The following is a 144,179-nucleotide window of genomic DNA, read 5'->3' as shown; positions in this document are numbered from 1 at the left end:
ATTCATTCTCTGATCCTTTGATTGGGTGGACAACATGTCAGTTCATGCTGCAAGAGCTCTGATAGGTTTGAGGACATCCTCCGTAAGTTGTCATAATTACTGTGTAAGTTTATGGAAGGGGGTGAGAACCATGAGTCTCCTATGTTTTGTATTGAATTCAATGTACCCAGAGGAGGACGGAAGCTAGCAGTACTCCGGCTACACCATGGTGCTACCCTACAGAGTGCTTTTGAGGCTACTATAGACCTTCATTGCAAAATAGTGTGTTTTAATCAATTATTTGGTGACGTGATTATATTTAGTATAGTTTTATCTAAAAATGATAACTTTTTAAATGTTTTAGATTTTTTGATTTACTGAGGAGGATGGTCCTCCCCTTCCTCCTCTGAGACGCTTCCACTGTTGCCCTTAGTTCCCTGACTGAGTAGTGATGGGGCAATGGTGTGGGGATAGTGGTAAAACCAAAAGATGATCCTGGTTTTAAAGGTCAGACCCAAACCTTTCTATGGGTTACTAGGTAAATGGTCAATTAAAACGTTTCCCTGGTTTTGCCTATTGTGCTTGAGGTAGTAGTGACCCCCCCCCCCCCTCTCCTAAACTTAACTATTAGTGGAACAAAACCATGTCTGACCCTAGACCAGTGGTTACACAGCCTAGCTACCTTATCATACATCAAGCCAGAACCTACAATGGCAAGAAAAAGTAAGTGAACCCTTTGGAATTACCTGGATTTCTGCAAAAAATGGTCATATAACTTGATCTGATCTTCATCTAAATCACAACAATAGACAGTCTGCTAAAACTAATAACACACTAACAATTATAGGTTTTCATGTCTTTATTGAACACACAGTGTAAACATTCACAGTGCAGGGTGGGAAAAGTATGTGAACCCTTAGATTTAATAACTGGTTCACCCTCCTTTGGCAGCAATAACCACAACCAAACATTTTCTGTAGTTGCCGATCAGACCTGCACAACGGTCAGAAGGAATTTTGGACCATTCCTCTTTACAAAACTGTTTCAGTTCAGCAATATTCTTGGGATGTCTGGTGTGAACCGCTCTCTTGAGGTCATGCCACAGCATCTCAATCGGGTTGAGGTCAGGACTGACTGGGCCACTCCAGAAGGCGTATTTTCTTCTTTGAAGCCATTCTGTTGTTGATTTACTTCTGTGTTTTGGGTCGTTGTCCTGTTGGATCACCCGACTTTGGTTGAACTTCAACTGGCGGATAGATAGCCTTTCAATCTCCAGCAAAATGTCTGGATAAACTTGGGAATTCATTTTTCCGTCGATGATAGCAAGCTGTCCAGGCCCCGAGGCAGCAAAGCAGCCCCAAACCATGATGCTCCCTCCACCATACTTTATAGTTGGGATGAGGTTTTGATTTTGGTGTGCTGTGCTGTGCTGTGCTGTGCATTTTATTCTCCACACATAGTGTTGAGTGTTCGTTTCAAACAACTCAACTTTAGTTTAATCTGTTCACAGAATATTTTGCCAGTAGCGCTGTGGAACATCCAGGTGCTCTTTTGCGAACTTCAGACGTGCAGCAATGTTTTTTGTTGTTGATAGCAGTGGTTTCTTCCGTGGTGTCCTCCCATGAACACCATTGTTGTTTAGTGTTTTACGTATTGCAAACTAGTCGACAGAGATGATAGCATGTTCCAGAGATTTCTGTAAGTCTCTAGCTGACACTCTATGATTCTTCTTAACCTTATTGAGCATTCTGCGCTGTGCTCTTGCAATCATCTTTGCAGGACGGCCACTCCTAGGGAGAGTAGCAGCAGTGCTGAACTTTCTCCATTTATAGACAATTTGTCTTACCGTAGACTGATGAACATGAAGGTTTTTAGAGATACTTTTGTAACCCTTTCCATGTTTATGCAAGTCAACAATTGGTAATCTTAGGTCTTCTGAGATCTCTTTTGTTCGAGACATGGTTCACATCACAATGCTTCTTGTGAATAGCAAACTCAAATTTTGTGAGTGTTTTTTATAGGGCAGGGCAGCTCTAACCAACATCTCCAATCTCGTCTTATTGATTGGACTCCAAGTTAGCTGACTCCTGGCTCTAATTAGCTTTTGGAGAAGTCATTAGCCTAGGGGTTCACATACTTTTTCCAACCTACATTGTGAATGTTTAAATGATGTATTCAATATAGACAAGAAAATTACAATAATTAGTGTGCTATTAGTTTAAGCACACTGTGTGTCTATTGTTGTGACTTAGAGGAAGATCAAATAAAATGTTATGACCAATTTATGCAGAAATCCAGGTAATTCCAAAGGGTTCACATACTTTTTCCTGCCACTGTATCTCTGAGTTACCAGGTCAAAGGGAAATCCAAAACCTTTCCCTGGGTTTGTGCAATGTCAGCAAACACAGTCAGGCAACCAGCCTCATAGGGCTCACTATATTACTTGCCCATATCTCTCCTCTCCTCTCTATCCAGGCATTATATCTTGTTATACAACAGATGGGCCTAATCCTAAATGCTGATTGGTTAAAACTGCATTCCAGACATTGTCTATTCCACAAGTAACCACTGGCTAACGTTAAAATGCCTATTTACTCTGTTCCATCTGACTACACAATCCACTGTCTCATCAGCCCAGCCAGGGAAGTTATAAACTTGATCTCCACTATAAAAAACATCTTGACATTATCTCACATTTCTTTTAGACTAGCTTTTTGTTTCACCAGCAGAGATTTGTATAAACCTTGCTGTCTCTCTCTCCGACATTTGCAACATTGTTTCAAAATTCAAATTTGATCTCCAGCTGTCCCATAATAATGAACGTGTCAGGAGTTGGGACGATACAGACTGGCAGGCAGCGTTTCTCAGCCAGTCGAAATCATGAATCAGCTGGCATCATTTTTATGGATATAACAAAGAAATGTCAATTGAAAAAAGGTAAAACGAAACGAAGTGCAGCTAGTTTGCTGTCTTTCCAGCTTCAGTTTTAAATGATTGTGTTAGTTGTGTTGTTGGATAGATCCTCTGAACAACAGTGTCCTGATGAGTGAGCACATTTTCTATGCCAGGTGAATTCGAGCCTTATTAACTCATTGTTATGGATGTATCCAAATAAATGTCACTAGAAAACTGCAAATGCAGCTACTTATTCTGGCTGCACATTTTGACGTGACTGTAAGCTAGCCGTAGTTGCCTAGCTAGCAAGCAAGGGATACGTGTGTTGCCAGCCAGTATGGCAATGGAACATTTAGAACGAACGACAGAGACACAGAACAAAAAGACTGAGCAACTGGATCGTGTCTCTGGCAACCGAACCGATAGTACGAACGACCAGCCGGCTTGGGTAGTAACCCTAGATTTGTGTCAGGACTATATCTTGTGGAAGGATGAAATAGTATTAATAAATTCATCAAAATAACATTTTTAATTAAAATATGTCAATCATTATTTGCTTATGTTGGTAACCCGTTGTATCAAAGTGATAATGCACTCGAAGCCGGTGTATGGAGGATATATAGGCACGGTTTGCCGGACCTCGACTTTGTCTTGGGCCTAACAACACCCGTGCAAATATATCCTTCAAACACCGGCTTCTCTGACATTATCACTTAAATGACCCATACCTGACACTCACATAGCAGGCAGGTGTGAAAACACAGAGGTGTGTTCCAGGGTCGGGCTCAATTCGAATTGAATTCAAGAAGTGGTTTGAATTAAAAATTCTGAAATGTAATATTTTTTGATTAATTAGCTCCTACTTATCAGTTTATTGAGAAGTCATTGAAAATAAATGCCCTTTTTTCGATTATTGACTGACTTCAATTCGAATTGAGGCCAACGCTGATGCACTTAGGGCTCATAAACACTGAGTGATAAGAGAAGCGGAGAGGGACGAAGGAACCAGAGGATTAAGCAGGACAACCCTGTTCCTCAGCTGATGGGTGCAGAAATAAGGACTGGCCTACATGTTTTGGTAAAATTTAAAAAATCATGACTCCATAGCCAGAGGTTGGAGCCAATATTGCAAAGTGAAAGAAAGATTCTCCCGGTTGATAATACTGTGCGCTAAGGTAGTAGAAGTGATGTGGAAAGGAGTGCTGGAACTTGATTGGTATTCTTTCAGCTTTTGTCTGGATCTCATTTTCTTTGTGTTTACATTGAACCACAGCGCAATATATGGAATACACTAAACTAACCCCCAAGCATTTTCCCATGTGGAGTACATGTTAAACGTTAAACACTTGCAAATTACCCATGAAGAACAGAATAAAGACTTTGCTTTACCTTTCCACTGCATTACTTTCGTACGCTACACACACACACACACACACACACACACACACACACACACACACACACACACACACACACACACACACACACACACACACACACACACACACACACACACATCTTTGATAGAACTAAATCCATTGCCATATAAGCCTCTTCTTTCTGTCTTAGTGTTCAGTGACTGAGCACGGTTTCACAATGGCCCTCCTTCATCCCCTGAGCCTCCCCACCTCCTCCCCTCAGCCCAGCCCAATGTCCTGGGACACAGTGGTGACTTCATAAAGAGAGGGGATTAGTGGTGAGAGCCTGGTGTATAGCAGACCCTGGGCCAGCCGTAAAACAATGGCTAAAGAACAGGCCCAGTCAGTCTGTAGCTAACTCTGACCCTAACCCTGGCCCTGACCCCCTGACTCCCACCCAACCACCAAACCAGAGAAACACTCTGTGGGTCTGAGGGAAACAAACTCATTCCTGTAAACCTGGAGCTCTCTAACAGGCAGATAATTACAGACATCAACATTCTATCGTTTTAAGAACAGATATGAACTATTCTAACCTTGGACCATGATATAGAACTCTGTCCTATTTTTGCATAACAAATCTGGGAGCGTGGCCACTCTGGTTAACTCTCAATCATGAATCTATATGGTCAGAGACAAATCCATATAGATACAGACTTTGGCGAGCACACACACCCACACCCGCGCACACACACACACCCGCGCGCGCACACACACACACACACACACACACACACACACACACACACACACACACACACACACACACACACACACACACACACACACACACTCAAACACAATCTTGTATAACTAACCTTGTGGGGACACAAAATTCAGTCCCATTCAACCCCTAACCCTAATCCTAACCTGTAACATTACCTTAACACTAATCTTAACCCCAAATCATAACCTTAACCCTAAACCTAAACCTAACTCTAGCTCCTAACCCTAAACCTAACCCTAGCCCATAACCCTAACCATAACCCTAGCTCCTAACCCTAAACCTAACCCTAGTTCCTAACCCTAACCATAACCCTAGCTCCTAACCCTAACCATAACCCTAGCTCCTAACTCTAAACCTAACTCTAGCTCCTAACCCTAACCATAACCCTAGCTCCTAACTCTAAACCTAACCGTAGCTCCTAACCTTAACCATAACCCTAGCTCCTAACTCTAACTCTAAACCTAAACCTAACCCTAGCTCCTAACCCTAACCATAACCCTAGCTCCTAACTCTAACTCTAAACCTTAACCATAACCCTAGCTCCTAACTCTAAACCTAAACCTAACCCTAGCTCCTAACTCTAAACCTAACCCTAGCTCCTAACCTTAACCATAACCCTAGCTCCTAACTCTAACTCTAAACCTAACCCTAGCTCCTAACCATAACCCTAGCTCCTAACCCTAACCATAACCCTAGCTCCTAACCCTAACCATAACCCTAGCTCCTAACTCTAACTCTAAACCTAACCCTAGCTCCTAACCATAACCCTAGCTCCTAACCCTAACCATAACCCTAGCTCCTAACCCTAACCCTAACCCTAGCTCCTAACTCTAAACCTAACCGTAGCTCCTAACCTTAACCATAACCCTAGCTCCTAACTCTAACTCTAAACCTAAACCTAACCCTAGCTCCTAACCCTAACCATAACCCTAGCTCCTAACTCTAAACCTAACCCTAGCTCCTAACCCTAACCCTAACCCTAGCTCCTAACCCTAATTCTAACCCGAACCCTAACACTAATTCTAACCTTAACCCTAAACCCCGTAGAGTACACACAGACACAGACGGACACGGACACACACAGGCACAGACACAGACGGACACACAGACACAGACACACACAAGACCTGGGTTCAAATACCATTTCAAATATCTCAATTACTTTCAAATACATTCAAAGTAAGTATTCATACATACTTTATTTGAAAAGACAAGTAGTGGAATATTTGGAAGTACACAAGTGTACTTAACACTCCCATGTATTTAACCCAGGTTACTGAAATAGAATTTGAAGGTAGACAATTTTTTATATATTTTTTACAAATAACCATTCCAATACATTTGAAAATACTCAAATGCACAGAAAAAATAAATGTTAAATACCAGATACTCAAATAAGCATGTATTTCAACCCAGGTCTGACACACACACACACACACACACACACACACACACACACACACACACACACACACACACACACACACACACACACACACACACACACACACACACACACACACACACACATTTAGCTCAGGCCATGGCTTCCCACATGGAGGGCCCAAACTGTTAATCTAGCATAATCTCATTTTAATCTGGTTTAATCAATCTGGAAAAACCTGCACTTGGGATGGATGAGCGAATGGTGGAGGGACGCAGGAGGGTGTCCCACATGAGTTACGGCAGCACTTGGGAACAGATACCCCCCATCAGATAACACACATGCTGCTGTCAGAGAGAGAGAAAAGGGTGGGAGGGGAGAGAGTGAGGGAGAGAGAGAGAAACCCATTTTTTCGACAACAAACATATATTTTTTCTCTCTGTGATATGATGGCAGCACAAAGTCATGTCTCATTCATTAAAGTCAAATGTCCCCTTTTTCTTTCTCTCTCTCTGTCTCTCTTTCACACACTCTGACTCAGAAAGCTAGCTTTATTGTAGTCAATTAAATGTTAATCAAAAACAATTTAGCTCCCCCTCCCTCCCCTTTCCCTTACTCGGCTGTGTGATGGCGGCTAGATGGAGTGGCGTAATTGGAAGAGACAGGCTCCGAAAAAAACTAATTAAAGTTTAAAAACCCAGGGTCAAAGTGGCAAGACAGATTCTAAAATGATAACTTTAATTTACTCAAGGGCAAGAGATTGCTGGAGCGTGGGAGTGTGTATGTGTGTGTGTGTGTGTGTGTGTGTGTGTGTGTGTGTGTGTGTGTGTGTGTGTGTGTGTGTGTGTGTGTGTGTGTGTGTGTGTGTGTGTGTGTGTGTGTGTGTGTGTGTGTGTGTGTGTGTGTGTGTGTGTGTGTGTGTGTGTGTGTGTGTGTGCCACAGGGGTATTTGGGGCCCAACTGTAAGTGCCACTATTGGGTTACCCTTCACCTAGATTTTAAGCCCACTCTATATCCATACTATTTATTCTACTCCAAATAAAATCATATTTGTCACATGCGCTGAATACAACAGGTATACAACAGATCCTTACCGTGAAATGGTTACTTTCAAGCCCTTAACCAACAATGCAGTTCAAGAAATAGTGTTAATAAAATATTTACTAAATAAACAAAAGTAAAACATTTTAAAACTAGCAATAGGTAACACAAGAAATGTACATAACAATAACGAGGCTATATACAGTGGGTACCAGTACCAATACCCCCTGGGGTTCAATGTAAGTAGTCAGGGTGGCCGTTTGATTAGTTTAGTTGTTCAGCAGTCAGTCTTGGGGGTAGAAGCTGTTAAGGAGCCTTTTGGTCTTAGACTTGGCGCTCCGGTACCGCTTGCTGTGCGGTAGCAGAGCACAGTCTATGACTTGGGTGACTGGAGTCTTTGACAATTTTTTGGGCCTACCTCTGACAGCGCCTAGTATATAGGTCCTGGATGTCAGGAAGCTTGGCCCCAGTGATGTACTGGGCCGTACGTACTACCCTCTGTAGCGCCTCCCGGTCAGATGCTGAGCAGTTGCCATACCAGGTGGTAATGCAACCAGTCAGGACTGTCTCGATGGTGCAGCTGTAGAACTTTTTGAGGATCTGGAGACCCATGAGAAATCTTTTCAGTCTCCTGACAGGTAAAAGGTGTTGTCGTGCCTTCTTCACATCTGTCTTGGTGTGTTTGGACCATGATAATTTGTTGGTGATGTGGACACCAAGGAACTTGAAAATCTCGACCCGCTCCACTTCAGTCCCTTCGATGTTAATGGGGGCCTCCTTTTCCTTTAGTCCACGATCAGCTCCTTTGTCTTGCTCACATTGAGAGAGAGGTTGTTGTCCTGGCACCACACGGCCAGGTCTCTGACCTCCTCCCTATAGGCTGTCTCATTGTTGTCGGTGTTCAGGCCTATCACTGTTGTGTCGTCAGCAAACTTAATGACGGTGTTGGAGTCGGGCTTGGCCACGCAGTCGTGGGTGAACAGGGAGTACAGGAGGGGACAGAGCACGCAAACCTGAGGGGCCCCAGTGTTGAGGATCAGTGTGGTAGATGTGTTGTTGCCTACCCTTACCACATGAGGGCGGCCCGTCAGGAAGTCCAGGATCCAGTTGCAGAGGGAGGTGTTAAGTCCCAGGGTCCTTAGCTTAGTGATGAGCTTTGTGGTCACTATGGTGTTGAACACTGAGCTGTAGTCAATGAACAGCATTCTCACATAGGTGTTCCTTTTGTCCAGGTGGGAAAGGGCAGTGGGGAGTGCGATTGAGATTGCGTCATCTATGTTCTGTTGGTGCGGTATGCGAATTGGAGTGGGTCTAGGGTTTCTGGCATGATGGTGTTGATGTGAGCCATGACCAGCCTTTCAAAGCACTTCATGGCTACTGACGTGAGTGCTACGGGACGGTAATCATTTAGGCAGGTTACCTTCGCTATCTTGGACACAGGGACTATGGTAGTCTGTTTGAAACATGTAGGTATTACAGACTCGGCCAGGGAGAGGTTGAAAATGTCAGTGAAGACACTTGCCAGTTGGTCCATGCATGCTTTGAGTACATGTCCTGGTAATCCGTCTGGCCCTGTGACCTTGTGAATGTTGACCTGTTTAAAGGTCTTGCTCCCATTGGCTGCGGAGAGCGTGATCACATAGTTGTCCGGAACAGCTGGTGCTCTCATGCATGCTTAAGTGTTGCTTGCCTCAAAGCAAGCATGAAAGGCATTTAGCTCGTCTGGTAGGCTCGCGTCACTAGGCAGCTCGCGACTGGGTGTCCCTTTGTAGTCCGTAAAAGTTTACAAGCCCTGCCACATCCGACGAGCGACAGAGACAGTGTAGTAGGATTCAATCTTAGTTCTGTACTGACGCTTTGCCTGTTTGATGGTTCGTCTGAGGGCATAGCGGGATTTCGTATAAGGGTCCAGATTAGTGTCCCGCTCCTTGAAAAGCGTAAGCTCTAGCCTTTAGCTCGGTGCAGATGTTGCCTGTAATCCATGGCTTCTGGTTGGGAAATGTACGTACGGTCACTGTGGGGACGACGTCGTTGATGTACTTACTGATGAAGCCAGTGACTGATGTGGTATACTCCTCAATTCCATTGGATGAATCACGGAGCATACTCCAGTCTGTATTAGCAAAACAGTCATTTCTTTGGTCATAAGAGACAGTAGAAGCAACGGTATGAGAAACATTATGTACAAAATTAGTTACAAAACGTGAAAAAAGCACAGTTGGTTAGGAGCCTGTAAATGCCCCCCTCCCCCAACCCCCCTTTAAACCACAGCATCCCACCAGTCTGTGTGTAATTAATCCAATATGAAAATACGCCTGTCTAAAGGAAGATGGGCACTGGGGACGAGGGGGAGGACCGTGGAGTAGATTACAGAGGAGGAGGACCGTGGAGTAGATTACAGAGGGGGACCGTGGAGTAGATTACAGAGGGGGAGGACCATGGAGTAGATTACAGAGGAGGAGGACCATGGAGTGTTACAGAGGGGGAGGACCGTGGAGTAGATTATAGAGGAGGAGGACCATGGAGTATTACAGAGGAGGAGGACCATGGAGTAGATTACAGAGGAGGAGGACCATGGAGTGTTACAGAGGGGGAGGACCGTGGAGTAGATTATAGAGGAGGAGGACCATGGAGTGTTACAGAGGAGGAGGACCGTGGAGTAGATTACAGAGGAGGAGGACCATGGAGTGTTACAGAGGTGGAGGACCGTGGAGTAGATTACAGAGGGGGACCGTGGAGTAGATTACAGAGGAGGAGGACCATGGAGTAGATTACAGAGGAGGAGGACCGTGGAGTAGATTACAGAGGAGGAGGACCATGGAGTGTTACAGAGGGGGAGGACCGTGGAGTAGATTACAGAGGAGGAGGACCGTGGAGTAGATTACAGAGGAGGAGGACCATGGAATGTTACAGAGGGGGGGGGGGGGGGGGGGGGGGGGGCGTGGAGTAGATTACAGAGGGGGAGGACCATGGAGTAGATTACAGAGCAGGAGGACCATGGAGTGTTACAGAGGGGGAGGACCGTGGAGTAGATTACAGAGGGGGACCGTGGAGTAGATTACAGAGGAGGAGGACCATGGAGTGTTACAGAGGGGGAGGACCGTGGAGTAGATTACAGAGGGGGACCGTGGAGTAGATTACAGAGGAGGAGGACCATGGAGTAGATTACAGAGGGGGAGGACCGTGGAGTAGATTACAGAGGAGGAGGACCATAGGGTGTTACAGAGGGGGGGGGGGGGGGGGGGGGGGCGTGGAGTAGATTACAGAGGGGGAGGACCATGGAGTAGATTACAGAGCAGGAGGACCATGGAGTGTTACAGAGGGGGAGGACCATTGGAGTACATTACAGAGGAGGAGGACCGTTACAGAGGGGGAGGACTGTGGAGTAGATTACAGAGGGGAAGGACCATGGAGTAGATTACAGAGGAGGAGGACCGTGGAGTATTACAGAGTGTTACAGAGGAGGAGGAGGGAGTTATCAGAATGAGGCCCTTTGGAGCAATATGGTTATCGGAGAAACTGAGAAGCCTGCAGTTAGGTAGGAATGTGTGTATGTGTGTAAAGTAAGTGTGTGTGTATGTATATCAGTGTATGTGTGTATAATAGAGGGATGGTAGCTGCTACGTTCAGAGGGTCACTCTGTAATCAGTCATCACCCACGCTACGAGTCATCCCCCGCAATCACTCGCTCTGCAACCCTTATGTTGCCATGATTACACACACATACACACACACACACACACACACACACACACACACACACACACACACACACACACACACACACACACACACACACACACACACACACACACACACACACACACACACACACACACACACACACACACACACACAGGTGTGTACCAGGCAAGGAGTGGAGTGGAGCACAGGTGACCTCAGCGTCGCGTGACTTGTGAACATCACACGGCGGAGTGTTCCATCACCCCAGACCAGGGGGAAGGGGAGGGGGCTTAGTAAATGACACATTATTCAGACCATCACCATGGCGCCACAGATACTGACTCACAGTGCACAGACGCTAGATAGAGGACTGAGGAGAGAGCATGCATGCAAACACACTCACATACACTACCAATTTTTTTTTCCGGAATACCTACTCATTAAACGTTTTTTTCTTTATTTTTACTATTTTCTACATTGTAGAATAATAGGGAAGACATCAAAACTATGAAATAACACATATGGAATCATGTAGTAACCAAAAAAGTGTTAAACAAATCTAAATATATTTAATATTTGAGATTCTTCAAATAGGCACCATTTGCCTTGATGACAGCTTTGTACACTCTTAGCATTCTCTCACCCAGCTTCACCTGGAATGCTTTTCCAACAGTCTTGAAGGAGTTCCCACATATGCTGAGAACTTGTTGGCTGCTTTTCCTTCACTCTGCGGTCCGACTCATCCCAAACCATCTCAATTGGGCTGAGGTCAGGGGATTGTGGAAGCCAGGTCATCTGATGCAGCACTCCATCACAGACAGTGTCACCAGCAAAGCACCCCCACACCAAAACACCTCCTCCTCCATGCTTTACGGTGGGAAATACACATGCAGAGATCATCTGTTCACCCACGCGGTTGGAACAAAAATTCTCCAATTTGGACTCCAGACCAAAGGACAAATCTCCACTGGTCTAATGTTCATTGCTCTTGTTTCTTGGCCCAAGCAAGTCTCTTCTCCTTATTGGTGTCCTTTAGTAGTGGTTTCTTTGCAGCAACTCAAGTATGAAGGCTTGATTTACACAGTCTCCTCTGAACAGTTGATGTTGAGATGTGTCTGTTGATGTGTCTGTGAAGCATTTATTTGGGCTGCAATTTCTGAGGCTGGTAACTCTAATTAACTTTTCCTCTGCAGCAGAGGTAACTCTGGGTCTTCCTTTCCTGTGGTGGTCCTCAAGAGAGCCAGTTTCATCATAGCACTTGATGGATTTTGCGACTGCACTTCAAGAAACTTTCAAAGTTCTTGAAATGTTCCGTATTGACTGACCTTCATGTCTTAAAGTAATGATGGACTGTAATTTCTCTTTGCTTATTTGAACTGTTCTTGCCATAATATGGACTTGGTCTTTAACCAAATAGGGCTATCTTCTGTATACCACCCCTACCTTGTCACAACACAACTGATTGGCTCAAACGCATTAAGAAGGGAAAAAATTCCACAAATTAACTTTGAAGAAGGCACACCTGTTAATTGAAATGCATTCCAGGTGACTACCTCATGAAGCTGGTTGAGAGAATACCAAGAGTGTGCAAAGCTGCCATCGAGGCAAAGGGGGGCTACTTTAAAGAATCTCAAATATAAAATATAAACTCAGCAAAAAAAGGCAATCTCAACGCTGTGCGTTACAGGGAAGACATCCTCATCCCTCATGTGGTACTCTTCCTGCAGGCTCATCCTGACATGACTCTCCAGCATGACAATGCCACCAGCCATACTGCTCGTTCTGTGCGTGATTTCCTGCAAGACAGGAATGTCAGTGTTCTGCCATGGCCAGCCAAGAGCCTGGATCTCAATCCCATTGAGCACATCTGGGACCTGTTGGATCGGACGGTGAGGGCTAGGGCCATTCCCCCCATATATGTCCGGGAACTTGCAGGTGCCTTGGTGGAAGAGTGGGGTAACATCTCACAGCAAGAACTGACAAATCTGGTGCAGTCCATGAGGAGGAGATGCACTGCAGTACTTAATGCAGCTGATGGCCACACCAGATACTGACTGTTACTTTTGATTTTGACCCCCCTTTGTTCAGGGACACATTATTCCATTTCTGTTAGTCTGCCTGTGGAACTTGTTCAGTTTATGTCTCAGTTGTTGAATCTTGTTTATGTTCATACAAATATTTACACATCAAGTTTGCTGAAAATAAATGCAGTTGACAGTAAGAGGACATTTCTATTTTTATTTTTATTTGTTTAACACTTTTTTGGTTACTACTACAATGTAGAAAATAGTTTACAAAAAAAAAGGTGTTCTAAAACTTTTGACCAGTAGTGTACACACACGCACACGCACACGCACACGCACACGCACACACACACACACACACACACACACACACACACACACACACACAGTGGCAGGCTCAGAGGGGAAGGTAGTAATTTGAGGGTCATTAGAAGAGCCTGTGGTTGTCCTCACGGTTGGCCATGGTCTCTTCCATGCTCCTGCCCAGTAACACTTCATTTTCAGCACTGCCCATATCCTGTTTAATATAAAAAAGGAGCGGACTTTATAACCAGCTATAACTAGGAAAGAGAGAGAGCGAGAGAGAGAGGAGAGAGAGAGAGAAGAGAGAGAGGGGAGAGAGAAAGAAGAGAGAGAGGAGGGAGAGAGAGAGCAGGGAGAGAGCAGGGAGAGAGGAGAGAGGAGGGAGTGAGAGAGAGAGGGAGGAGAGAGAGAGGAGAGAGAGAGAGAGAGAGAGAGAGAGAGAGAGAGAGAGAGAGAGAGAGAGAGAGAGAGAGAGAGAGAGAGAGAGAGAGAGAGAGAGAGAAGAAAGAGAGAGAGGGAGAGGGAGGGGGAGAGAGAAGAGAGAGGGGCATCAAACGGTCAGCTCTGTAATTGTCAAGCCCTCCCCCTACTTTACCTGTCAATATGACCTCATCATCAGTGACGTCATTGTCCCCGCCACTCTTCAGCCATACACCATCACAACAACACAGTGAAGGTATGGGCCTACTCTGCTTCAGACACAACAGTCATTAACATGGATGTAAACTGTCAAAAGGACAACATGCAGCTTGTCCTTGGGGAAGCCAATTAAAGGGCTCCATTGATTGGAATGTGAAATAGAAAGTGAACCCAGTGGGACTGTGATATAGCTGCAGGTTCACTGTTCAGAGAGTGTGGCACTATTCAGAGGAGGAGAAGGAGAAAGAAGCCCTGGAGCAATGGGTTCCCACAACCTAGCGCCCCAACCCCCCCTCGCCCCCAAAACACCCACAGTCCCCTCTATTGGGAGTCATTGCCAAAGGGCAGCTGTAATACACCAATTTGGAGCAAAGCTTGTTCATTGACTCCCCCTTCCCCCCCTTTTAACTGCGTTCACGTCGATTCCTCCGGATTGGCACGGTGCCAAGTCTTTAAGGAGTCTCCTGGATCGTGCTCCCACAGTCAGGGTAGTAACGCATGCTCCCAAGCACACAGACACACACACACAGACACCACATCTAGGTTTCTCACTAGCAATCAAACTCTCAGTGTTTCAAACTAGTGGCTGGTTACACTTACAATCTCCTTTCACTTATACTAGACTCCATTTCATTGGTGGTTCTATGCTGCTGGTCTTACAGAAGCCATGGCAATGTGGTATCAACCTGTTACACTGCTAAATCACCACAGTGTCATTGCATTTCAATGCCTTTCTATAGAATATACATGTATTGTTAATGGCTTTCTCTATGACTCCAGACTGAAATACATCAGTCTGTTGTGCATACACACACACTGACAGCAGAGCGGTGTTCTCAGCACAATAACAAACTTCCAAACCTGTCTTCACGGAGAGATATCCAATAACGGCCTAATCCAGTCTGGACACCAACAGGGCCCTGAACAGCTTCGACCCCCAAGCCAAAGACTTCTAAATATTTGACCCTTTTTGCACTAACTCTTTTGACTCATCACATATGCTGATGCTACTGTTTATATCTATCCTGTTGCCTAGTTACTTCACCCCTACCTATACAGTCAAATCAAATCACATTTTATTGGTCACACACATATTTAGCAGATGTCAATGCAGGTGTAGTGAAATGCTTGTGTTCCTAGCTCCAACAGTGCAGTAATATCTACCAATTCACAACAATACACACAAATCTAAAAGTAAAATTATGGAATTAAGAAATATATAAATATTAGGACGAGCAATGTCAGAGTGGCATTGACTAAAATACAGTAGAATAGAATACAGTATATACATATGAGATGAGTAAAGCAGTATGTAAACATTATTAAAGTGACTAGTGTTACTGGCCAGTGATTCCATGTCTATGTATACAGGGCAGCAGCTTCTAAGGTGCAGGGATGAGTAACCGGGTGGTTGCCGGCTAGTGATGGCTATTTAACAGTTTGATGACCTTGAGATAAAAACTGTTTTCCAGTCTCTCGGTCCCGGCTTTGATGCACCTGTACTTACATCACCTTCTGGATGATAGAGGGGTGAACAGGCGGTGGCTCGGGTGGTTGATGTCCTTGATTATCGTTTTGGCCTTCCTGCGACATCGGGTGGTGGAGGGCAGGCAGTGTGCCCCCGGTGATGCGTTGGGCAGACCGCACCACCCTCTGGAGAGCCCTGCGGTTGCGAGCAGTGCAGTTGCCGTACCAGGCGGTGATACAGCCCGACAGGATGCTGTCAATTGTGCATCTGTAAAAGTTTGTGAGGGTCTTAGGGGCCAAGCCAAATTTCCTCAGCCTCCTGAGGTTGAAGAGGCGCTGTTGCACCTTCTTCACCCCACTGTCTATGTGGGTGGACCATTTCAGATTGTCAGTGATGTGTACACTGAGGAACTTGAAGCTTTCCACCTTCTCCACTGGTGTCCTGTCAATGTGGATAGGGGCGTGCTCCCTCTGCTGTCTCCTGAAGTCCACGATCAGCTCTTTTGTTTTGTTGACGTTGAGGGAGAGGTTATTTTCCTAGCACCACTCCACCAGGGCCCTCACCACCTCCCTGTAGGCTGTCTCTACTGTTGTGTCGTCTGCAAACTTGATGATTGAGTTGGAGGCGTGCATGGCCACACAGTCATGGGTGAATTGAGGATCAGTAAAGTGGAGGTGTGGTTTCCTACGATCACCACCTGGGGACGGCCTGTCAGGAAGTCCAGGACCCAGTCAGACCCAGGGCCCCGAGTTTGATGATGAGCTTGGAGGGTACTATGGTGTTGAAGGCTGAGCTATAGTCAATGAACAGCATTCTGACATACGTAGGTATTCCTCTTGTCCAGATGGGACAGGGCAGTGTGCAGTGCAATGGCGATTACATTGTCTGTGGATCTATTGGGGCGGTAAGCAAATTGAAGTGGTTCTAGGGTGCCAGGTAAGGTAGAGGTGATATGACCCTTAACTAGCCTCTCAAAGCACTTCATCATGACAGAGGTGAGTGCTACGGGGCGATAGTCATTTAGTTCAGTGGCTGGTTTCCCTTTGTAATTCGTGATTGTCTGTAGACCCTGCCACATACGTCTTGTGTCTGAGCCGTTGAATTGCAACTCCACTTTGTCTCTATACTGACATTTTGCCTGTTTGATCGCCTTACAGAGGGAATAACTACACTGTTTGCATTCAACCATATTCCCAGTCACCTTGCCATGGTTAAATGCGGTGGTTCATGCTTTCAGTTTTGTGTGAATGCTGCCATCTATCCACTATTTCTTGTTTGGGTAGGTTTTAATAGTCACAGTGGGAACAACATCCCCTATACACTTCCTGATGAACTCAGTCACCGTGTCCGTGTATACATCAATGTTATTATCCGAGGCAACCCGGAACATATCCCAGTCCGCGTGATCAAAACAATCTTGAAGCACGGATTCCGATTGGTCAGACCAGCATTGAACAGACCATAGCACGAGTACTTCCTGTTTGAGTTTCTGCCTATAGGAAGGGAGGAGCAAAATGGAGTTGTGATCTGATTTGCCAAAGGGAGGGCGGGGGAGGGCCTTGATGGCATCCCGGTAGAGAGAATAGCAGTGGTCGAGTGTTTTCCCAGCACGAGTACTACAGTCAATGTGTTGATAGAACTTCAGTAGCGTTTTCCTCAAATTTGCTTTGTGAAAATCCCCAGTTACAATAAATGCAGCCTCAGGATATGTGGTTTCCAGTTTTTAAAGTCCAGTGTGGATATCTACCCTGCACATCGACTCAGTACTGTTACCCCGTGTATATAGCCAAGTTACCGTTACTCTTTATGTATTTATTCCTTGCATTATTATTTTTCTACTATTTATCTTATTTTTCTCTCTGCATTGTTGGGAAGGTCCCATAAGTAAGCGTTTCACTGTTATTCTACACCCGTTGTTTACGGAGCATGTAACAAATCAAATTTGATTTGATGGATTTGTTCACCCACTTCTTTCTTTCTCTCCCTCCCTCTATCCCGCTCTCCCTTCCTCTATCCCGCTCTCCCCCCAGTGTCCTCCTCCTCCACCGTCTTGATAAGATCCCTAATCATTGTCGGACTGGTGAATCAACACATTCAGCATGTAGAGGGAGGGGAAGCCCATTAAAATGATCATCACCATCTATCTCTGCTGGTTTATAAAGTGACCGTTTCATATACGCCCTCGGACCAAATGGGGGTTGGAGGTGGGCTGGGCAGACAAGGGAGGGGAGGGTTGGAGGTGGGCTGGGCAGACAAGGGAGGGGAGGGTTGGAGGTGGGCTGGGCAGACAAGGGAGGGGAGGGTTGGAGGTGGGCTGGGCAGACAAGGGAGGGGAGTGTTGGAGGTGGGCTGGGCAGACAAGGGAGGGGAGTGTTGGAGGTGGGCTGGGCAGACAAGGGAGGGGAGGGTTGGAGGTGGGCTGGGCAGACAAGGGAGGGGAGGGTTGGAGGTGGGCTGGGCAGACAAGGGAGGGGAGGGTTGGAGGTGGGCTGGGCAGACAAGGGAGGGGAGTGTTGGAGGTGGGCTGGGCAGACAAGGGAGGGGAGTGTTGGAGGTGGGCTGGGCAGACAAGGGAGGGGAGGGTTGGAGGTGGGCTGGGCAGACAAGGGAGGGGAGGGTTGGAGGTGGGCTGGGCAGACAAGGGAGGGGAGGGTTGGAGGTGGGCTGGGCAGACAAGGGAGGGGAGGGTTGGAGGTGCTGGTGGAACACAGGGAGAAATCTAAAACATTGCTAAACAGAGACAAAAGGCAGACAATTGCTACCTGGGGCCTGGGGAAGTCTAATATACTGTAATAACAGTCTAATATAGTGTAATAACAGTCTAATATACTGTAATAACACAGTAATAAATGACTTTGAACAAATGAAAGAATTAATTATAGTTTCATTTCCCATAAAATAATGATTCTCTACACACACAAACTAATCCTTGAAAGGGGAGACTGGGTGAGTGTGCGTGAGGTGTGTTAAAGATAATGAACAGATGTGTCTGTGCCTGTCTGTGTGTTCTGGAATGTACTACACAGTACCCATGTAACAACAGGAAGATTGGGAGGATTTCCTTATGTACATTTATGTGTATATGTGAGTCTTCATTCATGTGTTTATTAAACAACAGTGTGTGTGTGTGTGTGTGTGTGTGTGTGTGTGTGTGTGTGTGTGTGTGTGTGTGTGTGTGTGTGTGTGTGTGTGTGTGTGTGTGTGTGTGTGTGTGTGTGTGTGTGTGTGTGTGTGTGTGTGTGTATTAATATCCCTGCATCGTCAGTGACATAACTGAGCCTGAGACTTGGGCTCTGCTCTGTAGCTGTTAACGGGGGCTGGACTCTGAGCTGAGCTGCCTGTAGCATCAGGCTTAAGTAACACAGAGGCCCAAAGTTCACTGGAGCAGCGCCAGGAACACACACTCCTTAACCACACACTGAGGTGCTAACACGCACAGAGGTACACACAGACAACTTAACCACACACACAAAGGAATACGCACACACAGAGAAAGGCGTACACACACACAAACTTAACTGCACTAGAGGTCCTATTTTGGTCTCTCTCTCTCTCTCATACCACAGCTACTCTTAGCACACATTTCATTCACTCTTGATTGCGCTAAACTGAAGATTTATTATGATTGTGATTGATTGGTTATCTATATAATGCAGCTATGTTTTGTGGTGCTAGGCATAGGCATGTGTCAAGAGCAGGTCATAAGACGTGACCCAGAGCGTCCTGGGTGAGGTCAGTCAGTGAGAGCAGAGGAACCCACAGGGATTACTAGGATTTGCTGAGCAAATCTACTCAACAAAGCCAGCTTTCCCACCGCACATGTATGAAACCTAAGCTGACAAACTAACCACCCTGTCCTGAAACCCAAGAGCGTCTGAGAGTGAAATCACAAACTGAAAGCAGGTCTGTGAGAACACCATGGTTGCTATAGGGCCTTGTGAACACCTGCCACTAAAGCTCTTCTCTAGTTTCATTGGTTGTCAGTAGCCATGCCATGTTGATACCTTAAAGCTGGTGGCGTTGGTTGTCTTAATGCATTGGCCTGATATAACTTGCCTGCTCCTAAGAACTCGGGAACGCGCCTGTGGGACTTTGTGGTGCTTAGCGAGCGCTGGTTATAGCAGGCCAAGAGCTCTCTGTCATAAATTGTGGCTGTCATTGGCTGTGCTTTCTGTGGGCTACTATAGGCTATTCTAAAATGAACAGGTTAGATTAACACAGATCCCCCTTAAAGGCTAATCGACACATCAAAACATTTCAAAAGCAGCAACAGCTGGAGTCTGTGATCAGAACGTGTAATGACAGAACTATAAAAGGCATAGCCATGGGGATGTGGTAACAACATCTATGTTCCGGCGTCCTGCCTGTTCCATATTTTTTTATCAGGCACTGAAACATGAGCACCCCACCCGCCTGACCGTCCATGCCCCAAATTACTTGGGCATCAGCCCCGCAGGGTGGCAAATGAACACAGCCTGTCTGGTCCCTCCCATACAACGCATGTTCCAGCAGCCCACCCAACCGCCACAGGAGCACAGATAACTCATCCCCGCCTGATAACTGATAGCCTTTTCGGCCAACGAGACAAGTCCGCGGGGCCGGGGCCCTGACGAAGTGAGATCCGATCCGTGACCTATGCTCTTTAGCCCCACACACCCCCTCATTCTCTCCCCAGGCCCGGGGCCCATATGTCCTATGCCTCGTTCCTGGTTAGGGTTAGGGTTACATTCCCTTTGAAGGTAGTCTTACTCCCGGCTGTTCACCCGACCTGGCGGCATCCCAAGTCGTTATGTAATTCCCCAACTGCATTATGAACAACATTGGCAGTACAGTATCCTACCTGACCCAAGAGATATGCTAATTCCTGAGCTTTAGGCCTACATAACAAATATAGAACTTTACACAGGGCCTGCCCTGATAGGCCTACATAACAAATATAGAACTTTACACAGGGCCTGCCCTGATAGGCCTACATAACAAATATAGAACTTTACACAGGGACTGCCCTGTAAGGCCTACATAACAAATATAGAACTTTACACAGGGACTGCCCTGATAGGCCTACATAACAAATATAGAACTTTACACAGGGACTGCCCTGATAGGCCTACATTCACTTGTTGAGGCAATAGAGGAATAAATAGTTCATTCTGATCTGACAGTTGAACCACTTCTGGACCAGCAATGTTTGTTCTTTACTCTGAAGTTGGGATTCATTGTAGGACTGTACATTCTTTGATTTATGTCATTGTATCAATATTTTGGCATAGTCATTCTAAATAGGTTACAGAGTAGGCCCCCTCCATGTGACAGTATAGATAGGCTACACTCGAAGTTGAGTGACGCCTAATTCCAAAAGAGGGAGAGAATGTGTGTATGTGTGTGTGTGTTTAGAAACAAAGAGAACATCCAAAAGTACAAATTCTCAAGACCCATGTGTTTCTTGTTATTGTTGTTGTTTTGATGACAGTGGATGGGAGGTGGGGGAATGAATGAGTGTGGAGGAGAGGAGAGGAGGAGAGCGTTTGTCGCTTACCTTCCACCCAGCCGAACTGTTACTGTCACCTTTGTCTTTGAAGTACGGCACACATCTCACCATCCAGTCATAAATCTGAGACAGAGTCAATCTCTTGTCCGGCGTGCTCTCTATGGCTTTGGTTATCAGGTCAGCATATGATAGATTCCCCCACGCGTTCCTGCGCGACGAAGACTTCCGTGGAGTCTGCGGACCCGGGCCGCTGGTGCCATGTGCGCCCGAAGTGGTCGTGGGGGAGTGGGAGGAGAGCGGGGAGCCTCCGTTCTCCTGTCCGGACAGCAGTCCTTCGGCCGTAGGGCTGTTGCTGTTCTGGTGGTCTGCTCCCACGTTGGTGCCATTGACGTTGATGGCCATGGACGTGGCATGTTGTTCCTCTTCGTCATCCTCTTCCTCGGGTATAATGTCAGTGTCGTTGCATTCTGGTTTCCCCGCATTGGACTCGGGTCGGGGCAACGGCCAGGTGCACGATCTTGGCCGTTTTTGTGGCTCGAAGTCTGGGTCTATGGCCACGTCCAACTCATGGAGAGGGCTGGGAGTTGGGATCTCGGCCATCTCTCCTTCAATTACTAGCTCGTCCCCGTTGCCCGCTGATAAAGTCAGTAGATAAGTAGTGGAGAGCTGTCAAAGTTGCATTCCATGAATGCACGCCCCCGTCCTTTGTTGCTATTCCAGACCAGCAGTCCCCAAGGGTCACTGCAAACTCCGCGCGAATTGCTAAATTAAATCCTCCGTATTACAAAAAGAGCACCAATGTGCTGTTCAGAGTGGATTTAAAACGTAGAATGTCGTGGACTATTATAAATGTATTAACACCATAACTGGTAAACTATGGCTATTCTCCTTAGCTCAAAAAGCAAGCCACGGCTACTTCACGTTTGACAATCGCAACAGTTCAGAACGGGTTGCTGCATATTCATGGTATTTCTCCTCGACTGGAACAATGGTAATAACAACAGTATAGTGTGTACAGTTCGGTTCACGAGTAAATTATAAACGGTGTACCACGTGTTCGTTCATCAATGAGCGGTTACGCGTTCCTTCCTTGCACGTTCAAGATCAAATCCCGCACTGATTCAAAATAACTGAATACACCTATTGCCACAGTGAAAGTGAAGCTGTGGCCAGGACACAGTGCAGCCCCCTCTACGTTCAGGGCTGCCACGGATAAACGCGCTATGGTGAATTAGATGGCTGCAACACCAGCGATTAATTCCCGCATAGTTCTATTCCAATTGTCATTGCTGCCATTTGAACAAACTCCCTTTCGCATCCAAGTCCTTTTTACTACCGGACTGCACACAGGAAACCTGCGTTTGTTGTCAGTGTCGACAGAAAAACGAAAAGGAAAGGAATAACCGAAAATGATATCTCAGTCTATTCAACGTCGCCTCTACTGACCACGCATCACAGTTGGTATGGAAAACGAAACGCCACCTCACTCTCAGTTACAGTAGCCTATCTCTCCAGCAGCACACATAAACACTAACCTATCTGCTTAGCATATTCCGTCTTAAGACAGCCCTCAACAAGCTCGAAGTTATACAGCAACAGCAGCAATAGGCTAGTAGCGTTGCCACCCCCACCGAAAAGGCAAGCCCCCTGGATTCGGTATACGAGATCGCCCTTTAAAGAGACACGGCTCCTAAACAGTCTACAGCATGTGCGCACTAAAGCAATGGAGGCTGCTGAGGGGAGGACGGTTCATAAAAACGTCTGGAACGGAGCAAATGGAATGGCATCAAACACATGGAAACCATGTTTGATATTTGATACCATTCCACCAATTCTAATTCCGCTCCAGCCATTACCACGAGCCCATTCTCCCCAATCAAGACGCCATCAACCTCCAGTTGGGGCGCAAAGGCATGTCAAGGCAAGCAGTGTGTGGAAGGGACACATGTCCCGGCATGTTGACGGATACAGAAATAGACAGACAGATCATCATAATATTATTTTACACCGATAAGAACACAAAGAATATTCAAGTTGGACAGAGGACATTCATATTTAATTCCAAATAATTGTATTGCTCCTTCTGGAAATGTTTACAATTCATAAGCTAATGACACAGGCTACATTAGAACAATCATTTATACATATTGTTGACATATATTATTATTGCCACTTCCTCTGTAGCACACTATTACACAATGTAACAACTGACATACACATGTGTAACAACATAGGCAAATACCAGCAGGTGTGTTTATTTTCCTCATGTTGGGTATTACACTTCGTTCATGACATGCACATGTCATGCATTCTATCAAATATGTCAATGAAAGTCTTTCAGTCAAGTTGAGTAATTTTATTTTAACAGTCTCTTTAAAAATGTCTATAACTTGTCCCCTTTATTCCGTGAGCATGGGTGTCAATCAATCGCGACAGCGCGCGCAGAACACGCCCCCTTCAAGACAGATCGACCGCTTCAAACATATGACGTCATTCCATTTATAATCAAGAGATAAGGGAAGAAATCCTATACGGTTCTCCGTTCTGTAAAGTGATGCTTCGGAGTGATCTCCCTCCCCCACCACCTCCCTCCTTGTCTGTACGAAAATATCAGCAGTAGCCAGCCTACGTACGTCTTTGTTCCAGAGAAGATGTTGTGTAAATTGCCGGTCCACCTTGCAGGGACACGCGATCTCGATTTCTGTAATCTGTACAGAAATTATCGTGTTCCACCTGTGCGAACTGCGCTGTATTCATCAATGAATTCTTGGAACGGTTGTTATTGATTATGACTGGATAATAACAATCCGATATAATAGTTCAGAGAAAACACGCACACATCCTGCAAGGCATTACTTGTGTAGTTATGGCTTTGAATTCCACATGGAAAACATCCACACTATTTCATTTATTATGATAACAAAGGAAATAGATACACATGCATACAAAACGAACACAAGAACACACAGTTCCTCTTTGTTCCTCCTGTCCCAGCTATATAAAGAGGAATGGCTGATTCAGCAGTTTGGTGCCTGTGAATAGCTGCTGCAGTGGAGGGTTAACTGCGGGGTGATGTCACCTAGGTCCTAAGGCTGTACCAATCACCTGGAGCTCCTAATGGTCTGAAACGGCCAGACCTAACTTGGCACAATGTTTTTAGGCATCAGAGAGAGGAAAGGGATACAGGAGGTGGATGAATGAATGCTTCTTCTGTAAGCTGGTGTAAGAGGACAGTGTAAAAGAGAGAGAGGAGAGACAGAGCAGGGAGAGAGAGAAAAGGTGTGACAGGTAGTCTTGCTGCTTGAATTGAAAACAGTGTCATCCTTCAGGGGTGTATTTATAATGATCACATCACAGCATTGTCAGATGAGTCATTTCAGGCCAAGAACATGTATAGCTGTTTGAAGTGCGTAGTTTCATTGCTCCTGTCACTTTAATCTATCCCCACCTGCTGTGAACTCTGATGTCACTCACCACATCACAGGAACCAGCTCAACAAAGACTTCCATTCAGTGTCCCTAAAAGAGTGAACACATCAACAGGATAGTTGTCTGCACAGTAGGGAGCCGTTCGTTCGTTTGCTCTCGGTGCAGTGTGTTTATAGGGGTCACAGGTCTACAGCAGAGGCCTACCATAGAGAATGATAGAGATAACATCATTGTATCGTCGCATTATTTTGGGCTCTCGAGTGGTGCAGCGGTCTAAGGCACTGCATTTCAGTGCTTGAGGTGTCACTACAGACACTGGTTCAAATTCAGGCTGTATCACAACCAGTCATGATTGGGAGTCCCATAGGGCGGCGCACAATTGGCCCAGTGTCGTCCGGGTTTGGCCGGTGTAGGCCGTCATTGTAAGAATTTGTTCTTAACTGACTTGCCTAGTTAAATAAAGGTAAAAATAAAATGGCAACTGTGTGTGTAATCTCCATTCTGAAGTAGTCAATTTCATTTGACTACTTCTATGAGTTGGCAAACAAACTGAAAGGGTGCATACTGCCACCTAGTGTTTGCTCACGGGTATAATTCATTGGCTGAGCCCTCCTGGTGACCTGGATGGAATCATGTGATCCTTCCTTAACCCATAGGATGTCCCACTCAGTTGACTACTTTAAAATGGTGGAAGCCCTCAATGGCAATGTCCATGCCAAAACAGGTTTTATCCATCTAGAACCCTCTAACTATGTGTCCTACGTACTTCAATCAGATATATTAGTGACTCTCTCTCCTCCACCCCCACCCAGAACACACTGTTCCTAACACTTCATTACCCCTCAAAGGCCGATGATGACCTGAAATATTGTTTGTGTCATGTTTGTGTCATTACCTCCCTTGTGACCCTAATTCTATTATTGAACCAGTAGGCTCCCATTAGAGAGGGGCCGGGCCACAAAACCATCCAGTTGTAACTACCCATAATCTGACCCTCAAAGCTTCCAAACTGTCCCCTTCCTCACATCTTGATCACTTCACTCTCCAACCCTCCACCCCCCGAACCCCTCTCTCAAACCCTACCTCCACCTCTATGTGCCATCCACCTCTTTATCATGTCCCCTACTACAACCAGTCAGTGGCTAGTGTAATGTTGTGTACTGGCCAGGATCCCTGCTCACAGGACCAGAGGACTGTAGCCACCCCTCTGTGCCAGCGTGAATCATCCAATTAAGATGTACACAAAGGAGGGTGGCCATCTCTGTTTATGTCTGATGTTTTCCCAAACAGTGTAATGCTCTGATTGGATTAGAGCCCTCGGAATAGACCGTGATTGATTTTCCCTTAATTGAGAGTTATGGTGGAATCATAGACTTCGATAGACATCACGTCATTGTGTCTGCCCCATTGTGGCGTCTGTGACAGCATGGACAGCGCCATTGACGCCATCTCCATTTTGAAGTAGTCAAATGCTCTTCTTCTACTACTTCTGAGTCGTAAACAAACTGAAAGGGTGCAAACAGCCACCTAGAGTGTGTTGTTTGAACAGGTATAAATACAAGGTTGGAGATTTACTGCCACCTGCAGTTATGAAATCTTTCCTCACAAGTATAATTAATTGGCTGATCCCTCCTGGTGACCTGGATCGAATTATGTGATCCTTCCCTAACCCATAGGAAGTCCCACACAGTTGACTACTTCAAAATGGTGAAAGTGTTCAATGGCGCTGTCCATGCTAAAACAGGCTTTTGGACACTAGAGCTCTATATCTATCTCTATTGGTGGAATAGACTGGAAATTACAGCTAACAAACTGACACACACACACGTCCAGTGGCGTTTTGATACTTACCAGGGAGCTGATAAGAGATAGTATATCTAATATATGTGATGTGTCCTGTTACTTCAGCTCAGCAAAGACTTCCATTCAGTGTCCCTAAAAGAGCGAACACATCAACAGGATAGTTGTCTGCACAGTAGGGAGCCGTTCGTTCGTTTGCTCTCGGTGCAGTGTGTTATATGGGTCACAGGTCTACAGCAGAGGCCTACCATAGAGAATGATAGAGATAACATCATTGTATCGTCACATTATTTTGGGCTCCCGAATGGCGCAGCAGTCTAAGGCACTGCATCTCAGTGCTAGAGGTGTCACTACAGACCCTGGTTTGATTCCAGGCTGTATTACAACTGGCCATGATTGGGAGTCCCATAGGGCTGTGCAGAATTGGCCCAGTGTCGTCTGGGTTAGGGTTTGGCTGGGTTAATCCTTCATTGTAATTAAGAATCTGTTCTTAACTGACTTGCCTAGTTAAATAATATTTAAAAAACTGGATGAAGCCATTAGAAGCAATAATAACAAACCTCTTGGTCATCACTTACCCTCTGTTGCTATCTTGTGGTAAAACGTTAAACATCAGCTCAGTGTTTCAGTGTTTTTTTTGCTTCAGCTCTGTGTTCAAGCCATACCGGCAGTAACCTGCTTGACCATTTGAATAGACTGTGGCATCTAACACATCCAATATATATCCAACACACAATGGTGAATAAATTATGTCATCTGAGCTCAGTGTTGTAGTCAGTGGTGCCACTTAGGCCAGCAGCATATCCCACTGCTGGCTTGCTTCTGAAGCTAAGCAGCGTTGGTCCTGGTCAATCCCTAGATGGGAGACCAGATGCTGCGGGAAGTGGTGTTGGAGGGCCAGTAGGAGGCACCCTTTCCTCTAGTCAAAAAAATATCCCAGGCCAGTGATTGGGGAGATTTCCCTGTGTAGGGTGCTGTCTTTTGGATGGGACATTAAATGGGTGTCCTGACTCTCTGTGGCCACTAAAAGATCCCATGGCACTTATTGTAAGAGTATGGGTGTTATCCCTGGTGTTCTGGCTAAATTCCCAATCTGTCCCTTATGCCATCACAGTTACCTAATCATCCCCAGTTTACAATTGACTCATTATCCCCCTCCTCTCCCCTGTAACTATTTCCCAGGTTGTTGCTGTAAATGAACATGTGTTCTCAGTCAACTTACTTGGTAAAATAAGGGTTCAATTAAAAATCTCACCCCACTCAGCTTTAGGATCTTAGTGAAACATTCATTATTGGTTTTGGGTGTGTTAGGCCAAGGCCAGAGTGACAACCCACAGGATGGCAGACCCCCAGGGCCAGGCCTGAGCAGCCCAGCAGCTAGTGATTGCCTAAATAGGTATCTCCCATGACATGGGCATGTTTCAATACAGACTCCTTTTGTCATGCTGTATACTATGTAAGGCATCCAGATCTTATGAAAGTTGCAGTATACCCTTAATCTTGTAATAAATCAAATCAGGTGATACATAACTTGACATTGTGGGAGGATTACCAACCTTCCAATTAATGGCAATGCATTTCTTAGCTGCTATAAATGCTTGGTCAGTGTTTTCAGTCTCTAGTGTCAACATTTCCAAGCAGACAAAAACAGGGAGAAGGGAGAATCTGTAGACATGCTGTGTCACGGTGTGTATAAAGGCGAAATCAGGTGCAGGAGAGCAGAGTATGATAAATAAAGCGCACTTTATTAAAGTTCCAAACCGGGAGCACAACAAAACAAATGCGCTCAAAAACACGGAACAATAAAGTAAAGCGCTAAAGAACATCGTATGACATGAAAACAATTACACACAAAACATGATGGGAAACAGAGGGTTAAATACAATTAGATTGATTGGGGAAATAAAAACCAGGTGTGTATGAAAACCAGACAAGACAAATGGATATATGAAAAATGGAGAGGTGATGGCTAGAAAGCCAGTGACGTCGATCGCCGAACGAACAAGGAGAGGAGCCGACTTCGGTGGAAGTCGTGACATGCTGAGATAAAAGAACATACTCTTATCCAGAATTCAGCCAGCCTTCACAAGACCATACCGTATGCTAATATGTTCCCTTTTGTGTTTTACACCTCCATCAGAATAATTACATTTCTGTGTGCATGATATTCAGTTTCACTGGCATATAGTACATTCTATGGATGGTCTTAAATTGCAGTAATTTATGTCTGAGATATGAGCATGACTGGGCATTCAACCTATAGGCATTCAGTGTGACAGGTTAGTACAGTGGTGAACCTATTGGACCTAGGCCTTCAGTGGTGAACCTATTGGACCTAGGCCTTCAGTGGTGAACCTATTGGACCTAGGCCTTCAGTGTGTGACAGGTTAGTACAGTGGTGAACCTATTGTACCTAGGCCTTCAATGGTGAACCTATTGGACCTAGGCCTTCAGTGGTGAACCTATTGGCCCTAGGCCTTCAGTGGTGAACCTATTGGACCTAGGTCTTCAGTGTGTGACAGGTTAGTACAGTGGTGAACCTATTGTACCTAGGCCTTCAATGGTGAACCTATTGGACCTAGGCCTTCAGTGGTGAACCTATTGGACCTAGGCCTTCAATGGTGAACCTATTGGACCTAGGCCTTCAGTGGTGAACCTATTGGACCTAGGCCTTCAGTGGTGAACCTATTGGACCTAGGCCTTCAGTGTGTGACAGGTTAGTACAGTGGTGAACCTATTGTACCTAGGCCTTCAATGGTGAACCTATTGGACCTAGGTCTTCAGTGGTGAACCTATTGGACCTAGGCCTTCAGTGGTGAACCTATTGGACCTAGGTCTTCAGTGTGTGACAGGTTAGTACAGTGGCGAACCTATTGAACCTATAGGCCTTCAGTGTGTGACAGGTTGGTGATTCTGAAAGGACAGCAACCATAATACCAGCGCATTCATGTAGGACAGTGCACTTTTTGTAAAACACAAAGGGCCAGTGGTGTAGTGGAGGCTATACGCAGGTATACGCCATATACCCACTTTGTTGTCAGTGGGCATTATTCAGTGGGCATTGCCTATACTCGCTTCTATATCCCTTCCCTTTAGTCCGAAGTGTTGGTTAGTAGGCTGTTTGTGATGCGCATTTGTCATCATGTGCTGTTTGCATCAGGGGCGTAGACATGGATGGGCCTGGGTGGACAGAGGCCCACCCACTGGGGAGCCAGGTACTGACAGGTCCACCCAAACAGATGTGGTTTAAGCATTGTTGTGGACTTAGACCATCACATTTCTGTAGTGGGATTTTGAGAGTGAACATTTGAAAAATCTATAGGAAAACTCATACAAAACCATAGGAAAACATACGATTTTTCACACAGGGTGCCTTGCCTTCGTTGGGTGGGCCGTTGGGGAACCTTTTGGCAAAATTACAGTACACCCACTTCTCTAGGCACCACTACCCCACTGCATAGGGCCGATGGAAAGACAGCAGTCACACACAGCATGATGTTAAAGGATCAGCAGTCTATAAACTCTGGCATAATGAGCCAGTAGGTCCCATTCATAATAATACAAAAACAGCATTTCCCAATCGAAATGTACAACTATTACTTCCCATTGCAAAAAGCATTTCACATTTAGCACACAAAGTAACCGGCGACCTAAAGTTTAAGGTGGAACTGACAGCGTTAACTACCTTGCAGATATGAAACAAACAATCATAATATCAGCCAAAAAGATCAAATTCCCAGTTTATGCTACAAAACCAACTTTATAAGAGGTTTTAAAAATAGGTTCTATGTGACTCAACGTTCCATGACGTACACTAAGACATTGTTGTCTGAATAGATGGATGCAGTTCAATGCATGATTAATATAATTCACTAATACATTTCTTTGGAGTCCAAAAAATATTACTATCAGGTTGTAAACCACAGCTGGCCTGATACATTGTTTGCTGCCTCCATTCGGGTTGCACTGTTCCAAAAACGGACGAATGTAACTAACGCTGGAAATGTCAATACAATCAAACTAGCAAGGGAAATGATCACAAGTCGGTCATAACGTGGTTAATAGACTAGCGTATCTATTTATGTAGCAAGCTAAGAACACAGGAGCCTAACGTTAGCTAGATAGATGTCATGCCATTGGAGGAGTGGGTGTGTCACGCCCTGACCGTAGAGAGCTTGTTATGTCTCTATTTTGGTTTGGTCAGGGTGTGATTTGGGTGGGCATTCTATGTTCCTTTTTCTATGATTTGTATTTCTTTGTGTTTGGCCGGGTGTGGTTCTCAATCAGAGGCAGCTGTCTATCGTTGTCTCTGATTGAGAACCATACTTAGGTATCCTTTTTCCCACCTGTATTTGTGGGTAGTTGTCCATGTATAGTTGCCTGTGAGCACTTCGTTGGCGTCATGTTTTCGTTGTGATGTTTATTGTTTTGTTGGCGACATCTTAAAATAAAGAAGTATGTACGCTCACAACGCTGCACTTTGGTCCACTGTTTCCACCTAGACGATCGTGACAGGGTGAATGACTGACTTTATCCCCTCATATTGTTTTTCGGTGGCTATACACATCTGGAGATGCAGGTGTCATTTGGTTAGTTAGCAAGAACCTGAACTACTGTTATCCAGTTAGCATATCTCTTGCGTTCACAAATTCACTCTGGCTCTCTACTCCAGTTTCAGAGCACTCTCATCTGAGTGTGCCAGAGCGCCAGAACAACTGATGAATTTACGAACACGCAACACCCGCGGAATATAACCGGTGTCAGTAAACGTAGACAAAAAAGTAATAGTTTGTCAAAAACGCTCTAGATAACATGTAAACAACCTAACCAGCTCTGCTACGGTGAGTAAAATGGTTAAAGTGAGGTGTTCTCTCATTTGTGTCTGGAAGTAGCTAGCTAGGAAGCTAGCCAACTTTAGCCAGTTAGCTTGGGTGCTTGGTTGGGATAAGCATGCATTGGCAGGCAAACTGCAGAAGGACGAGGAGGCTACAATTCCTTATCGTTTATCAGTGCAATTTTGATGGCCAACTAGCTGAAAAAGTTTGAGGGGATTTATCTAATGTCCTTCGTTAGATTTTAGTGAATCTTGCTCTGGCTAGCATTAGTTGTTGTTCTTGTTGATGTGCATAGCTGAGGGAAAGAGAGCCTACCTTACCATGGTCGTTTGATCAATAGGACTGTAAAGTTCCCAAATGTAAGAGGACTCCCGTGGTCTTCAGATATTTGCAGAAATCATTTAGATGAATTTTGTGTCTTTTGGTGAATGGTTTCCAATTGTCTAAAGTCGTGCTGTTGCTACTGCCTGTAAACACACAGTAAGGTTCAAAGTGAATGATGGCAGGCCCGTGTGGCAAATTACTTGTTTGTATAAAGGCCTACTTTATCTCTGATTTGCTATAGCGCACTGGTTGGTGTAGACTGGTCCTGGACGAGACAGATGTTTTATTCACTGCAGTGTCTATTAAAATGTCCAAACGCACCGCCACTTTCCCAATCTAGATTGCTATAGAATTAGTATATGTAATTCCCAAACATTCTAAGAATTTATGAAAACGTGAAAATGACCACATCTAAGTGGTTGCTTGTCAGAAAATGTTTATAAAAGCGACATTCTTCCTGGGGGTGTATATGAAAAGATTTGATGTTGCTAAAATGCTGTCAGTTCCACTTTAAATGCAACAATGTTTCACACACATCAAAGAGATGGCAGCAAGCAGCAAGCACACTGCAATAAAAAAACACAGTTCCACTCACCAGATGATCATTTGAAACTTAGCTTCTCCCTTTTCAAGAATAACTTGCAACAAGAAGTTAACAAATTAGCAACAACATCCTCTTCGACAACACCTGCTGCAAACTAGCCAACAACAAAAGCTAGCTAGCTAGACCATGGGAAAACTACTGCTCGCTATTGTGCAGTAACCTTTTGGCCTTCAAGAAGGCAGAAGTTTCCATGTTTTTGTAAATACAGTTCCACTCATTAGGTCAAAATGCAATTGGTTGATTCCACTGTCATTCCAACCCTTTCCAACTAAAATGGAAGAGATTAAATCAGAACAACATTGAAAATAATAATATAATTATTATTGTTATACAATTATAATCATTATTTTATAAATCCTTAGCCCTTCTCTGAAGGCATAGAAAGCCCATTGTGTTTGGGTTAGTAACAATTTGTAGAGTGGCTTTATTTTCTCCTTTAGCATGCATTTTTTCACTATTCTGAATGTCTAAAGAATTAATTTCTTGTTCTGAAATATGAACACAGAAATACTGGACATTATGAAATCTTATTATGGTGGTGATTTGACAAAATTACAAGCATGGTCTTGAATTGGACTTTTCTGGTCTCTGGCTTTTTCTTGTCTCAGCCCCCTTGTCCCCCTCCTGGTCTTGCCCCCCTCCCGGTCTTGCCCCCCTCCCGGTCTCGAATCGGGCTTTAGGTGGTCTCGAACACAACACTGTTAGAGCTACTAGTGTGCAGCTTTTACTTTCTGAAATCATCCAACACATCTAACATTTCTTGAGACAAATAGTTAAGTAATAATGTATGTTTTGCCTTTGCAGATTCATCCTTAAAAAGGCTCAAGACACCTTTCTTTTCACCTTTAGATTCTACTGCATGGTTTATTAAACAGTAGGCACAAATACATTACATTTAGCATTTTTACAGGGCAGATGGCTGACTACATACCTCAAGTATACTCACTGCTATTTCTTCCTTGATCTATACATTTTGTAATTACATGTACAGCACTTCATTTTATATTTTTTCAGTGGCACAGTTCAAACCCAACCATAGGGGGGCGGTAGTTATCCACCAAGAAGGACATTTGTTCAGTTCATATTTCCATCCCTTCAGCGCATACTGATGATGTGTCCCCCCTTATTGCTTAATTAGCTAATTAAGCAATAAGGCCAGAGGGGGTGTGGTATATGGCCAATATACCACGGCTAAGGACTGTTCTTAAGCACGATGCAACACGGAGTGCCTGAACACCGGCCTTAACTGTGGTATATTGGCAATATAGCACAAACCCCCGAGGTGCCTCATTGCTATTATAAACTGGTTACCAACGTAATTAGAGCAGTAAAAAGACATGTTTTGTCATACCCATGGTATACGGTCTGATATACCACGGCTGTCAGCCAATCAGCATTCAGGGCTCGAACCACCCAGTTTACAAGTAGCTATACCTCCCTCTGTTCTCCATGTATGTTTTAGGAAGACGAATATGGGACATGAATGAGTTTCTCTTGTTCCCGTCAGTTCCCTTTAAAGTACGTGAGGGAGATAGGTCAGTAAATTTGGAGTGTTTATCGGTTAGCTCCATAGACTTCGCATCGTTGTATGTCCCATTATGGCATCTGTGACAGCATGGGCAGTGCCATTGAGGGCATCTCCATTTTTAAGTAGTCAATTTTCTTCTAATACTTTTATGAGTTGGCAAAAAAAACTGAAAGAGTGCACACTGCCACCTAGAGTGTGTTGTTTGAACAGGTATAAATACAAGGTTGGCGATTTACTGCCACCTGCAGTTATGAAATGTTTCCTCACAAGTATAATTAATTGGCTGATCCCTCCTGGTGACCTGGATGGAATCATGTGATCCTTCTCTAACCCATAGGAAGTCCCACCCAGTTGACTACTTGCTAAAACGGGCTTTTGTGCACAAAAAAAAGTCCTCTATCTCCCTGACTGACTGTCTGTTGCGAGGTGTTTTAGCTTGTCACGTTATACTCCAGTCTAAAGGGATACAATTGATTGAGCCCTACTGTACCAATTGTCTGTGTTTTATGAGGTATTTTTGCTGGTTATATTATACTTCCGTCTAAAAGAGAAGTTTCTGTTGGTTACCCGTCCCTTTTATTTGTTGTGAGGTCTTTGGGGGTACTTTACTGTGATCCTCTGTGTGTGTGTGTAGTGTTACTGCGGTCCCCCTGAGTCCAGTACATCTCTGTCTGCATCTCGGTCAGTCTGGAGACGGTCCTCTGGAACGCAAAGATCTCCTCCTCCGCTGTGAACAGAGACAGACGGTCCCCCACATCCTACAAATAGGACCGCAGACAGTGGGTTTAACTCAACTACAACCATGACCAAAACAATGGGGTCGACACAAACATGACCACAAAGAGAATTTAACACGAACACAGCCGTTAACAAACCACAAACACAAATGTTTATATCAAGCTGGGGTTGGAACCAGAATCAGAACAAGGAATGAATGTGATCTATACTCATCTGAAACAGAACCATTCTTTTAAAAGCATGGAAAAAAGTCCTACAAAAAAAATGCAACAAAATGCCTATGCAAAGCCCTCACTATCACTCAAAAACGTATATTTCAGCGTCTGCCTGGCCTGACTGCTGAAATTCTTTGCCGGTGCGTGTGTGTAGGGTACCTCCACCACTGAAGCATAGGCTATTGTAGCCTAGTGACGTTACAAGCGTGATTCAGAAATTAGGGAGAGAGAATAATGGATTAACTTTTTCAATGCTAGTTAAGGATACTATAGTACATTTCACATTGGATTTATTCCTTCATAGAAGCCGCTCCTCCTAGGTATAATTCTGTGGACCTAATTCAGATAATGCAAGATGCCCAGCGCTTCAAGCCTCCTCCTCCACCCTTTCTCATGCTCTCCTCACCTGCAAAATTTCATTAGCATCTCACGCCCTACTCTTGTCTGTCCACTGCATGGAAACAACTAGGCCTATATCTTGCCCGTTGCATAGTAAACTGCTCTATCCCCAATGATTGATGAAGTCATTTAATGTTAAGCTACACAACAAAAATTTAAATTAAGATTTCAGAGGTTTAAAAAGGAACAGGTGGGCCTCCGTACAGGAGTTGCAGCGATGGGACAATTAGATATCATGAAATTGGGGAGAAAAAAGTGGTAAAATAAAAAAGGAACAATATAAACCGTTACTTTTTTTGGGTTCGAACCGGTTGCGAACTTTATTTTGCTGGTCGTAAAATGATGGTTCTGTTCAGAATGGAACAATTGGAAAATAATTTTTGGTTCCAACCCGACATCAAGGAATGTGTTTTTGGTTATGTTCTGGTCTTGTTGTGGTTGGACCATGTGGTCTCACCCCGCTCAGGCCCAGGTCGTCCAGTAGCATACGGTCGCGGTCGTCCTCCCCTCCAGAGTGGACAAACAGCCTGTCTAGAGGGGCATCAGCTAACAGCACCACCCTCACCTGTGACAGATGAACAATGGAATGGTAACAACTTTGTAACAACTAAAGTGAAACAGTGACACCTGCTGTAAGATAGAGTGTGGATAGATGGATACAGGTGATGCTATTGCACATAATAATGCCTACAACAAACTACAGTATAGACCATGGCAGTATGTCAAATACTTGAGTTACAAACAGGTACAGATTGGGAAGCACCTAGGCAGCAGTACCTAACACAGGTAGCTTAGTGGTTAAGAGCGTTGGGCCAGTAACCAAAAGGTCGCTGGTTTGAATCCCCGAGACCACTAGGTGAAAAATCCTTGAGTAAGGCACTTAAACCTAATTGCTCCTGTAAGTCGCTCCTCATAAGAGTCTGCTAAATGACTAAAAATGTTAATGTAAAACATTAAGTTTTCCCCATGCAGTGTGACTGACACTGACCTTGTTGTCATAGAAATTATCTATCAGTGTGATGAAGCGCCGTGCCTGATCCTTCAGAGTCAGGGTAAGCATGGGGACATGACGGATAAACACTGTGTCAAACGCCTGGGCCATCTCCAGGTAGTCACTAGCACCCACTGGCTGGAACATACAGAGACAGGGATAATAAGCAAAAACACACACGCACACACACGGAGGAGTTTAAACGCAATCACACAAGTACAGATGTAGGATTTTAATTTGACGTATATTGTCCAGACAAAATAATCCTGCAGCAAAAGGACTTGAATGTTTAGTCCACAATGTTGCTTGATCGGTGGTTAGGCTATTAGCTGGCCAAAAGTAGGCTACTTGAAAAGTGCAATACTGTTAATTTAACAGTGGGCTTTCAGTGAATTTATGTAAATCACAACACTCAACTGCCGAAGACGTGGATGCCGATTATGGCATCCCCCCGCACCTCTGATTCAGAGGGGTTGGGTTAAATGCGGAAGACACATTTCAGTTGTACAACTGACTAGGTATCCCTTTTCCTGCGGTGCAGGAAAATTCTCAGCAACAAAAGATTGATCAAATTGAGATCCTATATCTGCATAGTACAATGTAGGGATTAATATGGCAAAGCAGAATCCTGGGACTGTCCCTGGGAACACTTCACATTTTCAGATTTTTTTATGACAAAACCCAGGAAATTATAACATTTTCCCCCAAAGTCACACTAATGCTATTCCACAAAATACAAGATAGCTAAACATTCAATAGCACATTATCCAAACAGGTTGTCACATGTAAGCCTTTAGCCTAGTGTATTTACTTCACAAAAAGTCACCATAAATTCAAAGCACACGTATAATTGAAACCGACAGACTGCACATAAGAACTGAATGCATTTAATAAACCCTACAGGAAACCCCTACAGTATAGCCTATAAAATAACATGTGCCTCTTTGAGCAGTCATTGAGACTCTTCCGACAGTCACGAATTTGATAGGCCTATGCACAATTCACTACATGGGCATCTCTGAGATGAAATCTGTTAACAATTCAGAGATGCATGAGGAAAAATCCTATCTTCTCCTGTCCTAGAGCCTAGGCTATTTTCCTATCCAGTCTGAATCCCACTCTCAACCCAAAATCCTGACTCCTGTCTCGCATTAAAATTCCTAACTTCGTTCTGTAATCCATAGGCTGCAATGTATTATCAAAGCACTTCTCTTGCCTATACATGTCAAAATGACACTAGAACATTTCCCCCGCTTCTCTGCACTGTCTCGTAGGCCTGTGGTAGAGAATGTGTGATCAATTTGTATGAGAGTAGATATGGATTATTTTTTTTTTAACAGAGTTGGTCCCTGTTAAGATACCATGTACTATTTCCACTCGTCATCTCCATGTTATTCATGAGCTGATCTGCGATCTTCTCTATAATCAACAACTTGATCCTGTTATTCATGAGCTGATCTGCTATCTTCTCTATAATCAACAACTTGATCCTGTTATTCATGAGCTGATCTGCTATCTTCTCTATAATCAACAACTTGATCCTGTTATTCATGAGCTGATCTGCTATCTTCTCTATAATCATCAACTTGATCCTGTTATTCATGAGCTGATCTGCGATCTTCTCTATAATCATCAACTTGATCCTGTTATTCATGAGCTGATCTGCGATCTTCTCTATAATCAACAACTTGATCCTGTTATTCATGAGCTGATCTGCTATCTTCTCTATAATCATCAACTTGATTTTGCCAAACATATGAGATATTCTGTCATTAGTTGAGGGAGCAAGTTTAGCAACTTTGGTCATTTGACTTGTTTGACTCCCGTTACAAAGTTTGTGTGATTCGACAACACTATACTCGGGGTGCACTCTGTGTCAAGATAGCCTAATGCTGAAATGCACTGAATTAATTGAGGAACATGATAACGCTCTGAATTTATGAACGGCCTGTTTCACAAAGTGACAATGTCATTGGGGTTCAAAGATAGTTACTCTATCATTACTAAATATCAGTTTCATTTGGTCTGAAATCTTTACATAGTGGCGCAGCCAAGCTGACAAGATGGAGCAGAGCCCCACTTATTTTTGAGAACCCTGGCATAGTGACCATACAATCCATTCTTAAAGTATTCTGACCCCTTCCCTTTTTCCACATTGTTATATTACAGACTTATTTAAAAATAGATTAAATAAAAAAAAGTTGCTCATCAATCTACACACACAATACCCCATAATGACAAAGCAAAAACAGTTTTTTAGATTTTTTTTGCAAATTTATTAAAAATAAAGTATTCAAACCCTTTGCTTTGAGACTCGAAATTGAGCTCAGGTACAGTTGAAGTCGGAAGTTTACATACACCTTAGCCAAATTAATTTAAACTTAGTTTTTCACAATTCCTGACATTTAATCCTAGTAAAAATTCCCTGTTTTAGGTCAGTTAGAATCACCATTTTATTTTAAGAATGTGAAATGACAGAATAATAGTAGAGAAAATTATTTATTTCAGCTTTTATTTCTTTCAACACATTCCCAGTGAGTCAGAAGTTTACATACACTCAATTAGTATTTGGTAGCGTTGCCTTTAAATTGTTTAACTTGAGTCAAACGTTTCGGGTAGCCTTCCACAAGCTTCCCACAATAAGTTGGGTGACAGAGCTGGTGTAACGGAGTCAGGTTTTGGAGGCCTTCTGTGGGATTGAGGTCAGGGCATTGTGATGGCCACTCCAATACCTTTACTATGTTGCCCTTAAGCCATCTTTCCACAACTTTGGAAGTATGCTTTGGGTCATTGTCCATTTAGAAGACCCATTTGCGACCAAGTTTTAACTTCCTGACTGATGTCTTGAGATGTTGCTTCAAAATATCCACATAATTTTCCTTCCCCCTTTTTCCTCCAAACATAACGATGGTCATCATGGCCAAACAGTTCTATTTTTGTTTCATCAGACCAGAGGACATTTCTCCAAAAAGTACAATCTTCGTCCCCATGTGCAGTTGCAAACCGTAGTCTGGCTTTTTTATGGCGGTTTTGGAGCAGTGGCTTCTTCCTTGCTGAGCAGCCTTACAGGTTATGTCGATATAGAACTCGTTTTACTGTGGATATAGATACTTTTGTACCGGTTCCCTCCAGCATCTTCACAAGGTCCTTTGCTGTTGTTCTGGGATTGATTTGCACTTTTCGCACCAAAGTACTTTCATCTCTAGGAGACAGAATGCATCTTCTTCCTGAGCGGTATGATGGCTGCGTGGTTCCATGGTGTTTATACTTGCGTACTATTGTTTGTACAGATGAATGTGGTACCTTCAGGCGTTTGGAAATTGCTCCCAAGGATGAACCAGACTTGTGGAGGTTTACAATCATTTTTCTGAGGTCTTGGCTGATTTCTTTTGATTTTCCCATGATGTCAAGCAAAGAGGCACTGAGTTTGAAGATAGGCCTTGAAATACATCCACAGGTACACTTCCAATTGACTCAAATTATGTCAATTAGCCTATCAGAAGCTTCTAAAGCCATGACATAATTTTCTGGAATTTTCAAAGCTGTTTAAAGGCACAGTCAACTTAGTGTATGTAAACTTCTGACCCACTGGAATTGTGATGCAGTGAACTAATATAATAAAATAATCTGTCTGTAAAGAATTGTTGGAGAAATTACTTGTGTCATGCACAAAGTAGATGTTCTAACCGACTTGCCAAAACTATAGTTTGTTCACAAATTTCTTGTTGAGTGGTTGAAAAACAAGTTTTAATGACTCCAACCTAAGTGTATGTAAACTTCCGACTTCTACTGTACATCCTGTTTTCATTGATCATCCTTGAGATGTTTCTACAAGTTGTTATGTTATGTTTCTACAATATGATTTGGAAAGGCACAAACCTCTCTATATAAAGTCCCACAGTTGACAGTGTATGTCAGAGCAAAAACAAAGCCAAGAGGTAGAAGGAATTGTCCGTAGAGCTTCGAGACAGGATTGTGTGACGGCATAGATCTGGGGAAGGGTACCAAAACATTTCTGCAGCATTGAAGGTCCCCAAGAACACAGTGGCCTCCATCATTCTTAAATGGAAGAAGTTTGGAACCACCAAGACTCTTCCTAGAGCTGGCCACCCGGCCAAACTGAGCAATCAGGGGAGAAGGGCCTTGGTCAAGGAGGGGATCAAGAACCTGATGGTTCCTCTGTGGAAATGGGGGAACCTTCCAGAAGGACAACCATCTCTACAACACTCCACCAATCAGGCCTTTATGGTAGAGTGGCCAGACGGAAGCCACTCCTCAGTAAAAGGCAACCTGACAACCAGTTTGGAGTTTGCCAAAAGGCACCTAAAGGACTCTCAGACCATGAGAAACAAGATTATCTGGTCTGATGAAACCAAGATTGAACTCTTTGGCCTGAATGCCAAGCGTCACGTGTGGAGGAAACCTGTCACCATCCCTACGGTGAAGCACAGTGGTGGCAGCATCATGCTGTGGGGATGTTTTTCAGCAGCAGGGAGCAGGGAGACTAGTCAGGATCGAGGGAAAGATGAACAGAGCAAAGTACAGAGAGATCTTTGATGAAAACCTGCTCCAGAGCGCTCAGGACCTCAGACTGGGGCAAGGTTCACCTTCCAACAGAACAACGACCCTAAGCACACAGCCAAGACAACGCAGGAGTGGCTTCGTGACGGCTTCGGGACAAGTCTCTGAATGTCCTTGAGTGGCCCAGCCAGAGCCCGGACTTGAACCCGATCGAACATCTCTGGAAAGACCTGAAAATAGCTGTGCAGCGACGCTCCCCATCCAACCTGACAGCGCTTGAGAGGATTTGCAGAGAAGAATGGAAGAAACTCCCCAAATACAGGTTTGCTAAGCTTGTAGCACCATACCCTGTAATTGCTGCCAAAGGTGCTTCAACAAAGTACTGCGTAAAGTGTCTGAATACTTATGTAAATTTGTGCACAACATTTGAGATAAATACGCCTTTTGTGCATATGGAACATTTCTGGGATCTTTTATTTCAGCTCATGAAACACTTTACATATTGGGTTTATATTTTTGTTCAGTTTAGAAACACTAAAAAGGCCAATGCTATTCCCTGCTGAACAAAAACGGTTAAAAATAGCCTGTAGTCTTTGACCTTGAACAGCACACAGATGAATGAATATAGAATTGGAGGGGACAGGAGGGAGCAAGGACGAGAGCAGAAGGAATGAGAATGAGATTAACAAAAAATGTAAAAGAAGAAGAGGCAGAAACAAAGGGGAAGGACACAATGAAGGAGGTAGAAAAAAACAGCAGGAAAAGGTACAATAAGTGGATGAATCAAGAAAACAGGAAAGATAGAGCGAAGGGGGGAGTGAGGGCAAAAAGAGAGAGAAAGAATAAGGAAGAATAGAGGGATCTGGTTGGAAGAGAAAAAGTAGCAGAGCATAGTCAACACAGAGAAGAAAGAGAGAGAGATACAATAAGAAGCAGGAGAGAGACGGAGTTGGGAGAAAGAGAGAGGGAGATAAATCAAAATAAAGAGAGAGTGATAGAGAAGATGGTTGTGGAAGTAACTCACTCTATCACACAGTTCTTTAAAGGTACAGTCAGCGATGGATCCACAGGTCTTCTCCAGTCTCAACTCTCTGCCCTGCACCGTCAGAACCCTGGGACCCGTTACTACGGAAACACACACACGATTCATTTACCCAACATAGAGCTGATCATACACAGAAATCAACTCAATACTGAAACTATGGCCACTACTTTAGCCTCAATATCACTGGTCCTACCAGTTTACTATAGTAATGCAAGTTCCAATAGTGTAAGTGAACATATTCTGTTTGCCTCCATTTTTCCCCTTCTCTCTTTTTCTCCCATCCTTGTCTCTCAATCTCCCCAGTCCACTCTCTCACCCTTTTACTTTCTCTCTCCCCCCTTTCTCTTACTACAAGAGGTACATTAACTTCCTACCATTGTTTTGTCTCACAGCCAGCTCGTGAAACAGCGTATCCATGAAGGCCTCCGCATCAGGCTCTCTGGTGCTGCACACAAATACACACACACACAAATACACACACACACACACACACACACACACACACACACACACACACACACACACACACACACACACACACACACACACACACAATGGGGAAGAGAGAAAGAGGGGGATAATAGAATATGAAATTAATAAGGCTGAAGTGGCCACATCAAACAGCGGGTGCGGGGGGGGGGAGGGGGAAGGGGGGTACTTAGCTTTTCACTCCATCTCCAAAAAACGAGATGTTAGACTGTAAACACAAACATTAGCCTGTGAATGCGTGGCAGATTGAATCGGTCTGTCTGTGCATGTGTTTTAACTCTCGTTCAGGTAAAGAGGAGTGCAATGTGTTTTATTTGCATACACTGAAAGAGAAAAGCACTTGAAATCTCTGGCTACGCAATGAGCAACGACAACGTTATTCATACTCTGTGTGTGTGTGTGTACAGGTAATCGGAAGAATAGTACTCTGCCTTTTCAAACTCAATCATTTTGTATTTCTCTACTCCTCTATCTGTCCCTTTATCTCTCACTCTAGGTTAGGGATCTTACTGTCATTGTAGGTTAGGCATATCACTGTAGGTTAGGGATCTCACTGTAGGTTAGGGATCTCACTGTCACTGTAGGTTAGGGATCTCACTGTAGGTTAGGGATCTCACTGTCACTGTAGGTTAGGGATCTCACTGTACGTTAGTGTCCTTACTGTCAATATAGGTTAGTGTCCTTACTCGGTCCTTACCTACTCCTAACTCCCTCTGCCTTTTTCGGTCTGTCCATCTCTTGCTCTCTCTCTGATACTAACCTGCAGTGACATTAAGGACACTGACCTACAGTGACAGTAACGCAAACTGGCAGAACAGTTAGTGTGTGTTTTTTGTTAGGTTCCCACATGAAAATAAATACTATAGTATACTATGGTATAAGTACTACAGTATTCACTGTAGTGTTTTTGCAGACTTCACTGTAGTATTCACTGTAGTGTTTTTGCGGACTAAAGTTAGCAAAAACTGTATTTACTGTAGTATTTAGTCAACTATAGTATAAATACTGTAGTAACAAAAAAATGGTAGTATATATACTATAGTAATTACTGTAGTGTTTTTGGAAACTGGTGAATACTGTAGTATTTACCGCAGTGTTTTTGTGGACTGCATTGTTTTTTGGGATATTACTGTAGTATTTACTAAAGTGTTTTTGTTGTATTATTTTTGACATAGAAATGGGGGCTTTCTCCTTGAGGAAACCTACTGGAAAAATAATAAAAAACCTGCTCTTTTCTATAACCTATAGAATATACACAATATATAATCTATACTTGGCATGTAGGTTTCTCACTTATGGCGGGCACAAATTGATATATAGGGGAGGGGAATGGGCAGGGTATATGAAAAGGAAATACTTTAGTATTACTATAGTTAAACTACTTTTTTGTGGATAACACTAGTATTTACTATAGTATTCTACAGTGTACTACAAAATGCTATAGTAAGTACTACACATGATCGAGAGATACGACAGTGTTTAGTATAGTATTCTACACTTCACTACATGATTACATAGTAAGTACTGTAGTATTCTATAGTAAACTGTAGCATTTTTTTTAATGTGGGTTGATGTAATAGTGTTATAGTTGCCATCACTGTGTTATATCTCAGGGATTGTGTAAACAGGTGTGTGTGTGTGTGTGTGTGTGTGTGTGTGTGTGTGTGTGTGTGTGTGTCCTCCATACTGCCCCACACAGAGAGATGGATGTGCAGAGTGAGGGAGGGGGCAGGAAACCCAGGGACAAAGACAGACAGAACAAACACAAAGATGAGCTAAGCTCAAGAGACTGACTCTTATTTAGGATTGTGGTTATAAATCATCTTTCACATTGTGAGAGAAAACACATGCATGCATACATGGGTACACACACACGTACAGTACAGGCATTCATGCACACAGGCCCAAACACACACACACACACACTCTTACAGGTAGTAGAGTTTCCCTGCTGAAGGTAGGTCCAGTCTTCTGTAGTCAACTCCAGAGTCTATGCCCATGGGCTGGCAGTATTCCTACACACACACACACAGAAAAACAATGTGTAATGTGGCCAAAACAACCTCAGCACCAAAACCAATGTGGGTTTGTGTGTAAGAGGGTTAAGGTTTGTGTGTAAGAGGGTTAAGGTTTTGTGTAAGTGAGCGTTAGTGAAAGGTGCATAATAGCATTTCCACACGAGGGTGACAATGGATACAAGTATAGCAGTAAGTGTACTGTAATGTTTTAAGGCTTGACTAACTTCCTCATGTTTTTGTCATGTTTTCATTGTTGTATTTATCTAGCTGATCTGCAGTCCTTTCTTAAGTCAAGTGGAACAGCAGAGTTCAAACTTCTGCTGCAGAGTTCAAACTTTCCCAGTAAGTATAAAATGGCAACGCGATACATGTCAGCGAGCGGGGCACACTATAATCATTATCTCCTCTATTCTCAGAAAGAAAAAAAAAAGAGTAGAAAAAAAATGTATATCATCAAAAGATCGCCGTGCCAGACGAATCAGTATTCAGTGACAGCTCGGAGCAAATTATGAAATCAGTGAATTTGTGCCACCGGCCTCCTTGAGCAGTGGGATAATTAGCAATCACCACAAAGCAAGGAGACGGAAATACTCCATTCTTCTACCTCCGCTGTCAACTTCTTATCTCTGCGCCCGCTCACACGAACGGGGTTCCCACTCCGAGCCAATTGGTTGAATCAGGCTTAATAACAACCTGACAAACTCTCCATCCCCCACGCACAAAAGGGACATGTCATTTCATCAACCCAGCCGCGACCTCGCTAAGCAGCGCCGCGGCCGACAGGTAAATAGTCCCTTCGCAATAACACCTCGGCGACGCCATCAACCGCCACGTCGCATTACAAAACTAGCGCTAATCTTGTCCTCTCCCGTCTTTTTTTCCCTCTTCGATTTGTCTACCTATAGAAGCCTGATGGGTCACTCACAGCATCTCTTGAAGGAAAATAAGAGAGAGAGAGAGAAAGAGAGAGATAGCGAGATAGACAGAGACATGAAGGCAACACAATCAGTGATGATGGCATCATTGGTTATTTCTAATCAGATGAGCAGGAGGCCTTGTGGGTTATTACATGATTACTATCTTGAGGGGTTTGGAAAGTTCACTCTTTCCTCGCAGATTTCACTCACCTATGACTCTACTCTTCTCTCCATCTCGCCACCAGTCAAAGAGCACCCTTGCTTGCTTTATCTTGTTTTCTCACACAGCCATGACAGTCTCTTTAGAAAAAGTCATCCTCAAACATGTAGCTCCAATCATGTCATTGTCCAAGCTGTCCACCACTCTCTCTTTGACAGCCGTTTAGCATAAAAACAGTGCCCCCCCCCCCCCCTTTTTCTCTGTCCCTCACTCCTCAAAAAGTTGCTTTTGAGTTTTTCAAAGAGCGCGGTGCCATTGAGCGGCAACAAAAGCCAAGGATAGCTGACTACTGCGGCCTGATGAGGTCCACTCCCTCATTACCAACTGCAGAAAACATTTGATGCTTTTTTTTTTGTTTGGCCCAGAGAATTGACCAGGCCTCAAAGAACATGGGGTGGGAAGGCTGAAAAAGAGTTGGGGGGAGGGCAGGGAGAGAGAGTGTGTGTGTGTGTGGGGGTGGGAGTTGGAGGGGAAAGGTTGTCATCCATTCATCCGTGTGTGTCTTACAGCCTGTGTGAAGGGGGAGAAGAAAGGGGAGGGAGGGATAGAGGGGTTGGGAGAAAGAGAAAGCCTAAAACAGTGCCTTTATGCTGGGCCGTCCTGGACGACTCTTCTGACATCAAAGTGTTTTCACTAACTGGGGAGGGAAGCGGGTGTGTGGTGAATTTATTCACTCCAAGTGACGCTACAGGGGGGACATAACAATGTGACCACCCTAATTACACCTAATGAGCTATTCCCTTAAAGTGTGACTGCCTTGGGTCCTGGATGGTTTGTTCCACGGGGTCGTTCTCACAACCTCCCCCTGCCTCGACTGCTCCTCTTGAGGAAACATCTTTTGAGCACAGGGCCCGCCTTTAGGTGATCCAGGACCCCACTGAACCCCCCCCAGCTCCACTTCTCCAGACCTACCCACCCACCCAACCCCTAGCTGGAGCCTCCCTCCCGTATCCCCCCACGACATGCAGCGGCATGGGTAGGAGGGTGTCCCATCTGCACCTGGCCACTAGCGCTCCAGAAGCAGACAATCACAACAGTACTCCTATAGGAGGGAGGCAGTCAGAGAGCGAGAGAGCGAGCGAGAGCAGGAGACTGAAATGAAGAAACACGGGGAATGGAAGGAGAGAAATACAAATAAATGTAGGTGCACATGTGAGAAGGAAAGAAGGAAAAAGAGATAGGGAGTGAGTGATGGAGAGAGATGTGGAGTGTGTAAAACACTAGTCTCTCCTGCTCTCTTTCATGATCTAATTGAGACATTATTAGATTAAAGCTCCTGTCACAGGAGCTCTGAGGAGGCCTGTCACACACACACACTCACAGAAAAACTTAGAATAAATATTCTAGGGGCAAGACAGAATGCCAGTCCTGAAAGGAAAAGGCATTAAAAATAAGAACACCATTACATTTCACCGATAGAATGTCCATGGAAGCAACAAATGTAAGGCTATTTATATTCCATTGGAAAATACATGACTTGAACCCATTGCTGTGAAAAAAGTAAAACCCAAGGCACAAGGAGCATTATTGTTATGTAACTAAATGCCAAGGGGACAATAGCAGCCATCAATTTTCATTTACTGGGAACTCTTCAAACCCCTCTACATAGGTCCTCAACAGACAGAAAGGCCTTTACTAGAGAGGAACACAACCATTTCAGTCAATTTTTTCCTTGCAGCAGAGCAATCTGCACTGGTCGACTTATTTATAAAAAATATATATTTTCAAAAAAGAAATGGCTGCCATACAAAGCAATTAGCCACCACAATGGAAGGATAGATGAGGAGAGAAAAAAATACAGACAATCAAGTTATCATATTTCTCCGGCATCAAGAGGGCAGGGAAAAATATTCAGTACACACAGAGTCCTGTCCTTGGGCCTACAGAGAGGAAGAACAGAGGGAGAGAAGAAGGAGAAAGAGGGGTCGAGGGAAAGAGAAGGAAAGACAGAGAAAGAAAGAAGAGTGAAGATGAGAAAGTTGGAGGGACAGAGAAAGAATGCAGAAAGAAATGCTGAAGAGAATGAAAGGGGGGGATAGAGGGAGAGAGGACAGATCGAAGCGAGTATGATATCTCTCTCTCGCTCTCTCTTTCATCTCATATGTAACTACCCCTGTGAGCGCTGGGAGCAGTAGGAGGGGGCTAGGCAGGAGGGTAGCAGAAGATTCGGCAAGGTAGCTAGTGGGGGGCAGAGGCAGGGTGGTTTGGGGGGCTTGGGAGGGTGGTTTGTGGGGCTTGGCAGGGTGGTTGGAGGGTCCCTGGGATCTCCTCTAATCAGAAGTCAATAGAGATATAAGATATCCAATCTGGAGAGGAAGGAATTAACCCCAAACACTCCAGCTCAGGTGACAGGGAGGAGAGTTAAGAGGCAATTTTCACACCCTCACTCATTCACTACTCCCCCATCCTCCCAGTTCACACCAGGGCTTCACCCCAAAACACACTGACTCTACATCCAAAGAGTCAGAGGGATGGAATCATTGGTCCCTTCCAGCTTTAATTCTAACTATTAAGGGTCACCCAGTGGGGGCGAGGAACCACCCCCATCACAACCCCACCACCCCTTGCTAACTTGGCAGGACGTCCACTGTTGGGAGGGGAGCATCCCCAAACTCTCCACTCCACCCCAAAACCAGATGGCCTCACAAAGGGGAACATGGGAGTCTGAAAGACAGGGGACAGAGAGGAGGCCGAATTGGACCAGGGGCATTCACAGTTCCTTATGAGGCTGGGATTAGGACGAGGGCAAGAGGTGGAGAGGGGAGCGTTTTTTGGGTAGGGTGACTTTAAGGCCCTGGTGAAAGACCAAAATGGAGGGGGACACACAGTTAAGCTCCAGTGACCCTGAAGCTCTTCATTAAACCCTCCCCCAAGCCAAACCTTAATCCCCTGAGAACCTGTGCATTCCACAACCAATGGATAGATAAAAGTGCTTTATGACTTTAAAAGCGCAACTGAAGCCAATAAACAATTTCTCTGATAGAAAAAACGGCCTGTGGCATTAATATTAGTCAGAAACATTTATTCTAGTGTCAAAATGGATTACTAAGTGAAAATAGGATAATTTTGGCAAAAGTCAGACTTGTCCAAAACAGACTTTTGTAAGCGAGTTTGTCATGACTTATTTGATGGTTAGGGTTTTGATTTTCCACAAAGGCTCATTTGCCCACTAACAAGGGATACACATCTGTGGTGATTGCGCTCTATCCAATTCTACCGCAGAAGACACAGATAGTGAGACAAACCTGCCCAGCACTGTAGCTGATCGTTCTTTGTTTACATAAGACAGACAACATGTGGCAAAAAAATTATAACTTGAGAAATACTGCACCAAATACCTTAGCAAAATATAAAATTGAGTGACTAAAACCTCTGCAAAAACATCAGAATTAATTACATATTTCTTGAGTTCTTAGAGTCATTCTGACTATTTTGAGGAAGAGATACTGACTTTGTTCCTATGGTGTCTCATGGGGGACAAACATTAGTAGCTTCCACATCAAACCACACCCCTAACACTGAAATCTCATTTTTCTTAATGAGTATCATGCAGAATCGGTACGTTAAGTCTCTTTAAAAAGGTTAGTGGTTGTGGTAACTACATACACCAGTGGTAAAAGGTATCATCTAGCCAATGAGAAAGGTCCTTCTTGGATTAGCAGATGCTCTCTTTAGGGAAATGCCTGGGTTGTCTGTTTTGCGTGTTCTGGTACGTCTTCTGATGATTACTCAGCAGTACCCCTGTTGTGTGTGTGTGTGTCCGTGTGTGTGCGCGGAAGAACTCTCATTGTGTGTGTGTGTTTCAGAAGAGGGATCCATTTCCTAACGTTTATCTCTACTATTTAGTTGTGAAAAGTGGAAGAATGTTTTCCTCCTCTCCTGCAAAATGCATGTTAAATTATTCTGCAATTATTTATGATCATAGTCAGTATAAACACCTCGTAATCATCTCTGGTGCTGCCAGGATAATGGTTAATGGATAATGGTTCTACCTGCTTATAATAATGCTATTAAATTGCAAAGTAGTCTCAGAGCATTGCTAGTTTCTATCCATGGTGCTACCTCACAGCCCAACCCCCTCCTCACCCGCCCCCCCCCCCCCTCCCTCGCCCCTTTCTCTCCTCACTTTGAAATGCAAGCAGGCTGGTTCATTCCCTCTGCTCGCTTGTCCATTTCCCATTCACACAGCGAGCGTTCACTCTCTTTCTATCCCCCTCGCTCTCTGTGTCCGATTTGAGTCTTTCACCATCTCCAGGTATGATCAAAGTCAGTTTTGTGACATCGTGTGTGACACCGTGCTTCTCAGGTAGAAAACACACACACACAAAAACACACAATAGCAAATTGGAAAGAGACAGACACAGTAACAGAGGTGTGTGTGTGTGTGTGTGTGTGTGTGTGTGTGGTGTCAGGTGGATGAGAGAAATGAATGAATAAATTAAAAAGAGGAGAGAAGAGGGGATGACTGTCTTTACCTTCAACACGTTGATGAAAGGCAGGAAGGCGTCTCTCTGAAGTCCATTTTTGTACAGATCTGAAAGGAGAGGGAGGCGCCATGTTAGCGCTGCTGTTTAGCCTCCTAATAATGTAATTCTCCCACCACAGATTGGCACATAAAGTGGCTATTGATGAACTAAAGGATGGGTGGGGAGGCAGCACAAAAGGGATGGGGGCAGAGGGAGAAAAATAGATTTCTCTACCTGCAGCAGCAACATACAATTCATTACATTCCCAAACAATGGTGGCGGGAGAAAGGACTTTCGCTTTTTCAGCTCGGACATTGTCCACAGAGTCCCGTGAATAGACTTTCCAATTAGCTCTGCTGGAACAAATTACATCTGAAGTAGCATCCCTGATAGACGGATAACACACACACAGCCTTAAACTACTTGGAAAGATGGAAATGAGTGGGTGTTGTTGATGTTTGGGTTTAAGTTTACAGGAGTAGCAGCTGACAATGAAGTTAGACCTGTTTAAACGTTGTTAAGGTACACTAAATGACCAGAAGTATGTGGACACCTGCTCGTCCACTATCTCACTCCAAAATCATGGGCATTAATATTGAGTTGGTCCCCCTTTGCTGCCATAACAACCTCCACTCTTCTGGGAAGGCTTTCCACTAGATGTCGGAACATTGCTGCAGGGACTTGCTTCCATTCAGCCACAAGAGCATTAGTGAGGTCTGGCACTGACGTTGGGCGGTTAGGCCTGGCTCACAGTCGGAGTTCCAATTCATCTCAAAGGTGTTCGATGGGGTTGAGGTCAGGGCTCTGTGCAGGCCAGTCAAGTTCTTCCACACCGATCTCAACAAACCATTTTGGTATGGACCTTGCTTTGTGCACGGGGGCATCGTCATGCTGAAACAGGAATTGCCTTCCCCAAACTGTTGCCACAAACTTGGAAGGACAGAATCGTCTAGAATGTCATTGTATGCTGTAGCATTAAGATTTCCCTTCACTGGAACAAAAGGGCCTAGCCCGAACCATGAGAAACAGCCCCAGACCATTATTCCTCCTCCACCAAACTTTACAGTTGGCACTATGCATTCCGGCAGGTAGCGTTCTCCTGATATCTTCCAAATCCAGATTTGTCTGTTGGACTGCCAGATGGTGATGTGTGATTCATCACTCCAGAGAACGCGTTTCCACTGCTCCAGAGTCCAATGCGGCGAGCTTTACACTCTCCAGCCGACGATTGGCATTGTGCATGGTTCTTAGGCTTGTATGCGGCTGCTCGGCCATAGAAACCCATTTCATGAAACTCCCGACGAACAGTTCTTGTGCTGATGTTGCTTCCAGAGCCAGTTTAGAACTTAGAAGTAGTGAGTGTCGATTTTTACGTGCTACAGCACTCGGCGGTCCCGTTCTGTGAGCTTATGTGGCTTACCACTTCACGGCTGAGCCGTTGTTGCTCCTAGATGTTTCCACTTCACAATAACAGCACTTACAGTTGACCGGGGCAGCTCTAGCAGGGCAGAAATTTGACAAACTGACTTGTTGGGAAGGTGGCATCCTATGACGGTGCCACGTTGAAAGTAACTGAGCTCTTCAGTAAGGCCATTCTACTGCCAATGTTAGTCTATGTAGATTGCATGGCTGTATGCTCGATTTTATCCACCTGTCAGCAATGGGTGTGGCTGAAATAGCAGAATCCACTAATTTGTCCACATACTTTTGTATATATAGTGTACCTTCTTAGTGGAGAGAACAACAGTTGGAACTACAGCGCATTTGGAAAGTATTCAGACCCCTTGACTTTTTCAACATTTTGTTACGTTATAGCCTTATTCTAAAATGGATTAAATTGTTTTTTTTTTACCTCAATCTACACACAATAGCCCATAATGACAAAGCAAAAAAAGTTTTACAAATTTATAACAAATCAAAAACTTTATCACATTTACATAAGTATTCGAAACCCTTTACTCAGGACTTTGTTGAAGCACCTTTGGCAGCGATTACAGCCTTGAGTCTTCTTGGGTATGACACTACATGCTTGGCAAACCTGTATTTGGGGAGTTTTTCGCATTCTTCTCTGCAGATCCTTTCAAATTCTGTCAGGTTGGATGAGGAGTGTCGCTGCACAGCTATTTTCAGGTCTCTCCAGAGATGTTCGTTCGGGGGTGCAAGTCCAGAGCCACTCAAGGACATTGAGACTTGTCCCGAAGCCACTCCTGTGTTGTCCTGGCTGTGTGCTTAGGGTTGTTGTCGTGTTGGAAGGTGAACCGTCGCCCCAATCTGAGGTCCTGAACGCTCTGCAGCAGGTTTTCATTAAGGATCTCTCTGTACTTTGCTCCGTTCATCTTTCCCCCTCGATCCCAACTAGTCTCCCAGTTCCTGCCGCTGAGAAGTGGCTTCCGTCCTGCCATTCTACCATAAAGGCCTGATTGGTGGAGTGCTGCAGAGATGGGATAACCTTCCAGAAGGACAACCATCTCCACAGAGGAACCATCTTGGTCACCTGACCAAGGCCCTTCTCCCCTGATTGTGCAATTTGGCCAGGCAGCCAGCTCTAGGAAGAGTCTTAATGGTTCCAAACTTTTTCCATTTAAGAATGATGGAGGCCACTGTGTTCTTGGAGACCTTCAATGCTGCAGAAATGTTTTGGTACCCTTCCCAAGATCTGTGCCTCGACAATCCTGTCTCTGAAGTCTACGGACAATTCCTTCTACCTCATGGCTTGGTTTTTGCTCTGACATGCACTGTCAACTGTGGGACCTAATATAGACAGGTGTGTGCCTTTTCAAATCATGTCCTATCAATTGAATTTACCACAGTTGGACTCCAATCAAGTTGTAGAAATAGCTCAAGGATGATCAATGGAAACAGGATACACCTGAGCTCAATTTCAAGTCTCATAAAGGGTCTGAATAATTTATTTTTAATACATTTGCAAAAAATTCTAAAAACCGGTTTTCACTTTGTCATTATAAGGGTACTGTGTGTAGATTGATGAGGAATTGTTTTTATCTAATCGATTTTAGAATAAGGCTGTAAAGTAACAAAATCTGGAAAAAGGGAAGGGGTGTGAATACTTTCCGAATGCACTGTATACTACGCATAACAATGTGTGTTGTGAGAAGGCTACTATCAATGTGGTAATGGTTTGAAATAAGCATGTTTACGGCAACTTTAATAGAAAAAGTAAGGAGGAAGCAAATACAACACATTGAAAAAGTCATTTTTTTACTGTGGGTGGAGAAGGTAAGCCTAATCATACAGCCCACATCCATCCTTTCAGGTTGTGTGTGAGATGCAACATTAGATCTCATTGAAATGTAAGTTGGCCTGACCTACAATGGGCCTGAGAGGCAAGCAGCTAGATAAACCACGATCTCTAGTGTGTAAACCTTGAAATTAAGCATTCAGCCTGTCCTTCTCTACTAAACATCCATTAACACAAGTGCATCTAAAGCACGACAAGGCGACAACTGCTCTGCTCTAGCTACACAACAACAGACAAAAACAAGAGTGTGCTGGGGAGCGTGACACATCGTCTCTAAGTAAGTTCCCCTTCAATCACATAACCCACTTTAGCTGCTTTCATAGCCTAGCGTCATCTATATACCACATAACCCACTTTAGCTGCTTTTGATAGCCTAGTGCCATCTATATACCACATAACCCACTTTAGCTGCTTTTGATAGCCTAGCGCCATCTATATACCACATAACCCACTTTAGCTGCTTTTGATAGCCTAGCGCCATCTATATACCACATAACCCACTTTAGCTGCTTTTGATAGCCTAGCGCTATCTATTCACCACATAACCCACTTTAGCTGCTTTTGATAGCCTAGCGCCATCTATATACCACATAACCCACTTTAGCTGCTTTTGATAGCCTAGCTAGCACAATCTCATGTGGAGATCAATAAAGGAGGAATCCTCCTTTACTTTCATGTCAGGCTGTCTCTGAGGGCTTAGTGTTCCATTTGCCTTCTAATTAAAAAACAAACAAGCATCTCCATCAAGTTTGCGTGGTCTGTCGCTTTGTTCTTAATGGCTGGTAAATGTCAGACAAGCTTGTCTTTGTATATGAAAGAGAAAGCGATCTCGGTTGCCATCAACTGGAAACCCATTGAGCGACGAGACATTGATGACGTTAGCCCTGAGAAGAGAGCCAACGTCATGCCTTTATCTCTCGCTCTCCTTCCATTCTTACTCCCTCTCTCACTCTCCCTCGCCACCTTGCTCACTTAGCATTAAATGTAACATCACAGCCTTGACAAAACGACAGCGGTGGAATCAACAAAGAGAGAACGAGACAGAGAAAGAGAGGGAGGGAGGGAGCGAGAGAGAGGGAGAGATTAAAGCGTTTAAATGGCTCGATTCATGGAACGTGTATCAAATAATGTTCTCCTTCTTTCATGATTAAAAATAACGCTTTGAACAGTCTTTGATCCAGACAGGCAACACACACCACTGGACTTCAGGTGATTCAGATAATACAGTGGTATGGAGAAAAAGACAAGGAGGGAGATGTTCAACATCAGTTCAACAAACAGAAAGAAGCCTAGTTCACCCCAGAGCCATATATTTAAATGTATGTCTGTGATTTACTCCTCGCTCTTTCCTTCAGCATCATCATCAGGGCTGTGTTCAGTAGGGAGAAATGTTTTGGAACGGTGTGAAACAGGAAGGAACTTCTCCCATAAGAACACAGCATTTGGGGCAGCAAGTAGCCTTGTGATTAGAGCGTTGGGCCAGTAACCAGAAGATTGCTGGATCGAATCCTCGAGCTGACGAGGTAAAAATCTGTCGTTCTGTTGTTCTGCCCCCGCCCTGTTCCCCGGGTGCCAAAGACGTGGATGTCGATTAAGGCAGCCCCCCGCACCTCTCTGATTCAGATGGGCTGGGTTAAATGCGGCAGACCTATTTCAGTTGAATACATTAAGTTGGACAACTGACTAGGTATCCCCCTTTCCCATTTTGTTTTGCCCAAATTGTGAGTATAATTGGAAAAACAATGGAGTGAGCTATATGGAAGAGAAAGGTGAGCTTGACACGATGTGAAGTGAACAGGTTGGACTGGATGTGAATTGGAGAGGTACTGTAGAGTTAAAGAAGCATGTTCAACAGCACAATAGGAGAAAGGAGAGAGCTGCATTGCTATACAATCTGACAATGGTGTAGGACTGTGACTGTGCGTTTGTGCTACAAAATCAGATAACAGTGCAACGATACCACAGTTATGCATGAATGACGCATGAGTCGTGTGAATCATACGAGTCGTATGAATCATACGAGTCGTGTGAATCAGAAAGGTATCCGAACTGTAGTATCTCTCCTTAAGAGACTCAGTACAGAGAGTGAATTTACTTTGACCTCACCGTCAGGGGGCCTGTTGGAGGTGGCCACCACCACTACCCCGGTCCTGAACAACGTCTGAAACAGCTGTTTCAGAATCATCGCATCAGCTATGTCAGTCACCTGGGGGGGGGGGGGGGCAAGAGAGAGAATTTAAAGCCAGCCAGACTACAATGTGCCTTCTCTTGTGGCAGACAAGCATATGGTTGTGTGTGCATATAGGTCAACACATGGGAGCTGAGAATGACCACGCAATCTCCTGAGCTGATTAAAGTCATTTAGGTGTACGTCATTTCTATTCTTTCACCCTGGTCATGGTCACACCCGCCATCCCATTGCAAATGGTCACGAAGCAGCTTTCTGTCATGGACAAGTAGCCAAGCCAACGCGGCTAGGCTGAGCTAATCAACTAAACAGACAAAGCGAGAGAAAGAAAAGAATAACAAAAAAATGAAAGCAATATGAATTCAAACAGGGGCCACAATGGCAAACAAAGCGACTCCCAGATGGCCTCACAAAAGGTGTGAAGTGTGTGTGATTGTGTGTGCGTGTGAGATGGAGGACATTTGGTTAGAGGGCCCTGACAGCGTTACTGTCCCTGAGCTGCTGCTGGCCTCTACGATCATTATCTATTAGCACTATGGAACCGCTGGCTTTTCCACCAACAGACAGCTACACGGCAATATGTTGAATCAATCCACACATGTGAAGAGGACATTGGCAAACATAATGAGCAACCGATTGACTGACCATCTTGCCAAATAGTAAAACTGTACTGTACTTCTGTCCCCCGCCCCCAATATCTCTATGATCACTAATCTATCTCCTTGGTCAAATCCACTCTAATGTATTTCATTAGGAATCAAGCAGACTGTAGTCCATGTAGGGTTGTCCAACTTGTGGATAAGAGGAACGGTGTTCCTGTCATCTAATGGTCCCTCCCCCTCCTTAACGTCCCTCTCTTTTCCTTGCCTTACAGACACTTATGACTGCCATCCCCACAGCATATGATGCCTTTCTTAGCCTGGAGTGTCTTCTACTTTCACATGCTAACCCCTATGCCCTCTGCCAATAATACATTAGTATCGGAGCTAAAGCCTTGATTTTGCAACAAGGCAGCAAGAGGCACCCTCCTTCAGCAAATTAAGGTGTGTGTGTGTGTGTGTGTGTGTGTGTGTGTGTGTGTGTGTGTGTGTGTGTGTGTGTGTGTGTGTGTGTGTGTGTGTGTGTGTGTGTGTGTGTGTGTGTGTGTGTGTGTGTGTGTGTGACATCCACATAAAGCCAAGGTGCCTGGGCCCTATATACTCACTGAATAGGCCCCATTTCCTCCAGCCGTTATTTTTCATTTTAATTTCAAAAGAATCATTTAATTATGACCTTTATCCAACCCCTATTTGTTTATTCATGGGCCCTAAACACACCACACACTCCAAGGGCCGATATTGATTGCTGAATACGAAGAGAGAGGAAAGAGATAGAGATACGAAAGGTTTCCCAGAGAAAGAGAAGGGGGGCTAATATACTGCACTTGTGTAACACAAAAACAACGGTGCGACCGCTGCCGCCACCACTGTCGATATTCAAATGAGCATCCAATTACTCTAGCGGGGAGTCAGTTTACCGCGGCGTCGCACTTGGGTGCCAAATTAAGCCTCTTTTGATCTTACACCCCTTTACGTACACAACAACACAACCTGAGTAATTTCACAGATAGAACCCCACTGACTGGGGTTCTGAGACAATGAAAGCCTGAAGCGCTTTCTTCCCAATCCGTCTCTGTCCTCAGTCTCTCTTTCTCAGTCTCTCCATCCCTCTCTCCGTCTCAGGCATCCTTCTCAATGCCCAGTATTCATTAGAGAGACTTGGAGGGGGACAAAAGGGGGGGGGGGGGGCGCTACAAATTACTGATAATGGCACAGTGCTAATGAAGAGAAAGGAGAAATGTCATTAGCATTTAAGAGGATAAGATCCATCTGACCCGCTGCTGCCGCCAGTCGCTTTCCAGCGCCACTCACTTAAGGAAGCAGGCGAGTGCGACTGATACCCACATAGCCTAATTTGCATGGCTGAGTGGAGGAGGATGCTGATTGGTATGGACCCTCAACTCGCCCCCCCCCCCCCCCCCATGCTGATTGGTATGGACCCTCAACTCGCCCCCCCCCCCCCCCCCCCCCCCCACACACACTCTGTTCCCCACTCCTTCCTTCCCCCCCTCCCTCCCCTTCGTACTCTTGTTTATGCATCACATACGACACACGTGTGTTGTCCATATTCGCCGGTAGCAACAGTCGAGAAGCAAAGAAAGCAAAGCAGCAAGGCAACCATAAACAAAACAAATCAATGAGGATGTGAGAGGAGAGTGTGCAGCAGTTTAAAATGTGAAAAGGGAGAATGAAAGGAGAGGCTCTTGTTCCACACCGATGCACCCTGGGAGTGATTAGAGAGCGAGAGAGAGAGAAACATTGCCTATGGTGATCTTTGACCCCCCCATAAAGATGAATGATAATACCTATGCGTCTTATTGTTGCTCACTGAGAAGCAAGGCTATATGCCTCTCAATGCAGATATCAACTAGCCAGCATGACAAAATAGCTAAAGAGCAGAGTACTGGTCTTATTTGTCCCAGTGGATACATCACTACTGTTAGGATTGTCGGAAAGGCAACAACAGTTATTTTAAATGCTGTTGGACTGCTTATAAGAGTTACCTATGATCCAGAGCAAATGTGTGGGGATGCAGCTTCCTCCATGTAAAACATCTGTTTCAGTGCCTCTAGTAGGGTCTCAGAGTACTGCTACACTCACACCAACCACTAGGTGGCTTCAGCCCTGTTTATGTGAGTGTGAGGAGACTTAGCACCTTGCCCTCAGATGGCTCTAAGCAAGAGGAGGACATGGGGAAATACTTTAGAGTCATTAGCCTACCTATGACATAGCCTACTGTTCATCAGTATAAATGAGATGTTCATGTTTTGAAGGATCTGCTAATTCTGTCCATGTCATCATCCCCATTAGCTGGCACATAAAACTCCACTGACTAAATCAGCGTTCTGTCTTATTAGTTTGTGCAGTCGAGAGTTAATGGAAATTACAGTGCTTGTTGTTTTGTGCCTTTTGTTATGCTGTTTTTTAACTATAGTTTGTTCTGTGTCCAAAAACACCTGCTTGAGTCACCTCATGTCCTCCTTGTTCCACACACACACACACACACACACACACACACACACGCACACACACCCTCACCTGAAACTCGTCAAAACACAAGACACAGGTTTCATTGCTGATCTCCATGGCAACCGGCAAGATGGGGTCATAGGTGAACATTTTCCCCAGCCTCCGTTGAGGAGTGCTTTGTTTCCTCCGGTGGATCCCTTTAACAAGGTTACACAATCGTCAGACACAAACATCTTAAAGCACACCTGCATCTGAAATTCAAACCCCCTAACAATGCATAGTAGTAGTAACAGCAGTAATTTCACTTATATGCATAATGGTACACAATTATGGCATCAGGATCAACAGAGAGTGAGGTAAATATACGATACAGAATGTATGGAGGTGTCGGACTTGCTCAAAGTCAAGCAAACAAACCTCTGACAGCTGTATATTAAGAGACATACTAGGAGGAGAGTACTAACTTTTGTGGATGTCCAACATGAAGCTGTTAAAATGGACCCTTTTCTTACGTCCGTTATCCACATGAGAGTAAAACATATCCATAAGCATGGTCTTCCCTGTGCCTGGAGTTTCCCCCCAAAAAGACAGACAAGAACGAAACATATATTCATCATAAAATATAGCTAACAATATCCCCCCAGAAAACATGAAACATGACAATACCATGCCTATTCAGTAGTAACAGGGTCAGCAACAAACTGGATCTAAGTAAGTGTTAGAACTATCATATGTGTTATAACCTATAGATCATGTTTTAACGGCAGATAATGCATTATATTTTGCAGATAATGGGTTATACCTTGTAGATAATGTTTTAACTGGCAGATAATGCATTATATTGTGCAGATAATTGGTTATACCTTGTAGATAATGTTTTAACTGGCAGATAATGCATTATATTGTGCAGATAATGGGTTATACCTTGTAGATAATGTTTTAACTGGCAGATAATGCATTATATTGCGCAGATAATGGGTTATACCTTGTAGATAATGTTTTAACTGGCAGATAATGCATTATATTGTGCAGATAATGGGTTATACCTTGTAGATAATGTTTTAACTGTCAGATTATGTGTTATAACTTGTGGGTAATGTGTTGAAAGTGAGCGCCACCCGGTATGAGGTGGACCTATAGAGTTGCTTGTAAAAGGTGGATGGAACAACTGCCCCCGGTTAGAGGGAGACGGCTTAGTAGGAGACGGGTGAAAAACTCAGGTTTATTGCCAGCTGCAACACACACTAGCATTACAGGAGAAAAGGAGTGATTGTGATAAATGTGATAGAAGTGTGAAGCTGCATGGTATTTTAGGAAGTGACACACACTAAAGGAGTCGAGAGGTGGTAGTCCTTGGATGGAGAAGTCCAGAGGTGAAAGATAATGTCTTACAACCTGCAGATAATGTGTCTTACCAACATCACCATGGATATAGAACCCTCTGGGTGGTGGTGGGGGAGGCAGGGGCTCCTCCTGTGGATTAAACATAAACAAACAGTCATGACTGTCACCAAAATGTAAAATGTAACAATGCTCGTTTTTCACAACATCTTTCACAGATGCTTGTCGTCATTGGCAATAAGCATGTCAATCCAGCTATTATGAGAATTGGAATGAGAAGGGTCATATCGAGTAGCTAGCTATATTAATTAATTATCATTGAATCAAATTACACTAGAGAGAATAGGCCTATGGAACATAGACTATTCATTTCCATATCATTGTTTAAATCCAGAATTACAGTCAGGGCATCAAGCCTCGGAGTACTACAGTACGATTCCAGTTCTCTAGACAACTAGCCTACTGCAGTGGAGCAAGACAAAGGACATCTAATCAACAAGACAGGGTTCCCACGAAGAAAGCATAATCAGCAGAACAATGGGGGGGATTTGTCAGACAAAATAGGGAGGACTGTAGAGGTTCATCTGAGGTCTAGTGTAGTGTTTCCCAACTCCCGTCCTTCAGTACCCCAAACAGTACACATTTTTGTTGTAGTTCCCTACAAGCACACCTGATTCAACTTGTCAACTAATCAACAGGCCCTCAATTGAATCAGGGGAGTTTGTCCAGGGCTACAACAAAAATATGTTATGTTGGGAGGACTGGAGATAGGAAACACTGGTCTAGTGGACGTCTACAAACCCACCGGGTTGGACTGGCTGATTGAGATACTGTGTTGAAGTGGTGTGGTGGTGGCAGTGTTAAGTCATTCCTGAATCGTCCTGATTTTATCCTACAATCACATAATCATAGGCCCCCTGTTTGCAACTTCTTGACCAGGTTGTTATGGAAAAAGATAAGTTGTTGTCCTCCGTAAACTACCTCACAGATAATGTTTTTTTGGAGCGGATTTAATTTTGCCTACAATTCAGCAGCAACATTAGTCAGTGTCCACTGCCCTTCATGAAGCACCAGACTCTCATATCTCACGACAATGGCTGATTCATTGGTGAAAAAAAACATTCCTCCCCTTCTTCCCACCCTCCCGTCTCCCTGTCAGGTCCTCTCCCTCTCCTTGTCCTGTCTTCTCCGCTTCTCTCCCTCCCTGTCCTGTCCTCCACTGAGGTGAAATGCTGGAAGACAGTGTGTGACTTCTCACTGACTTTCCAAGCTGCTCTCTGGAAACGCGGGCAGTAATTGTCGGTGGTGGCCGGCAGCCATGTTTTAATGTTACGGCAGAGTGGAGAAGGACAAGGAATGCCTCTCCTCAGTCAGTCGGCCCTCCACACAGCTCAGCCGCCAATTTTCACTCTCACGCTCATCCTGCACCGGCTCTGGAGTGTAGAATAGCTCACGGGCAAAAAGTTCACATGTCAACAGGTTAGTGTCAGAGGTTGAGATCTTTGTTATAGACCCCGTTTTTATATCCGGTAACCATAGCAATCAGTCCACTTCTAAGAAAGGTGAAAGGTCAATGAGGACTGTTATGATGGTTGGGTATCTTAACAACTGGTCAAACTGACCAAGGCCTAGTAGACAGGATGACCAATCTGACTTGAATTGGGGTGGATCCTTCATAAACACTGTACCATTGTAAGCCACTACAAAAACAAGCCACATTGGGTCAATATTAAGTCAAGTGTAGTCTGCTCATAGTCAGTCAGAGTACAATGGTGAATGAATGCCAACAGAGAGAGCAGACAGCAGCAACATGACCTGATTCAAAACAGTGTAATTGCATAAGAACTCTATTCATGTGGTGTGTGTGTGTATGTGTGTGGCAGACTGACAAACAAGGATGAAGAGGAGAGGGGGTAGTGGGGACCTTACACATCAGTATTTTCAGTCCGGAATGTACTAGACAATGGGGATGCCCTCATTACTGCACCGGGATGATGAGAGAGGAGAACCAGGGCCACCCCAGCAGGAGGTATCTCTTTACTGCGATCCAAAACATCTCATCCTACCCCACTCTGTCAGTGTGCCTGCCAGACCCCTACACCCCCACCCCATAGCATAGACATCTCCACCGTTCCCTGACCTAAAAAAAACAACAGACCTAAAACCGCCACACCCACCCCTTACCCTCCCTCTGACCAGGGCTCCAAAAACATTAGGGGTATAGGCAGGCAGATCCTCTGTAATGTCCCATGGTGCCCTGCTCCAAAATGTTTGATGTCAATGGAGCTTCATGCAAGGCTAACAGTCCAGATACCATTCAATTTATAAAGCTCATCTAGCATAATCAAGATATTTAATGATTGGGCAATGGCAATCTAACTGTGTATGACTAGGCCTAATAATGGTGTTGTGTCACATGTAGTCCTTATGGATCAGCTAGACTACTATTGAACTGAGGAACAATGTGGCTTTCCACAAACGCTCTACAACTGGCAAAGGGAATTTTGCTTCGGAGCATTGCCTGGTTTGCAAAACTCTGTACATACTGGTAGTTGTTTTATTGTACTGCAATCTATCCCTTCTCACTGAATCGGGTCTTGATAGTGTTTCATCAACATTCTCTCGAAAGCACACAGGGCCATAATGTTAGGTGAGGGCAAGCCAAATGTCGGGAACATTATAATCAAGTGACTAATTGCTTCTGTTTGCTAACTGGGACACAGTAGGGGGAAAACACTGGAGAATACTGATCCAGTTAATGAGAGGCATGCTGTGAGTGACAGATGAGTCATCCAATGACAATCTAGCATTTTCCATCAACCTTAAAAGTATAGGAAGGAGAAAACTTCTATGAAAGGTGTAATAACCATGATGCAACATTCATATCCAATACAGGAATAAATAAGATCAACTAACCATGCAATACAAAACGGACAACCATTCAGCATGAAATTATGTATTGCATCAATTTGTTGCATTAGCTAGTGCATCAGTCATGTGATCTATACCTCTTCAGTGGGTGCATCATCCCCTTCAGTTTTGCTCAGTTTGGAGTCTTTTACTTTCTGTTGCTTTGCGTTGCCGTCTTTTGCCTCCTTCACCTTAGGCTTGGGTGGGGTCAGGTAGATGCTGTTGGAATACCCTCGCAGGGTTTTCTGCAGTTGCCCCAGCTGATGTAGAGCATCTATTTGTTGAGTGTCCTCCACTAGCGAGCCACAGCGGATGAGACTGTCATAGTGCTGCTCGATAGTTCTGGTGGACGCCGAGGTGTCTGACCTGGCTTGGTTCAAGGGGGTCAAAGGTGATGTGGATGGATTACATGTGCTTGTTGTGTAGCCTGGCAAAGACGAGGATGAAGACAACGATACAGTGTACCATCAACACATACAGTCGACATACAACAGCAGAGTATTATCAACACACAACTATAATACTGTATGTTCATGTTAGGAATTACTAGTTGATCATCATGCCAATAAGTCTCATCACATTGATTTTGTAAATGGGAGTGTATCAAAGACTAAGAGGCTAGCTAGTTAGCCCTTTATGTACTGTAATGCACACCAAATCAACGTGCTAACAGGCTACAGCTAGCAATTTACGTTAGCTAATGTTATGCAAGTTATCTAACTGTAAGCTTGGACAACAGTGTCAATCCTCTGAATGATCCCCAAATGAAACATTTGGACAACATGTAGAATCTCTCACCTTTTGCAATGCTGCTCGTGGAAAACCAAATGTTATTTTGAGTGTGTTTTATTAAATATCTAACTAAACATCTTGTCGCCAAAGACGATGTGTAGGCCGCCATCTTGATTCAATGGAGTGAAACTTTATTTATAATCATCTATAAACACCAGAACAGTTATGACACAAGTAATTTTCTTTGTAATAAACTACGTTATGTGCAAGTTATAAAGCCAATCAAGATGTTTTACATTTTATATGTCTTGTAAAGTATATTTTTGTATACGTAGCTATTTTGTTGAATTTGTGAGGAAGGAAATGCAACACTTTACACGGCTAATTTAACTCTGATTTGATAATATTTCTGATAGTATTACATTTGAATGCGGGGAGACATCAGGACTGCGTTCAGTACGTTTTTACGTTCTGGAGCGTTCAATTGAGCGGAAAGGGTGCTGTACTGAACAACCAGTTGAAAAACTGAGAGTGGTTGAGTTGTGGGTTGAGGAATGGTCATGGTCATTTCCCTTTAAATACGTAACTTATTGCTTCAAGCCACACCTCGCGCAACCCACCAAACGAGAGCAAACGTTTCTTCAATAACGTTTTGTGGCAACATGTCGTTCAGTACAATCTGTTCCGCAACGTCGCAAAAGTTCAAGCGAACTGAACGCACCTCTATTGTAAATATATGGTGCTTTCAAGACAACTGGGAACTAAGAAAAATCGAGGTCAAATCATAATGTGATCAGGTCGGAGCTCTAGAAAGATGTCCGAGTTCTCGACATGGAATTCCGAGTTGGATGACCATTCAAAACAATTTTATCCCTGGAGTTAGTTTTCCCCCCCCCCGAGTTCCCAGTTGTCTTGAGTACGCAGAAGTTAGAAATAGGAGATTTCCGAGTTCCCTGTTTTTTTTACGCGCCAAAAACACACGGAAGCTGCCAAGCATCAGCTGCTCCTCAGCTGATCGGAAGTGCAGCGAGCAACCCCAAACGAAAGGGTTAGTGCTATCCGGAATCCTTGGGACGTTCCTATACTAAGCCCTACCCTTACCATTTTAAATTATATCAACTTCAATGGGGTAGGGACGTGCTAGACCCTGGTTAATGTCTATGTGTCGACACTTGCCGTGACCCCACTCTCCGAGGGTGTCTCAGGAAGAGTTAGGATATATGCAAAACATTAAAAAAAATATATACTATTCATACATGCGTATTAATACACACGTGTACATGTTTGAAATAGGAAAATTATAAGCACCCACCCATTTATTAATATAATGATTATTATTATACCGGACGTCCCAAGGATCCAGAATAACACGGACCCAAACGGCAGGGCGATTGCGGCTAACCAAGCTAGTGGGGGAGAAATGGCTGATACCATAGCTGATACAAGGAGGCTATTCTCCAAGCCTCAGAACTTGAACGACGCGTATGGACCCCCAAGTAACTTTCTAGAGATTGATGTGAGCAACCCTGAAACGGTCGGTGTCGGGAGGACCAGGTTTACCACGTATGAAATAAGACTGAAGGTGAGCATACAATATAGCTAGCGAGCTAACAAAATAAATAGGCAAACCATTAGCTTGCTCTTTAGGGCAGTGGACCTGGTCATCTTGATAAAGGGGATTGAGTTTAGTTAGGGTTACACTAAGAAAGAGCTGTGTAACGTTACCAGTCAGATGTAGACCATATTCGAACGGTCAAATCGGTTAACTAACTTTTAGCCACGGAGTAGGTTAGTTGTTAGTAGCTATAACAGTTAGCTAGACGTTGGTTTTAGTTTTTTTTTTAACTAACATACTTGGCATTTCACCAATTCAGCTGTGTATTAAAACGATTAAACTATTTCTGGCGAGGTTATCAAATCATTGTTGATACAATATTATTTAATGGGCCTCCAGTTTTGGTCGATAGCCTAGCCAGGTAGCTAGCTAACTGTTAGCTTCTCTAACTTCAGGAATGTGAAGTCAATGGAAAGTTACAAATATGTTGTTGACAGTGGGTCTTGTTTTGTGTCTTGTTTGCAAGAGCCTAACTAACTAGCTAGTTTGTATAGTCTTTAACGAATTAATTGTTTTACAAACCGTTAACAGATCCTTGTTGTGTTCCAGCCACACCCTTGTCATAGAGTGTAAATGGTAGATAGTTAATGAGTTTGGGACTACAAGGTTCAATCTGCATTTGTCTAAATTGAGTAATTGACATAGCTTTGTTCTGTTCAATGTTCTTTACCTATATAGTACTCGAAATACCCCAATTCATGATAAGTTCAAAATAATATAATATAGAAATTGCTGACATCATTCAAACCTATAAGGGTCCTGAACTTTAAAGCCAATTGTCATAGAATCATCTTTTTGCAGATAGAACATTATAGTCCCAAGCTCTCGATTTGTCACACACCAACAGAAGCAGAGAGCTCAACAAGGGTGTATTTTAACACAATAAAACTGTCCTTCATGCTAAGTCTCTACCCAAAAGCAGAGCTTGGAGACCAGCTCCCTCACTCAATTAAGAAATGTTGCCTCTCTATGCCTCTACTCAGATATTGAGCAATACAGATGAGTCCAGTGTTTTTCTCTCCCCCTCTCTTATTAGTCATAGCAATACTTTTCCAGTAAAGGGACTCTCTGTGTAAAATGCTGTTCTATGACATGTTGGTGTACTGAAACTACTGGCCAGCTTCTCTGGAATGAAGACAGGATGTTGAGCCAGGCTCAGCATCAGCGAACCTCACAGTCCACTTACTCACCTCATGCATTTCCTTTCTGCTCTGCTGGGGTGGGGGCTGGGGGGTTAAACAGTACAGATGCATGTCCTCACAAAGCTAGACCTCCTTGCTTCCCTCTGGTGGGGAGAGGATTGGACGGGAGGAATCGAGGAAGTACTTTTGAGATTCACCTCTGGTCTCATCCATATTTATAAACTGTACTATGGAGAGTGAAAGTCGGTCATCAACAACTGTTTAACCCTCAAATCAGTCGCTATTGGTTGCTTGTAAAGAAAACAAAGTTACTCAACGTGTCATCATGACAATAAAGATTATGACAGACAATGCATGGGGTATAAAACAATTTTAAAAACTGTCGGGAGCTTGTTCTAATTTTATATGAAAGCTAAAACGTACCAACTGAATACCAGTTACCAACACAACAACACTTTTTAAGACTGCTGAAAAGGCTCTAGTTTTCATCCTCTACTTTTGTGCTATTTGTTTCACACCACTATTTCCAACACAGAGTGCATAATACAAAACAAATTACAAGAATTATTGAATTTGAAGCAGTACATCAAGAGCTAAGCATGTTATCACCGTACCACTGTCAACCCTGTCTGATTGTCTGAGCTGTCTCTCTCGTTGTTTTCAGTAGCGTGGTGGTTTAGCGCAGCGCGGCCCTATAGTATTTATAGCTTCCCCCTACCTAGAGAAGCCCGTCTGCGGGCATTAGAGCTGAATATAAGGCTACTGTACTTGATTAGCGTGTAATAATTAGCATATGCGTGTAATCAGCATTTATTGTGCGCCTCATGGCCCTCTGTGACCCTGCTTTGCATAAGAGCCAGGGATAAGAGGCGCATCCCTCACTTCTCAACAAACGTGGTGTCAACTTTGCTTCGCTTCTCTCCTCTTTCCTTTCTTCCCCCTTTCTTTGGAAGTGTTTTACTCCTGTTTCTAAAGGCATTTAGACTATACCAAAAGGTCTGCCTGGTACCTTGGCCAGCCTGGAATGCTTTGCAGTGTTGCTTGTGTTTCGGGTTCTCTCACCGCTTAGCTATAATATTTTCCCCCCTGTATTTATGCAATGAAATGTTAGTAGATCAACCCCCCAGTCCCTCTCATCATCCCAAATCGCCCACCCGCCCCCCATCCCATGGCAGTGAGAGCCCGTATGGCAGTACTGAGAGTCTTCTTAATCCCCTCATTGATAGGGGAGAAGAATGAATCAGGCTGGTGTGTGGAGAGGGGAAGGCTTCATCCCCGTCCTCGTATGGGTTCCCCCACCTACTCTCACCCCCCTGGGGAGGCCACAAAAGCACCCCCTCACTCTTCATCCACCATAGCCCTGCATCTTCAACGTCCCTCGCCTAGTCGGGAGAATAGTCACCTTAGTCCACGAGGACTCTATAAAATCTAGTCATATGACACCTGACCTTTACCAGGTGAAATGTGTGCTTTGCCTGCACCAGCAGTGTCTGTATCTGTCCGGTCACCTCTTCACTGCTATGCCTCCTATAGGCTACCTTCTATACTTTGGGTGTGTTCGTAAATTCAATCTGGAGTGCCAGAGTGCGCTCTGGGCATTTGTAAATTCAGAGCCTTGTCAGATTGTCCGTTGGTAAATTCAGAACGTTTCGCTCTGAGAGGTTTAGAGCGCACACTGGACACTGACCAAGAAGTAGGGTTGATCTGAGTGTTCTGACCTCACAACGGCAGTCAAGCACTCAAGCTAACTGGCTAACGTTGGCTAGCTTGCTAGCTACCTCCAGACACAAATGAGAGAACACTTCACTCTGAACATTTTACTCGCCCCTGCAGAGCTAGTTAGGCAGTTTTCATGTTATCCAGAGCGTTGGTGACTGTAACTGTGCTGCTGGCAGCAAATTAATTACGCTTTTTTACCGATGGTTACTGACACCTGCCATATTGAACAGGTGTTGAGCGTTTGTAAATTCATCAGTTATTCTGCGCTCTGGCACACTCAGATGAGAGTGCTCTGAAATTGGAGTAGATGACCTGAGTGTATTTTGGAACGCACCCTTTGAGTTCCTGTTTCTTTGGTTCCTACTACTCCTTCTGTCCCCACTTCAGTATCTATGGTAACTGTTGCACAACTCTTTCAGACAAGTAGTATTATAACTTAATCATGCAATGGTTTGGTAGTATGTTCATTTCTGTGATATTACGGTGTTAGCTGATATGGTCATATTAAACATTTTCATGGTCAGTGCAAAGGTAATTTTATGGTCACTCATGTGACATTTCATGGTGAAAGGTGACATTAGGGTCCCTGTGAGAGAAAGTGTGACCAGTCAATTGTTTAGGCCTAATTGATTGAATATCAGAAACTGCATTGTGCATTGCAGATGGTGAGTTTCTCTGCTAAAACCAGCATCATGTCCTCAAGTTAACCTAGAATTCACGTGTGCAGACTTGTAAACCTGAAAATGTGGTCTTGTGTAAAATAATAGAATGTTGTCTTTGGTCTTTCCGTTTGTCATTTGTTATATTTAAAGTGTCTTCTGCTAATAATATACTGTTCAAATAAGCCCCCTGATAATAGAAGGCTATTGCTAACAGATTGGATAGCCTAATTGGTAGTTCACTTTCATGGGCTTTAGTTCAGGGTATTTTTTTACGTGTCTTGAATGTTGAGGAGATGCTCTCTACACAGTCCTAATGTCTCTCAATGATTCAGTTTGATGTGAGGGTGAGAGGACTTTTCTCTCGCGCTCTCAACAGAGTAGTGTATGTTTTTGAACTCGACAAATGGGGGGAAAGCTTCACCACCAACATTAGACCTTGCCTTTGGTAGCCTCCATCTCCCCCTTCAGAGAGCACACACAGGAGAGCGTGGACTTTGGGATCTCACTTTGTTTATGGACAGACAGGAGCATATAAAAAGGCTTCTTACTACAGCCCTCTCTTTCTCTTCCACTCCTCCACCTCTCCACTCCCATAGCCTCCCCCACTTTCTTTCTCTCTTCCATTTTGGGGGGGAAAAACATTTTGGTCATTAATAAAATAGGGAGGGGTGGGGGTGGAGGGACCTTGTCAGGCACAGGCAAGTATAATCCAAACTCTACACCATCCTCTCTGACAACTATTTTAATGGAAATGGGGAACATATTGTATCAAGGCTACCATATCCTACTTGAAATGACAGTATCAAAAGTGGGAGTTGATACTATGGCAACAAAGCAGCTTTCTGCCAGCTAGGCGAGAGAGGAGAGGGAAGGCTGTTGGGCTGTAGGGGCGAGAGAGGGAAAGTGCACAGGGGAAACGACGGAGAGGGGGAGACCCACGGCCCCAATGTCATTGTTCTCTCCTCTTTCCCTTTTAGAATATGATGCGATGAGATGGTATTGTGCTGCCATTTTTCATACTTTTTATTTTTGAAAGGGAGAGCTAGGGGAGGGTAAGAAGGGGGCAGGGGGGGTTAGGGATGCGGCACTCTCGAACTTGACTTAATCCATCCTGCTAAAAGCTAATGCATAGGCGGCCTTGAACCATTTTCACAGGAGAGGGGTGACCTTTCTCTTGAGGGGTTTGGGCTCTTTTCTCCCCCAAGTCTTTAATGAGCTATGGTATTGTCTCTTCCTACACATGATGTTTCACATGCATTTCTAATGCAGCGGTGGGTTACTCAAGGGTTTCTATTCCTGCGATGTGAAAGCTTTTAGTAGGCCACTGGCTCAGTGAAGTGTAGTTGGAAGTTGGGTATTTTTGTGTTGTTTATGAAATGGACCCTGTGCACTCACTTGCTTAGGCTTACGTTTCTCTCGCTCTGCCTTGCTTTGTCTGTCGTGCTTTGTCTGTCGCGCTTTCCCTCTCTCGCTTTCTCGCTCTCTGTCTGTATGAAGCATAACCTAATCACCATAGTCTAGGCTGTTCATGGAAAGACTACTTATACGATGTTATAGCAGTAACTCAAACTTGAATCACTTTGTTACATTATCCTTTCTGTTGTAATTCATTCTTATCTTGTCTAACTGCTCAGGTCCAGCTAGGTATTGTATTTCAAAATGCATTGTCATTGTGATTATTCAAAATGAGCATGGTACAGGTAAGTGTCAAAATAAAGGAACCGCCAACTTAATATGGCGTTGGGCCACCACGAGTCAGAACAGCTTCAATGCACCTTGGCATAGATTCTACAAGTGTCTAACTCTATTGGAGGGATGCAACGCCGTTCTTCCATGTGAAATTCCATCATTTGGCGTTTTGTTGGTGGTGCCGCTCCAGAATCTCCCACAAGTGTTCAATTGGGTTGATATCTGGTGACTGAGACGGCCATGGCATATGGTTTACGTTGGGTCTTCCCATATTCCGTTTTCTCAGTTTTCAGGGGTTTCGTTAGAGTTCAGAAATCTGCCTTTTCAAAACGCAGACCATCAAAAAATCTGCATTTTTATACCATTTCACCTGTGTTTTACATTGAAAGTCAACAGTTTTTTTTTGCTTCAATAGAGTCGTCAGGTAGCTATAGTTTTCCTTCACAGAAAATACATTGGTGCAACACATTCGGCAGAAAATAGCTTTAATTTATCAGATGACAACACAAATGCAACGCTATTTGGCTAGCATACACACAAATACATTTGTTTACAATAAAAAAGCAAGGTATTTCTGGCAAACTATGCATGGTCATCATATTTCTAATGTTTATCATATAAATGTAGTCAGGTACATTTCCTAATGTTTTGCTTGAAGTTAATCTTGAAATTAATCTTGCATTTAACTTGAGAAAAGTAGGCTTCACTGAGAAAAATACCGGAGAAATGTAGCTCCACATCAGTCAGAGCGCCATGCCTGCTGATAAAATGCCCAGTCGTGAATTCTCATCCGAGTGGAGAAGTGCAGCTGAAGCACAACATTTGTCTGATGCCGTGCAGAAATTTAAAATAAGAAGCATTTCAGATCTGCGCTTACAAAACGCAGAAACATATTTGTTATGCATTCTTTTTCTTTTCTCTGAAAAACAGAATTCTGCGTTTACACAACTCCTGGTTTTGTTTTTCCAGGTTTTCGCTCTGAGAAACACTTTTTTTTAAATGTATTTATTTATTTTTGAAATAGAAAAATAACAAAATTGGGTGTTCTCAGTCCACAACTGTGTTTAAACCACATCAGGAGACCACATTTTGAGGTAAAAATCTAAGACATTTAGAATTTTGGTTGTAGTTACCATTTAAAGAGCCACTGAGCATGCTTATTGGCAAGTGTGTTTTTCTGTTGCTCTTTCTAAAAATTTGATTTCGGCCTTGTTTCCTCAACGATTCCGCATTTGTTGAATGCTGTTTGTCTTCAACACTAGATGCAGAAGCCCATTTCACTTCCTCAAAATATGTCATGAATTTGCTGAGACTGTGTTAGTTGCATAATTTTACATCAAAGGTCTTTGGTGCAGTATTTCACAAGTAAAAAAAAATGTGTGACGTGTTGTCACAAAGTCGGAGCTGCTGAACAGGTGTGTCTCACTGGCTATGCTATTGGATTGAGAGCAATCACCGCAGATGGGCTCCTGAGTGGCGCTGTGGTCTAAGGCACTACGTCTCAGTGCCAGAGGCTTCACTACATACAGCCTGGATTCGAACCAGGGTGTATCACAACCTGCCGTGATTGGGAGACCCATAGGGCGGCGCACAATTGGCCCAGGGTCATCTGGGTTTGGCCGGTGTATGCCGTCATTGTAAATAAGAATTTGTTCTTAACTGACTTGCCTAGTTAAAGGTTAAATACATTTAAAGAATGTTCACCTCATGTTAGTGGACATTGTCAAATCAAAACCAAACCTTAATTTATGGATGTTCCAAGCTCCGTCTTAGACAAGTCTGACTTATTACCAAAATTATACACATTGTAATACATTTTGACTCAGAATCAGTTATTCTTAACTCACATCGTTGCCACATAAGCAGTTTTCAACGGGTTATGTTGCTTTTTAAAGGCAGTCGCTTTTTTAATGCAAGTGAGCACGCAGCACCAGCCAGAGACATTGTTTGGTTAGTGGTGTTTCTGTAGCGCTCATGTGATTTCAGAGTTTGCAAAACAATTGGCCACTGGATTGTTGCAAATAAACATGATATCCTTCTGCCAGGTAGGCATAGGCTACTTTGTAGTTAGCTTTTAATTGACAAGATTTTTGGGAAAGCCATCAACCAGCAGACGGTTATCATTAGCATTATCGCCAACGGTGACACAAAGTGAAGACGAGACCAGACATATGAGTGGGGGCGTTCCTGTGCCGTTTCAGAAAGTTGCAGGAAAATACAAATCACAGATGCATTTTGTTCATCTTTTGTTATTAACTTGGGCACATTCATTTTAAACTTTTTTTAATTTAACCTTTATTTAACTAGGCAAGTCAGTTAAGAACAAATTCTTATTTACAATGACAGCCTAGGAACAGTGGGTTAACTGCCTTGTTCAGGGGCAGAACGACAGATTTTTACCTTGTCAGCTCGGGGATTTGATCTTGCAACCTGATCTTGCAACCACTAGGCTACCTGCCGCCCCAAAATGAATTTTAGAATAAGTTCAATACATTTACTTGATTTCCTACTAAGTTCAATACATTTCTGAGTATTGTTGTATTCCTTTTTAATGTCTGGATTCTGTCTGTTTTCCGCAACACAGATTTTCTTGGGCCCTATAGAAGGCTTATGACACCCCCCCCCCTCCCATTCCTCACCCCTATCCCACCACTGATCTGCGATAGTGAGAGAAACAAAGTGTGCTTTTTGAATAACTAAAGAAATTAAGGTAGGCCTCGATTGAACTAAAGACATTATGGGTTTGGGGTGGTCCAGGGTGTCCCAATCAGTACCTTATTCCGTAACCTGAGTCACACACGCACCACGCCCTCAGCCCCCACCTGAACCACACCCCCCAGCCCCAACCTACAGCCAGGTGTGAAGAGGACAGAAACCTGATCTTTGACTTGTAGAGCTCCCACGCACTGCCCCTTTACATGGGGAGTGGTGTTCTTAGTGTTTGTATGTGTGAAATTACAAGTGTTTGTTTGAGACCGAAAAGTGTGGGTGAGCTGACTACTCACCTTTCACCTGACTTGTCCTCTCTTCCTCTCCTCTCACCGTTAACGCCAATCTCTTAATCATAGGTTGCGACGGGGTGGTGATTGAAAGCGCAGGTGACTTTCATTTTCTCTCTCTTTTGTCCTGAGCATTGAGGTCCAGGCAGGGGTGTGGATCAGCAAGCCCAAGATTGAACATTTGGAAAGCGTAGTTTGAGTGAACCAGAATTGTCCAAAAGTCAAGTGTGTGTGTTGTGCAGCTTGTTTGAGTGTTGTCTAACTCTAGCACCTGTTTCTCCACACACAGTTCTGCTCGTGTGTGTTTTGTGTGGGAGCGTCGGGACTGGGCCTGATGGGATTAGCGTCTCGGCGGTGGCAGATTACCTGTAACCATGATCTGTTGTCGTGGGGATTAACTTCTCAGTGTTCCCGTGAAGCGTTCCGTGCTGTGAGGTACCAGAACACTGGGGGACAGCCCACTGAGAGGGAAGACCGTGGCTACAGCTGAGGGGCTCTACAGCTAGGCTAATCCCCTTCTCCTGTGACCTGAGAGGAAGGAGGGGGTGGCTGACAACATCACCTGGAGACAGAAGGGAAGGAAATAAGAGGAGAGAGAATGGCTGGGTAGACAAATGAGAGAGGACATACGACTACAGAAAGAAAGAGAAAGGGGGTAAGGAGAGGTGAAGGATGGGAAAGAAAGGTGGAACGAGAGAGAAACATTCCTTCAGTTCTCCTTGTAGTGTTCTATACCTTTTTCCCTCACCTTGTTCTTTGTCCTCCATTATCAACTGTCAGAAGAACCCCAACATGAGGCAAAATCTTATTTTTCAGCCACTTTTAATACTTGTTCTGATATTACCATTTGACTTCATTGTAGTTTTTTGTGGTAATAAAAAATAATAGCAATTGTTATCAAATAACTTGAATTTATTATTTTCAAATCCTTCCAAAATTCTCTCTTCTACCTCGTTAATGTAGTGTAGAAAAATCCATAATTTTAAAGAGAGGTAGGGCAAAAAGAGAGGAGCGAGCAGAGAAGAGAGGACAGAAGACAAGAGGAGAGTTCGGTTTGTGTTTTTCCCAGTGAAAAGACTCAAGAGGGGTCTCAAGGGCAAAACAGTGACTTATTATAGGAGAGAGAAAATATGAAGAGGAGGGGACGGGGGGAGAGAGCGAGGGAGACCATGAGAACGAAAAGGCCACTTCTGCTCTCCTTTCTTAATTAGTCCCCCATAGTCCATACAGCCCCCCTCTCCTCATCTAGCCCATTTATTCATCTATTGACTCAGCGTGCCAGCTACCTATCCATCTCTTTATCACACTCTCACACACTCCTTCGTTCTCCTGCTCATCGATCAGTCTGCCACTGCTCACACACGTCGCACTGCATTCATCCATCCAACAGCTCAATGGTTTCTGCTCTTGTGGCTCTCCATGAATTCTGACCTTCTGCGATTGCTGTCTGTCTATGGGGAAATGTTCTTTTTCTCTCCAGGTTGTGTATTGTGGCTGGGATGGCCGCAGGATGCTGCTGTCATGACAGGTGAAGAGCTTTGGCATTGTGTTCTAATGTGCTGCTGTACGCTTCAGTGGTGTATGTCAATGCCGAAACATTTCATGAAATGTAATCTCCAGTGCTCATTAACTAGCACTACGCTCTCTCTGTCTCTCTCTCTCTCGGTCTTTCTCTCTCTCTCTGTCTTTCTCTCTCTCTCTCTCTGTCTTTCTCTGTCTCTCTCTCTCTCTCTCTCTCTCTCTCTCTGTCTTTCTCTCTCTCAGCTCGTCCAAAGTGCATCAGACCTTGGTGAGCCCTGTAAGAGCAAACTTATATTCTTCAGTCCTCAATACAGGATTTCAATTTCCAATTGAATTTTCTATTTGTATGGCTCTTTTAACAAAGTCATTTGCCACAGAGTACCTAACACAAGGCTAGGCCCAAACGGCACAATGGCACGCCTGTGTCATTCACGCTGCATCTACTCCTCATAGCCAGTGTGTGGTGCGTGTCTCTGGGACAAAATGGCTGCTGTGTATCACTTGGTTTACTACACATTAGTGGTGGAAGGGTTGATGGTACCATAGTGTGTTGTGAGACTTATTGAAAATAGATTTTGTAAACCCCAGTCTAGTATCAATATCATCACCGGGTTTTCCCCAAAGAATGTAAGAAGGTGCTGCGTCAGACCCCTTGACTTTTTCCACATTTTATGTTACAGCCTTATTCTAAAATGGATTAAAAAAAATACAAATCCTCAGCAATCTACACACACTACTCCATAATGACAAAGCAAAAACAGGTTTTTAGAAATCTTATTTACATAAGTATTCAGAACCTTTGCTATGAGACTCGAAATTGAGCTTGGGTGCATCCTGTTTCCATTGATCATCCTTAAGATGTTTCTACAACTTGATTGGAGTCTACTTGTGTTAAATTCAATTGATTGAACATGATTTGGAAAGGCACACAGCTGTCTACACAGCTGTCTACAGTTGTCAATGCATGTCAGAGCAAAAACCAAGCCATGAGGTCGAAGGAATTGTCCGTGGCGCACCGGAGACAGGATTGTGTCGAGGCACAGATCTTGGGAAGGGTACCAAGAAATCTGCAGCATTGAAGGTGCCCAAGAACACGTTGGTCTCCATCATTTTTCAATGGAAGAAGTTGGGAACCACCAAGACTCTTCCTAGAGCTGGCCACCCAGCCAAACTGAGCAGTATTGTGTGTAGCTGAAGGGAATTAAACAATTTTAGAATAAGGGCAGTAATGTAACAATGTGGGGAAGGGGTCTGAATGCACTCTATGTATATACAGTTGAAGTCGGAGGTTTACATACACTTAGGTTGGAGTCATTAAAACTTGTTTTTCAACCACTCCACAAATTTTTTGTTAAACTATAGTTTTGGCAAGTCGGTTAGGACATCTACTTTGTGCATGACACAAGTAATTTTTCCAACAATTGTTTACAGACAGATTATTTCACTTATAATTCACTGTATCACAATTCCAGTGGGTCAGAAGTTTACATACACTAAGTTGACTGTGCCTTTAAACAGCTTGGAAAATTCCAGAAAATTATGTCATGGCTTTAGAAGCTTCTGATAGGCTAATTGACATAATCTGAGTCAGAGGTGTACCTGTGGCTGTTTTTCAAGGCCTACCTTCAAACTCAGTGCCTCCTTGCTTGACATCATGGGAAAATCCAAAGAAATCAGCCAAGGCCTCAGAAAAAAATTGTACACCTCAAGTCTAGGAATTGCTCCCAATGATGAACCAAACGCCAGAAGGTACCACGTTTATCTGTACAATTAATAGTACGCAACTATAAGCACCATGGGACCACGCAGCCGTCATACCGCTCAGGAAGGAGACGCGTTCTGTCTCCTAGAGATGATCATACTTTGGTGCGAAAAGTGCAAATCAATCCCAGAACAACAGCAAAGGACCTTGTGAAGATGCTGGAGGAAACGGGTACAAAAGTGTCTATCCACAGTAAAATGAGTCCTATATCGACATAACCTGAAAGGCCGCTCAGCAAGGAAGAAGCCACTGCTCAAAAACCACCATTTAAAAAAAAAAAAAAAAGCCAGACTACGGTTTGCAACTGCACATGGGGACAAAGATTGTACATTTTGGAGAAATGTCCTCTGGTCTGATGAAACAAAAATAGAACTGTTTGGCCATAATGACCATCGTTATGTTTGGAGGAAAAAGGCAGACGCTTGCAAGCTGAAGAAATCAAATCAAATTTTATTTGTCACATACACATGGTTAGCAGATGTTAATGTGAGTGTAGCGAAATGCTTGTGCTTCTAGTTCCGACAATGCAGTAATAACCAACAAGTAATCTAACCTAACAATTCCACAACTACTACCTTATACACACAAGTGTAAAGGGATAAAGAATATGTACATAAAGATATATGAATGAGTGATGGTACAGAACGGCATAGGCAAGATGCAGTAGATGGTATAGAGTACAGTATATACATATGAGATGAGTAATGTAGGGTATGTAAACATTATATTAAGTGGCTAGTGGTACATTTTTACATCATTTCCATCAATTCCCATTATTAAAGTGGCTGGAGTTGAGTCAGTATGTTGGCAGCGGCCACTAAATGTTAGTGGTGGCTGTTTAACAGTCTGATGGCCTTGAGATAGAAGCTGTTTTTCAGTCTCTCGGTCCCTGCTTTGATGCACCTGTACTGACCTCGCCTTCTGGATGATAGCGGGGTGAACAGGCAGTGGCTTGGGTGGTTGTTGTCCTTGATGATCTTTATGGCCTTCCTGTGACATCGGGTGGTGTAGGTGTCCTGGAGGGCAGGTAGTTTGCCCCCGGTGATGCGTTGTGCAGACCTCACTACCCTCTGGAGAGCCTTACGGTTGTGGGCGGAGCAGTTGCCGTACCAGGCGGTGATACAGCCCGACAGGATGCTCTCGATTTGTGCATCTGTAGAAGTTTGTGAGTGCTTTTGGTGACAAGCCGAATTTCTTCAGCCTCCTGAGGTTGAAGAGGCGCTGCTGCGCCTTCTTCACAACGCTGTCTGTGTGGGTGGACAAATTCAGTTTGTCCGTGATGTGTACACCGAGGAACTTAAAACTTTCCACCTTCTCCACTACTGTCCCGTCGATGTGGATAGGGGGGTGCTCCCTCTGCTGTTTCCTGAAGTCCACGATCATCTCCTTTGTTTTGTTGACATTGAGTGTGAGGTTATTTTCCTGACACCACACTCCGAGGGCCCTCACCTCCTCACTGTAGGCCGTCTCGTCGTTGTTGGTAATCAAGCCTACCACTGTAGTGTCGTCCGCAAACTTGATGATTGAGTTGGAGGCGTGCATGGCCACGCAGTCGTGGGTGAACAGGGAGTACAGGAGAGGGCTCAGAACGCACCCTTGTGGGGCCCCAGTGTTGAGGATCAGCGGGGTGGAGATGTTACCTACCCTCACCACCTGGGGGCGGCCCGTCAGGAAGTCCAGGACCCAGTTGCACAGGGCGGGGTCGAGACTCAGAGTTTGGAGGGTACTATGGTGTTAAATGCTGAGCTGTAGTCGATGAACAGCATTCTCACATAGGTATTCCTCACCATCCCAACTGTGAAGCACGGGGGTGGCAGCATCATGTTGTGGGGTGCTTTGCTGCAGAAGGGACTGGTGCACTTCACAAAATAGATGGCATCATGAGGTAGGAAAATTAAGTGGATATTTTGAAGCAAAATCTCAAGACATCGGTCAGGAAGTTGAAGCTTGGTCGCAAATGGGTCTTCCAATTGGAAGACAAAGCCCTGACCTCAATCCCATAGAAAATTTGTGGGCAGAACTGAAAAGGTGTGTGCGAGCAAGGAGGCGTATAAGTTTGGACACAAGTCATTCAAGGATTTTTCTTTATTTTTACTATTGTCTACATTGTAGAATAATAGTGAAGACATCAAAACTATGAAATAACACCATATGGAATCATGTAGTAACCAAAAAAGTGTTTAACAAATAAATTATTTATATTCTTCAACGTAGCCACCCTTTGCCTTGACAGTTTTGCACACTCTTGGCGTTCTCTCAACCAGCTTCACCTGGAATGCTTTTCCAGCGGTCTTGAAGGAGTTCCCACATGCTGAGCATTTGTTGGTTGCTTTTCATTCACTCTGCGGTCCAACTCATCCCAAACCATTGCAATTGGGTTGAGGTCGGGTGATTGTGGAGGCCAGGTCATCTGATGCAGCATTCCATCACTCTCCTTCTTGGTCAAATAGCCCTTACACAGCCTGGAGGTGTGTTGGGTCATTGTCCTGTTGAAAAACAAATGATAATCCCACTAAGCGCAAACCAGGTGGGATGGTGTATCGCTGCAGAATGCTGTGGTAGCCATGCTGGTTAAGTGTGTCTTGAATTCTAAATAAATCACAGATGGTGTCACCATTTTAAAGCACCATCACACCACCACCTCCATGCTTCACGGTGGGAACTACACATGCAGAAATCATCTGTTCACCAACTCTTCGTCTCACAAAGACATGGCGGTTGGAACCAAAAGTAAAAAATTGACCGATTTCCATGGTCGAATGTCCATTGCTCGTGTTTCTTGGCCCATGCAAGTCTTATTATTATTATTATTATTGGCGTCCTTTAGTAGTGGTTTCTTTGCAGCAATTCGACCATGAAGGCCTGATAAACGCAGTTTCCTCAACAGTTGATGCATTTATTTGGGCTGCCATTTCTGAGGCTGGTAACTCTAATGAACTTATCCTGTGCAGCAGAGGTAACTCTGGGTCTTCCTTTCCTGTGGTGGTCCTCATGCGAGCCAGTTTCATCATAGCGCTTGATGGTTTTTGCGACTGCACTTGAGGGAACTTTCAAAGTTCTTGAATTTATCCGTATTGACTGACCTTCATGTCTTAAAGTAATGATGGGCTGTCGTTTCTCTTTGCTAGCCATAATATGGACTTTGTCTTTTACCAAATAGGGCTATCTTCTGTATACCACCCCTACCTTGTGACAACACAACGGATTGGCTCAAACGCATTCATTAAGAAGGAAAGAAATTCTGCAAGGCACACCTATTAATTGAAATACATTCCAGGTGACTACCTCATGAAGCTGGTTGAGAGAATGCCAAGTGTGCCAAGCTGTCAAGGCAAAGGGTGGCTACTTTGAAGAATCTCAAATATAAAATATATTTTTATTTAACACTTTTTTGGGGTTCTACATGATTCCATATGTGTTATTTAATTAGTTTTGATGTCTTCACTGTTCTACAGTATAGAGAATAGTAAAAATATAGAAAAAAACTTGAATGAGTAGGTGTCAACTTTTGACTTTTTTTTAAAGCAGACATTGACTATCCCTTTTAGCAAGGTGAAGTTTTAATTACACTCCGTCCCTACAACGATACAGGCGTACTTCCTATCTCATTTGCCGGAGAGGAAGGAAACCGCTCAGGGATTTCACCATGAGGCCAATGGTGACTTTTCTCCTATCAAAGACATTAAACTCTGAGAATGGATCAGCATTGTAGTTGCGCCACAATACTTACCTAATTGACAGAGTTAAAATGAAGCCTGTACAGAATAAACAAGTTAAAAAACATGCATCATGTTATCAATAAGGCACTAAAGTAAAACTGCACAAAATGTGTCAACATGAATTTTGTCCTGAATACATAGCGTTATGTTTAGGGCAAATCCGACACATCACTGAGTACCACTCTTCATATTATCAAGCATGGTGGTGGCTGCATCATGTTATGGGTATGCTCGTCATCGGCAAGGACTGGGGAGTTTTTTTAGGATAAAAATAAGTGGAATAGAGCTATGCAAAGGCAAAATCCTAGAGGAAACCCTGGTTCAGTCTGCTTTCCAACAGACGATGGGAGACGCATTCACCTTTCAGCAGGACAATAACTTAAAACACAAGGCCAAATATACACTGGAGTTGTTTACCAAGACTACATTGAATGTTCCTGAGTGGCCTAGGTACAGTTTTGACACAAATCGGCTTGAAAATCTGTCAAGACATAAAAACGACTGTCTAGCAATGATCAACAACCAACTTCACAGAGCTTGAAGAATTTAAAAAAGAATATGTAAATATTGTACTATACACGTGTGCAAAGCTCTTAGGCTTACCCAGAAAGACTCACAGCTGTAATCATTGCCAAAGGTGATTCTAACATGTATTGACTCAGAGGTGTGAAGACTTATGTAAATTAGATTTCTGTACTTCAATTGATTTGCAAAAAAATATACAAATGTTTTCACTTTTTAATTATGGTGTGTAGATGGGTGAGTTTTTGAAATTTTGAAATAGTATTTTTTTAAATCCATATTGAATTCAGTCTAAGGGGTATGAATAATTTCTGAAGGCACGGTAAGGCAATTTGTTCTTAAGATTGCAGGAAATGGCAGTTACGGGTGTTAAATAAATGCGAAAATCTCCGTGCCTCCCCTGCTGCTGTACTCAGCAGCACTACCATATTAATCAAATCAAATGTATTTATATAGCCCTTCGTACATCAGCTGATATCGCAAAGTGCTGTACAGAAACCCAGCCTAAAACCCCAAATAGCAAGCAATGCAGGTGTAGAAGCACGGTGGCTAGGAAAAACTCCCTAGAAAGGCCAAAACCTAGGAAGAAACCTTGAGCGGAACCAGGCTATGAGGGGTGGCCAGTCCTCTTCTGGCTGTGCCGGGTGGAGATTATAACAGAACATGGCCAAGATGTTCAAATGTTCATAAATGACCAGCATGGTCAAATAATAATAATCACAGTAGTTATCGAGGGTGCAGCAAGTCAGCCCCTCAGGAGTAAATGTCATATTAATAATCCTGGGGAGAACCCTGCATCATTTAGCACGGCCTCATACTTCACGCGATCTACAATGCTTTAGTTCAAACTCTCCTTGGGTGTATTCGTTACGGAAACCGTTTAAGAACCAAACAGAACAGGGAGGGACCTACCTGAATTTGTCCAATAGAAACTCATGTTTTACATTTGCAATAAACAGTTTCTGTTGTATATCGTTTTGCAACAGAATTGGTTTTATGAATACACCCCTGGAGTGGTCCCTAGTGTTATTTATACTCTTTAACTCTCTGACCTTAGTCTGTTTACCCTACAGTGCTCTGGTTCCCCTAACCCTGCGTGCAAACAGACTCCATCCCGTTGTGGTACAGTAATTCTTATGCAATCACATTTTCACGTTTTAGTCATTTAGCAGACACTCTTATCCAGAGCGACTTACAGGAGCAATTAGGGTTAACTTTTTATGGCTGCAGGGGCAGTATTGAGTAGCTCTGTTTAAGGTGCCCATTTCAAACGGCCTCGTACTCAATTCTTGCTCGTACAATATGCATATTATTGTTATTATTGGATAGAAAACACTCTCTAGTTTCTATAGCCGTTTGAATTATGTCTCTGAGTGGAACAGAACTCATTCTACAGCACTTTTCCTGATATGGAGTGAGATTTCAGAAATCTTGGCCCCTGCTCCCAGGTCAGTTCATAAGTCCCTGTGAATGCTATGATGCTACAAACACTGCCTACGCCTTCCTCTAGATGTCAGTAAGAGGTGACAATTTGAATGGAGTCGATTGCGCAATCAGGGCCTGTATAAAAGGCCAAAGACCGGATGTACCGTTCTTTTCCTGCTGCGCCTGACGCACGATGTACGTCGGACCTGCTCTCTTTCCAAGCTTGGGTTTAGCCAGTAATATTTCGCCGGTCATGTTTTTACTCGTTATAGGTGTTAAAAACATCATAAGGTAGTTAATTTAAACCGTTTTATAGCAATTTATATCCTTTTAGTGCGATTTTGAGGCATTGCTTTGTGTTGCACTTTGAAGCGCCGGGCACATTTCGGGGTCCCGGTCGAACGTTAGTGGGCATTTCGACGGACAAGAGGACATCTTTCGACCAAAAGAAGATTAGACCCAAGAAAGGATACATTGCCCAAGATTCTGATGGAAGATCACCTCATAGTAAGAAATATTTAAGATGATAAATCGTTGTTCTGTCGAAAAATTTTAAACGCATATTCCGCCATTTTCTTTGGTATAGCTTCGCTTGGCGAACCCTGTATTGCACAGTAAGGATAATTTTAGAAATGTAATTCAGCGATTGCATTAAGAACTAATTTGTCTTTCGATAGCTGTCCAACTTATATTTTTTTAGTCAAGTTTATGAATAGTTATGCATGAGACAAGATCACTGTTAAAGATGGCGCCCGACATTTTCAGGCTAGTTTTGCTAGTATTCTCATTGTATAACCACGTTGTTTTGTGGCTAAATATGCACATTTTCGAACAAACTCTATATGTATGTTGTAATATGATGTTACAGGAGTGTCATCGGAAGAATTCTGAGAAGGTTAGTGAAAAAATTAATATATTTTGGCGATGATTACGTTATCGCTCTCTTTGGCTTGAATCAATGCTCGGGTAACGTTTGCACATGTGGTATGCTAATATAACGATTTATTGTGTTTTCGCTGTAAAACACTTAGAACATCTGAAATATTGTCTGAATTCACAAGATCTGTGTCTTTCCATTGCTGTGAGCTGTGTATTTTTAAGAAATGTTTTATGATTAGTAATTAGGTAATTCTCGTTGCTCTCTGTATTTATTCTAGTCGAGTTGTGATGGTGGGTGTAATTGTAAACTATGATTTATACCTGAAATATGCACATTTTTCTAACAAAACCTATCCTATACAATAAATATGTTATCAGACTGTCATCTGATGAGGTTTTTTCTTGGTTAGTGGCTATCAATATCTTTATTTGGCCGAATTGGTGATAGCACCTGATGGAGTAAGAAACTGATGGAGTTAGAAAAGTGGTGTCTTTTGCTAACGTGGTTAGCTAATAGATTTACATATTTTGTCTTCCCTGTAAAACATTTAAAAAATCTGAAATGGTGGCTTTATTCACAAGATCTGTATCTTTCATTTGGTGTCTTGGACTTGTTAATGTGTGAAAGTTAAATATTAAAAAAAAAAAAATTTGAATTTCGCGCCCTGCACTTTGAGCTGGATGTTGTCATAGGTGTACCGACCTCGGGCTTGCAGCCATAAGAGGTTTTTAAGTGACTTGCTCGAGGGCACATTGACTTATTCTTTTTCACCTAATCATCTCAGGCATTCGAACCAACAGTATTTTGGTTGCTGGTCCAACGTTCTTAACTGTTAGGCTACCTGCCGCCCCCAATCAGAATCACCCAAATCTTCAGTTGTTAATCTTCTGTTTTGAGACTGCATGGGCAAAGCAACAGCCGCATGGGCAAAGCAACAAACAAGTTTGAAAAATCCAATGCATGAGACACACTGCACGTACTGCAGCCTTGTCCAGCAGTTGAGTCGCAATGGTGTGGATTGCCTACCATTTAAAATGGAAGGACTTCTGCCGGAACGCATACAGTTTAACGCATTTGGTTTGCACGGGGCTTAAGTATTTTTATTTTTTTATCCCTGTTTTCTCCTTTAGACCAACCTGCCCATCTTCAAGCTGAAGGAGTCTCGTGTGCGGAGAAGGTACAGCGACTTTGAGTGGCTCAGAGGGGAGCTGGAGAGAGATAGCAAGGTGAGCCATCTATGGGGGGTTTAAAGCAGTCTCGGTACACTTTACACAGGAAAAAGGAAATCAAAACAGAGAAACACAACAGTAAAACCGCTAAAAGTTTTTCACTTGGTTTATGCCACTAATGTATGTGTGTGACGCTCTCAGGTGGTGGTCCCCCCTCTCCCCGGGAAGGCTCTGTTCAGACAGCTTCCGTTCCGAGGGGACGATGGGATATTTGACGATTCCTTCATCGAGGAGCGGAGAGCTGGGCTGGAGCAGTTCCTCAACAAGTGAGTTTACACAGTCATCTCTAGATCCTCTGCTTCCTTGAATCAGGGTGTTGTTTTGTGATATTACTACTTTTTGATTGATGTCAGGCGTGTGAGAGTGCATATAGGCATGTGTGTATGTTAAACATATCAATGCAGACACTTTCAGCTCAATCTTAACCTTAGGAGCCTATGAAACACTTAACATAAATCAGTTGATCAATTAGATTCCCTCTCTCGGTGTCGTTAACAGACTGAACACACACAGCCAGATATGTCGTCTCCCCCCCTCCTTAATTCTCCTTCATAATTACCTGGTAAACGAACAAGAAGTGTGTCCCTTAGTACTTCCTACATTTGTTTTATTTTAGATGTGTAATTTATGATAATTGTGTCTCAAATTACAGCAAGTGGTTTCCTGAGGCATGGTGTGTGCACCCCTGCTTATTTTTTACCCCAAGGTGTTCTCACCCCCATGTAGAGAACAATATAAGTTAGTGGGACTGTAATTATTTGCTTTGATTGCAGACTTGGCTATTATCTTTGTTTCATGTGCAAATGTGGCGAATGCTACCTGTTAGAATATTAAGTATGTAAAACCATACATTGGTTTTTCAAGGGAGCTGAGAATATGTTGGTAATTAAGATTTATTTTTAAAAATGTATTTGTATTTTTCTTTCAATTAAATGCTACTGTTGATCATAGCATTGTTTAGACTTAATAGCTGCACAGTGGAATGGAGCTTGTTCGCTCTGCTGTTATAATCTGTGATTGAGTGCATTGTGAGAGGAAAACCCTTTTCCTGGAGGTAAACACCATTATCATTTGTAAACAACCCAGCAGAGGAGAGAACAGCACAGTGAAGTTTGGACGGAAGTTAGTCGGCTATGTTGTTCAAAAATGAAAGGGGAGACTTGTAATCAGACTTGGGATGGAGTAGTGGGGACAGGGTCGGGTGCGATTTAGAGGCCAGGTAAGATACAGTTTAATTGAACCCTGTCAATCATTTTTTTTTAAATATTAGTTGGGGAGGGGTGGGGCTCAACTTGCTCTGTTAATGGCAAACGGAAGCCTCCTCAAATCCTCTGTAATTTTTCTGTTTGACCAGTACGTGAACCCTTGGTCATGCTTGGCCTTCAGAAATATTTCTCATTTTAGCTGAGAGTACGTAGGATGATGAGTACGTCAGTATGGAAAATGGGTCTGTCTTTCAATTTTTTCTTTCTTTCCCCCTTATTTTTTTATTCTCTCCCTTTACTTTGCTTCCATCCCTCACCCTCTACCTGACCTCAATGGTCATTCTTGCTTTTAATCAAATTCTCTGGCTCCAGATGTAACATGGAGACTTCATGAATTGCCAATTTTAAAATAACAGTTAGTAAAGGTGCTCCCTATTCCCTCTCAATGGCCATCAGACATAGGTCAGTGGTCCTCCAAAATGCACCTGACCTGACTGTTTGGTAATTGAAAACAAACCTGTTGAAAATGTGGGCAAGTTTTGCTACCCTCCTGAAAACTTCTCACAGTTTTGTAAATCAGGTAAAAAGGAGACTGGAGTAGTACTTGACTGTCCAATTATGGTCAATGTCTCTCGTGGTGCGCTCTCATGGAAGCCTTATGTTCCTTATAAGAACGAAGAGGAATAAGTAAGGAAGTCATTATGGTCAAGGATTGTATTGAATTTTTTTCCAGAAATAAAATGTATGAACAGAATGTGTTCTTTGTTACCATGTACTTTGTAACCATGTCAGACAGACTGTAACAACATGTATTCATAACCTCTCTCTCCCTGTCTTGTGTTTCAGAGTGGCTGGTCACCCTTTGGCTCAGAACGAGCGCTGCCTGCACATGTTTCTACAGGACGAGTCTGTGGACAAGACCTATACCCCCTCCAAAATACGACAAGCCTAAGAGCAGGACCACCACTCGGCCCGGCCCACAACCCAAAGCTCTCTCTACTGCTAACGGTCCTACTCTGCTCTGACCAAAAACACTTCTATGATCTTCACTCTTTCATTTGTAATCACTTTCTTTCTGTCTTTTTATTTCCGTTTGATTAATGATCTCATGTAATGCTCGTTTTCAACTCTCGATTGGATGAAACTAAGAAATGGTCTCGATGTAATTGTGGTTGAAAATCATTTATTTTGTTTTTTGTTTTTTTTGTCTCAAAATACCACTAACTTTGGTATTTTACATTTATCTGTATTTATCAGTTAGGTATGTCTTGGATATTTTAATTTTAAAGAAATATAAAAAATACCTTTCCATGTATGCAAACCTCATGTTTAAACCCCATACATTACGCACTGTTTCCACTCAATGTCCAATTGGAATGATTGTCCTCACCGCCATAACTGCGACTTCACACACTTTGTAGATGATGCCTGACTCTGAAAATCACACATTTCTGGACGGTCCCCTGACTCTGAAAATCACACTTTGTGGATGGTCCCCTGACTCTGAAAATAACACTAGACAGTCCCTGAAAAAACGAGCTCAGACTGGGGGAAATATAATGACGTCAGTGATATTCTGGTCGGAGCTCTAGGATAATGCCAGAGATTCCGACCGGTATTTCTGTGTTGGATGACTGTTAAAAAAATAAAAAATCTATTTAAAAAAAAATCCCATTTGGCGCTTGCAGTCCCAGTTGTCATGAATGCACTTAAATCGGAGCTTTCCGAGTTGTCTTGTACGCACCGTCAGTGTGTACTACCAGCCAGCACTTCCCCTGTTAGTTAGCCTGTAAATTATTTTCTAATGAGGAAGAAATGCACCACAGAGGGGAACCCCACAGAATTTTTCTACCGACTGACCGTGCATGTGCGTTTATGACGTTTGTATACTGCTGTGCCATTTTGTTTATTTTGAAAGTTTTTCAATAAAACAGGTCAAACGCACTCATACGCATGAGGTGGTGATGCGTTGTCATGTTTTCCTGAATAAAGATTTCAGTGAATACACACACATTTTGGTCCATGCTGCTTCTGATATACAGTTGCCCTGCCATGGCAACCTGCTGTACACCGAACTCCCTATGAATCCTGTTTTTCTCCACTTTAATTGGATTGAACGACATTGATCGCCACTAATGATGTCAATGGTACTTTTTTTATCATTATGAAAGCCAATATAACGATAAAGCCCTTGATTCATCGGACAGCACTTGAAACCCCTGAGCCAATGTGTTATTATTACAGCTTCTCCCAAGGTCTCGTCTAGGGCATTGTATTTGCCATGACTCAATATGCACTCTACTGCAGTCTAACTTTAAAACCCATGGCATTTGTTCTCATTGGGGTTTCAAGGAATTGTACCCTTCTTTCTGGTTCACATTCACGTGGTTTGGATTCCAAAACTCCCTTATACCTGAAGAAGCTGGATAGCATATTTAGTGAAAAGAAAATTTAGCAATCAGTGTGGCATAGGGGTAACTCAATGAATATTTGGGACACCTATAATTCAATATCATTTATTCTTCTAATATATTTCAGGACAACTCTCACAAAATTATTACTCCCACTTTGTACAACAGAGAAAAAATATTTACAGCCAACAGCAAAATTCAGAAATCCAAGTGCTGAATATTTTTTTCCAGTGTTAGTGTCTAACTTCACAAAGTAATCATTTTTAATTCTTCCCCACACACTGACACACCAACACAAACAGGCGACATTTCACTCAGCCTTGAACATAGAACCCTGCTCATTACAATTACTTGTTTTATTTCTAAATTTGAGAGCTTAAAACAGCTTTTGTCAAGTCCTCAGGGCCAGTTATATACACACAGTACCAGTCAAGTTTCAACACACCTTATCCAAGGGTTTTTCTTTATATTTACTATTTTCTAAATTGGAGAATAATAGAGGACATGGAATAATAAAGTAACCAATTTTTTTTTTTTTATCAAAATAGATTTTATATCCTTCAAAGTAGCCACCCTTTGCCTTGATGACAGCTTTGCACACTCTTGGCATTCTCTCAACCAGCTTCATGAGGAATGCTTTTCCAACAGTCTTGACGGAGTTCCCACATATGCTGAGCGCTTGTTAGCTGCTTTTCCTTCACTCTGCGGTCCAACTCATCCCAAACCATCTCAATTGGGTTGAGTAGTTGTGGAGGCCAGGTCATCTGATGCAGCACTCCATCACTCTCCTTTTTGGTAAAATAGCTCTTATACAGCCTGGAGGTGTGTTGGGTCATTGTCCTGATGAAAAACGAATTATAGTCCCACTAAGTGTAAACCAGTTTGGGTGGTGTATTGCTGCAGAATGCTGTGGTAGCCATGCTGGTTAAGTGTGCCTTGCAATCTAAATAAATCACTGACAGTGTCACCAGCAAAGCACCATCACACCTCCTCCATGCTTCACAGTGGGAACCACACATGTGGAGAACATGGTTGGAACCAAAAATCTCAAATTTGGACAGATTTCCACCAGTCTAAGGTCCATTGCTTGTGTTTCTTGGCCAAGCAAGTATCTTCTTCTTATTGGTGTCCGTTAGTAATGGTTTCTTTTCAGCAATTCGACCATGAAGGCCTGATTCACGGTCTCTGAACAGTTGATGTTTTGATGTGTCTGTTACTTGAACTCTGTGAAGCATTTATTTGGGCTGCAATTTATGAGGCTGGTAACTCTAATGAACTTATCCTCTGCACCAGAGGTAACTCTGAGTCTTCCTTTCCTGTGGCAGTCCTCATGAGAGCCAGTTTCATCATGGCGCTTGATGTTTTTTGTGACTTTCAAATTTCTTGACATTTTCCAAATTGACCGACCATGTCTTAAAGTATTGATGGACTGTCGTTTCTCTTTGCTTATTTGAGCTGTTCTTGCCATAATATGGACTTGGTCTTTTACCAAATAGGGTTATCTTTTATATATCATCCCTACCTTGTCACAACACAACTGAAGCTGTCAAGGCAAAGGGTGGCTACTTTGAAGAATCTCAAATATAAAATATATTTTGATTTGTTTAACACTTTTTTGGTTATTACATGATTCCATATTTGTTATTCCATAGTTTTGATGTCTTCACTATTATTCTACAATGTAGAAAATAGTAAAAATATAGAAAGAATCTTGAATGAGTAGGTGTGTCCAAACTTTAGACTGGTACTGTATATAGTTTTCCCATATCAGGGAAGATTAAATGCATAGAAATATAATTAATAGAACAGACTAATCATATACTTGAATGGGGACTCCCGTTCTATTAATTATATTTCTATACATTTAATCCTATCCGATAGGCGAAATCCAGATAGATACAAAAAATGGGCCCTGATCGGCTCTTTCCTCTCAATCCTCTGAGTGTATGGGATCATCACACGAGCTTGTAGAGAACAGTCGGTGTTGTCCCATCTAGAGGAGGTGGTGCCTCCTCTTCGGCAGTTGTGACGCTCCACGGCCTTTGGTTTCAGCACTGGGTCAAGTGCAACCCATATCACATTTGACCGTGGCTCGAGTTGCGAGTAATCTTTTTTGGTTTCTTCCATCCACTCAGATTGAACAATGCAATAAAAGATTGAAAGGGCATTTGTTGTGAAGCTCATTGGTCTTAGAGACACTCAAAAACATCTCCACGTTTTTATAGGTTCATCAATTATGGACAGATGGCTCATTCCACTGTTATTTTGTAAAAACCAGAGATTGCAGTATTTTGTGAAATTGTAACCTACTTAAATTGGCTAGGCAATTCTATTAGGGAAATTACATCCTCAAAACTTAAGCCTAACCCAAAGGTGATTGTTCTACTTGGTAAAATCAAGCTTTTTTACTGTCTTCAATATGCATGTAATTTACAAATTACTCAGTTCTTAAAGTTCAACTTGCCATGCGCCCATTAGAACATTTGTGTCTGAGCATTTGCAGACACTCAAAAGCAGGGGAAATAAACTCATATATCGCTTGATTTGTACATATCAGACAGGAGCCTTGTGATGGGCACATTCCCGATGGTCTTCTTGAAAAATACTTCCTCTATGGTGGACGGGCTGACTGACCGCAGAGCTGGTAGAAGCAGGAGCAGCTTCCCAAAGCGGCAGGGCTGAGTTGGATATCTACAATAACAAGAAAGATGCAATTATTTCATTGTCTTTAAATTTCATTTGTGACTGTTTTCTAATTGCACAGTGCCTCCCTGAACATTTTGCTTGTATGTAACTGTTTATATGAATTGAAAAAGTACCCAGCAAATGGAACATCTTAAGGACATTAGGCAACATTCCCATTAGGTCACTTTCAGAGTTTCGGCGAGATATTTTCGCACTGACGTTCTTTGAACATTATAGGAACATCAAAACATTACGTTAACCTCGGGACCATAAGATGACGTTCAGTACAGGTCCTGGTTTGGTCGCACTATAACATATAATAAAGTACTTTGATGACCAGGAAGCGTTAGAAATAGGTTCCTATTTGGTTTTGACAGAACATCATCCTCTGGACATTCAATAACTGCGAGGGAATGTTTCAGACAGGTCCTGGATTATTACAGACAAAACGTTACAATAAGGTCGCAGCATGATCGTTAGGGTACGTTACAAAAAGGTCCCCGGGTTGTTCCAATGGGACGTTATATTCAGGACATTCAGTAAACTCAAGGGGACACCCAGTACAGGTCCTGGTCTGCTACCGACAGAAGGTTACAATAAATTATTTTAATGACCATTAGAGAACGTCCCCGTTTGGCTCTGACAGGAGGTCCTCATGACATTCAATGACCACACAGGGATGTTTCATACAGGTCCTAGTTTGCTCAGGCAAGACATTGTGTCATGGTCCCCAATAAGGGTCTGTCTAGATCCTACCCCGTTAGTTGTGGGGATCGAGATGTAATCAAGTATGTTTTTAGGATGCTCTCATAGAGCTGGGCGATGTGGACAAAAAGTTATTTCACAATTACTTTCCATTAGTGGCAGATTTCTAAACTAAATTTTATTCAACTGAGATTGTATGATTCAAGAAATAAGTTAGCTAGTTCATCTAACATTTCCAAAGAATGTATGATTGATAGTTTCATGTGCCACCTGTCAAATTGGGATTCAGAATGATTCGATTTCTTTAGGGCTCTATAGTGATTAATTTGCCTACATCTTTTTTGTTCATATTGACCTAGGCTAGCCTATATGCTACAAAATGCACCACCTGAGGAAGTGGGGACTGAAAACACATTAACTAGATTGCTAACTCTAAATATTATATTTTTGCTCAACAGATATCTTTTTTGTGCATATTGGCCTAAGTTATAGGCCTATGCTACACTACCTGAGGAAGTGGGAACTCAAAACATATTAGCTAGATTGCTAACTGTAAATGTGATTTTGTTGCTAGTTAGCGTTGATTGTTGATTAATCTATCAGTAAATGTAATGTCCTACAAAAACGTTCCGTCTATAGGCCTAGGCTACTTAATGTGTTCGTTGTGAATGGGGGCGTTATACGCTCCGAGGGTGCAACATCTCTAAACCTTATTAGCCTACATACTCGGTTGTAAAGTGGTGCAATTTGCTCAAGATTGAGAGTTGATCAAATAAATATTATACTGACACAAAGCTGAATTTATGCCTTCTGGGAATGTTACAAAATTCAAAAGTTATGGGCGGAGTTGGAAAGATGGATGTCAGAAGAATTGCAGTGCAAATCTACTTTTCATTCGTCTGTCTGTATATTTCAAGATATACAGACTGCAGGGGGGTTCCCGATGGGTTGGACAATACTCTTCTCATCAAGTATCTTTTAAAACGTTAAGACTCAAAAACTGGGAATAAATCAATCCTTCATCGTTCAGGTAATGGAAAGGTCAAATGCTTTATTGTCTAAAGATTTTAAGAGCGTGGGCGATGGAGAGAAACAAAATAATGCAGTTTGAGGCCATGTGGCAGAAAGTGATAAGGGCGTGGAGATAGGGGTGGGGCTAGTGGGTCTGGGCAGGTGTGATGTAGTGATGCTTGTCACAATTAGCACTAAGCGATTAGTGCTTTTTGAGGTCGGTTCGGGTTCGATTCAAAAAAAAAAAATAACGATTTTGGTTTAGATTATTTTTTCAACATTAAATGAACTGTGCATTATGTGGGTTGAATGCTGTAACAACACAGAATAAAACAATTAATAAAAGTGCCATGATGGTAGTGACTGTCCATTACTGCTTATCACTTATTAACCATCAGTTATTCACATTACTTTACTCAAATAAAATATTTAAGTTGTTGTGTATATTACATTTGTTTTATTTGATGACTTTATTCTTTCAATCCAACTCATATCGTCTCTATAGAGCTACTGTCTATGCTGTCTATGCTGTCACTATTTTAGTAGTTCTTCGAATTAAATAAAGCATACTTTTATGACTACTGAATATCAACTATCAATCACTTAGATCATGTATTTTCAGGTGGAGATACCTAGCAAAGAAACTGCTCTCTATGTATCCCCTCTTACGCACATTCTGTGTCTTACTTGTAGCAGGCGTAAAAAAAAACAGACGGGACAAGTTAAACGGCTCAATGGATTGTGGTCATTGTAGTTAATTATAACGTTTTCTGTGTTAAACTATGTAGAGCATTGGCGTGTTGGAAACTACAACTCCCTACTACATCGTACAGTTCGGGCATTTGATCTGATTTATCTCCTGAGAAACTGCAGAGCAATGTGCGCATTGAGCTCACAGAAATGGACGAAATGGAATTCAAATAATTTAACCGATGTCTGTCAATTAGTTGTTTAAAAAACAAAAAATAACTTGCATTTAATACAAATAACTAACATTGGGGCGGTAGGTAGCCTAGTGGTTAGAGCGTTGGACTAGGAACCGAAAGGACGCAAGATCGAATCCCCGAGCTGACAAGGTAAAAATCTGTCCTTCTGCCCCTGAACAAGGTAGTTCCTTGGCCATCATCGAAAATAAGAATGCGTTCTTAACTGACTTGCCTACTTCGCGGGACAGTGCATATACTTTCATTGCAGTTTTCAAGATAATGCACATTACGGTTTTTTCCTGGGAAAAAAACGGGAAACTAGACAAAACCTCCACAGGACCATGGCACAACATTTGATGTCATTAGGCGACCATTTCGTAACGTTCTGGGGATGTTAACAACTAATTTTTGTTTGCAGGGTAGCCTATCTTGCTGTGCATAATAGTACAGAAATATGTCCATATTGGCTGGCCACTTGTGTGCCAAGTATTTTGGTATAGTGAACAAATAGCTTAAATAAACAAGTGTCTGCATATCTGTTAAGAAATAAATCATTTCTAAACTGTTAGTTTTTATCAAATGTCTCACCTGGTGTGTATGTAACTGTTTAGAGTGAGCTGTGCCTCATCCTGTAGTGCAGCAATGGCACTGGCGTTGCGAAAACTCCTCAACTCTGACCCGCCATGCGTTGGCACAGCTTGAAGGGAAACGGCACAGACAGTATGGTTACTGACTGCCATTATATTGACATGTACCTGACAAATGCATAACTGTCAATATACATTTCATATTGATGGTCAAAGTACTTCAGACATCTGCATTGAAATGTAAAAAAAAAAAAACATATCTATTTTGTTTTTGGCATTAACATCCTTGGCTATTATTTATTTATTTATTCTAAACTATTGGTGACCTTGCAGGGTTGGGGACAATTCCATTTCAATTCCAGTCAATTCAGAAAGTAAACCAAATTCCAATTCCACATTTTTCTTATTAAAACACATGGAAGATAGTTGGAATTGGGAATTGGAATTTCAATGAATTGCTGAATTGACTGCAATTCAAATTCAATTAACCCCAACCCTGCCTTCTTGTGATTTTAGTGAGGATAATTTATTTTAATATAATTTTTTATGACCCCCTCTTCAACTCACCAGCTTTGAACGTGACGATGCACTTCAAACAGGCGAACTCGGTTGCGTCCAGACGCAGCTGTCTGAAGCGAGTAACGACCTCCTGCAGGGCTTGTATTTCTGAGATGATGTTATTCAACCGCTGGGACTCTGTGTTGTCTGTGTTCATACCTTCAAATAAATGGAATGGAGAATCTGTCTCTATTTTCGCTTTCCTTCCAACGCCACATTTAAATCCCATGGAATCGAAACGAAAATCATCTAAACGTAACATGATAGTAAATAGCCTAAATCTAATCGGTTAAGTAGAGTTAACCTGTTGATTGGTCATATGGGTTACATACCGGAAACAGCGAGCAGGGTGTTGGAGTCCACCGGAATGGCCCACTGCGCTATGCCCAGAACAAACAGTTCCCTCCAGGCGTCCTCCAACAGGATCAACTGTAAAACAGATTACAAACCTCAGTCAGCGCCGCACAATGAGCATGCCTAATATACTTCCAAGAAAATATTGATAGAGAATTAAGGTTTGAACACATTAGTTATATTTTTTGATTACTGTATTTAGGCCTATGCAATTGTACGTTTTATTTTTGGAAAGGGATAGCCTAATAATGTAACTTATTGGCTAATATCTATCCTATAATATCCATACTGAATATAGTGGCTTACCTGGTCAGGTAAGGGGAGCGTGGAGAAGGCGGGAACGCTCTTGGCCCACTTGATGCTCATGAAGAGCAGGCGCGCAGCTGACTCACACACGGACTCCGTAGCGACCTCGTAGAGGTACATGGGCGTGCCGCTGACCTCGTGAGGGTACTGCAATGCAAGAGGTCAATATAAACAAATAGGGCCTCGGGGTTCCATTTGAATAAAATAATGTGCTTTAGGACTAATAAATAGCGTGATCAAATGCATTGGTGCCACATTTGTGACTAATATGTGTGTATCTCATAAAACTCAAAGCACCAACACTAGATTAAGCTGTGGGTCTAATTATAAGCTAATGTTGCCTGCGTTGGATGGAGGTGAAAATATGATTTACATATTGTGTGACTCGAAGCTGCTGAATCGGGACCGGAATGTCAACTTCTAAACCTCTTAAAAGTTGAGAAAGAAGCACGTTGTGTTTTTCCAACGGGCTTGGTTGTACTCCTTGACTCATTGGGCACATAGCGCAGCTCCGTGAGTGAAGGGTGAGCGGAGGACAGGGGCTTACCTTTGGGGTGGGCTGGGCCAGTCCAACGATGGCCTGCCTCTCCGGCGTGCTGGCTACGGCGCTCATTTCCAAGTTATGTGGCTCCAACTGCGTGACCGTAGTGAAAAACGGCGGCCCCGGTAGGCTCGAGCCCGGGAAGTGGGTCGATGAACCGTTCACCTCTTTGTGCCCCCGGAAATATAGGGCGACCTGCTTGCGTATGGTGGAAGTCCTGGGACCCCTCTCGTGCTGAACGGCTGTCAAATTGGAGAGCAGGAACAATACTCTTTAGTAAGCTAGACCTACTCGTCTGTGAATGCCTTATTTATCAAAGTTCTTATTTTGTTCAAAGCTCGGTGAGGTAAAAGGCTTTGCCTCTTATGAGAATGTTATGAATACGTCCTCTGTTTACCCCGCTCTCAGCTGATTACGTTAAATACACTTTTCCATCCGATTTGATCGCCTCAAACCGAAATGTCACTGCCGGCGTGTAGCCAAAATAATAATTAAATTAAGCCTATTACCGTCTTTATTCATGTTCACGTCAAGACACTTTTTCAAACGGCACGCTCGGCATTGGTTTCTGTGCGTTTTGTCCACGGGGCATCCTCCCTATAATGGAAACGAGAGAAAGAAAGAGAGAGAGAGAGAGAGAGAGGGGTGGGGGAAGAGAGCGAGCGAGAGAGAATCACAGTTAAATGTAATTGCTCTGGGCCTCGTTTTCCTGTTGGGATGTAAATTAACCATTACGATGATCGCAGCCTACCACTTGTACGAGGCAACTTTTTCAGCAAGTAGAGAGAACTTTCGCTAATTGCGTCGTTCAATCATATGTCGAAACTGATAGGATCTATAGAAAAGCAACGCCGCTCTCGGATCAGCCTTCTCTACTCAAATCTTACTTTAACATTAGAATGATTCCACAATACCGACAACGGATCGGCTCCTAGACTAGAGAGATATTACCACCTATGTCTGCAAATATTGAAGCGGCTTATTATGCTTACCCAATAATAATGCATCTTGTCACACATCATGAAACATATTGAGGCAAAAATTACAGACAGTAGCCTAGTCGCAAAAAAAAAATGGAGTATGATTTAAATATTATTTAAATATTTAGGCCCATGTTGCCTATTTATCTTTTAATGCAGTGATCTCTGATTTCATTTGAAGCATCGTTTTATCTTTCACTTGTTTGCAAAAATTGCAAGTACTTTGGCAACTTTGTATTTATAGTGAACTTTGTTCTGAACTTATCGGCGGTCACAGTCAGACAGATATACCTAAAGCACAGGTGTCAAACTCATTCCACGGAGGGCCGAGTGTCTGCGGGTTTTCGCTCCTCCCTTGTACTTGATTGATGAATTAACATCACTAATTAGTTAGGAACTCCCCACACCTGGTTGTCTAGGGCTTTATTGAAAGGAAAAACCAAAAACCTGCAGACACTCGGCCCTCCGTGGAATGAGTTTGACACCCCTGACCTAAAGCCTAAACATTTTGATTCTATGTTTAGCGGAGATCCTCTGTAGATAAAGTGATGCGGAAGGGCAAAAAACATCTAATGCTGCTCTTTGGTTGCTCTATGAGTGGTCTGGATCACTGGTAGATTTGGGAATGTTTTTAAGAGCAACGTTACTAACGAAGACTCTGGAAAACAGATCGGCTGCTAAAGATACATAGTGAGATGTTTTTTTTTAACCTTTATTTAACTAGGCAAGAACAAATTCTTATTTTCAATAATGGGCCTAGGAATAGTGGGTTAACTGCCTGGTTCAGGGGCAGAACTACAGATTTTTACCTTGTCAGTTCGGGGATTTGATCTTGCAACCTTACGGTTTCGAGTCCAACGCTTTAACAACTAAGATACCTGCTGCCCCAACGATGATCTTAACACTATGAAGGCTCTGGCACAGTGAGTGAATGACATGCTGTGTTTGAGGGAGAAGCGAATGGCTGTTAAAGGCCCAGTGCAGTCAAAAACGTGATTTCATGTGTTTTATATATATTTCCACGCCATGCGGTTGGATAATACTGTGAAATTGTGAAAACTATGATAATTCCCTTTTACTATAAGAGCTTGAAAATAGTATTGTTTTGGTGGGATGGAGTTTTGGCCTGCCTGGTGATATCACCAGCCAGTAAATTAGTTAATAGACTAAGAGAGTTCCAAACCTCTCTGCCAAAAATAGCTATAGTTTTCAGTTTCCCCTCCCCACTCAGACCACCCTCAGACAGTCCTAGGAAATTCTTGCTTGAGGATTTGCTATTTCCTCACAAGCTGTTTTTCTTTCTTTTTGACAATTTTAATTGAAAAAAAATCACAGTAAGTACTTAATTGTTACCAGAAATGATTTGATTTTGAGATAAAAACGGCTGCATTGGACCTTTAAACAGTTATTTTCCTGGGACGCCATTCTACAGGTGAAGGATGTGTTATTATCACAGCTATTGACTCGATCCCCGCGGCTCAGCAGCAGTCTCATCTCCGAGGATAAGTAGGGCTATTCCGCCCACTGTTGGCTAAATCCTCGGGTTAGTGTCATTACATTAGATTGGATTACACCTGATACATTAAAGCAGGACTGTGCTTAGCGCCAGTCAATGGCCTTGGGTGGCGATGCAATTAAGCCCTGTCGTGCCCTGGGTGGCTGGCCGCTCACAGAGACAAGTTTTAGGAGAGACTTAACCCTGCAGACTCAAGACTGGCCGATAAAGACGCAACATGAACGTGCGTAAAATGCCCAATGTGTGCGTCATGTTTGGATAGATTTAGGATAAAGTCACCACCTGCATTTGAAATAGGTTTAACATTAAATTGGAAAAACACTGTAGTTAGGCCTATTACCTGAGAACCTGATTTACAGACGTATGTCCTGTTTCTGCGGATGCTCCTCTTGAAGAAGCCAGAGCAGCCGTCACACGCGTACACGCCATAATGTTTCCCAGAGCTACGGTCCCCACACACTTTACACGGGATATCCAAGATACGACCTGGAAAGAATAAATACAAATTAATTTATTTATTTCCTTAAGATCAAGATTCAGAAAGGTGTTTTGCGCTTGGAAAGAGCCCCCATCTGAATAAATTCTGCATCCAAACTCATGCCCTGTACCCATCCTCATCATCACCCCTCCCTTTTAATGAAGGAGGACAAAACGAAACACACAGTAACGTGACAACAGACAGTGTACAGTGTCTTCATATACCGTCCGGCCATGGGAATGCACCCGCAAGTTTCTTGTGAGTTCGGTTGTGGGAAGCGTCATATCTGAGGTCTCTGAAGACAATTCCAGGAGGCACACAATGGAGACATTAGGGAAAGTGTTAACTTAATGATTTTCCCCATTGAACCTCGTCTGACTGCCCCGATCTCTACAAGCTGCCAACTCCCCCTCATAATGGGACTCGACAGCTGCTTTATCCCGCAGGTCTGTAGGCCTGCGGATTAGGGAGTGACACGGCACAGAGAATAATGCGCACCAACTCGTTTCACCAACTCAAATGAAGTGTATGTAAATCGACCCCGGAGTAAATGAAAAAAGTGATTTCTGTAAAGATTTTTTATTCAAATCTATTTAAAAGAAGTATATTTGTATGTATATGAGGGAGTCTTTTTTATATAGGGAAAAGAAGGCTATGTAATTACGCTGACGTTTTGCCACCTGCTCATTGATTCACCATGCAGTGACCCGTCAAAAAGGGTAGCATGGGAATTCGGATACGACCCCATAACGACAGAGCATCAAAAACAATCGACTTCGGCGATGAGTTGGGACTTCAACACACCAATTATGCAAAGAGTACCAAAGAAGTCGATGGCAATTACATTTCTCTATCACGTGGTTTTATAAAGGGTTGAAAATCCAGGATGCATCTCAAAGATTTTGAAAAGATATTTGGTGCCATGGCCAGGTTTACAACAAAAACGAATAAATAGGCCTAAATTACTCAAAACTATTCGTAAAAAAAAAAAAACTATAAACCGTCGAAACAATCAATAAACGTTGGGCGATAGCCTAACTGCGCCTCTGAAAAGTTTATACGCCAAGAAGTAGGCGTATAGGCATCACATAAGGAATTAATCCAGTATCGCAATGTCCTCGTTAGACAATTATAATTACGCACTAATAACGTGCACATTTCCCATAAAGCTGTTGGAGGAAAATGTTATGAAATAAAAATGAAGTTTAATTTTGGTGTGTGGGGGAACACGTCGGTAACTTATCTCAATAGGGGTTCCAGTCGTCGCCATTGTGTGCCGTAATTGCTTAAAGATATATGGCATATTCCATTACCGTAATTACCATCAACCCCAAAACCTGCTGAAAGAAGTTAGACTGAGTTTTACTGAGGGAAATGTTTTTGTGACCACCCACAATGTGTGCAATGAACTTGGAGGAAAGCATGCAATATTAGGCTACAACAATTGTGAATTATTCTAATTTAAAAGCTGTATGAAAGTGAATACTTGTAGATTGCTTTCTGAGATTTGCCAAGGCCTATGCGACTAGGCCAAAATAGCAACCAACCAGGCGTTGGTGAAACAAATAATAAACTATATGCGTTATAGGCATATTTCGTTTGGACGTAATGCAGTTTAGCAACACTTAACACAATAACAACAAAAAAAGACATGTATTAAGCTACAGAATATATAATATAGGCTAATTGTTGTTGTCTCATTATTCCAGTTATTTGCACACACATGTAAACATTCCTTATAGTGTCCCGAAATCAGGAACTTTAATGTTTTCTTTCATTTATGATGTACAAAGTCCCATAAAGTCCTGCAAATTTTTCAACCATAGAACATAATTAATTTGAACAAAATGCAAGGGCAATTATTTGTGTATGCCATTTTAAAATCAGTATGGTAAAATATATTTGGCCTGTCAAACACACACACACACACACACACACACACACACACACACACACACACACACACATTGACAAATAGACATAATCAACACAATTGTTTATCAATAAATGAGCTTTTGGGCTATCATGCCAATACTGGCCCATTGGCCCATTGGCCTACCTCCATATAGTTTGTATAGTCTCTTTCACGTACATTTTTTTCATCGTGTTGATAGTTTGGGTGTTTCGCACAAAATTTCAGGAACATTTAGTCCTATATGTTTTACCTTTACTAATCTTTTTAGAAATAAACATCGCAAAACAAGCAGAAATATGCAGTGTTATTTTTATGAGAGAATAATGCCGTACTTATCAACAACAAATAACTGGAATTAAACTGGAAAACGAAGAAGCATAGGCCTACAGCGCTCAATTTAGTTGTATTAATGGATAGGCTAGGTACCATTCCTATGAAAAACATTGTAAAATAAAAATAACATTTTTTTTAAGTAGGCCTAAGAACATGCACAATTATTGTACAAAACCGACTTCATAGTTTAAGTTATAAAATGGGTTACCAGATGTATCCTACCGCAACTCCAAGGTAAACGCAAATTGTCGATGACTTCATTTCGGAATGTTTCAACGCCTTTCACATAATATCCTATTACTTTTCGATTCATACATGTTTGCATTATAACAATGATAAATACCTTACTAACCAATTATAGTTTAAGGAGAAAGATAAACTTTAGTATGCTTACTTGATTTAACATTCAGAATATCCAAACACCCACTTGTTGAACCAGCGGGTTTGCTCATCGTGGACACTGTCGTTTATTTTCTATTTTCAGAATCAAAATCCTCTGTCTGTGCAAAAGCATCAGCTGAACGATATCAAAACATTACATCTACAGTTTTCGCTGAAACCAATAGATTTATGTAAAGTCCTGACTCCTGAGTCGGCCAACTGTATATTTTCCAAGGATTATAAAATTCCAGCTATCAAGCTGGATTTTGGAGTATCTGCAAGTATTGGACGTTGAGTTTCACAAAGTCCTGGCTGTGTGGATAGCAGCGCGATAGCCGGATAGAGAGCCGTCTACACCGGGCGAGAGGCAACGGCTCCTCGGGTGCGCAGAGCGCAACAAGGCGCACAAAGTTGGGTAGAAAACTGCCGTAGCGGCGCACCAAAACAGACGGACTGTCTACCAAGCGAGTCCAGAAGCCACGGAACACAAATAGTCTAAACCAATAAAAAACAATGCTCTTCTTAACTGATAAACAACGACTGGTAAAATAATGCTCGTTCAAACCCGAAGCAGAGGTGACTTTCTGCTGTGAGTCGTTAGATGAAAGCTTAGTAATATTTATGAGAAGTGTCAGAGAAGGCGGAGGGTGGAGAACTCCACTTCCTTCACCCACTTAGCTTGTCCCTGCTTTCTACTCCCAACTCTTGTGTGCCAGGATGACGTCACCCGACTCAGGCTGCTCGCTCTGAGGCAAGAGAAGTAAGAGTTCCGAAGGCTCGCGCAGAGGTTGTAACTGGGAGTGGAAAGAAAACACCGCGCTGTAGATTTATGTGAATTAATAAGGGGTGTTGTGCATGGCTATTGAACGATTCTCTCTACATCTCTCTACATTCTATCTGATTGCTGCGTCTCTGGTGTTTTAATAGACATGTATCAACAGGTGCAACTTTCTCTTTATAGGCTACTTAACATATTTATAAAGTGTTTGATAGGTTTGGTTAAATTGAGCTGCTTTTGTCAACTCCACATAGCCTTATCCAAGTGTTCTTTGGGTAGAGTTTGAGCACAATTGAATGTGCACCTGTTGAGTTTATGAATGTGCAAGTGTGTTGTTACTAGTATTGCCTAAAACGAATGTCGATCGATTATCATTGAGAGGGAGTCAACGGTAGACGGTTTGGGCATCCCCCTCATCTACCAGAGCTGTGTGACAGACAGAGACAGCGGTTCCCATCGCCCTTTAGTAGTTGGGAACGAAGCAGGGGTTCTGGGTCGGGGATGCACACGCTAATGTAGACTAGAACAGTGTGGTGGTCTCCTCCCTTGGCCCCCCTGTGCCCGCTCGCCGGGGCGGAAAGATGCAGCCTCTCCTCTCTGTCTGAGGAGCAGGGTGTGCCGGGGCGAAGGGACGATCGCACCCGTAGACCGCATCATTGACAGTGACACCCTGACCTTGACAGCTTGCTGCGCTTTCGCCCGGTAACTCCAGAAATCCATAATTCTGTTTTTTAATTATGAACATTCCCACGGTACCCTAGAGGACATATGGACGTTGAAAGTGTCGATTTAAACGGACAAGGGCGGGGTACAATGTCGTAGTTAATTGCAATTAGTCGTTGTCAAGTCTTTCACCCTTAAAAACCTGCCTTCAGCATGGCTCGCTTGGTTTAGTCAGTTTTGAGCATGCTCGAGCTGGTCCAAGTATCAACTTCTCTAAGTTTATTATATATAAATATAATGAATGTGTTAAAGAGCAAACTACGCAGGTGGATATCATCAGGCCTATCAAAACTAAAACTTTGACTCTTTAGTAAACGTGTCTTAAAATGGAAATAATTGCTTCACAATATTGATATTCCACATTTAGTATAATGAGCTTTATTGCACACACTTCTTTCTATGTTTGCTACTTTTGGTGGGGCTTGATTGTGAAATGCATATGTGAGGGTGTGAGTGGGGGGCTGGGGGGGGCAGTTGAATGTGCGAGATAATCTCCTTAACTCTTTGTAATCCTCGTCAATCACTGATAGCCTTTACACAAATATAACCAACATCATGGTTGCCTGGGTTGCTTGCTTTCACTTTTTGTATTAGTGACTCCCTTCTTCTCCAGCAGTCAATGAAAAATCGTTAACAAAGGACCAGTGGATTGTGTATCTGGTTTTTGGCTTGACAGCATCAGTATGCAACTACTTAAATAGTCTTTAAATATTCGAGAGGCATAGGCCTAAGTGTCACACCACTTATTTATTGGAATAACCCTATAGGCTATAGAAAGCCGATATTACCACCGTGAAATTTTCCACCGTTATTAGCAATGAAAACCGTATGAAGGCTATCAACTAGGTTGCATTCTTTTATATCAAATCAATCGAAAGGTAGCACTAACAAGATGTGCGTAAACCTATTGAGAGAAGTCAGTAAGCGCCATAGAGAACAAATATGTGGGTCTGAGCAAGTGTGATGTCATTAATGTTTGTAGAAATGAATGTACATAAATGTTCAGTTGTCTGTCTTTTTCTATGTATGTTTTTGTATTTTAAGAAAAATCAAATACAATCTTACAAAAAGAAGACAGCGAACATAATAGATCCAAGTCCACCAAAGACCTAGGGCTGCAACCTGGTCTCAGAGCATTTCGTATTATTCTGTATGTAAATCCAAGACACTACATTTAGTATGATATATTACGTTTCATATGCTAGACAGGGCTTAGACTGTTTAGTGGCAAAAAAATGTTTAAATATAGGTAAAAAAAAAAAATCTTTCTTATAGCTCTCAGATATAGGAGAGACACTTCAGAACAAACTTCCCTTTGATATTTTTTTGGGACCATCTGTTGTTCCATGTAGTGAATCTGTTATTCAATGCATTTGTATGGGCTAATAGCAGTATGGCCCCAAATCATTTTTCCCAAAATATTTTTTTTCAATATTTTTTTTGATACTTCAAGGGGTCTTAAAATTCTAAATCAAATAGATAAATTATCCTTGGTATGATCTTCTTAAAACAATTCCATATAGCGTAGAAATTGGTTGTTGATAATTGCAAGACAACCATTTTCAGGTCTTGCTATAGATTTTAATGTAGATTTAAGGCAAAACTGTAACTCGGCCACTCAGGAACATTCACTGTCTTCTTGGCAAGCAACTCCAGTGTAGATTTGGCCTTGTGTTTTAGGTTATTGTCAGTGGAAAGCAGACTGATCCAGGTTTTCCTCTAGGATTTTGCCTGTGCATAGCACAGTTCTGATTCTTTTTAATCCTGAAAACTCCCCCAGTTCTTAATGATTACAAGCACCCATTACAAGCACCCAAAATACCCATAACATGATGCAGCCACCACCATGCTTGAACATATGGAGAGTGGTACACAGTAAAGTGTTGTATTGGATTTTCCCCAGGCATAACACTTTTTATTGAGGATAAAAAGTACATTGCTTTGCCACATTTTTTTCAGTATTACTTTACTGCCTTTTTGCAATATATATTTTTATTCTGTACAGGTTTCCTTATTTTCTCTCTGTCAATTAGGTTAGCATTGTGGAGTAACTACAATGTTGTTGATCCATCCTCAGTTTTCTCCTATCACAGCCATTAAACTCTGTAACTTTTTTAAGAACACCATTGGCCTCATGGTGAAATCCCTGAACGGTTTCCTTCCGCTCTGGCTACTGAGTTAGGAAGGACACCTGTATCTTTGAAGTGACTGGTTGTATTGATACACCATCCAAAGTGTAATTAATAACTTCACCATGCTCAAAGGGTATTCAATGTCTGCTTTTTTTTACCCATCTACCAATAGGTGCACTTCTTTACGAGGCATTGGAAAACCTCCCTGGTCTTTGTGGTTGAAACTGTGTTTAAAATTCACAGCTCAACTGAAAGACCTTACAGATAATTATATGTGTGGGGTACAGAGATGAGGTAGTCATTCAAATTTTTACTCTTGAACTTATTTAAGCAATTCCACTTTGACATTATGGGTTATTGCATGTAGGCCAGCGACAAAAAAAATCTCAATGGAAACCATTTTAAATTCAGATTGTAATACAACAAAATTTAATTCTGCCTGTAACACAAGTCAAGGGGCGTGAATATTTTATGAAGGCACTGTATCTCAACCAATCTAAATAAGCATACACTGTAACAGAAAAATGAAATTTATACGGTAATTTTAGGTATTATCAACAGTAAAAAACGTAGAAACTTTTTACTGCAGTACACTGTAAATGATGGTGCATTGTGGGAAAATGTTGGTATATCGAATGGTACTGTAACTCCACCCCACAAAATACCATACCATACCGTATCTTTGGAGATCCAAAAACCCTTTGACCACTAGTGGGTGCATGGCGTTGTTGTTTCTGGCTCATTAACATATTTTAAAGCATGCCTTGTGAGAGGCTATATTTGTTGCACCTGTGTGCGAGAATGCTATACCAATTTAACTACTATATGGTTATAAGGTCCCATCAATTCATAAAGTATAGGGGACAGATTGGAGAGGCAGAAAATCTTCAACCTTAAATGATTGCACATTTTGCCCTGTCCTTATGGTTTGTTTTGCCCTGTAGTTTCTGCCAGTTTTGAAGCCTTTGTTTAGGCCTCTAGAAGCGCAAGTGATGTAAAAAATCAAATAATCATTAATATGCTGTAACGTGTAAACACTTTATCTAGCTGCCAATCTGCTTGCACCAATTCCTTGTAATTACAGTAAAATACTGTCAAATTCAAACTCCTCCCCTCAATTCATCCAGTCATTAATTAATTCAGATTACGGTAGCATAGATTTTTTACAGTATAATACAGTACATTTTACGGTATTGTACTGTGTGTCATTACACAGTACTTGCTTTGATACCGTATTTATATTACAGTAGGTGTGTACTGTAATATTACATACAGAATTGTTCTTGCCATGCGCTGCCTGTAAATTACTGTCAAATTCATGGTAACCCCTTTACAGTGTTTAAATTATTAAATAAATTATGAACAGGAAACATTAGTCTGTGAAAAAGGTATGGGCCTTTGAAAGAGTTGAAGCTCTTATTTGCTAGTTTAAAAATATGCATGTCTGAAATTGTACAATCATTACAAATCAGAGTCAATAACAGATTGCTAGCATAGGCTACAGTAGTGACAGGTTACATTTCAGCACCGTGGACAGCTCTGGGGAAGGGTCGACTAAAGTGGAGAAGCAGATACCTGGCGTGTAGGACAGACTGGGGAGTGGGGATGAGGGCTAGGGGTGGGGGGGAATCACCCAGACCTTGCACTGTGTTCAGAATTTCAGTTTAGTAATGTGTGGGGGACTCTGTGTTTATGGTCTTGAAGGTCCTTTCCGGAAAACAAATTTGGAATGATAAATAAAATAAAATAATTAACAGCAACCTCAAAACATCATCATAAATGTACCATCCTGTGGTCCCACATTTTGGCCCCACACATGTTTGTGGCCCCACACTGACATGCCTCAATGGATGGTTCCATCATACTGACTACCTGTAGCTGTCATTACACTTGAGTGGATTGGTCTGGACATACAACGGTCTCTATTTCCATTCCCCTATCACTACCATCCCAGTGTCCCAATTCCCTTACTACCTCCCAGACAGCCAGTGGAAGGGAACACCCCATTGACTTGTTGAATGATGGGTGGCCAGATTACCATCCCTGGCACACCACAACCCACCCACCTCCCTCCACCAAACCCTGCCTTGCAGGGGGTCAACACAGGGCATCCCTCTCTCAGTCTGGGTCTTTGGGATTGGTACAAACAGGGAAAGAACACACAGTCAGCTCCCTGGTCCAACACACATGCACACAGCACACACCTACAGGCACATATCCTTTACCCCAGACACAACCTCCTTCCCCTGTACCTATACAATACACCAGGCTACAGTTATTGAATTTACCTAAAAGAAACCCCCCAAAAGCTCATCATGCCAGAACCCAAACGCGCCACAAGTCGATGCCGTCTGGTGCGGTCGGTGCGGTAGGATGCTCTGACAAATCTATTTGGGGCAAATTGTCAGTGAGAAACTTCCGCTCGAACTGCCTCGGACAAAACTGGCTGTTGGGGAGAGCAAATCCCGCTGCATGAGGGTGGGGACAATGGGGTTGAATGTGTTGATGTGCGGCCGGTGGCTAGGGAGGGACAATGGGCGGATTAGCCCGTCCCCTGGCTGACTGATTTGAGATGGCTCCTCTCGGGCCCTCACCGTGGGGAGTCCCATTGTCCACCTTCTGATTCCCACTTCTCACAAACTCCAAACAAAAGTCAATCTCTTTCTCAAGGGGTGAAAAATATCGACCTGGCCCATGTTGTCCTCTGCTCCGCTCGGGAAAGTGACTAAAAACTTTATTTGCCAGGGATGAATAACTCCACTAACTCACTAACTTCCTATACTTTTCTCATTCCCCCCTTCTTGTTCTCTCTCTTCTTCCTTCTGGGTGTCTATCTGAGGTCCATGGTGGGTAGTGGGAAGGTGCTATACCCCCTGCCTGATCTGAAGGACGCTCGGCTGGGATTTTCAGACGGGAGTGGAGCTGTAAGGCACCTGTTGGAGGCTTAGGCCTGCAGCCTGCAGCTTTGCGGCCCGCGGCCCATTAATATTAAAATATACAGAGATGCCATCACGGGCCGCTCTGAAATCGGTCTGATGTCGCCCCTGGGATCCCTCTGGACGGACCTCTGCTTTCAGTCACTGGTGAAGAGCCCCTGGGATCCCTCTGGACCGACCTCTGCTTTCAGTCACTGGTGAAGAGCTCCTTTTTTTCTTTCTTTTTTCCTGTCTTCGCGTTTTCTTTTTTTCTCTCAAAAGGCTCGTTAACAAATTATGACAGCTGAGTAGAGAGGCTTAAGCCGTTCATGCTGCAAAGATAAACAGGTTAGAGCCCAGGAGGCAGGAGAGCAGGCTGCAATATAGAAGAGCAGGGAACACTGTTAGGCTGGCTGCTTATAGCTGCTGCATGACTTCATTGATCTATCTATGCATCCTTTCACGCATCTACTGTATACACAATAAAATGTTTACTGTAAACACATAGTCACAGAGACTGCCAAAACTATACAATGAAGCATTTGTTTATGATTATGATAAGTAGTATTTACAATAAACAGAGGCTTATACAGTACATTTTCTATTCCATATTATTTATGTAATGTTCAGGGTTCAAAACCTTTTATAAAACCAGAATGAAAGAGTGTATTCTAAAGAAGTACAATAATTATATTGAGTAGATTCACAGTATCTCAACATTTATGTCAGACAAAATAGCAATAAAGATAAGTGCAAAATAAATGACACACACACACACACATTCAGTACACACACACTCTCTAAATGCCGTTACTGCCGTTCTATCATGTCTGTGAACAACAACACCAGTCAAGCCATCTGTGGTTACAGTAAAGACTGGTTGCGGTCGTCAAATAGATGAGCTAAACAATGGTTGCCATTGGGTTTGACCACAACTATTGTCACGGTCATCTCTGGGTTCAACTGCAGTCATCATGGCAGAGTGAGAGTCATTATACTCAAACCGTTCATTTCTAGTGGCTGCGGTCCTCAGTCAATCAGTTCAAACGGCAGTGGACGCGGTCATGTCACGTTCGACCTTCAGGTGCAGCAGAGCTCACCAGGCCTGCGTGCCAAATGGAACCCTATTACATACAGTTGAAGTCGGATGTTTACATACACCTTAGCCAAATACATTTAAACTCAGTTTTTCACAATTCCTGACATTTAATCCTAGTAAAAAAATCCCTGTCTTAGGTCAGTCAGTTATTTTAAGAATGTGAAATGTCAGAAAAATAGTAGAGAATGATTTATTTCAGCTTTTATTTCTTTCATCACATTCCCGTGGGTCAGAAGTTTACATACACTCAATTAGTATTTGGTTGCATTGCCTTTAAATTGTTTGACTTGGGTCAAATGTTTCGGGTAGCCTTCCACAAGCTTCCCACAATAAGCTGGGTGAATTCTGGCCCATTCCTCCTAACAGAGCTGGTGTAACTGAGTCAGGTTTGTAGGCCTCCTTGCTCGCACACACTTTTTTTTCTGCCTACAAATTTTCTATGGGATTGAGGTCAGGGCTTTGTGATGGCCACTCCAATACCTTGACTTTGTTGTCCTTAAGCCATTTTGCCACAACTTTGGAAGTATGCTTGGGGTCGTTGTCCATTTGGAAGACCCATTTCTGACCAAGCTTTAACTTCCTGACTGATGTCTTGAGATGTTGCTTTAATATATCTACATCATTTTCCTACCTCATGATGCCATCTATTTTGTGAAGTGCACCAGTCCCTCCTGCAGCAAAGCACCCCCACAAAATGATGCTGCAACCCCCGTGCTTCACGGTTGGGATGGTGTTCTTCGGCTTGCAAGCCTCCCACTTTTCCCCCCCACAAGCCTCCCACTCCAAACATAACAATTGTCATTATGGCCAAACAGTTCTATTTTTGTTTCATCAGACCAGAGGACATTTCTCCAAAAAGTATGATCTTTGTCGCCATGTGCAGTTGTAAACCATAGTCTGTCTTGGAGCAGTGGCTTCTTCCTTGCTGAGCGGACTTTCAGGTTATGTCGATATATGACTCGTTTTACTGTGGATATAGATACTTCTGTACCTGTTTCCTCCAGCATCTTCACAAGGTCCTTTGCTGTTGTTCTGGGATTGATTTGCACTTTTCGCACCAAAGTACATTCATCTCTAGGAGACAGAACGTGTCTCCTTCCTGAGTGGTATGACGGCTGCATGGTCCCATGGTGTTTATAGTTGCGTACTATTGTTTGTACAGATGAACGTGGTACCTTCAGGTGTTTGTAAATTGCTCCCAAGGATGAACCAGACTTGTGGAGGTCTACAATTTTTTTCTGGGGTTTTGGCTGATTTCTTTGGATTTTCCCATGATGTCAAGCAAAGAGGCACTGAATTTGAAGGTAGGCCTTGAAATACATCCACAGGTATACCTCCAATTGACTCAAATTATGTCAATGAGCCTATCAGAAGCATCTAAAGCCATGACATAATTTTCTGGAATTTTCCAAGCTGTTTAAAGGCACAGTCAACTTAGTGTATGTAAACTTCTGACCCACTGGAATTGTGATACAGTGAATTATAAGTGAAATAATCTGTCTGTAAACAATTGTTGCAAAAATTACTTGTGTCATGCACAAAGTAGATGTCCTAACCAACTTGCCAAAACTATAGTTTGTTAACAAGAAATTTGTGGAGTGGTTGAAAAACGAGTTATAATGACTCCAACCTAAGTGTATGTAAACTTTCGACTTCAACTGTATATAGTGCACTACCCATAGGGTTCTGGACAAAAGTAGTGCATTATAGAGTGAATTGGGTGCCATTCGGACACTGCCTATGTTAAATGGTCATACCTTGGCGTTACGGACCTGCCTGTCATTAACTCCATGTAACCCTACGGCATTGGAGCTGTCATCAAGACCTTCACAGTCACTTAGTGTGTCTTAATACAGAGCAGACTGGTGTTTCTACTCTTGGTGTTCCTACTCTTGGTGTTCCTACTCTTGGTATTTCTACTCTTGGTGTTTCTACTCTTGGTGTTCCTACTCTTGGTGTTCCTACTCTTGGTGTTTCTACTCTTGGTGTTTCTACTCTTGGTATTTCTACTCTTGGTGTTTCTACTCTTGGTGTTTCTACTCTTGGTGTTCCTACTCTTGGTGTTCCTACTCTTGGTGTTCCTACTATTGGTATTTCTACTCTTGGTGTTTCTACTCTTGGTGTTCCTACTCTTGGTTTTCCTACTCTTGGTATTTCTACTCTTGGTGTTTCTACTCTTGGTGTTCCTACTCTTGGTGTTTCTACTCTTGGTGTTCCTACTCTTGGTATTTCTACTCTTGGTGTTTCTACTCTTGGTGTTCCTACTCTTGGTGTTCCTACTCTTGGTATTTCTACTCTTGGTGTTTCTACTCTTGGTGTTCCTACTCTTGGTATTTCTACTCTTGGTGTTCCTACTCTTGGTGTTTCTACTCTTGGTGTTTCTACTCTTGGTGTTCCTACTCTTGGTGTTCCTACTCTTGGCGTTCCTACTCTTGGTATTTCTACTCTTGGTGTTCCTACTCTTGGTGTTTCTACTCTTGGTGTTTCTACTCTTGGTGTTCCTACTCTTGGTTTTCCTACTCTTGGTGTTTCTACTCTTGGTGTTTCTACTCTTGGTGTTTCTACTCTTGGTGTTCCTACTCTTGGTGTTCCTACTCTTGGTATTTCTACTCTTGGTGTTTCTACTCTTGGTGTTCCTACTCTTGGTGTTTCTACTCTTGGTTTTCCTACTCTTGGTGTTCCTACTCTTGGTGTTCCTACTATTGCTGGGGATGTGACAGGTTCTGAAAGAGAAGAAACTCTGTCAGACTGGTATTCTTGAATACTCACAAACAAGGTCCTTTGACTTGCTTGTGGAGTGTTCTAGAAATACCAGTGTGCTGGAGTATCTTATTTTTCAAATATATATATTTTCCAACCATGCACCTCGAACTACGCTATAGGTGTGTGAACTATACATTTTTCAATATTACAGTATCAAACAGCCCTTACCTTGACTGGATTCTCACCGATAGATGCTCAGTGATTGCTGGTCAAAACCCAAGGAAATTGAAAATGGGATAAAGATATTTAATTTCAAAAGCACAAAAAGTAGTCCCTCTTTTAAGTTACCTACAAACTAATCAGTGGTACAGTAACGTTTTTTGTTTTGTTTTTAAGATTGAAATTTTACAATGCAGTGTCATTTTGAAAATCCGAAACAATTATGCAGGCAAAGAGGTCGTTTTTTTATTTCCTTCTTTCTTTCTAAAGTTCCCTTCTTATTGTTCAAGTCAGTGCAGTCTCTTTCCCATCCTTAAATCCCCCCACCAAAGTTTCAGATACGAACAATCAAACAATACACAGATGCTGTCCTTCAGTCCTTACCCCCCTGCCTCAACCCAGAACTATCATTCATAACCTTTCTGTGGTGGCCTGAGAGAGAGGTGCGGTAAAGAGAGAGAGAGGAGAGATGGAGGGAGGTGAGGGGGAGCGGAGGAGAGCAACACGGCAGCTTATTTAGAAGACTTCCTTTATTGGAACATGTGCAGGCAGTTCACTCACAAAGGACTTAAATAGGATATTTTCTGTTCCCTATAGTCGCTTTCCCCCTTTTAAGTGCCGAGAGGGAAAAAAGTAAGTTTACAACTCCCTCCTCAATGGGGGCTCTTCACTCTCAGGTTGCTGGGACCTGAGTGACCTACGAAAGTTAATTAGGAGGTTAACAAAGAGCGAGCCGGAGCAGAATGCCTCGCCTCTCCTCCAGCCAAAGATGTCATCCATTAATTAGGAAAATCTTTAAGGTGGCCTTATTGAATTTACAGAAAGCCCCGCAGTTGGCGGGCAACAGTTTTTTGATCAAGCCCTTCCTCAAACAATGCCTTTTCTGGGGGTTAAAAAAGAACGAGAAGAAGAAAAAGGGAGGAGATTGGTGTGGTTGGAGGAGAGAGAGAGAGAAGAAGGGAAAAAAAGGAGAAGAAAAAGAAGAAACGTATGGGTTTCCAGTGCGGTACAGTTTAATGGGGGGAGCCTCTGATTGTGACAGCTCAGATTCACATGGGTATGGGGGGCATACTTTAAAGATGATGTCATGCAAAGGCAACCTGGGGACTTGAGGGGAGGAGGCGGAGGCAAGGGTGTGTGAGGGGCAGAGGGAAGCATACCACGCTCAAGCCACAGGGGCCACTCAAAGTTAACATTGCTGCCTGCATCTGGGCTAAGTCCTTTTCTTTTGCAGAGATGGGAGAGGCTTTCCTACGCACACACCCTCCACCACCAATACCTTTTTACAAACCAGAGCATCACCTGTTTTATGGATAACTCCTCGATAACTAATTAACTGCAGAATTCAGGGGAGTCAAATACTCATGTAAGTTAACAAATTAGTGCGTAAAATCACACACAGGAGGTATGCTTGCTTTCAATACATTGTTCTGTCTTTCTCCACAGTCTTATTCAGTCAAATGACAAACCCATATGCTTAGTTAAGTCAAAATGATAATTTCTCCTGCAGCAATAAAACATGTTTGAATTAACATGCAGTTAAGTATCTTTTGATTTTGCACAGGAATCATTTTAGTTGACTGCATGAACATCAGAACAGTTTTCTTATGTGGCTAGTTCACATCCTCCACACTATCTAGTTCACATCCTCCACACTATCTAGTTCACATCTTCCAAAATAGCAAGTTCACATCCTCTACACTATGTAGTTCACATCCTCCACACTAGCGAGTTTCCATCCTCCACACTAGCTAGTTTACATCCCCCACACTAGCTACAGTTGAAGTTGGAAGTTTACATACACTTAGGTTGGAGTCATTAAAACTCGTTTTTCAACCACTCCACAAATTTCTTGTGAACAAACTATAGTTTTGGCAAGTCGGTTAGGACATCTACTTGTCCAAGACACAAGTAATTTTCCCAACAATTGTTTACAGACAGATGATTTCACTTATAATTCACTGTATCACAATTCCAGTGGGTCAGAAGTTTACATACACTAAGTTGGCTGTGCCTTTAAACAGCTTGGAAAATTCCAGAAAATTATGTCATGGCTTTAGTAGCTTCTGATAGGCTAATTGACATAATTTGAGTCAATTGGAGGTATACCTGTGGATGTATTTCAAGGCCTACCTTCAAACTCAGGGCCTGTTTGCTTGACATCATGGGAAAATCAAAAGAAATCAGCCAAGACCTCAGAAAAAAATTGTAGACTTCCACAAGTCTGGTTCATCCTTGTCTGGGAATTGCTCCCAATGATGAACCAAACGCCTGAAGGTACCACATTCATCTGTACAAACAATAGTACGCAAGTATAAACACCTCAGAAAACCTCAGAAAAAAATTGTAGACCTCCACAAGTCTGGTTCATGCTTGGGAGCAATTTCCAAACGCCTGAAGGTACCACGTTCATTTGTACAAACAATAGTACGCAAGTATAAACACCATGGGACCACGCAGCCGTCATACCACTCAGGAAGGAGACACGTTCTGTCTCCAAGAGAAGAACGTACTTTGGTGCGAAAAGTGCAAATCAATCCCAGAACAACAGCAAAGGACCTTGTGAAGATGCTGGAGGAAACAGGTACAAAAGTATCTATATCCACAGTAAAATGAGTCCTATATCGACATACCCTGAAAGTCCACTCAGCAAGGAAGAAGCCACTGCTCCAAAACCACCATAAAAAAACCAGACTACGGTTTGCAACTGCACATGGGGACAAAGATTGTACTTTTTCGTCTGATGAAACAAAATAAGAACTGTTTGGCTATAATGACCATCGTTATGTTTGAATGAAAAAGGCAGAGGCTTGCAAGCCGAAAAACACCATCCCAACCGTGAAGCACGGGGATGGCAGCATCATGTTGTTTGGGTGCTTTGCTGCGGGAGGGACTGGTGCACTTCACAAAATAGATGGCATCATGAGGTAGGAAAATGATGTGGATATATTGAAGCAACATCTCAAGACATCAGTCAGGAAGTTAAAGCTTGGTCGCAAATGGGTCTTTCAAATGGACAATGACCCCAAGGATACTTCCAAAGTTGTGGCAAAATGGCTTAAGGACAACAAAGTCAAGGTATTGGAGTGGCCATCACAAAGCCCTGACCTCAATCCCATTGAAAATTTGTAGGCAGAACTGAAAAAGTGTGTGCGAGCAAGGAGGCCTACAAACCTGACTCAGTTACACCAGCTCTGTCAGGAGGAATGGGCCAAAATTCACCCAGCTTATTGTGGGAAGCTTGTGGAAGGCTACCCGAAACGTTTGACCCAAATTAAACAATTTAAAGGCAATGCTACCAAATACTAATTGAGTGTATGTAAACTTCTGATCCACTGGGAATGTGATGGAAGAAATAAAAGCTGAAATAAATAATTCTCTCTAATATTATTCTGACATTTCACATTCTTAAAATAAAGTGGTGATCCTAATTGACCTAAAACAGGGAAGTTTGACTGGGATTAAATGTCAGGAATTGTGAAAAACGGAGTTTAATGTATTTGGCTAAGGTGTATGTAAACTTCTGACTTAAACTGTAGGAACATCCTCCACACTAGCTAGTTCACATCCTCCACACTAGCAAGTTCACATCCTCCACACTAGCTAGTTCACATCCTCTACACTAGCTAGTTCACATCCTCCACACTAGCTAGTTCACACCCTTCACATCCTCCACACTAGCTAGTTCACATCCTCCACACTAGCTAGTTCACATCCCTCACATCCTCCACACTAGCTAGTTCACATCCTCCACACCAGCTACTTCACATCCTCTACACTAGCTAGTTCACATCCTTCACATCCTCCACACTAGCTAGTTCACATCCTCCACACCAGCTACTTCACATCCTCTACACTATCAAAATATTTGTGATTTTGTATTATTCAGAGCAACCTGAATGTGGAACATTTCCACACAATTTGACCATTTAACAGTTCAGATTGCAGGCTGCCTATTCCATACCACATGATATTTGAACCAGTTGGGTTACATTGCCTGCGTTGCATCTTGTCAGGAGCAACCCGTGAAATCATACACACATTCAGGACAGACAGGCTTAGTTTGAGCCATGCAATGAAGATGGTGATGAGGATGATGATATGTGTATGGTTTTATCAGGTCATGAACCTGAGCTGAACACCAAGTCAGCAAAGTCAACAACTCCTCTCTATCACTGAAATCCACAGACATCCCGTTTAACCATGATGAGGATAGTTCCTCCTCACTCTCACACACCCCTCTCCCGCCGTCTCGCAGGGGTCGGAGTGACGTGAACCCCTCACCCCACCCCCACCCATGGACTAATCGGAGGGGAGGATCTAGGCCTATGTGTTTTGTTGCTTGTCAAAAACAATCAGTCCTCGGGCCATTACATTTACAGCACGTCGTACTTTAATTGGTGTAACCGAGTGAGCGCTGAGAGGCGGGGGAGGCGGCCCACAAAGAACAGCGCGCAGTGAATGAGAAGAGACTCGCACAAAACTCCTCTTCACAGTGAAAAAAGTTCAGAGTTAGTCACTAACAAGGTGGTATAGAGGGGTTCTCTTTTTAAGTGATACCAAGTTACACTGTTCCGGCCAAAAGCTAGAAAACCATTAACCGCAGTGTTTGGCCCTAAATGTTTTCGTTGAACAGGCCGTGCGTAAACAACCGGTGAGAAAATAAGTTACGGGCAAAAAACAGATCGGGGAATTCACTCTTTCAATGGTTTTACGGATTAGTTAGGGCGTTATTTTTCTCTTCATAATATGACGAAATGACCACCTGTAAAATTACAGACTGGGGCCAATAGGCCTATACTTCAGGGCATAACAACTTTATTACTGGTGCGCCTCCATACCCACAAACCTCTCTCCCTCTCTCTCTTTCTCCCTCTCTCCATCGCCCGCTCGCCCTTCCTTCTGTTTGGGCACTGGAGGTTGTCAGCCGGGGTTTATGTTCAGTTCACTGAAGCTAAAAGAAGTCAGCTTCGTGTCTTGTTATGAAACAAGACGTCTCTGCCTCCCAGTTCGCGGGAGCGATGAGAAGTGGTCGCGGCGAGCTGGGGGAGCAGAGCGCTCTCCGCGCCAGGCCCATCCCTAGAGGCGACCAGCAGTGAGGAAGTCAAAGCCGCTTTTGTGTCGCTTCTGCTGGCTGCATGTTTGTTAATTATCCCGTCTATGTGCTCAGACAACTTGGGCTCCCCGAGAGAGCCAACCAACCCAGTCGACGGAAGAGCGCACAACACACCGTCAACAAAGATTAACTTCTCTCAGAGCCATGCACCGAGGTGTCTGAATGGGAAGATACTGCAAAACAAAGAGCTATCTTGTGTGAACTGCTACCAATAGACTAAAATATTCAAACCACTATTTACACACAGGCAGTTAGCGGACTAAACTCCACTCCATGGCGAAGGAAGTTTCCTTTTCCTTCCATGGCTGCTAACAGGCAGTGTGACATTTAGGCCTACCCAAAGGCAGTTTGGGGTATAGGCATATATAGGCCTACACCTGTTGATCATTAGTGACCAAACCAATCCAGATGCTTTGCAATTATGATGAGGAGGATAATATTCATATCAGCAGCAGCCTCTGTAGAGGTATAAGGGCTTCCTACTGGCTGTACTTCACTCCTTATCAAATTGATCTTGGCCAGCAGTTTTGGGGCTAAAAGGAAACTAGGCTTATTCTGCACCCACTCAGATAACCATACCCAAAACTCTTAATCGGTTTGGCACAGTCTATTCTAACTTTGGAAATAGTCAGTGAATGGCAATTAATCTGTTGGCAGTTCAGTCCCTGCGGTCTTGGGAAGCAGTTTGGGAGCATCCGTCTTTTTCTCCAGAAAGTGAAAGTGCACGTCAGTCCTCTGAACGCCTTCATTGAGCCCCAACTTGATGGTTCTCTCTCCCGCTCAGATCACTTCTTTAGAGTGCAGAATAGCGCCGAATAGCCTCGCCTTGATCAGCATCAATTGTCATCGCGGGTTTCGGGACACTTTGGCCGCCAGTGGGCGAAGTCAGGGCTAATCCCTGGAAAGGGAATCACGGGGAAAGAGAAAAGCAACAATAACCAAGTCAAGCGTAAAAAATGAAAGCGAAATCTCTATTATCAACTCCCTGCATTTCCCAGCGATCTAGTGAAAATCAGGCTAGTTTGTGAGTCGAGTCAGACGCCCAGGGAAGAATATGGGGTCGCGCTGGGTTGGTAGACTCACACGATGAAGAGGGCAATATTTCGGTGAAAGGGGGCCTCGCATTTGCAAAATCCCTCTCACATCCCGACATAACCATTAAATGCAGACTGACTTTATGTTGTATAGAGAGCGACAAACAAGAAAAGAGGCACAGTTCTCCAATGAAAGAATGGGGTTTTGGAGGATTAGGGACGGCCCGAAGGATGAAGAATAACTTCTGCATAACTTTACAGCTATTTTCTCCCCTTGCTTGCAAGAGCCAAGTTTACTGCTAAACCGGTTTAAGTTTAACCCCTTATTGCATCAACTCGCCCAGATTTCCTTGCAACAAATTAATGTTGGTTTATGCAAAAATCTTACATTTTTTTACGCAATCATTTTTCATAAACTTCTTCATCAGATCTAGCCTAAGTGTTTTCAAAATATCTGTTTTATATCATATTGATCTAGCTTTCTATTTATACCTCGACATGAATAAGTAGTTATTATGACTAATATCACATGCCTATAAATCGGCCTAAACTGTAACGGAAAACTGTATACGATAATTTGAAGTATTATCAACAGTAAAAAAAAAACTAAAATGTGTTACTGCAGCATACTGTAAATGATGGTGCGTTGGGGGAAAATTGCTGTATTTCAAATGGTACCTTTCACCCCACAGAATACAATACCATACTGTGCCACAAACCTTTTGACCACTAGTGGGTGCATGTTATTGTTGTTTCTGGGTCATTAACATATTTGGAGGCGTGCCTTGTATGAGGCTATATTTGCCAGTGAGGAAGAATGCTGTATCAATTGAACTCCTATGTGGTTATAGTGTCCCATCAATTTATATGGGGGACAGATTGGAGTGGCAACAAGTCTTAAACCTTAAATGGTTGAGCATTTTGCCATGTCCTTTGGATCTGTTTTGCCCTTTGGTTGCTGCCAGTTTGGAAGCCTTTGTGAAGGCCTCTAGAAGTGCAAGTGATATAAAAACATTTATTTCCATTAATATACTGTATTAAGCTGCTTGCACCAATCCCTTGTAATTATAGTAAAATACAAACCCCTCCCCCCAAATAATTTCATTAATTCATTCTGATTATGGTAGTATTTACTTTTTATTTTTTTTATTTTACAGTATAATACAGTACATTTTATGGTATTGTACTGTGTGTCATTACACAGTACTTGCTTTGGTACCGTATTTATATTACAGTGCATCTATTGTAAAATGAAATACAGAATTTCACTAGCCACCGACCTGTCTGTGAAATACTGTAAAATTTATACCAACCCCATACCGTGTAGGATATTTGATAGGCCTATTGTTATCAGTTACAAACGGTGTTGGGGAAGCTACTCTGAAAATATTGTTTACCAAGGTACCAATTACGATACAGTTAAGATAGTTAAGATAAAATAAAGCTACCCGTAAGAAACATGTAATTTACATAACTAAAGTTACTTTGAAAAAGTAGCTCACAACATGCAAACTACTTCGTGAAAAATTATCATAACTAAATCTAAAATGTCATAGACCACACATTGCAAGAACATATCACTCTGGTGTCAGATGTTAACATATGTAATGTTAACATGTGTAATTTAACCTATTTAACACAACAAACATGTTTCAAGTAAAAATGAGGCAGGTCTGATGCCGAAAAAGATAGCAAATATTGTCTACTTTACCCATTATTTGATGTACGCCATTATATGCAAAAACGTAATTAACTACTAAAAACACTACCAAGATTTGAATTAAGTTCATCTACCACCAAGCTACAGCAAAATGTTATTACATTACTAGTTGAACAGGGCTACATGTAATTCACTACTCTCCATCACCAGCCAACAATTATAATCCCAAAAATTACTTGAAAGATTTGAAAAAAGTTTAGAACATTTTCCTGAAGTTGCTTAGTCCAATATACTGCAATAGGCCGATTTAGAAGGGGAAAAATAGCGCTAAAGGCTATGTTGCGTAATACATTTAAAAAATATAAATTACATTTATGCATGCAGTCCTCTTAGCTTGTGTCATTTATATTAAGGATATTAAGGTTAATCAATTAATTGGCCTACGCTATATACATTTTTATCCGTTTAAGAATTAGATGATACTGTCGTGGTCTTATAGGCTTACTAATGTTTTCTTATCGAACGTGGAATCACGATGCGGTTGTCCTCCTGCCTCATCACCTTACTGATGAGCCCTTGAGGCGATGGGAGACACTGCGAGCCTAATTAGGGATTTTTGTGCTCGTGGAGCCGGATTCGGTATCTATCACATGCTAATGAACCCCTTCAGTGGGTTCCATCCTTTCAATTCGCTACGGAATTAACGGACAGTCATGCAAGATAGCCTAACAAGTTCTTAGATTGGCTTTAATAACACATAAGGCAATAGCCATCTCCTAGATCTTTATACAGTGCTTTTTTACTAAACACAAGTCATCATGTATTACAATAAAGGTAAATTCGGGGACTATGTATTTTAGTTGTTTTATCAATGTTTATTCGCTTCTGAATCTCAGTCTCTTTAGCCCAGCGAGTGAGTTTATTATTTATTTATTATTTCACCTTTATTTAACCAGGTAGGGTAGTTGAGAACAAGTTCTCATTTACAACTGCGACCTGGCCAAGAAAAAGCAAAGAGGTGCGACACAAACAACAACACAGAGTTACACATGGAATAAACAAACATACAGTCAATACTAGAATAGAAAAAGTATATATACAGTGTGTGCAAATGAGGTAGGATAAGGAAGGTAAGGAAATAAATAGGCCATAGTGGCGAAATAATTACAATATAGCAATTAAACATCGGAGTGATAGATTAATTTGTTTTCCCTGATCAGATTCTTCATGCGGTTAGTGCCTCCGGGCCGTCAGTCCAAAATACGTCCAAAATGGGACCCTATTCCCTATTTAGTGCAATACTTTTGACCAGGACCCATAGGGTTTTGGTCAAAAGTAGTGCACTATATAGGGAATAAGCTGCCATGTGGGCCATACACTTTTGAGGCGCAGAGACCCGTCTAGTATAGGGAAGGGACAGGAGGGGGCCCGTTTAGTGCACAATAAGCAAAATATTGCAAAATATGGAATTATGAGAAATATGGAATTGTTGACACGGCTATGATCCAAAAGACCACAAATAAAGTCCTTAGTATAAATGATAATCATTAGCATGGGAGGGGAGGGGTCGTTTAGCGCACAATAAACACAATTATGAGAAAAGTGGAATTGTTGACACGGCTATGATCCTAAAGCAGATATAGCTTAATCATGATAGCAGTTATCGTTATGCTTAGCTTAAGTATATCATTTTCCATCACAAAAACATATCAATAACATTCTTCAGTTAGGCATTTCCTAACGGTTTATGACCAATAACAACAGAACAGAACTGGGATCATTGACTCATTTCCATTCATTAATATAGATTTTGTGGTCAAGTTCACAAACAATATGAGACAGAAGGTGTGTCTGTAGCCTAACCAGCTTTATAATACCTGCCAACACTAAATAATGAATTTCCTTCAGCAGTGAAATGCAGGCACACAAACAGACACACGCATGCGCGCACACACGCACAGACCAGTGGCATAGCATAGTTTCGCAGGCCCCTGCAAGGTCCAAGCAATTTTTGTCTGTGTGTAAAGTGCTGAGCGATTAGTGCTTTTTAGGTCGGTTCATTATAAAAAAATAATCACGGTTTTCGATCTTTTAAAAAAAACATTAAATGAACTGTGCATTATGTGGGTTGAATGCTGTAACAACACAGAATAAACCAATTAATAAAAGTCCCATGGTGGTAATGCCTGTCCATTACTGCTTACAACTTATTAACCATCATTTATTCACATGACTTCACTTTATCATCACTTGAGTCATCTCATCTCTACAGAGCTGCTGCCATGGGCGGATTGGCCTTCTGGCAATTCTGGCAAATGCCAGAAGAGCCGCAACATCTTTAATTAGGATGGGCTGTTGGAAATGTACAAAAAAGTTATAATTATATATACAGTATATAGCAATTATGTACACTGCCAACGGCCCATGAACCTGACAGATCATCTGCTGTGGTGCAGTCAAGGTAAGAAGAAAACAGAAAGACACTCACACACACTGACACAGATCATCTGCTGTGGTGCAGTCAAGGTAAGAAGAAAACAGAAAGACACTCACACACTGACACAGATCATGTAGCCTACTACTGCCAGTTAGGACTAATATTCTGCCTGTATATTGCATGAAAATATTTCATACCTACTATAGTAGGCTAATTAGGGGAGGGGGATTCGGGGAGATTTAGACATTAGCCTACTCAACTCTTAGGCTAATGGTATTCCGATTTTAGTTGAGGTCCTTTCCTGAATATGACAATGAAAAAATAAATGTTCAGAAAAAGTCTGGAAAGTGTTGGCTACTTTTGATGCACAATGGGTTTATAGTGAATGGCAAATACATGTATATTATTATTATCGTTGCAGTGTAGCATCCCGGCGTTGCAGAGCCATTGCAAATATTGTTCCGGATTTTGGGGAGTGAGATTACTATCTACTAGCCTACACATGATAAACCATTCAAGTCCCTTTCCTTTCAAAATCACTAAAGGGATGAACATCTGAACAATTAAATGAACACGGTTTATGATGAGCAGAAGGTGCTCCGGAGGCCAGAATCCATATAAAAACGACATATTATCGCCAGACTTCTGAGCAGACATTAGAATAGGCCCTAATGCCACGCATTCTCTCCCCCTTATTTCCATTAGGCTCTGATGACTGCGAAATTGCTGCGGACTGCAAGTTATCAAGAGCCACTAATTTCGCATTAAAGACCATTGACTGCAGTGGCTTGATTCGAGGGTTTTTTGACAATTATCACAATCAGAATTTGAGCCCAGATAATTTACCTTGACTCCGTGATTATTTGCGTCGTGGCATGCGCACATTTGAAAATTGCATGGTGTCAAAACGCGCGGCGGCGGTAGGCCTAAATAATGAGGAGGCGAGCGATACGGGATCAGGAGGTGCACATATCTCCATATTGCCGCTCTCCTCTTCAACACGCAGGGTCACACTCATCTTCCAGCCCATCTTCACACACTCAGTCATTAACTGGCTTCCTCTCTCTCTCTCTCTCTCTCTCTCTCTCTCTCTCTCTCTCTCTCTCTCTCTCTCTCACTCACACACACTTTTTATGCATATACTATATATATATATATATATATATATATATATATATATATATATATATATATATATATTAGTTATTTATTTTGTCTAAAGGAACATTATAATATTTCACTAATTTGAAGCATAAAATAAGCAATCAAAGACCCAATTGGCAAAATGACCCAATATCAGGAAAAGCAGGTGACTTGCTGGATGCCGGAGCATTTTGTGTGTTAGTGTGTGTTGTGTGTTAGTGTGTGTTGTGTGTTAGTGTGTGTTGTGTGTTAGTGTGTGTTGTGTGTTAGTGTGTGTTGTGTGTTAGTGTGTGTTGTGTGTGTTGTGTGTTAGTGTGTGTTGTGTTGGTGTTTGTGTTTTGAGAGGAGCAGAATCCTTCTCCAATCCAGTAAGGGGCCACTAAAGGTGATCATGTCTTCTCTGATCTCCAAATAGCCACCTTGACATTGACCTTATTTAGCACAGCAGAGAAACTAATCTGAGAGCCAGAAAGAGGGTTACAAAGTTCGCTACAGTATAACACATGCACGTGATCACTGCAAAATGATACAATTACAGTTCTACAATCAGTTGATATTGCTTAATCGAGTATGTTGAAAAAATTACTGGTTTCGGAATAACATTCCAAATCAGCACAGTAAAGCGTTTCCTCCCACCCAGTTCTCTCGAGATCCTCATTATCACATGACCACAGTAGTAAGCAGACAGGAACAGGAAGTGATGGACTGTTATGAAGTGTGAGCTTTGGAAGGTGCTTCTTAAAACTTCCCTATTTCACAAACATGTTTATTGTTCAGGTGGGTGCGTTATTGATAGCGTTGATATATTACGCCAATGCTCAAACGTCTGTTGTCGCTGTAAACACCACCATCCCGGGTTCAGAGCTGAGCGCAAGCGGCTTGAGGCAACTCGCCGCGGCAGTGGTGCCTCAGTCGCCCGTGTTTCACCCCAGTCTCCGTTCACAGTTCTCTCTCAACCTGTTGTCGGCGTTTCCAGAAGATCTGGAGGTCAGCGATTACTGCGTCGCGCTGCTGGCTATCTTTGGGCAGCGATATTCAACGTATGTGAATTGTTTGGTGTCCGCCGCGCGCCCTGTCAAAGTGTGCCAAAACTGTTATGGCACCTACGGCAACCTTATGGAAATCTACAAAAACATATCAGACCAGGTAGCGTGAAAACATTTGTGTTTTTCCGTGGTTTTCTCTGAGTTTGTCATTCAGTTTTTATTTAGATTATGCATCGCCATGTTTTTGCCCTGTGCTGCGGGCTAATTGGTGTGCCATGGTCACATGCGTCATGTCTTGTGACTTGCTAGTAGCCTACGCCAGTGGATAGTTGGGGAAATTGAAAATCACAAGACTAGTTATTCAGGAAACAATGAATAGGAAACTAATGATAAATAAACATGCTCAGTGACTAGGAGGACACAAGCCATGCCTTACTGTTGCCACAATTGAGATCAAATAATCTCTAGGTTTTGAACACCCTCAGTGAGACCGCTTGTGTGTCTGTTTCCAGATGGGCCCGGGGAATGTGAGCTGCAGAGACAGCCTACTGCGTTCTGATAGGCTGATGTTGGTGTTCCTGCTCTACAGTAACATGGAGGACATCTGGACCGCTTCAGAATGTAACCGTAGGTGGACTGCTTAGTATTATCAACACATTTAGTTATATGCTGATACTCCATGTACTCCTGTATATATCATTAGCTTTGCTATTTGCTGTGGCTCAATACGTTTTTTACTTCCTCTCCTTGCCTCCTTTCCTTTGTGATCGATGCTATGAAAATAATTGCTATGTGAAAGCCAGGAGGCAGAATATATAAGTTTGATCTTTAACCCTTCCATGGTTCATGATTTCGGAATGATATGACTTCCTGTCTCTAAGGTTGTGTAAGCCTGAGAGACCACAGCCTGACCAATGACACCCTTTACTTCATGGAAACTCTGAACCAGTCCCTCAGCTGCTTCGAGAAGTACCAGAAGGTGGGTCCCTATTGTAGGTCAAAGAGATTTTAAAATCTAATCGGTACTAAAACCCATCTAAAGCCACTAGGGAGGGGGAGGGGAGTATAAAGTTAAGTTCTGATATGAAGTTTATAACTGAACTGTTTCCACTTTGTGTGATTTAGCAGGGTAACCACTCAGAGCTTTGTACGGAATGTAAGGCCACATACAGAGGACTGAATGAGCTGTACAGCCGCATGGAGAAGAATCACACCCTCTGCATCGACATCGAGGACTCTGTATGTATTTCACAGCCACAGGTTGTCGTTACGACTTGCGCTTTGTCATTCATGTTAGCCTTGGAAGCCCAGGCGTCCTATGTGCCTGGTAAAGTTCTCCTCAGAAAGACGATGAAAAGGGGTGGGGTATGATAGTCTAGATGGAAACTAGTGACATGTTGCATGGGTGGAGTGCCAAACAGAGGTTGGCACTAAAGAAATATGTCTGACTTGCAACAAGGCAGTATGCATAAGATGCAAAACTTTTGTTGCATATGGTACTCAAACTTTGTCTGACATGGTAGGAAAAGAGACAGGGACAACTAGTGTAACAGTATAACTTTAGTCCGTCCCCTCGCCCCGACCCGGGCGCGAACCAGGGACCCTCTGCACACATCAACAACAGTCACCCACGAAGCATCGTTACCCATCGCTCCACAAAAGCCGCGGCCCTTGCAGAGCAAGGGGAACCACTACTTCAAGGTCTCAAAGCGAGTGACGTAACCGATTGAAACGCTATTAGCGCGCACCACCGCTAACTAGCTATCCATTTCACATCCGTTACACAAGGAAAAACAAGGAAATGCCTCCTGTGTTGATGGTTGGGGGGGATCTTGTTTTCAGATTAATATGACCCTGTGTCACACAAAGCTTTTCGTGCTATTTGTGGTAATATTGTAGTAAATGCTATTTTTCAGAGTAAAAAAAAAAACTAAAGCGATTTAAAGGCATGTGTGCATACATTTTACGTATGGGTGGTCCTAGGAAGTGAACCCACTATCCTGGCGTTGCAAGTGCCATGCTCTACCAACTGAGCTACAGAGGACCACTGGTAGAAATTTGTTTTCGCACTAGTGCAGAATACATTTCAGAATGTAAAGTTTAGCAATGCTCCCCACCTCAGTGAGAGCACTACTGATAGAAATGCGGAAGATGTGAAACAGCACCCCCTAGGGGACTGTTATGCTGCGTTTACACAGGCAGCCTAATTCAGATTTTTTTTCTGCCACTAGTTAGTCTTTTGACTAATCAGATCTTTTGCCAATAATTGAGCGAAAGATCAGAATTGGGCTGCCTGTGTAAACGCAGCCATTGAGAAAGAAATGGAGAGCGACGTCACCAGGGTTGCATCCCAATTCTCTCTTTCTCCCGAAGTGTGCACTTGTTCACTTCCCTACATGGATTTGAAAGGAAATGACTGGTATGGAAACTCCCATCTAGCCCATGCCAACATCAATCCAATGCTTTTAAACTTGTGGGGAGTAGTGAACGGGTGCACAAGGCGAGATTATTGGGACGTACCCCAGTTCTGGTAGTGCCAGTGAGTTTCAAAGGAGGTGACGTAGAAACTAGAAGGCACTAGGGACAGAAGGCCAGACATGGAGCAAGGGAGTCAGATGGATAGAAAAGAGAGACACAAATAGACGAGAGAGACGGTGTCCCCTTTTTGTATTTATTTAAGCTCCTGTGTTGTTGTGTTGATTGTGGGGGAGGATCTTGTCTTGTTTCAGATGAATATGACCCGCATACTGTGGAGCAAGGATTTCAATTGTTCTTTCCCCCGGGCGGAGACTGTTCCTGTCATCGCCGTGTCCAGCTTCATGCTCTTTCTGCCCATCATCTTCTACTTGAGCAGCTTCCTTCACTCGGAACAAAAGAAACGCAAGCTCATACACCGTGAGTAACCAGCTTAATTCACCCATTGTTGCGCGGAGAGATTCTTTGACGGGTTGGTTGCAGGGGGGTGTGTGGGGGTGGGAGGATGTATGCTGGGGAGGGGGGGTCACAGATTTTTCAAGTGAAGTATGTATGGAAGCCAGGGAGTCTCCTGAATGCATGTTCCTGGTTTATAGAGATTGTATCATAGGGGAGGTAGGAGTGTCCCAAATAATGTGGACTTGTAAAGGAGGGGTGAGGTAGTTCTTCTTAAGGGTTGGGAGTGGGGGAGGAGAGAGGTTTAATGGTGTCCTTGTAAATAGTGGGTTTAGGCCAACTAATGATCTAGGCCAGGGAGGCGAAGAGCAAGACATTACGTTGTTTATTTGACGCGTGGCATAATGGTGAAGCAACGGTTTTAGACTAAATGTTGTGTGGTGGGTAACAGTTACTCTTTTTCCTCTCCAGCCAAACGAGCCAAGTCCAACCCCAGCTTCATTAACATCCAGGACAAGTTCAGCTGAGGAGAGAGATCAGATAATGACTTTATTATCCCTGTGGGGAAATTTTGGTTGTCGCTCTCTGCATACATAAACATATAATCAACAATAGACAAAGTACATACAGTATACAGACAATAAATACAGGTAGAAAAGTACAGTTCATGAGTGATCAATGATCATCCATACACTATAGACAACAGAACACACTGTCAACTACAATGTTAGATATAGGCCACACAGGAGGTTGGTGGCACCTTAAATGGGGAGGATGGGCTTGTGGTAATGGCTGGAGCGGAATAGGTTGAATGGTATCAAATACATGGTTTCCATGTGTTCGATGCCATTCCATTGACTCCGTTCCAGCCACTATTATGAGCCGTCCTCCCCTCAGCAGCCTCCTCTGATAGGCCAGCCCGATGCTCCTACTTGTGGTTTAAACATTCAGGAGCCTTACTACCGCTTGGACAAAGGATAATTTGGCTCTATTCCTTTGGTTTCCTGTAACGTCTCCTCGAGCAGAGAAGCTAAAATTCCTGATAAAGAGGATGTCTAGAGTCCATCAGTACCTTGTGGGGTTTTGAGGGCTCTTATATCATAAATTACCTCTAGACCTGTCTGATTGAACTCTAGCACCTTACTAGCAAAGCTTACAATTTCTCTGCGAGACAAATTTTAAAAAAGTTATAAATTGAACCTTTATTTAACTAGGCAAGTCAGTTAAGAACAAATTCTTATTTACAATGACTGCCTACCCCGGCCGAAACCGGACGACGTTGGGCCAATTGTGCGCTGCCCTATGGGACACCTAATCACGACCGGATGTGATACAGACTGGATTCGAACCAGGGACTGTAGTGAATGATGCCTCTTGCACTGAGATGCAGTGCCTTAGACCGCTGCGCCACTCAGGAGCGGAAATTACAATTTCCGTACCAGACAAAGAGGAAGGATCTTTGTTGTCCAAAACCGCACCTGGATGCAAATGTAACATGTCATTTCATCTATGGCTGTGGTTTCAGCCAGGGGTGTATTCATTACGTCTTGCAACAGAAACCGGTTAAGAACCAAACAGGAGCAAATTGAATGGAACTGGGAGGGACCTACCTGAATTTGTCCAATATAAACTCTTTGTTTTCATTGCAAAACATTTTCCGTTTGGCGTAAACGGTTTCTTTTGCAAAACGTTTTGCAACAGAATTCACGTAATGAGCGCCCCCTGTGGGAGAGTATACCAATCCTTTAAAAAATATATATGTTTTAATTTTATTTTTGCTGAAATGAAATTTGAACCCCCTAGCCCCACCTCACCCATTGCTTCTACAATGAAAGACAGTCTGGAGATGCACCATGATGACTACTGATTTATCAGTAATGGGTAGTTGAAGTATATTTTTGTGTGCATTATTATTTTGTTTGTGTGACTAGATGTAACTCTGCTGTGAAAGACAGACGACAGACAGGCAGAAAGCACTTGATGTCTATTAGTTGTGATGTATGCCTGCCGTGTAAAAGTGGATGACAGCTGAGATGGAGAGACATTTTTAAAATAAATGTTTATTTTTTAAACGGCAAGGTGAAAGCACTCCATGATATCACAGAAGGCAGAGTGAGCCAGCTCTTTCAATCCTATTTGGTTTTTTTGTTGCACAGAGCTGTTAATGTCTTTGTCCTTTCCCACTGGTTATCACATGCTGGACTTGTTTTTTTGTGTTATATGTGTTTTTGTTATATTTGATAATGTGAGTAGTTTGTGGCAATAGATGCAATTTGTTGTAATTATGTACCTGTATATTTGCCTTATAGAAGTGGCTTCCCTTTTGCTTAAAGATACATTTAACAAACTAGGCCTATTTCAGCTGCAATAGGGTTTTTGCTGACCAAAAACACTGCCAACTACTTTTGCTAGTTTTTTTTAGATGTGTTAATAGTAACTTACTTTGTTACAGGTGTAAAATCCCTCTCTTGTAGCACTTCAAAAATTGTACAGCATGCTTTAGGCCTACTTTGCAGAATCACTGTCAGATACAATTAATTTGTCACACAAAACCCTAGATATGCTACTTTTCCATTGGGCTTGTTACATTTTCCACTAGATTCATATAAATCGAATTAGCATAATACAAATAATCTCATCAATCTTATTAAAAAAACATTTTTTTACAAGCATCGGCGGATGTCGGCCTTCCGCACCGAAAAATGTATGGAAGTGTATGGGGCATTTCCATGTAAAAGGTATATGGGTCATCCTGAGCTTTCTTGTCTAAGATATAGAACAGACACTTCAAAACATACTTCCTTTTGATTATTAATATTTTACTATCTGTTTTGCCATGCATTAATCTGTTATTCAATGTGTTTCTATTGACCAATGGCAGTAAAGCCTAATTCAATCTTTCATCAAATATTACATTTTTTTATACATGAAGGGGTCCTAAAATTCAAAATCCAATAGCTTAATGATCTTTGGTATGACCATATTGGCAATTCCATATGTTAGCTTAGAAGCTCAGCCCCTTAGACTCAAACCCATTATTAACACCATGTCTTAAATGATGTTCGTGTTTGTAACAAAACGTTTTCCTCATATAGCCTAAATTTGTGATATGTAGACTTGTCACTGTTTTTCAACTATGGGCATTCCTGGCACGGTGCTCTGTTGATTTTTGATCTGCTGTTTCATTATGCCTATTTCTTGTTCTGGATAAAAAGCTATTTCTTCTCACAAGGCAGGCCCCTTGTTTTTAGGGTTGCGTGGCCTTTTCGTTGGATTGCAACGAGATCGCTTTACCTCCGTCATTAGCAGCTTATCTAGATGTGGGATAAAGATAGGCCTATTTGGCCGAATAATCGCAGCAACACATCCGTTTAAACTCCCTTGGCTTTTTGGTCTTATGGAGTGCAGCCACCACTGCCTATCACACTGGTTGTAATAGCATTACTGTTCAGCCCCTGACTATGCTGAATCATATGATCGCGTTGCGCCTGCAGAACAGCTGAAACGTGGCCTTTCACTCGCGCTCTCGGAACTGCACAACGCGTTGAGCGGCTCTTGCGGAGTCCGGAGCTCGAGAATGTCAGCTTTGATTCCGTTAAGCCCCGTGGCTTTTCTTAGGCACACCGGGTTCTTCATTAAGCGGGGCTGAAAGTCATGGAACTCCTGAGAAGTTATGGAGAAAGCAAGTGAACCGGAGGTCGCCACGTGATGGAGAAAACGATGGAAAAGCTGAAATAACAATAACCTAAAACACAAGGCCAAATATATACTGGAGTTGTTTACCGAGAAGACTGGATGATCCTGAATTATACTTTTGACTTAAATCTGCTTAAAATCTATGGCAAGACTTAAATGGTTGTCTAGCAATGATCACAAAACAATTCGACAGAGCTTGAAGAATTCTGAAAAGAATAATGGGCTAAAATCAGGTGTGCAAAGCTCTTAGAGACTCAGTCACAGCTGTAATCGCTGCTAAATGTGATTCTAACAAGTATTGACTCATGAGTGTGAATACTTATGTAAAGTAGACATTTCTGTATTTCATTTAATACATTTGCAAAAATAGCTAAAAACATGTTTTCACTTTTTCATTGGGTATCGGGTGTAGATGGGTGAAAAATATATATACATGCAACATGTAAAGTGTTGGTCCCATGTTGAGCTGAAATAAAAGGTCCCAGAAATTTTCCACACACACAAAAAGCTTATTTATCTCAAATTTCGTGAAGAAATATGTTCACATCCCTGTTAGTGAGCATTTCTCCTTTGCCAAGATAATCCATCCACCTGACAGGTGTGGTATATCAGTAAACTGATTAAACAGCATGATTTTTTACACAGGTGCACCTTGTGCTGGGGACAATAAAAGGCCACTCTAAAATGTGCAGTTTTGTTACATAATGCCACAGATATCTCAAGTTTTGAGGGAGTGTGAAATTGGCATGCGGACTTCAGGAATGTCCACCAGAGCTGTTGCCAGCCAATGTAATGCTAATTTCTTTACCATAAGCTGCCTCCAACGCCATTTTAGAGAATTTGGCAGTACTTCCAACCAGCCTCACAACCGCAGACCACGTGTAACCACGCCAGCCAAGGACCTCCACATCCGGCTTCTTCACCTGCGGGATTGTCTGAGACCAGCAACCCGGACAGCTGTTGAAACTGAGGAGTATTTGTGTCTGTAATAAAGCCCAAATCCTCAAAAGGTTCTACAGCTGTATCATTGAGAGCATATTGACTGGCTGCATCACTGTTTGGTATGGCAATAGCACTGCCCTCGATCGCATGGCGCCACAGAGGGATGTGCGGACAGCCCAGTATGTCACTGGGCCGAGCTCCCTGCAATCCAGGACCTCTATATCAGGCGGTGAGAAAAGAATGCCTGGAAAATCGTTAAAGGCTCCAACCACACAAGCCATAGACTATTTTCACTTCTGCTGGCTCTTGAACAGCTTCTATCCTCAAGCAATACGACTGATAAATAGCTAACAAATTAGCTACACAGACTGAGTTAACCTTGTATTTTTATTGACCCTTTATTTCAATTGTTCTCTCTGCACACTCACAGGGTCCTACACACTGTCACTCCAACACACACACAAACACTCACTCCATCATTTTCTCACTCACACATAATATGCAAATACATTTATACTGACTTTACACACCTGCACCCCCACTCACATACAAGCTGCTGCTACTCTGTTTATGTTATATCCTGTTGCCTAGTCCCTTTACCCCTATACATACCCTATATATAAAAAATAATATGTTGATTGGTGTAGTGCTGCAGAGATGGTTGTCCTTCTGGAAGGTTCTCCCATTTCCACAGAGGAGCTTGTTCAAATTAGTGGATTCGGCTATTTCAGCCACTCCCATTGCTGACAGGTGTATAAAATCGAGCACACAGCCATGCAATCTCCATAGACAAGCATTGGTAGTAGAATGGCCTTACTGAAGAGCTCAGTGACTTTCAACGTGGCACTGTCATAGGACCTTTCCAACAAGTCAGTTCGTCAAACTTATGCCCTGCTAGAGCTGCCCCGGTCAACTGTAAGTGCCGTTATTGTGAAGAGGAAACATCTAGGAGCAACAACGGCTCAGCTGCGAAGTGGTAGGCTGCACAAGCTCACACAATGGGACCGCCGAGTGCAGAAACGTGTAGTGCGTAAAAGTCACCTGTCCTTGGTTGCAACACTGAGTACCGAGTTCTCTGGAGTGATTACAATTCACCATCTGGCAGTCTGAGGGACGAATGTGGGTTTGGCGGATGCCAGGAGAACGCTACCTGCCCGAATGCATAGTGCCAACTGTAAAGTTTGGTGGAGAAGGAATAATGGTCTGTGGCTGTTTTTCATGGCTTAGGCTAGGACCCTTAATTCCAGTGAAGGGAAATCTTAAAGCTACAGCATACAGTGACATTCTAGACAATTCTGTGCTTCCAACTTTGTGGCAACAGTTTGGGGAAGGCTTTTTCCTGCTTCAGCATGACAATGCCACAGTGCACAAAACGAGGTCCATACAGAAAACGTTTGTCGAGATCGGTGTGGAAGAACTTGACTAGCCTGCACAGAGCCCTGACCTCAACCCCATCGAACACCTTTGGGATGAATTGGAACGCCCAACATCTGTGCCCGACCTCGCTAATGCTCTTTTGACTGAGTCCCTGCAGCAATGTTCCAACATCTAGTGGAAAGCCTTCCCAGAAGAGTGGAGGCTATTATAGCAGCAAAGGGGAGGGAGGGAGGGGGGGGGACTAACTCCATATTAATGCCCATGATTTTGGAATGAGATGTTCGACGAGCAGGTGTCAACATACTTTTGGTCATGCAGTGTATCATCGTCCATCACTCCAGTATTCCTGCCCATTGTAAATATGGTATTGGAACCAACTTAAAAAATATATTTCCTGTATATAGTATGCTTACTTATTTGCTTTATTGTGTATTTCATATTTATTATTCCAATTTCTCGTGTTTTTTTTCTTCTAGTAATACATTGTTATTGATTATTGCATTGTTGGGTTTTGAGTTTGCAAGAAAGTAATTTCACTGTACTTGTGCATGTGAACTTAAAACTTTTGTGGGGGAAAATGTATTCTGATTGGCTGGACCTGGCACCCCAGTGGCTGGGCCTATGCCCTCCCAGGCCCCACCCATGGCTGCACCCCTGCCGTCATATGAAATCCATGGATTAGGGCCGAATTAATTTATTTTGATTGACAGATTTCCTTATATGAACTGTAAATCAGTAAAATCATTGACATTGTTGCATTTATGTTTTTGTTCAGTATATTTAATCCATGTAGGTTGTAACACAACAAAATGTGGAATAAGTCGTGGGGTGTGAATACTTTCTGAAGGCATTATATAGTGCATTCATTATATAGTGCATTCATTTTTTCCACATTTTCTTACGTTACAGCCTTATTCTTAAATGGATTAAATTGTTTATTCCCCTCATTGTCAGATGTGTGCGTACTGGTAGCGAAGTCAGGTGCAGTAGAGCAGAGATTTGTGAACAGGCGCACACTTTATTTAGGCAAAAGTGCAAAATGCGCAAAACAGTCACAAGAATTATGTTTAACAATAAACATCTTTGTGAAAAATAACACGGAAAAAACAAGCCAGTCTGGCGTGTCAACAATACACACGTAACACAAACAATCTTACACAAAGACATGATGGGGAACAGAGGAATAAATACATGTAGATTGATTGGGGAATGAAAACCAGGTGTGCAGGGAACAAGACAAAACAAATGGATACATGAAAAATGGAGCGGCGATGGCTAGAAAGCTGGTGACGTCGAATGCCGCTCGAACAAGGAGAGGAGCCGACTTCGGCGGAAGTCGTGACACTCATCAATCTAAACACAATACCCCATAATGACAAATAAAAAACAGGTTAAGAATTTTTGCTAATTTATCAAATAAAAAAATACTAAAATATAACATTTGCATAAGTATTCAGACCCTTTACTCAGTACATTGTTGAAGCACCTTTGGCAGCGATTACAGCCTCTTGGGTATGACACTACAAGCTTGGCACACCTGTATTTGGGGAGTTTCTCCCATTCTTCCCTGCAGATCCTCTCAAACTCTGTCTTTTGACTGGTAGTGTATTTATTATTTTTTATGCAGCGTAGGCCTACATCACTGACTTGTGTGTGTCTACGGCTACAAGATGATCATGCTCTATTTCATGAAAGTAGGCCTACAACTTTTAAAGTTTTAATTGTTAAAGAAAACTAACTTTCCATTCAGAACATTGATGACAACCCTTCTGACATAAAGGCTTATACTAGTGCAGCACTGAGGCCAGCCTGGGGACAGCCACAACACTGAGGTCAGCCACAACATTGATGCAATGCCACATTGGGCATGTTATATTCATACAGGGCAGAATTCCCTTCGGGCCGATTTATAATCCCTTCCCAATGAGCTTTGATAGGAATTGACTGTGAAAAGAATTCTGCAGTAAGCGACAAGTTTATCTGAGATAAATGAATACGATTCTGTAAACCGACTCTATTTTCCCCTATAGCTTTTATTAACTCCCTGACCTCTTTCTGACCAATTGGGTAGGTTGAACACTAGTAGGTTGAACACAATAGTTAATTTGGCATTGACCTTCCACTGCAGGTGATTTTTGGATGACAGTGTTTCTGTTTCTTATGTTAACCTTTTGCACAAGATAAATTAAGACTGAAGTTTAAACAGATCTTCAATCCACTGTTAGGGACATAAAGATATGAAGAGTGCCATGAAAGTTAGATGTTCTGTGTGTGTGTACCCTACGGAAGAATGGTCCCTGCTATAACCAGTAACCATTAACAAAGGAAGTAAATAAGGCTTATTGAGGCTTACATTTCACTCATCAGAGCTCTCTGCTTTCGATAATGTGTGAATTGTTGGTTGACCCTGATCAACTCTAGAAGCTGAGGAACAACACAGGAACCAGAGGTAGAGGCTAGGGACCAACATGATGGAACAACAGAGAAACACGGGTTCTGCATCTGGGTAGGGACTGCCGGACTGGGTCCATTGGTCAAGTAGGCCTAATCTTTATTAACCAAACAGTGGGGTATTAGTATGTAATCTATGTAGCTATCTGTTTGATTTCTGGGAACTCCTTTTGCTTCTGTATACACCATATTACACTATTATTAGTGAATATTATTATTACTGAATATTGCCACCCAAGTGTAACGGATGTGAAATGGCTAGCTAGTTAGCGGGTACGCGCTACTAGCGTTTCAATCAGTTACGTCACTTGCTTTGAAACCTACAAGTAGTGTTGCCCCTTGCTCTGCAAGGGCCGCGGCTTTTGTGGAGCGATGGGTAACGACGCTTCGTGGGTGTCAGTTGTTGATGTCTGCAGAGGGTCCCTGGTTCGCGCCCGTGTCGGGGCGAGGGGACGGTTTAAAGTTATACTGTTACACAAGCACTGTTCACTCTGCTACCGTCGAACGGTACCAGAGCATCGGCTCTCGGACCAACAGGCTCCGAGACAGCTTTTACCTTCAAGTCAGACTGCTAAATAGCCTGACTACTAAATAGTAAATTATTAATGGTACCCAAACTATCTGCACTAACTCTATCTCAACAAGCTCAAACAGTCTCACGTCAGAATTAGACGTTCATCCATGTTTCTCAAACATAACATTTCTAAGTTGTTCCAAATGTAAAAGTGCTTATGGTTAAGTTCAGGCATTAACTCCAAATGTTTAAGGTAAGGGTTAACAAAAATTGCAAAAACAACTATCACTGGATTCGAACATGCAACAGAGGCAGATGCTTACACCCATCTGCCTTCTCCATCCACAATGCCCTATCAAAACCCAAACCTACTTGAAGGTAACAACGCTCACTGTTGCCCCTAGTAGCTGGTTGCCATGTCATCTCCTGTCATCCTTAGACATGGATGGACGTTGAATACTGACTTGTTTCAAGGGTGACCTGGCTGCTTTATCTTGCACTGACCCTACACACATTTACTATACGCCCGAGTGCGGCAGCGGTCTAAAGCACTGCATCTCAGTGCTAGAGGCGTCACTACAGACCCTGGTTCGATTCCAGGCTGTATCACAACCGGCTTTGATTGGGAGTCCCATAGGGCGGTGCACAATTGGCCCAGCGTCGTCCGGGTTTGGCCGGGGTAGGCCATCATTGTAAATAAGAATTTGTTCTTAACTGACTTACCTAGTTTAAATAAAGGTTATATAAACATATATATATGGACATTCACTAGACTATACAGTGCATTTGGAAAGTATTCAGACCCATATCCTTTTTCCACACTTTGTTACGTTACAGCCTTATTCAAAAATGGTTTAAAACATTTTTGTCCTCATCAATCTACACACAATACCCCATAATGACATAGCAAAAACAGTGTAAAAATATATTTTTTTGCTGCACATGTAAGTTTCCTTCACTTTAAGTCAGCTGCACAAACCATTTTAAGGCGAATTTCCCCATTAAGTGAAAAAGTGAACTGTGCCCATGAAGTCCCTTAAGTGCTTCATTCAGTATGGTTGTCAATGTAAACAGCATTTGTGGAGGTGAATATTGCTTTCCTCTGCCCTGGTTTCAAAAGGAAAACATCCACCAGCTAACTAGCTAGGTAACTAACAATGGAAGGTGCACAATCCATGTCTCCAAAGCTAGCTGGCTAGCTAGCTACCTATTCTGTAAGTTAGCTTGACATACTAGAAAGTAATAGAAACAAGTTGAGAAAGAAGTAACTAAAATAAATGTTTTATCTTCTGAATCAATTTGTTTATCCTGTCTTGAACGTAGAAGTTCTATTTTGCGATCTCCCAAAATAAATGCGATCTCTTTGATTAGATGTTCATTCAGTGAATCAGGTCATCTCCATGGTAACCAGAGACTCTTTCTCCCTTACATGCCTTAAATTACGCTCTTGCCAAAGGAAATGTTTGAGTGGCTCTATGCAACGCCTTTAAACAAGTGCCGTAGGTAAGGGAAATAATTAACATTTAAGATGTATGCATCTGGGCCCTGTTCTTAAATGTACTCTTATTATTACCTATGCTGATGCCTAGTCACTTTACCCAGACTTCATGTACCTATCTACCTCAAATACCTAATACCTCTGCACATTGATCTGGTGCTGGTACTCCCTGTATATGGCTCCATTATTGTGTATTTTATTTTATTCCTCGTGTTACTATTTTTAAACTCTGCATTGTTGGGAAGGGGTCATAAGAAAGCATTTCACGGTAAAGTCTACAAATCTTGGTGGGGCAAAAAAACTGTGGGATGCATGCCAGCAAAGCCACTACACAACACAACACAAAAAAATACATTAATTGCACTTTAACGGTGGCAAATGGTTCCCACAAACTGTTAGGGCCTACATAAAGCTGTCCTAACAGCAGAGTCCTAACAGCATTCCCAACACCTGGCTATCAGCGAAACCTTGTCTGGCAGCGAAACAGTTCATTCAACCTTTTAAAAAAACATAGCTGATATGGCTGACTTGCATAAACAAATGTGGTTTCTACTGACAATTGAGATGTACTGTACAAACTGTTGCATAAGGGTACGAGAAGAGGATAAGATGCAATCCATAATTTCGATTAAAACATTAATGAGTGAGCTAGGACGGACGTTGTCAATATAATTATTTGTCCAGCACTTTTGAAATTCAGATCATTGCCCGTTCTTACAATGTTCTCCCTGTACACCAAGTCAGAACCGTAGGATAAATAAAGGGGGCATATAAGCAGACAAAAAAAAAAGCTCTTACAATATTCAATGATTCTATTTCTCAAAAACAGGTTATAGGCAACATGTGCACCACCAAGTCAGAACAGTAGGTGAAATTAAGAGGTGAAAATAGACCAAATTATTAGGGTGAGGCACATGGGCTACTAACAGTTTACTACACAACATACACTTAGTATTACTTTCTTAGCTACAGTATACATATCTCCCTGGCATATTACATCATTTATGCAGCGGAATAGAAGACATTTTTGGACTCACCTTGTTGTGCTGTGCTGTGCTCACTTGAACAGGAAGGTGGCGCGGCAGTTCTTCGTGGGCAAATTTTGTTGTCAAACTTTGTCATCAAAGTCTGGCATTCTCGGGATTTTTGATGCCTTCTAGACAACTGGGAACTCGGGAAAAAAAAGTTTGAATCATGATGATGTCAGTGATCTTCAGGTCGTAGCTCTAGAAAGAGACCAGAGTTTTACAATTCCGAGTTGGATGAAAGTTCAAAGCGTATTTTCCCAGTCGTAGCTCATTTTTCCCGAGTTTCTAGTTGTCTTGAACTCACTAAAATCAGATTTTGCAGTTCCGAGTTAACAGTTGTTTAGGGTTAAAAATAATTTGCCAGTAGATTGTCGACTTGATTCATGATGATGACTGCTAGTTAAGATTTTGAAAGTATGATGTTGACATGATCAGTCCAATCAAAGCTACTGTAGATATCATGTGATTTGTTGTCATTTTAACTGTGGCCAATGACCTTGAGCCTTCTTGGATGTGCACTTCTAATGTAACTCTATGGCAGCACCAAAGGGGCTTGAATTTTCTAGCTCTACGCTTAGACTTGGCGGTGATGTAGTGTCCCCATGAGTGACAGAACACTGAGCCAATCACGGCGCAACGCTCCGTATTTTCTGCTGGCTTGTCCCACCACTACAGAAAGCACTGAGCTAGGCTGAAACACCTGCATTTTGGAGCTGCCTTACTCAAAAAAACAAAAAAGTGACCATGTTTGTTTGCGGTTTTACTAACTCAATGATTCATATATTTTTTACATTGTTTGCAAACTGATATGTGACTCGTATTAATGCCAAAATAACATGCAAAACAGGAAAGCCCCCCCAAAATGTGTATTTATTTATTTTTTTGCTAAAAATGTGGGGCTCAGCCCCACATGCCCTGAATGACGGGTCGCCACTGCAGTTGTATTCGGCGCATACAACAAATAAGATTGGATTTAATTTGAATAACTAGCAAATGCATATTTTGGAAAGGTGATGTTGCTCTCTCCCATTTGTTGCACAAAGTGATTCATTCAACATATAATTTTCTAACAAGAATCCTATGCTCCCAGGTATCTTAAGCACAAGGTGACCGAGGCTTGAAAAAAAACTCAAGAGAAACCTTGAGAGACAATACTGCTAATTTCATTCATGAAAGTAGAGAGGAGAATTTATTTCTGCTCCTTGTCTTTATTGTAACTTGGCCTTCACATTTGATGATTATTTTTCAATCCAATATACGCTAAATTATTTTTTAAATTGCTGTCCTCTTCACAACAATGTCATGCCCTATTCAGCAGCTAATTCCTCCCAAATCCTCGCCCCTTCACCATCTCTCTCTCTCTCTCTCTCTCTCTCTCTCTCTCTCTCTCTCTCTCTCTCTCTCTCTCTCTCTCTCTTTCTCTTTCTCTTTCTCTCTCTCTCTCTCTCTCTCTCTCTCTCTCTCTCTCTCTCTCTCTCTCTCTATCTATCTATCTATCTCATGACACGTTATGAACTAGGGCATTTCCACTGTAACGGAATTGTGCTTAGACTCCGATTTTTTACTTTAAATGTATGCCAAATAAAAACCATTGATTTCTAACCTTAACAAAGCATTCAATTCTACTCACAAGGACCACTTTTAACAATTTACACGGAACATTTTGCAAAAACAGATGCAAACTGGAAGAACTGTGCAGATACAAAGTTTGGTAACAGATTTTCTGTAAAATCTCCCTCAGTTTTTTATGTAACCACATTTTCCAAAAATGTAAGAATGTGCTCCAAATTAATATTTTAAGATGTATGCAGAAACAAGTGTGTCAGCTATGAAAAACTTTAAAAATATATATATATTTTGGTTATTTAACTACAGTAAGTGAAGTGGATCTACACCCGGTAACAGAATAGCGGTAACGGAAAGCACAATAGAATAGAGTGGAGTTGAGTTCCCTACAGTACAGCACAGTATAGTAGAGTAGAGTTCCATACAGTACAATACATTAGTGTACTCAACTCTAGTGAGCTATACTGTGTACTGTACTGAAGTCTATTCTACTATACTGTACATTACGAGACTGTACTGTACTGAACTATACTAAATTTTATTTTTAAACTTTACTGTACTGTACTGCACTATACTGTACTCAATATTTGTTACTTTGCTTTACTGTACTCTACTGTACTGTGCTTTCCAAACTTGTGAAACATAGTCTATGAATGGTTCAGATTTGGTCCGCTCTGGACTTGACCAAGTCTGAACCGATGATGGACGTCTATGTTTGGGCCAAATCAAGGGCCGGACCAAAAATCAACATCTGTGGACGTTGAAATCAAGGCCAGGGCAGACTGACCAAATTTCAACTACTTTGCAGCGTCCATGGACATCAGTTGTCGGTCGGTGCTCAGTGGGTAAGGATGCTGGTTATAGTAAATGGAAAGAGAGGGGGCTCATGGGTAAGTGTCAGAAAAGACAGACACAGAGAGAGAGAGAGAGATTGTCCAAACTCTTTTCACACATGCCAGTTGAAGGGAGTAGTGTAGCAGTTGACCCAACAGTGGTGGTTTGTGACTACTATGAGATTTCCCATTGTAGCCAATTCAATATTCAGACACCTTGACTTTTTCCACATTTTGTTATGTTACAGCCTTATTCTAAAATTGATTAAATTGTTTCCCCCCCTCATCAATCGACACACAATGACAAAGCAAAAACAGGTTTTTAGAAATGTGTGCAAATGTATATAAAAAAATGGAAATATCACATTTATAATAAGTATTCAGATCCTTTACTCAGTACTTTGTTGAAGCACCATTGGCAGCAATTACAACCTTGGGTATGATGCTACACCTGTATTTGGGGAGTTTCTTCCATTCTTCTCTGCAGATCCTCTCAAGCTCTGTCAGGTTGGATGGGGAGAGTCGCCGCACAGCTATTTTCAGGTCTTTCCAGAGATGTTTGATCAGGTTCAAGTCCGGACTCTGGCTGGGCCACTCAAGGACCTTAAGAGACTTGTCCCAAAGCCATTCCTGCGTTGTCTTTGCTGTGTGCTTAGGGTCATTGTCGTGTTGGAAGGTGAACCTTCGCCCCAGTCTGAGGTCCTGAGTGCTCTGGAGCAAGTTTTCATCAAGGATCTCTCTGTACTTTGCTCCATTCATCTTTCCCTCGATCCTGACTAGTCTCGCAGGCCCTGCCGCTGAAAAATATCCCCAAAGTATGATGCTGCCACCACCATACTTCACCGTAGGGATGGTGCCAGGTTTCCTCCAGACGTGATGCTTGGCATTAAGGCCAAAGTGTTCAATCTTGGTTTCATCTTGTTTCTCATGGTCTGAGAGTCTTTAAGTGCCTTTTGGAAAACTCAAAGCGGGCTGTCATGTGCATTTTACTGAGGAGTGGCTTCCATCTGGCCACTACCATAAAGGCCTGATTGGTGGAGTTCTGCAGAGATGGTTGTCCTTCTGGAAGGTTCTCCCATCTCCACAGAGGAACTCTGGAGCTCTGTCAGAGTGACCATTGGTTTCTTGGTCAACTCCTTAACCAAGGCCCTTCTCCCCCGATTGCTCAGTTTGGCCGGGCAGCTCTAGAAAGAGTCTTGGTGGTTCCACACTTCTTCCATTTAAGAATGATGGAGGCCACTGTGTTCTTGGGGACCTTCAATGCTGCAGAAATTTGATCTGTGCCTCGACACAATCCTGTCTCTGAGCTCTACGTACAATTCCTTCGACCTCATGGCTTGGTTTTTGCTCTGACATACACTGTCAACTATGGGACCTTATATAGACAGGTATGTGCCTTTCCAAATCATGTCCAATCAATTGAATTTACCACAGGTGGACTCCAATCAAGTTGTAGAAACATCTCAAGTATGATCAATGGAAACAGGATTCACCTGAGTTCAATTTCGAGTCTCATAGCAAAGGGTCTGAATATTTATGTAAATAAGATATTTATGTTTTTTATTTTTAATACATTTGCAAAAAAAAAAAAAAAAGTTTCACTGTGTCATTATGGGGTATTGTGTGTAGATTGAAGAGGAAAAACATGTATTTAATACTTTTTTTCTATTAGAATAAGGCTGCAATGTAACAAAATGGGGTCTGAATCCTTTCTGAATGCACTGTAAATGTTGATATCAGCTGGCACGGGTCTTTCCTTCAACGTTGTTGTGTTTTGATGTATTTCTGATACCCTGTAAGACTTTTTCTGCTAGATGTTTTCTAAGACCCCTTTTCCATCTATTTGGCCAGAATTCAAAGCCTTTGCTTATTCCTAATATTTAGTATAGAAAATGGTTGAAAAATGTATGTATGCCTTAATTTCTCAGAAATATAGACTCTTAGCTTTCATTTGACACCAGATTTGACATGCTCATAGGAATTTAACCTGTTGGTGCTCATGGGTCCTTTTACATGGAAATGCCCAGTAGCCAACATTTCCTTCTTTATGCCAATATTAAGAAACTGTTAGTTAGGATATAAGTTGTTATGCAACCACCCGTTGAGCTGTCAATTAGTTAACTGGCTAAAGGTCAGGCTAAGCTAAGCTACCTCTCAACTCCTGAGAGATGAATATGATGCTTTGTTTGTTGCAGGGGGTAAACATATGCCCGGGTGGGGCGGGTGTGAATTAGGAGAACCAACACACACACACAAAGAGCGAGCAGAGAATGTGCAGTGGAGTGAATGGTGCTTATTATGCACCTGCGAGGGGTCAAAGTCTGTAGATCCACTGGCTGGCTTATGGTATTATGATAGATTATAGAACCACACTCCTATGGCAGCAGTCATTCAGTTTATAATCGCATACAGCTAGGCAGCTAGATTCAAAATAAACCCCTCAACCCTCTTGCTGAAGGGCCATTGAAAACAAGGCCCTCTCTCCTTTAACCTACCCCTGCCTCCCCACTCCACTCCCCCCTCCACTCCCCCTGCCTCCACCCTACAAAGGTCTTATGACAGGTCAGCTGTTGGTGACAAAACAGATGTCGGATCATATGTCAGAAATCTTTGCTGGCTGACTTATGTTCTCTTGTGGCTCGGTAGTGAGGACAGGAGAGAGGGGGGCCACTCGAATCGTAACGGAGCGAGAGCAGTGCCCCAGGGGGTGAGGAGGGAATCTGTCAGACCCTGTAAGTGCTGCTGAGGCTGGGGAGGTGGGGGGCACTCTTTAGGGCAAGAACATCTGACCTCTGTGGGTGGTGCTGTGGACAGGACAGGAGGACAGGATGGGCCCAGGCACTCTGCCATCAGCTTGAACAGACAACTTCATATAGGGATGGTGGGGTTATGTTTCTATACAGACAGCAGAAATTGGGTAAGGTTGTCTTGAAGCTAGAATCCTTAGTTGCTACATCAATTTTTGGACTTATAAATTAATGATATATACCCATTGATTCTTGAAGAATATAACTTAGAAATGCCTCACAAGCTTAGTTCAACAGTCGGACCCCATTAGAACACAATATATAAGCTTGTTTTACTCCAATGTTTGTGAACAACATAAATGTTAACGAAACACTGTGCAGCCTTGAAACATGGTTATAACTATATATTTCATATCATGGATGGTTAGCCATAGCTCTGTCTATGAATGTGAGAGTGGTTACATCATCCCCATCCATGGCTTTTTAGCGAAACAGGGGAGGAGAAAACACTTTGTTATTGTTTCAATCAAGAACTCTAGTTGCTAGAAAGATGAAGGGAATGGGGATGCCATGATACCAATGAGTCCCAGAGCTGTAGGTCTGCTTCTGTCATCAATGTGCAGTGCAAGTAAGAGCCTCTGTTCTTAGCTAATCCCCCACTCCTAATGAAGCTGCACTGACCCATCATAATATGATGGTGGTATTATTCTACACTATATATACAAAAGTATGTGGACACCCCTTCAAATGAGTGAATTTGTCTATTTCAGCCACACCCGTTGTATAAAATTGAGCACACAGCCATGCAAACTCCATAGACAAACATTGGCAGTAAAATGGCCCATACTG

The 144,179-nt window shown here is 42.8% G+C and overlaps 5 protein-coding genes across 9 annotated transcripts in view; 2 read left to right on the top strand and 3 right to left on the bottom strand.

Annotated features, from left to right (window-relative positions):
- Window positions 1–22,608, bottom strand: part of LOC120019121 (forkhead box protein O3-like) — a 77,168-nt gene extending 54,560 nt beyond the window's left edge. The window contains exon 1 of the mRNA XM_038962392.1: window positions 21,099–22,608. Coding sequence (XP_038818320.1) covers window positions 21,099–21,650 — 552 coding nt within the window. The 5' untranslated portion in view covers window positions 21,651–22,608. The remainder of the gene's footprint in view (window positions 1–21,098) is intronic.
- Window positions 22,609–33,367: 10,759 nt separating this feature from the next.
- On the bottom strand, window positions 33,368–63,255 carry LOC120019372 (lactation elevated protein 1 homolog B-like). The gene is made up of 13 exons (XM_038962662.1): window positions 63,153–63,255; window positions 62,453–62,781; window positions 59,519–59,576; window positions 58,568–58,669; window positions 58,173–58,300; window positions 54,954–55,053; window positions 49,598–49,656; window positions 43,900–43,982; window positions 41,853–41,923; window positions 41,458–41,558; window positions 35,910–36,050; window positions 35,379–35,486; window positions 33,368–34,327 (listed from the first exon to the last, which is right to left on the bottom strand). Exons 1-13 carry the CDS (start codon window positions 63,253–63,255, stop codon window positions 34,175–34,177), a joined length of 1,536 nt encoding a protein of 511 aa, XP_038818590.1. The 3' UTR covers window positions 33,368–34,174.
- Window positions 63,256–64,447: 1,192 nt separating this feature from the next.
- On the top strand, window positions 64,448–87,184 carry LOC120019120 (sorting nexin-3). The gene is made up of 4 exons (XM_038962391.1): window positions 64,448–64,668; window positions 83,872–83,967; window positions 84,112–84,236; window positions 86,022–87,184. The coding sequence occupies exons 1-4, from the start codon at window positions 64,507–64,509 to the stop codon at window positions 86,125–86,127; spliced, it is 489 nt and encodes a 162-aa protein (XP_038818319.1). The 5' UTR covers window positions 64,448–64,506; the 3' UTR covers window positions 86,128–87,184.
- A 2,930-nt stretch (window positions 87,185–90,114) lies between these two features.
- Window positions 90,115–100,933, bottom strand: LOC120019568 (nuclear receptor subfamily 2 group E member 1). 2 transcript variants are annotated; one of them, XM_038962872.1, is made up of 9 exons: window positions 100,876–100,933; window positions 98,096–98,241; window positions 95,769–95,856; window positions 95,266–95,501; window positions 94,719–94,865; window positions 94,391–94,487; window positions 94,068–94,217; window positions 93,502–93,610; window positions 90,115–90,277 (listed from the first exon to the last, which is right to left on the bottom strand). In XM_038962872.1, the coding sequence occupies exons 1-9, from the start codon at window positions 100,931–100,933 to the stop codon at window positions 90,115–90,117; spliced, it is 1,194 nt and encodes a 397-aa protein (XP_038818800.1). The 2 variants fall into 2 exon arrangements, with proteins under 2 accessions (XP_038818800.1, XP_038818801.1); XM_038962873.1 differs by having other exon boundaries at window positions 100,909–100,933.
- Window positions 100,934–123,498: 22,565 nt separating this feature from the next.
- LOC120019119 (osteopetrosis-associated transmembrane protein 1-like) lies at window positions 123,499–127,971 on the top strand. Of its 4 annotated transcripts, none has more exons than XM_038962390.1 (6): window positions 123,499–123,967; window positions 124,320–124,434; window positions 124,689–124,786; window positions 124,936–125,046; window positions 126,537–126,702; window positions 127,150–127,971. In XM_038962390.1, the coding sequence occupies exons 1-6, from the start codon at window positions 123,584–123,586 to the stop codon at window positions 127,203–127,205; spliced, it is 930 nt and encodes a 309-aa protein (XP_038818318.1). In that variant the 5' UTR covers window positions 123,499–123,583; the 3' UTR covers window positions 127,206–127,971. The 4 variants fall into 4 exon arrangements, with proteins under 4 accessions (XP_038818318.1, XP_038818316.1, XP_038818317.1 ...); XM_038962388.1 differs by having other exon boundaries at window positions 126,519–126,702; XM_038962389.1 differs by having other exon boundaries at window positions 124,933–125,046.
- Window positions 127,972–144,179: the final 16,208 nt, after the last annotated feature.

This window comes from Salvelinus namaycush, chromosome 24 (genome assembly GCF_016432855.1).
Source record: "Salvelinus namaycush isolate Seneca chromosome 24, SaNama_1.0, whole genome shotgun sequence".
Taxonomy (NCBI): Eukaryota; Metazoa; Chordata; class Actinopteri; order Salmoniformes; family Salmonidae; genus Salvelinus; species Salvelinus namaycush.
Note: the sequence above shows the minus strand (reverse complement) of the source record. Positions and strands in the feature narration are given on the sequence as shown.

What these genes read in the sequence shown, in the direction of transcription:
- LOC120019372 (XM_038962662.1), bottom strand. Translation starts at nt 63,255, where the DNA reads ATGGCGGCCTACACATCGTCTTTGGCGACAAGATGTTTAGTTAGATAT. An exon ending in CTTTCATCAACGTGTTGAAG is followed by an intron (nt 43,983 to 49,597) that starts GTAAAGACAGTC and finishes GTGTGTGTGTAG; the next exon opens with GAATACTGCCAGCCCATGGG. An exon ending in GCAGGGAAACTCTACTACCT is followed by an intron (nt 41,924 to 43,899) that starts GTAAGAGTGTGT and finishes ATTTGTGTGCAG; the next exon opens with CACCAGAGAGCCTGATGCGG.
- LOC120019120 (XM_038962391.1), top strand. Translation starts at nt 64,507, where the DNA reads ATGGCTGATACCATAGCTGATACAAGGAGGCTATTCTCCAAGCCTCAG. An exon ending in AGCTGGAGAGAGATAGCAAG is followed by an intron (nt 83,968 to 84,111) that starts GTGAGCCATCTA and finishes TGACGCTCTCAG; the next exon opens with GTGGTGGTCCCCCCTCTCCC. An exon ending in CTGGAGCAGTTCCTCAACAA is followed by an intron (nt 84,237 to 86,021) that starts GTGAGTTTACAC and finishes CTTGTGTTTCAG; the next exon opens with AGTGGCTGGTCACCCTTTGG.
- LOC120019568 (XM_038962872.1), bottom strand. Translation starts at nt 100,933, where the DNA reads ATGAGCAAACCCGCTGGTTCAACAAGTGGGTGTTTGGATATTCTGAAT. An exon ending in CGTGAACATGAATAAAGACG is followed by an intron (nt 95,502 to 95,768) that starts GTAATAGGCTTA and finishes CCAATTTGACAG; the next exon opens with CCGTTCAGCACGAGAGGGGT. An exon ending in CATCGTCACGTTCAAAGCTG is followed by an intron (nt 93,611 to 94,067) that starts GTGAGTTGAAGA and finishes TTTCCCTTCAAG; the next exon opens with CTGTGCCAACGCATGGCGGG.
- LOC120019119 (XM_038962387.1), top strand. Translation starts at nt 123,584, where the DNA reads ATGTTTATTGTTCAGGTGGGTGCGTTATTGATAGCGTTGATATATTAC. An exon ending in GACCGCTTCAGAATGTAACC is followed by an intron (nt 124,435 to 124,688) that starts GTAGGTGGACTG and finishes CCTGTCTCTAAG; the next exon opens with GTTGTGTAAGCCTGAGAGAC. An exon ending in GCATCGACATCGAGGACTCT is followed by an intron (nt 125,047 to 126,518) that starts GTATGTATTTCA and finishes ATTGTGGGGGAG; the next exon opens with GATCTTGTCTTGTTTCAGAT.